Source organism: Procambarus clarkii, chromosome 44 (genome assembly GCF_040958095.1).
Source record: "Procambarus clarkii isolate CNS0578487 chromosome 44, FALCON_Pclarkii_2.0, whole genome shotgun sequence".
NCBI lineage: Eukaryota > Metazoa > Arthropoda > Malacostraca > Decapoda > Cambaridae > Procambarus > Procambarus clarkii.
The window spans coordinates 34617264-34761442 of NC_091193.1; the positions used below are offsets into that span (position 1 = coordinate 34617264).

Below are 144179 nucleotides of genomic sequence, written 5' to 3' on the forward strand. Positions count from 1 at the left end.
ATGGTAGGACCCTTCCATCCTTTGTCATTCTTGCTGGTGCCAGGTGCTCTGTCCAGGAGTATATTCCTTCTCCTCGACTTTGTAACAAGTGCTGGAGGTTTGGGCATGGTGCCCTCCGCTGCTCTGCGACTGTCTCTCTCTGTCCTTTGTGTGGTGGTGAAGGTCACTCTAAGTCGGAGTGCACTTCTCCCCAGGCTCGTTGCCTCAACTGCGGTGAGGCCCATCCTACCTTCTCCCGTGCGTGTGTCCATTACAAGCTTGAGGCAGCCGTCCTCAACTTGAAGCACCGGGAGCGTTTATCTTTTCCTGAGGCGAGACGCCAGGTTCGCCGGCTCCCGCCTTATGCTCGTGTGTTGCGCTCTTCTTCTCCTCGTCCTTCCCGCCTTCCTCAGACTCACAACCGTTTCCGGGCCTTGGACCCTGATACGCCCACTGCCCCCTCCTCTGTTCCTTTGGGTTCTCTCCCGAAGGATCCACCTCCTGGTCCTCTGTCTGGGGTTCCCCTTCTTTCTACCCGGTCTGTCGTGTCTCCTGTGTCTTCTTCCTCGTCTCCCTCCGTTCCTCCTTCCCATCCTTCCCCTCCTTCCCCTCCTTCCCCTCCGTCTCTTGACTCTCCCCGCCGCCTGTCGGTGCGGGCTGATGTCCATCGCTCTCCAAACGGCCGTCATGTGTGCTCTCGTTCGGCTTCTCCTGCTGAGGCGCTAGAATCCGTTGCCCAGTACGTGGTTGCTGGGACACCTGTCTCTTTAAGTCAGAAGCGTAAGCCTGGTTCCTCTCCTTCCTCTTCCCCGGCGGGTAAGAAGGTTTCGCTTTCTTCCTCGGCCCCTACTTCTGCCTCTCTCGCTCCTTCCCCTCCCATTTCGGTGGTTGTGCCCCCTGTTCCTGCTATGGAGGTTTCTTTAGCCCCCGCTTCCCTCTCGGTTGCTGCCCTTGCTGAGGTTCGCTCCCCTCTTTCTACCCCTCCTCTTCCTGCTGCTGTCCTTGACTGCTCCTCTCCGTTGTCTCCTCCTCCGGACCCCGCCCGCCCACCTCTGATCTGTTCTCCCGTTTCCTTCCCTCCGTCTTTGCTCAGTTTACCCATGCCCCCTAACCCTGACTTTGCTGACCCTGATCCCGACCCTGATATTCTTTAACGTGCTCTGTTGCTCTTTCGCCTTTGTTTCTTCCTTGTTCTCTGTTTTTGTCCTTTCTCTTCTCGTCGTTGTCCATTCTTCAATGGAACGTTCGAGGTTAGTACGCCAATTTCCTCGAACTCCAACTTCTGATTTCGCGGTTTTCGCCCCTTTGTGTCTGTCTCCAGGAGCCAATGCTTGGTGCTCGTCCTGGTCGTTTTCGTGGCTATTCCTTTCTCTCCCCCCCCAGCCGTTGCTGGGGCTTCTAATTCTTCTGCTCTCTTGATTCGTGCTGATGTTCCCTTTGTTCCTTTACTTTTTCCTTCACCTCTCCATTGTTCTGCTGCTCGTATCTTTGTGGGGAAATGGTACACAGTTTGTTCCATTTATCTCCCCCCGAGTGTCCCGCTTTCTCTTCCTGATTTGAAACACCTCCTTGACTCCTTGCCGGAGCCTGTGCTCCTGCTGGGTGACTTCAATTGTCGTCATTCTCTTTGGGGTGACGTTCTGACGAATACCCGGGGTCGCCTCCTTGAGCTGTTTCTCCTCTCTTCTTCCCTGTCTCTTCTGAATTCTGGTGAGCCCACTCATTTGGACTCTCGGACTCGCACTCTTTCTTGTCTTGATCTTTCTCTCTGCTCTTCTTCTCTTTACTTAGATTTCACGTGGCAGGTTCTTGATGACCTCCATGGAAGTGATCATTTCCCCATCCTTGTTTCCTTTTTCTCTTTTCGCCCTTCCCTCTCTTTCCCTAGGTGGCAGTTTGCTAAGGGGGACTGGACCCTATTTACCCTCAGTGCTGCTCTCTCTGACCTCTCCCTTCTGCCTCTCTCTCGCGCTCTCCTCCTTTTTCATGACACTGTCTTCAACGCTGCCCTCCGCTCTATTCCTCGCTCTTCCTCTCGGGGTCCACGGAAGTGCATTCCCTGGTGGAATGCGGACTGTGCTCATGCTGTCCGCTGTAAGCGTGCAGCCTGGAAGAGGCAGACGACCGATTCTTTTCTTTTCTTTCGGAAAGCGAGTGCGGTGGCCCGTAGGGCCATCCGTACGACTAAACGTGAATGTTGGGCATCTTATGTCTCGACAATTACGTCCGAAACCCCTCTGGCCCAGATCTGGAAGCGTATCCGCAAGATAGCGGGTAAGTTCGTTCCCGATGTTTCACCGGTCCTTCACCTCCATGATACTCTTGTGGCGGACCCGTTGCAGGTCGCTTCCGAACAGGGTTCCCACTTTTCTTCTGTTAGCTTTGGTCTTCATCTTCCCCAATCTTTCCTTCTTCGTAAACCTGTCCTTGAGTCTCGTCCTTTAGATTTCTGCACTCATCTTCAGCTTCCCTATAATGATCCCTTTTCTCTCTCTGAACTTCGTTCTGCCCTGGCCCTCTGCGGTTCTACGGCGGCGGGCTCCGATGGTATTCATTATGAGATGCTTCGCCATCTCCCTCCGAGCACGTCTCAATATTTACTGAGTCTGTATAATCGGATCTGGGAGTCGTCGTCAGTCCCTGAGGACTGGCTCGATGCCGTTGTCCTCCCTGTTCGCAAACCGGGGTCTCTGGGTACTTCCCCTAAGGACTTTCGCCCTATTGCTCTCACAAGTTGTGTCTGCAAACTCTTTGAACGTATGGTTAACGTTCGTCTGATGTGTTTCCTGGAACACCATCACCTCCTCTCCCCTTCTCAATTTGGTTTCCGCAAGTGCCGCAGCACGACAGATGTCCTGGTGAACTTGGAGGTCTATATTCGTACTGCTTTTGCTGCGAAGACCTCCGTTGTTGCCGTCCTTTTTGACCTAGAAAAGGCTTACGACACCACTTGGCGATATCATATTCTATCTCAACTTCATTCTTTTGGCCTTCGTGGTCATCTCCCTCTCTTTCTCCGCAGCTTCCTCTCCCGTCGTTCCTTTCGGGTGCGCCTTGGTACCGCTCTCTCTGCCTCTTTTTGGCAATACGAAGGTGTGCCCCAGGGTAGTGTTCTGAGCACTACTCTTTTTCTGGTTGCCCTCAATGGTCTTCTTTCCTCTCTTCCTTCTGGTGTCTTCTCCGCTCTCTATGTCGATGATCTTACCCTTTGCTGTCAGGGTGATGATTCGCCTCTCCTTCAGCGCCGGCTTCAACTTGCAACTGATGCCGTGTCGTCTTGGGCCACCGATCATGGCTTCAAGTTCTCTACTTCTAAGACTTGTGCCATGACTTTTACGCAGAAACGGGTTGTTCTTCGTCCCTCTTTGTCACTTTATGGTCATCCCCCTGAGTACAAAGATTCCGCGAAGCTTTTGGGGTTATTCCTTGACACTCGTTTGTCTTGGTCTCCCCATATCTCTTACCTCCGTGTTGAGTGCTCTAAGGCCCTTACCCTACTTCGGGTCTTGTCCCATACTTCTTGGGGGGCAGATAGGCGCAATCTCCTTGCTTTACATTCCTCTCTCGTCCTGTCTAAGCTCGATTATGGTTGCCCTGCTTACTCGTCTGCTTCTCCTTCTACTCTTCGCCGTCTTGATGCTTTGCACCATACTGGGTTGCGCCTCAGTTCTGGTGCCTTTCGTTCGACTCCCGTCCTTAGCTTGTATGTTGACACTGGCTTCCTGTCTCTCCAGGACCGCTGTGATCGCTACTGTCTTCGCTATCTTGCGCGGTCCTTGCAACATCCTTCCTCTCGCCTCTGTCGTGCTTTAACTTTTACCCCTCCTGCGGTTCCTGTTCCTCTTCACCACCTCCCTCTTTCTGTCCGGTTATCTCGCCTACAGGATTCTCTTTCCGTTCGTATTTCTGATGTTTCTCCTCGTGTTGTTCCTTCTTTGCCCCCGTGGAGAGTCCCTCTTCCGCGGTTTTGTACATCCTTGACCCGTATCTCTAAAGCTTTTACCCCTCCTACGGTTCTAAAACGCCTTTTCCTCGAGCACTTTTCTTCTCACTCCCGCTCCGTTTCTGTCTTCACTGATGGGTCTAAGTCTACGGATGGTGTTGGCTACTCTGTTGTTTTTCCTGATCGCACTTATATGTGTCACTTACCTCCGGAGACTAGCATCTTTACAGCAGAGCTTTATGCTATTCTCTATGCTCTTCGTCTCCTGCTTTCTCGTTGTCAGTCTTCCTTTGTAGTTGTTGTTGACTCTCGTAGTGCCCTCATGGCTCTCGGGTCCTTTAATCCGGTTCATCCAGTATTTGTCGAGATCCAGCATTGGCTGTTTCTTGTTCACAGTAAATTTAAGTCGGTTGAGTTTTGTTGGGTTCCCAGCCATATTGGTGTGTCTTTAAATGAGCGTGCGGATGCTGCCGCCAAGGAAATCTGTCCGCTCTTGTCCCATCTCTCGTAAAGGCATTCCATATTCCGACTTTTACCCGGTTATCCATTCCTCAGTCCTTACCCGTTGGCAGGCTTCTTGGTTGTCTGTTACTGGTAACAAGCTACGTACTCTGAAATGTTGTGTTTCCTCGTGGCCGTCCTCCTTCCACCGTAACCGGCGGTGGGAAACAGCTCTGGCGAGGTTGCGTATTGGCCATACTCGCTTAACCCATGGTCACTTGATGGAGCGCCGCCCTGCTCCTTATTGTCCTAGTTGCATTGTCCCTCTTACGGTCGTGCATGTCCTTCTTGAATGTCCTGACTTCCAGGACGAGCGTGCGTCTTGCTTTCCGACCGCCCCTCGCGGTCACCTGTCCCTCGATAGAATTCTTGATGACTCGGATACTTTTGATATCGTTCGCCTTATGCGTTTTTGTTCTCGTATTGGCATCCTTCGTGATATTTAGCGCCCTCTGATTATTTTGCGCATTTGATGGTGCTACATAGCCTTCCCGGTTTGGTGCCTTCTTTTGATAATTACTTACTTACCTTGTGATTTATAGACAATGTATTTTCTTCAAGTCTCCTTGTGTAAATATAAATGATTATGTATAACATGTTTTATCGAGTATCCCATGATTTGAGAGCAATTGACATTTAAAATTAGTATATTTCTTCCAAAAAATCTTTTTACCTTCCTAAGAATATAATCGTTAAGAAAACTGCCTCTAGACATGCGCTCCTAAATATACTCAACCAAACCAATTACATACATGTCCAACATTTGCTTCAAACAAGCCAGTGATTGCAGAACTGTCTGAAGCCTTGCCGTTGCTTGTTTGATGAACATTTATCCACAAGGTGGTGGGCACAGGCATGTCCGTAGGTGGTAGCTGTTTTGAGGTGATTAGCCAGTCGGTTATCATGTTTTTCTGGTCACTGGGAGGTCGTTGGTCTTGGTGGGTTGTATACCATATGTTGAACGCTCATTTGGATTGTCAGTCCATACTTTATGGTTGCTATAGTGGGGCAAGATATTGCTTGACAGTATTTATGAGTACAGCTGCTGACATCATTTTTGACCAGAATAGTGACCGTAATGATGGCTTCAGCACCGCTAGTTTGTGGGTTACTTATAGTTTCATGGACTTTTAAAGCTCTTAAGGTCCTTGGTTGCGTCGCAGTAAAGCAGTGGGATTTTCTGTGACTGTTTGGCAGAAGATGCATTCCCAGTAGTCTCCCAGTTGCATGTGTGACCTAGACGAGGTCTATACAACCAAACTGTTATTTACTTGTGGATTTCTTTCAGGAAATGAAGTTCGTACAGTAGGGATAGCAACCCCTAAAAGTTTGCTTTTCTAATATATCAAATAGGGGACAAAACAGCCACTAAAACAGATTGGTCAGACAACTGATCAAAAATAATGCTAATTTTCAAGAAGTATTTAGTCTTTATTTACTAATGAAGAGCTTAACATTAGGCCCTTCAACCAGACTAGTCTTCATTGGTGATTGACTAGTTTAGTGCTTACAATGGTTCTCCTTTGTAAGAACTAAAGTTTTTAAGTAAATCGATAAATTAAAGCCCAACAGGTTCCTCAAGGGCAAACGAAGTCTTTAACAGTGTACTTAAAGCATGTAAAGACGAGCTCTATGAGCCATTCTCCCGCATTTTTATTAAATCATTAGAGTTGTGCAGTGCGCTGGAGTCGTGGAGGGTTGCCTATGTGGTACACATTAAGAAAGGAGTAGATCAACTGCGTCGAACTAACGGCCAATTAGTTTAACGTCTATTGCTGGAAGATTACTTCAAACTAAAATTGCAAAAGTTTTTTCTACATGTTGAAAAGCAAGTTAAATAAATGATTTACAACATGATTTTAATAAGGCCACTCGCTGTTGACAAATTTGATATTCTATTCCAGCATAATTGAGGCAGTTGATAGTGGAAAGGTTTGCAATGTTTTGTACCTTCACGTAAGGAAAGTTTCTACTAAGACTAGTTATTTCAATGGAAACAGTTAATATAACAACTTCATTGTTAACTGTAAGAGTCCTATTGGCCAACTACGTGGCAACAAATAATTATATCCACCCAAACCCCATTCATATATAGGTCTAACCTACGCTTGAAGCATTTTTTTTTTTTTTTTTTTTTTTTTTTGAGATATATACAAGAGTTGTTACATTCTTGTACAGCCACTAGTACGCGTAGCGTTTCGGGCAAGTCCTTAATCCTATGGTCCCTGGAATACGATCCCCTGCCGCGAAGAATCCTTTTTTCATCCAAGTACACATTTTACTGTTGCGTTAAACAGAGGCTACAGTTAAGGAATTGCGCCCAGTAAATCCTCCCCGGCCAGGATACGAACCCATGACATAGCGCTCGCGGAACGCCAGGCGAGTGTGTCCCCGCGTGACATTCACTTGTGGCATTCAAGTGATCCTCCTCCTATTATGTTACGTGGTAATTGGTTCTACAAATCAGCAACCCTGTTACTGGTATCAATTTATTTGATACTGAAAATGGAAGGTGTAGTGAGTGAACTGGTGCTAGCGAGCTAGCTATATGGAGCTCTAAAACAGACAGAGTTTGATTCCCCGCGGGAGGAATTACGACAGATGCAGGAGCTAAGACAGACGAAACAACGTCACGAGGAAGCAAAGGAGGAGAGCAGCAGTAGAGGGTCCTTGTCTTGGAATATTGTATGGGACGGGGGTCTTAACTGGCGAGGCCGCTTACAGATGTCAAAGACTTCCAAGTCATTAACTTTTGCTGAAAGAGGAGTGTTGCGGGGAGACTGCCGTTCACTCGAAAGGCAAGACAACGAAGGAGCCAAGGTCCCTCAGAGTGTTCACAAATTATAGGAAATAGCTAAGCGAATTTTGCTGATGGGAGATTCCCATACGAGGTATTTGGATAGAGCATTTTGTACCAGAGATAGTGGGAACAGGTTAAGGGTTTGTTATCTCGGAGCAGGAATTGGTGATGTAGTAAACATTAATTACATAATGACTGCAAACGTGAACAAACCCATTATTTATATCAGTGTATATAAAATATTTTCACACGTTCCATAATGCTATAATGTGTTGCTTAAAGAAGAAATTCTCATAATTATAGATAATCTTCTGCTTCATTATTCCCAGCTCTGGTAAGGTAGTTAATTCAACAAAAATTAGTCACCCATGACATATACTGTTTGACCTTTATGCTTTAGGTATTTCATCTCAGATGATTTGCTTCTAATCTACCCTTGGTGGCCTGTATATAACTACTATAAGATTTTTAGCAACTTGTTCTTCGTTTTCTACATTCCATGTTTCGGTAAGTGCAATAATGTCTATTGTTTCTGTGCAGACAAGAGCATTTAAATCTTTTATTTTGTTTTTTAGACTCCTACTGTTCGTGTAATATACCTTAAGTGTATTATTATTTTTCTCCCCCCCCCCTCACAACACATACTTTTATTGCATCCTTTCTCCATATCTATTCCCATACCATTATCTACTAACAGTTTAAACCCACACACACGCCTGCCACCACAGGTTCCAACCAGTTGGTAACGGCAACAACCCCAGCCCGAGCATTCATGTCAACAAGAACAAATCCACAAGGGTTGTGATGAGGGATCGAACGCATGTCCAGGATGATCCCAGACGCGCGCCTTAATCGACTGCGCCACGACATTGAATCTGACAGACGACAGGTGCATCTGGGATCCTGCACGTAAGTTCGAACCCTCATCACAGCCCTTCTTCCTCTTGAGGCTATCTTGAGATGATTTCGGGGCTTTTTAGTGTCCCCGCGGCCCGGTCCTCGACCAGGCCTCCACCCCCAGGAAGCAGCCCATGACAGCTGACTAACATCCAGGTACCTATTTTACTGCTAGGTAACAGGGGCATAGGGTGAAAGAAACTCTGCCCAATGTTTCTCGCCGGCGCCTGGGATCGAACCCAGGACCACTGGATCACAAGTCCAGCGTGCTGTCCGCTCGGCCAACCGGCTCTTGTGGAAGAATGCCACATATGATCGGGATTCCTCCCTTGCTCCTAGCTAATTTTATGGTTGTCTTAGACCTCTCTATCAGTTCCTCACTCATATATCTTCCTACATAATTTTCACAAGCACTGATCCAAATAATGGGTTTGTTCCCATTTCCAGCCATAACATTCATGTTGTTTACTTTATCACCAATTCATGGTCCCGGATAGCAAACCCTTAACCTGTTCCCCCGTATCTCTGCCACAACAGGCTCTATTCAAATACCTCACCTGGGAATCTCCAACCACCAAAATTCGCTCAAGTAGTTCCTTTACTTTGTGAACATCCTGAGGGACCTGCGCTCCCTTCGTTGCCTTGTTTTTCGAGCGAACTGCCGTCTCCCTACAACACTTCTTCCAGCATGGCAAATGGGTTGGATGTCTCTGACATTTCCATGCGGCTTTGTCATAGTCTTATTAAGACCCCCGTCCTTTGCGACATTCCAAGACGAAGACTTTCTGCTGTTGCTCTCCTCATTTACTCCCTCTTGAGGTTGTTTCATCTGTCTTAGCTCCTGCATCTGTCCTAGCTCCTTCCACATGGAGTCCAACTTTACTCTGAGCTCCACATGGCTCTCCTCCTGGAAGTTGTAGTGCGTGAACTGGTGACAGTTCACTCACTACAACTTTCATTTTCAGTATCAGGACAATTGGAGCTCCATCTAACAAACCCTCTCACTGTGCCTCACTGTACATCTATTATGTTACCTGATAACTGGTTCCACAAATCCATAAACCTGTTATTAGTCGATTAATTGCCAGGTATCTCTAAAATCTAAACTTATCCATTTTATATCCATTGTTTTGCGGTTTTTTAATGTATACAATAACTTACAGAAGAGGATGAACGGGCATAACAAAGAAATATTAATAAGGTATTAAAAGTACCAACACATAATAAAACATGAAACAATGGATATAAATTTTATTAGTTTAGATATATGAAAGACCTGGGTAAATACTGGTTCGGTTACCCTTTGTGGAACACGTAGGATCCCTTGACTGTTTTAAGTGCAGGTTAGGCGTTCTACAGTTTCCTTGATTCTAATGTTTTCAATATTTAAGAAAGCAAATAGATCACCTGCGTCAAACTATCGGCCAATTAGCCTATCGTCTTAAAGTGGCTTAAATCGATAATTGTAAAAGCACTCTTCTTCATCTTGAAAAACAGATTAATAAAGATTCACAATATAGTTTTAATAACGGCCGTTTATTTGACAAATTTCTAGCAATCTATTCCAGCATAATAGAGGGAGTTGACTGGTGAAAAGGTTTGTCATTGTGTACGTTGACGCCAGAAAAGGTATTACAGTGCCACATGAAAGTAAACACGACATTATCACGGTATCAGGGGGTGGTCTCTTTCGGTGGATTAAGACATCGTTATACCAAATGTAGTAAGAGATACTATAAATGAAGTTTTGTCCGAGTGTGAAACTTTTAAATTAAGGCACTGTCCTGACACCTTTGTTATTTATAATATATAAATGAAAATAACACACTATTTTGAAAACACAACGAAACGTAGAATGCATATTTCAGTCCCAAACAAGGACCCTCTTCAGCAATATGGAAAAAATATGTTTTAGATTCGGCTACTGGCTACAAAATTTCTTTGTAGCACGAGCCGTAATTGAGGTTGGTTATTCGCGGTAACCTTCTTACTGTGACATTTAGGTCAAAGTTTTAAATAGAAGGGGGGGGGGTTATTTTGGCGCACTTGTTAAGGATATTATGTAGTTTTAGATTCAGCTACTCAGAACAAAACATTCCAAGTAGCATGGGGTATGGTGAGCCAGTAAGTGGAGGCTCTTCGGAGCCATTATCTGTATCAATAGCTGATACTAGAGATCTGGGGATGGATGAGATGGATGAGGGTCTTCATTGTGGCTTCTATCCCCGGAGGGCTGGTTGCATCAGTTATGGAGCTGGTGGGGTACGAGTAGACTTCCACGTCTTCCGTTGTTTTCTTTGCCCGAAACTTTAGCCGAGCCGTGCTGTCGTTGGAGTTTGGTGAGGTGGCCTCAATGAAGTCTTGTTCCGAGTAGGTGTCGTAGTTGTGGTGCGGCGGTGGAGCTCCTAAAATTTCCTCGTCTGATGAGTCTGCAACATCCATAGTTGGTGTTTTCGTCTTTCGTCTCGCAGCCTGATGTAAGCTCAGGTGTCGTAGGTTGGTGGTAGCTATTTCAGGAGCGTTGGTGGTGGTGGTAGCATTTGTAGATAGCACGTCTGCTAGCGTGGCTGCTAAGATGGTAATGGTAGGAGTGTTGGGAGCTGGAGAAGGAAATGCCTCTGTTTGGGCAGCCCAGGTCTTGTCTGGTTATGGAGTCTGTTGAAATCGACATCATGGTCGTCCTGGTAGTAGTCTCCTGAGTGGTAGTGGAGGCAGTGAGACTTGCGCCAGGGGCTATGATGGGGGCCAGGCCATTGGCTAGGTAAAATGCGTTCAGTTCACTGACAAAACGGTGGTTGTCTGGTCCGGCAAGCCTCTCCACTAGTCTAATAAGACCAGGGATAATGCCTGCACGTGATGCAGGGGGCTGCGAAGGAGCCTGTGGGGCCTTGGGTTCCCATTGCGAAGGCTGGGTCGCCTGGTGGGAGGAGCTACTATTTGGTAAGACTGGAAAGTGTTCTGGTCGCTCGGTGGGTGGGGAGCTGAGGTGGTGGGTTGAGCCCTGGGCTCTGGTTGTGGTGGTAGAAGGGTTGCTTCTCTTTGCTTCAACCTGGGCCTTGATGTTTTACCGTCTGCGGGGAGAGCGGTAGGAAATTGTGGGGTGATTGTCCTCGCAGAGGAAGCAGTGATGGGTTGTTGTCTTGCATATGTAGTATTGATGGTCTAGTGCGCACGGGCTGCACTTTTGGAGGGGGTGCTGACACTTGTTGGGGTGGGAGAGCTCGTAGCACTTTAAGCACTGCTGGAGGTCTTGGGCATGTTCCTTTTTTTTACTTGGTGGGGTGGAATTTGTAAGCGGAAACGGTAGAAACCTTGTGTGGCAGCCTGTGTAGCTGCAGCTATGGTGGTGAAAGTAATCTTCATTGATGATTTGTTGGTGCTACAGAACTCTAGGTTGATTACTCTCAGGTTCGTATTTTCGGCCTCAATACTGCCCATAATTTTATGTTGCTGTCGGTCAGCGATCCACTGGCTGGTCCTGCTGGTAAAAACAGATCTTCCGGCCAGGAACTGACGCGGGAAGTGAGGACGTAGGTGGTGCTCCTTGCGAAGTATGGCATCGTTGGTCAAGAGTTTTTCTAGTTCTTCCTCACACGAAAGAGCACGATATTACTACCTTCCTGACTAATATCAGAGGGTGTGATGCCGGCCACGTCCTTCACGACCTTCAGAATATAACTTTTCCCGAAAGAATGACCGTCAAAGATGATAGCTCTAACCTTTAGACGTTTGGGTCGCATTGTGTCCACACCCTCAACGGGTCGCAGTGAGAAGGATATGACGGCTGTACCTACCTTTATGGTGTCAGGTCAGGTGTACTGGAGAGAGAAATTTCAATAATATCCTCACGTTCAAGGATGCAAGGGAGAAAAAACTTTAACCCACACAAAAGACAGGTCGAGTCCAGTACTTCTGAAATCAATATTGATTTGTCAGTTTCAGGTGCACCAACTTCAAAAATTCCAATTCCAACTTCCATGGCGAGTTCATCTGGCGGATGTCACGGTAACAAACAAATTCCAATATCAAAGAGGACTAAAGATCCTGCAATGGAATGCGCAAGTGATGTGCACAAAATTGCAACACTTCTAATGCATAACAACCAAAGGCACAGACATCCTACACTACAGGAGAGGTTGCTTTGAGACGGATTAGAACCTAAAATTTCAGTCTATCGAGGCTTCTTCCTAGAACTCGCTAACGCCGAACGCGATCGTCTGAAGGAACAAGCTGCTCTTCAGAGAGAAGCTCTTCAGCTCCAGAAAGAACAAGCTGCCCAAGAACGTGAGCTTGAGAAAGAACAAGCTGCCCAAGAACGTGAGCTTGAGAAAGAACAAGCTGCCCTACAACGTGAGCGTGAGAAAGAACAAGCTGCCCAAGAACGTGAGCGTGAGGAAGAACAAGCTGCCCTACAACGTGAGCGTGAGAAAGAACAAGCTGCCTTACAACGTGAGCGTGAGAAAGAACAAGCTGCCCTACAACGTGAGCTTGAGAAAGAACAAGCTGCCCTACAACGTGAGCGTGAGAAAGAACAAGCTGCCTTACAACGTGAGCGTGAGGAAGAACAAGCTGGCCAAGAACGTGAGCTTGAGAAAGAACAAGCTGCCCAAGAACGTGAGCGTGAGGAAGAACAAGCTGGCCTACAACGTGAGCGTGAGGAAGAACAAGCTGGCCAAGAACGTGAGCTTGAGAAAGAACAAGCTGGCCTACAACGTGAGCGTGAGAAAGAACAAGCTGGCCAAGAACGTGAGCTTGAGAAAGAACAAGCTGCCCAAGAACGTGAGCTTGAGAAAGAACAAGCTGGCCTACAACGTGAGCGTGAGAAAGAACAAGCTGGCCTACAACGTGAGCGTGAGAAAGAACAAGCTGGCCTACAACGTGAGCGTGAGAAAGAACAAGCTGGCCTACAACGTGAGCGTGAGAAAGAACAAGCTGGCCTACAACGTGAGCGTGAGAAAGAACAAGCTGGCCTACAACGTGAGCGTGAGAAAGAACAAGCTGGCCAAGAACGTGAGCTTGAGAAAGAACAAGCTGCCCAAGAACGTGAGCTTGAGAAAGAACAAGCTGGCCTACAACGTGAGCGTGAGAAAGAACAAGCTGGCCTACAACGTGGTCGTGAGAAAGAACAAGCTGGCCAAGAACGTGGTCGTGAGAAAGAACAAGCTGCCCAAGAACGTGAGCGTGAGAAAGAACAAGCTGGCCTACAACGTGAGCGTGAGAAAGAACAAGCTGCCCTACAACGTGGTCGTGAGAAAGAACAAGCTGGCCTACAACGTGAGCGTGAACAGAAACAGCTTGAGTTAAGAGAACGTGAACTGGAGATACAACGTGAACACGAGAAGAAACAAGTCGCCATGGCTCTAGACCACCGTAAAAGAGAGTTTGACCTAGAAACTACACACCACACTCGGCGCCAGCGTCAGCACAAGCTGCCCTTCCAGTACGTTTTAACCTTTCTCATGCAATTAAGTTGAGTCCTTCTTTTTTTGAGACAGAAGTAGATGTAATTTTTACTTTATTTGAGGCTCTGGCTACCCAACTTAGCTGGCCTCAGGATCAGTGGTCTGTGCTTCTCAGGTCTCATTTAACAGGTAGAGCTGCAGTGACTCTCAGTACTATGGCGTCTGAAACCGACTACAAGCTATTGAAACAGGCAGTGCTCGATGCTTACCTCCTTTCCTTCGAGACCTACAGACGTAAGTTCGGGGATTACCTTAAAGCAAGTGCTACCATTTACTTAGAGTTTGCAAATAACAAAACGCTATATTTTATGAAGTGGCTGGAAGCCGCACAAGTCTCCACCTTTACAGATCTCGTCAACCTCATCCTGGTAGAAGAATTCCCCAGGCGTGTACCTAATCCTATACGTCTCTACTTAGCCGACAAGGAAGAAACCGACCTTACTAGGTGTGCTCAGCTGGCGGACTCCTACAGTCTTATTCACAGAGTACCATCCGACCCACCATCTAGTAAGACCTCCTGGTTTAGTCCTGAAAAAGTGAGTACCAGTAATGTGAACTCCTCGTTGTATTGCAATTATTGCAAAGACTACGGGCATGCCATAAAAAATTGTACCAATCCTCACTGTAAGGTCAGCAGTGAGACTAAGCCCAAATCACCTTCTCCTAAAATTCATACGAGTCCTAAGCCTGTGATTAATATTTTTGTTTAATCCACTGATCTCTCTCTCTTCAACAGACACTTGTACTCCGGAACAGTCTCTGCCAGCAGTGAAGATTCGGAGGAAAGGTTCAAAGTAAAGATCTTGAGGGGCACAGCTGCTCTACAATCTATTCTTCTGAAGTCAGCTGTACCCAACGTCACCTACACCGGAGAAACTGTCCTCATCACGGACCTAACTGCCACTACTCCATATCCACTTCCCCCGAAATCGCTTGGATTGTCTGTTTATGCAAGATGAAGTCCAAGTCGCCATCCGGGAAAAGCCTTTTTCCCATGTCAGTTCAACTTCTCCTGGGTAACGACTTGGCAGAAGATCAACCACTTGCGAATTAATCATCGACAAACCCCAGGTATGCGACTCTGCAGTGGAAAATCCTGTATTGCAGTTTGTTAAAGAAGAGGTCCAAGCAACTGATGATTCAGATGACCTCTCCCCTCCTGTTATGGTGACGAAGAGGGTCACAGCTGCTTGCCCAAAACCAGCTGCTGCAGCTGTTTAAGATTCACAGAGCCTCCCACCGAATCCCACCAGGCTGGAGTTCCGTAAGTTGCTGAGAGAGGATCCCTCCTTAACATCTTTATTCTTACAGGCTGAGACACAACCTAACACTATCCCTGGTTTCTTTGTAGTAAACAGTGTTATACCGGCATTATAGAACCAAGAAATTGAAGGAGGACGACGATCGGGCCAACATTAACCAACTGGTAGTTCCCACCAGCCTTCAATCAGCGTCTGGTCCGGGGATCTCACTCACACTACGGCTTCTACAAGACCTACAAGGCCCTGAAACAGGACTACTACTGGCCAGGTATAATACGAGATATTAAACACCTTGTCATGAATTGTCACATGTCTCAGATGACAGGTAAGCCGAACGCTCCTCTATTAAAGGCATCCCTGATACAGGTACCAGTGTCTTCTGAGCCGTTCAGCCACACCATCAACTATGATGAGCCTCTGTCCCAGACAAGCTTAGGTAATGTTCCTGTATATACTATCCCGTGTTCTACCATCAGGTATTCTACAGCAGTTTCCGTCCAGAACAGTATGGCTGCTAACGTTGTGAAACACCTCGGGAAACAGTGCCCGCAGTATGTACATCTCCAGGAAAGTCAGAACAAGTGTGATACCATCTCTCACGACAGTTGTAAGACAATCTACGCCTCAAAGGTATTTTCTAATCCTTCTCGTTGTACTTGGCCTAACTACAATGGTTCTAAATTCTCGATCTACTCCAACACCAGGAAAGATCCTTCTCTCTACGAACCAAATCCATGTGAACCTGCTCCTCCAGACAACTTTACCAGCCCTCAGCTAAAATATTGTAAGACAAACTTACCTTCCATTGCATTTGAAAGGCATAAATCCTTGTCTTGTACTAACCCCATTCTCGCCCTTCCAGGTATTAGAAAACCCTCAGTCTTCCACCCTGGCTATAGGAACACCATCATACCGCAGCGAGATGGGATCATACACTCCAACTACAATCGTCAGAGAGGAGCCACTCAACATCCTGCCCGACGTGTAACACAACGAACCCTTCAATCTACGAGGTTGCAACTTCAACTTCTCCTCGGTCTTCAACATTCTTCGGTCCATCCAGCAGGCCTAGTTCAACCTCAGTCTAGTACTCCGCTGGGTCCTGTAGCTCAACTTTAACCTCTTCTAAGGCCTCAACATTCTTTGGTCCCTACATCAGGATCAGTTCTCCAAACTTCGCTGAATCCTGCATCACTATGTGAACAACATGTATCACAATCTCCTTCGGTTCCTACTGCTAGCCCAGTTCTCCCATCAGCGCTATGCTGGGCCTTGCATCAGACGAACCATCTCGCCATCTCCTTGGATCACTATTCTCGACGATCCATTCAGCAGGCTCAATTCACTAGCAAGTTCATACTTTACAGAGTCCTGCAGAGCTATCTCAACATCTTCTACAAGCACCATTCTCTTCAGTTTCTGCAGCAGACCCAGTTCAACCAACTAACACCTATATTTGCTTCGCTGGGCTCTGTATCTGCAGAACTTCATGATTACCATCTACTATATCAAGGACTCAGACAACGTCGTCGCCGATGCGCTTTCCAAAGTCCACGAGGAAGAACATTCCACTCCTACTATTCTACACTCCGCTGCAGTCGAATAGGCAATAGGAGTAGGCTTCGGGGGAGAGCTGTCACGGTAATCTCTCCAGAAAGAAATTCGGCCTGCTCCATCATCACCTATTCTATCATACTACGTCTATATATTAAAGAACTGCAGCCACAAAAGCAACACCACCATCTCTCAAAACGTCTAGACAGTACCACCACCAGTCTACCTTCCCCACTGCCCGTAACCCTCCTCGCACATGGTGATGCCACGGGATCATGCCACCTCTAAAACAAGCAGTTAAAGTGAGCTGGTTCCTAGTTATCGACGATATCAGCGCCACCTGAACGGCCGTCTTTCCATATAAATAGAAGCCAGCCACCACCACGATTCATATTACTCCTGAGTGCTCTACTGACTAGACCTGTTGACATATCTCGGTGTGGTAACAGGTTTATGCAGTCTAGCTCATAGTATTCTAGCACCATATTTTTTAATTGCACATTAACATAACGTAAATTTAATTGTTTGTCCGTCTTGTTTGCTTTGCATTCTTTGTATCAAGCCAAGCTTGGATATTATTTTTTTGTCTTGTAATTTTTTTAAAGTTATTATTAATAGGTAAAGTATTTTTTATTTTTTTTCTGTTGTGTGCTTTATCCTACAGTTGTCACACAGTGAAGTTAGTCTAATTCTTTTTTTTTTACTTTTTTTTTTTTTGCTTTTTTATATGATTGGCATTCCATCTGCTCTAGAGAGACTGCACGAACATCATTTTTTCTCGTCAATATATATATATATATATATATATATATATATATATATATATATATATATATATATATATATATATATATTTAGTTTTATTTAATTTTATTGCATTGCTACAGTTTACAGAGAACACACACTTATAGAACAATATAACAATCAGTGTTCGAAGACCTTGTCCAGCTCTTCGGAGGTTGGGTGCGTACCCAAGATACAGCACGCATTTCCCCCTCTGAACTGCGACACTGAGGTGCTGGAACATGAAACTGGCCGCTCTTGAGTCTTTAGTTTTCCCAATGAGGTCCTCACCCACCTCCTTTAGGAACTTAAGTGCACATTTACCCAAGGCGCCCAGAGTCTCAGAGCCTATCGGAACGAACCTGTAACAACGTTCTAGGTCTCTGTACTTGTTGGTTTTCTGGGTCTCCCTGAAGGTGGCTGCCCCACCTCCCTCAGCTGCGCTGTAAGGCAGATAGGTATCAGCCAATGTAGACCCACATGTGTAATCCCATACGACCTGTTTAACTTCCCTCCATGGCTGCAGGGTGACTCCATCTGGGCGTTTTTGGCTGTTGTCAGGTCTGCACATCTGAGGTTTCCTTTGTGTTGGACACCCAGCTGAAGCCAAACTTCTCTTGATGATGTCATTGACTGCTTCATGTCTGGCAAACTTTCCCTGTGACTTAAGACAGATGAGACCATGGCTGCCATATGCCAACACCCAGGCAGGTGCCCAAAACGCTATGCATACTAGTGGATTTAGGTGTTGTATGTTATAGCTCTATCTATAAATCCAACATTGTTTGTAACTAATCCTCTTTGTATGTACCTTTACCTGAATAAACATTTCATTTGGTTTGATATTGGTCCGCCTGTGCATGGCTGCAAATACACCGATGATCGGTGGAGATAGGGGTGGCAAGGCGCTGGGAAACACCAATACTTAGATCCAGATGGTCTAGGCGGGTGCCGAAGGCAGAATTAGGAACTGCCAACAGGAAGTCCACAGCATGGGGAGCTTGCACAGCTAGAAGACGTGCTCTGTCTTTCCCGGAAGCTGCCTCCAGCAATGATGTGGAGATGTTCTCCACTATGGTGCTATCCCATTTGGCCTGTTTGCAGTCATTTGGAAAAGTTGGTCGAGGGTGAAAGTTGGCAAGATTGTCCCACTGACCGGCTCCTTCCGCGAATTAGGGATCATGAATCCCAAAGGAGTCTCTTAGGTATTCTGGTAGTAATTCTTTAACTAATTCACCTGTAGCACTGGTCGAGGATAAGAATGCCGGCAATGCTAACTATGTCGCCTTTCGAATACCTATCCCCCCGAGTCTAACTGGGAGCGTTGCTTGGTCCCATTGGTCATCTTGCAGGGAGAGATTTAACACTTTCTTGGTTATTGACCTTATATATCTGCTTGTGAGTGAGTCATAGTCTGTTAATTTTCGGCTGTGGAAGGAGGGAAGGGAAGGGAACTATCGGGGGAAAGCGCCAAGCCATTTAGGCTATTTAGCACTAGGAAGAGGTGAGGATAAGGATTTGGGATGGGATGGGGAGAAGGAATGGTAGCACACCTTAGGAAACAGGCCAGTCTGGGCAAAGTCAGGTACCTAGAGAGAAGATACAAAGCATCATGGGCATCCAAAGCCACTATTCTTTCCCCCATCCTCCTCAGGTCGTTCAGCTTTTCCTCGAGGACTACCTCAATAGCGCTCGAGCCCAGAGATGCTCCTAGCAGCACATTGTTGGTGGGAGCGATCACTTGGGCTCCTGGCAATATGATTCGTACTGCATCTATGATTGATTGGTTAGATGAGATGATTTCACACTTTAATGGGTTTAGGGTGAGTCCTAACTACTCTCCCTTAGATTTCACCAGCTGTAGATCTTCTAGCAGGGACTCCTGTGTCCCTGCCAGGGTCCCATCATCCAGCAACCAGATGTTGAGTTCGCTGGTCAACCTGCCTGTGACCTCTTTAACAGCCATGCAAAAAAGGAAAGGGCAAGTGGGTCTCCCTGCTGGACACCTTCTGCAGAAACAACTTCATGTTCCCCAAACAACAGCGTCAGTTCCCTACTTTACCCTCGTGAAACGAAAGGGAGTAGAGAAGGAAAGCTTGCTCGAACTGCTTCCAGTACCACACCCCTTTTTACCTGGTTGAAGGCATTTTTAAAGTCTAATTTAATTAATGCCATATTTTCTGGGAGGTGCCTAATATAGGCTCGTGCTGCATGAGCTGCTGCTTCACAGCCATGGGGGACACCAAAACCTAGTTGATGGGGTCGAAGCATCACTGCAGCTTCCGTGCTGATGTTTCTGACAGCTGCCATAGCAACAAGGCGCCGAAGCGTGTTACCCACGGCAATGGGTCTGACTCCACCATCTTTCTTCTTAAGGGCACAAAAGGATGCTCTGAAGAAGAAAGGTTTAATTGTATCTGGGATCAACCCAGAGAGGCAGTCGTTGACCAACTTTGTGGCCTCTGACAGTAGTGTCTCGGCAACTTCGCCGAGAACTGGGTTTACCATCTCCTTGAGGTGCTGAGGTCTTACTCCAGTGTATCCCCCTGCTGAGCCTGGTGGAAATGACATGATGGCTTTGTATACCTCTGACGCTTGAAGGAATAGAGGTCCCATGTCTGGGACATTTGTGTCCTGAGCAGTGGGTTCCCATGGTACTCTAGGAGGGTGCTTCTCTCTCAGCGAGTAGGCGGTAGCGGTATTTCTAGGGGCGATTGTGTTTTCGCTGGTAAGTAACCTAATTGCTCCTACTGTGTTGCACTCTTCAATTTTTTTGGGTCACTTGTGTTCCTAGTTTAAAACTGTCATTGGAACTCTTGGGTCTGCCACGACGGTTTTTGCGTTGAGGAGGGATGGGGATCAAGTTGTCAGCTCTGGGGAAATTATTTATTGCCCTAGTGACTGATGAGGCTAGTGACTTGCCTCCTCTTGCAGGTACGCCTAAGCAAATATTGCCAAACAGGAGCAAATTATGCCATGCTTTGATGGTGGCCGCAGCATTATTAAGATTTGCTGGCCGTTCATTCACTTTCCTTAGAAGGTCTGTATATTTCCCTGCTGCAAATGGGCGCGCTGCTTTAGGAATGTGGAGTAGAGTTCAGGTGGTGGATGCTTTGATGGCCCCCAGGAGGTCATCTGATGACACGAAGTTTACTGGGATGTGTGGGGGTGCCTGAGGGACCTGCAGACCTTCTCTCTCTACAGGTAGCATCCATGAACCCTCACAGCCGTTGTGTTGGCATAGAGTTCCATCGTTTCTAAGGCCGTGAGATTCGTCACACACCTGACACGTTGCTCCGACTCATATGTTGTTGTAAATGACCAAAAGGGTAAGACTAATTATTCTAACTCGAATCGTCTTCATATTTCTTATGTTTTTCTTCACTGTCGAGAAAAGTTGAAAAATTACCCTCCAAAGTTCATTTTCCTCACTATATTTATGGTCTGATGCCTAGGGAAGCATTTCACAAGGCACTCCTTACTTCTTCAAAGATTAATTCTCCATACTCTGCCAAGGCTTATATTCGCTTTGAGTGAGATGATACAGAACATGATTGAGATGAACAAATGGATCAATGGGTATAGATCGGCTATTGCGTGTTCTATGTTCTTGCTTCTACTGTTTTTGTGTTTGATCGGGGTCTTGAAGTGGGTAGAATGTAATTATGTGTTAATTGGCCGTTGATAGTTGATTTTGACTTTTTAAAGTGTAGGGCCTCGCTGATGTCGAGTCTCCTGTTGTCGTTGTATCTGTCGATAATTTGTGTGTTGCTTGTTAAGATTTCTCTGGTGATGGTCTGGTTGTGTGAGGGGATTATATGTTCCATGATGGAGCCCTGTTGTTTGTGCGTTGTTAATTCCCTAGAGAGAGACGTTGTTGTCATGCCTATACTGAGATCTTTGGGGCTGAGAGTCCCCAAGTGGGCAATGCATAGACGACGTTGGTCTCTTTTTAAGGCGTTCTGTTTGGTGTCTGGAGAGTTCTTCATAAATTGGTTTGCCGTTTGTATGTTTTTCTAGTAAATTGTTAATTGTATCTTCTTATTTGTGTTTGTGGGGACAACGTTCCTATAAATAATATATTTTAGGACACTTTCCTCCGTTTTATGAACAGTCGAAAAGAAAATCCTGTAAAACACACTAATAACAGAGAGTTGTTAGTTGATTCTTCAGAGGTTGCATGGCGTTTGGAGACTTCAGGCTAAAAAGCACAAGGCACATAAGGAGTCAGCAGGCAGTTGAGTTGCTTGGCAAGTCTGTATATGGGTGTGGGTGTCTGGCTGATGATTTGCCGAAGAGGGTTTCCAGGTTTGTGGGTCTTGACATTCCCATATGCATAACCAGGTTTGTATTCCCCGGTAATCTTTGACAGGTGGAGTCCAGAATTCTTGGCATTCACAGTTACAATCAATCTGATTATCTTCGTTTTCAATTCGGCTTTAGTGTCCCTCGTGACACTTTGGAATTTATTTTGGAGGAGGATGAGGTTCCTTTTTGCTAGATATTCGTCTTTTTTTTAAGAATAATGAATATTGGCGACTTGTCACCTCTCCTGACGACTATCTCCTTATTTTCAGGAAGGCCCTTAGCTTCTGCTCTGAGCTCAGGGAACAGTATTGTGCTTCTGTAGTTACCTCGAATATTTCCTTCTGCAATAAGTTCCGCTTGCAAGGTGTCTTTAGTGGTAACCTTCACTTGCTTCTCGAGGTCGAATATGTCCTCCAATAGGAGTCTCCAACTCCACTTTCCGGGCCATCTCACTTGGTCTGGACATAACGTAACTGTTTATTCCCAGATTTAAGAGAGAGATTTGGTTCTCCGTGAGATTGATTCAGCAAAGTTTAAGAAGCCATTTCTAGGTCGAGGAATCGCCATAGGTCCTCCGAATAATGTTGTCAGTTTCTTAAGGATCCTGGTTTCGGTGCTGTGGCGATGTCAATCTGCAAGAATGTCGAGGTTTCGGTCGATTCGAGTACGGAGGTCTTCACCGATGTTGGTGTGTCTCCATTGGTCTGTAGCATGAAGTAGTTGCGCTTTGTTACCGTTAATCTCTGCCTTGTGTAACTGATTTAGAATCAGATATTGACGATATTTTATCGTGAAAGCTTGATTTCTTTCTGCTGGGTCGTGCATTCTAATACTGGCATATTTTTGTAGCAGTCATTCTTGTGAACGTATGTTGTTGAAAATGACCGAAAGGGGAAAGATTAGTCATTCTAACACGAATCTTCTCAATATTTCTTATATATCTTCAATGTCGAGGGAAGTCGACATTAAATTAATTAACTCTCCAAAGTTTATTTTCACACTATATATATTGTCGGATGCCTAGGGAAGCGTTTCGCAAGGCACTCCATACATTTTCAGAGACAAATTTTCCGTACTCTGCCAAAGCTTATATTCGCTTTGGGTGAGGTGATACAGGACATGATTGAGATGCACAAAGGTATAATGTTTATTATATATATAATATAGAAGAGATATATATAGATATTTAAGATATATAATATATATATATATATATATATATATATATATATATATATATATATATATATATATATATATATATATATATATATATATATATATATATATATATATGTCGTACCTAGTAGCCAGAACGCACTTCTCAGCCTACTATGCAAGGCCCGATTTGCCTAATAAGCCAAGTTTTCCTGAACTAATATATTTTCTCAATTTTTTTTCTTATGAAATGATAAAGCTACCCATTTCATTATGTATGAGGTCAATTTTTTTTTATTGGAGTTAAAATTAACGTAGATATATGACCGAACCTAACCTAACCTAACCTATCTTTATAGGTTAGGTTAGGTTAGGTAGCCGAAAAAGCTAGGTTAGATTAGGTTAGGTGGGTTAGGTAGCCGAAAAAGTTAGGTTAGGTTAGGTTAGGTAGGTTAGGTAGTCGAAAAACAATTAATTCAAGAAAACGTGGCTTATTAGGCAAATTAGGCCTTGCATAGTAGGCTGAGAAGTGCGTTCTGGCTACTAGGTACGACATATGTATATATATATATATATATATATATATATATATATATATATATATATATATATATAAATAATAAAAAGAGGCAGGTATAATGGGTATTAATAGGCCAGGGCATGTTCTATGTGCTTGCTTCTACTGTTTCTGTGTTGGGTCAAACACCGAAGGAACTGGGTTTTGGGTTAATTGAAACAAGAGACCCCTAGAGCTACCAGCTTCCTTTTCCAGCGCCTCAGTGTGGCGATACACACGGGAAATGCACACTGCATTCAGGGATCCTGGCCGCCATCTGAGGTACTGGAGGAACTCGACAACGTATGACAATCATCTTTGTACCTTATATGTAATTCCTTTTTGTAAAAAAGTTTTAATTAAAAAAAAAAGTTTTAATTAAAAAAAAAAGTTTTAATTAGTTTAAAAAAAGTTTCACCCAGACAGTTAAGTCAAGGTCAGCAGTCACATCCCACCCAGACAGTTAAGCCAAGGTCAGCAGTCACATCCCACCCAGACAGTTAAGCCAAGGTCAGCAGTCACATCCCACCCAGACAGTTAAGTCAGGGTCAGCAGTCACATCCCACCCAGACAGTTAAGCCCAGGTCAGCACACACACACATTGCACACGGACTGGTAAGGTCAGCAGTCACATCCCATCCAGACAGTTAAGCCCAGGTCAGCAGTCACATCCCACCCAGACAGTTAAGCCAAGGTCAGCAGTCACATCCCACCCAGACAGTTAAGCCAAGGTCAGCAGTCACATCCCACCCAGACAGTTAAGCCAAGGTCAGCAGTCACATCCCACCCAGACAGTTAAGCCAAGGTCAGCAGTCACATCCCACCCAGACAGTTAAGCCAAGGTCAGCAGTCACATCCCACCCAGACAGTTAAGCCAAGGTCAGCAGTCACATCCCACCCAGACAGTTAAGCCAAGGTCAGCAGTCACATCCCACCCAGACAGTTAAGCCAAGGTCAGCAGTCACATCCCACACAGACAGTTAAGCCAAGGTCAGCAGTCACATCCCACCCAGACAGTTAAGCCAAGGTCAGCAGTCACATCCCACCCAGACAGTTAAGCCAAGGTCAGCAGTCACATCCCACCCAGACAGTTAAGCCAAGATCAGCAGTCACATCCCACCCAGACAGTTAAGCCAAGGTCAGCAGTCACATCCCACCCAGACAGTTAAGCCAAGGTCAGCAGTCACATCCCACCCAGACAGTTAAGCCAAGGTCAGCAGTCACATCCCACCCAGACAGTTAAGCCAAGGTCAGCAGTCACATCCCACCCAGACAGTTAAGCCAAGGTCAGCAGTCACATCCCACCCAGACAGTTAAGCCAAGGTCAGCAGTCACATCCCACCCAGACAGTTAAGCCAAGGTCAGCAGTCACATCCCACCCAGACAGTTAAGCCAAGATCAGCAACAAGGTCATCCCACACAGACAACACTGGGACTGTCTGGGGGGCGGGGTTTGACCCGGCCGCCTCAGAGCCCAACCCGTTCTCGCAAATTCGTAAAGTCAATATTGACTTATTAACTACGTGCATAGGTGATATACTAAACATAATAGATACCCTTAAAAAGATTCATAGAAAACACCGACCTTACCTAACCTTGTTAGTATCTTAAGATAAGCATCGTATTGCTTCGTAATTACAATTATTACTTAACCTATACCTATTATAGGTTAGGTAATAATTGTAATTACGAAGCAATAAGATGCTTTTCTTAACATACTAAGTAGGTTAGGTAAGGTCGGTGTTTTCTATGAATCTTTTTAAGGGTATCTATTATGTTAAGTATGTCACCTATGCACATATTTAATAAGTCAATATTGACTTATTAAATTTGCGAGAACGGGTTGCAGAGCCAGACTGACAACTAAGACAATCAAGCCACCGAGGAACGGCCAGTTGTGTTAGATTTGGAAGTTATATCTATATTCCACATGTTAAAATTTTTGTATAATAACTTTTTCCTCGTTAGTAGTCTCCTCGTTATATATATATATATATATATATATATATATATATATATATATATATATATATATATATATATATATATGTCGTACCTAGTAGCCAGAACGCACTTCTCAGCCTACTATGCAAGCCCCAATTTGCCTAATAAGCCAAGTTTTCATGAATTAATTGTTTTTCGACTAACTAACCTACCTAACCTAACTTAACCTAACTTTTTCGGCTACCTAACCTAACCTAACCTATTAAGATAGGTTAGGTTAGGTTAGGTAGGGTTGGTTAGGTTCGGTCATATAACTACGTTAATTTTAACTCCAATAAAAAAAATTGACCTCATACATAATGAAATGGGTAGCTTTATCATTTCATAAGAAAAAAATTAGAGAAAATATATTAATTCAGGAAAACTTGGCTTATTAGGCAAATCGGGCCTTGCATAGTAGGCTGAGAAGTGCGTTCTGGCTACTAGGTACGACATATATATATATATTGTGACGGTAAAGCGTTGGTGTTCGGCTGTTTCAAAAGCTAGGGGCAGGGCCTCGTCACATTAAAGAAAAAAAAGAGAAAAAGCTGGAACTTTCGTCTGTGGTAAGGTAATGGGAAGATACACAAAACACAGTAAATTTAACAATGAAATTTTAATTACATTAGAAAAACAAGACATGAATAAAATTGAGCATAAAATATACAAGACAAGTCAACAAACAAAATAATAAGAATAATCACTGGCAAATGAAAAGTTACGTTAAGACAAGTGAGTTATAGCAAAATAAATAATAATGGTGCTGGAATATTGGCTTCGAGCTGCCACCTCCCTTAGTACACGAAAGCCAAGGCTTAGTCTACCAACGAGAGATGTCAACTGCAAGGAGCACTGGGATATTCTGACTGTTCTGGGCCACTGCAGCCCAGACATCAACTTGTGGCGGAGGGCGGAGGGCAGGTGCGACGGGACACCAGCTAATCAGCGACAGGCAGGCAATGGACAAGCAGTTTGCCGGTTTACGGTGGCGGTGGCGAGCAGGTGTGCCGGTGTGCTGGATACGTTTTGCTCTCTGGGCAAAACGTTTTGGAGATACTTGCTGGCCGTATCTTCTATATTATCTTTGTTGTTACGTACTTTGAAGGGAAGAGCAGGCTCAATCTCTCTTGAAAGAGATTATCGTCACATATATATATATATATATATATATATATATATATATATATATATATATATATATATATATATATATATATATATATATATATATATATATATATGCGAACAAGCCAGAATGGTCCCCTGGACAATATGCAACTGATATATATATATATATATATATATATATATATATATATATATATATATATATATATATATATATATATATATATATATTATAAAAAAATGAAAATGTTCGTTTGTTCAAAATCGCTAATCTTCGAAAGTTTTTCACTGATTGCTTTGAAATTTTCACACAATGTTCCATTCGCATCCGGCCATGTTTTTATATACATACTATATAGATGTCACGTCTGTGGCGGTAAAAAAAACATGCTTTCTCTGAAAAACTGTGTTTTTCATATGTTTTTCAAGTGAGGGAAATCTTTGAAACTTCTTTACCGATTGCTTTGAAATTTTGACACAACGTTGCAATCGAATAGGCATGTCTTTTTATATATCTACTATATACATGCCTCACCTGTGACGGGAAAAAAAACATGTTTTTTTTTTTAACAGCCCCATCTGTTGCATGTAAGAGCAAGACACACACACATTATATACTAAATATGTAACAATTCCATTTCAATGTTTCTGACTGCATTGATAAATGCAATTTTCATAGATTTTGATTTATTTGCATTTGATTGAATTATTTTGTTTGAATTGCGTTGGAATTGAGCTATGTTGTTTACCATACCGTTCATTTCGTGAGAATAGTTTTTTTTTTTCATTATTTCATTTCATTTTTAACTGTTTTTCTTATATTTCAGTGATTGGAACATCAGATCACTTGATGTTCCCAATTTTCTGATGGGAGCATCAGACGATTTGGGAAGGCATTGGACGAGGGAGTGGGGAATGGTGGGGATGATGAGGGGACGGAAGTGAGAGATGGTGGGGAGGACGAGGGGACAAGAGAAGGGGTAATGGTGGGGAAGGACGAGGGGACGGGGGTAGTTTGGGATGGTGGGAAGGAGGGGGATGGGGGAATAGAGAATGGCGGGTAGGACGAAGGGACAGGGGAGTGGTGCATGGTGGGAAGGAAGAGAGGATGGTGGAGTTGGGAGGACGGGGGACAATGAGTAGTGGAGAGTACGCCAAGCCAGGACCGTTTTGCTTTTTTCGACGGTCCTGACTTGGCGTACCCATTTTTAGTTACCCCAATGAGATTTGACGGTCCTGACTTGGCGTACCCGTTTTTAGATACCCCAATGAGATTTGACGGTCGTGACTTGGCGTACCCGTTTTTAGATACCCCAATGAGATTTGACGGTCGTGACTTGGCGTACCCGTTTTTAGATACCCCAATGATATTTGACGGTCCTGACTTGGTGTACCCATATTTAGTTACCCCAATGAGATTTGACGGTCCTGACTTGGCGTACCCGTTTGTAGTTACCCCAATGAGATTTGACGGTCCTGACTTGGCGTACCCGTTTGTAGTTACCCCAATGACCCTTGCACAGGCATCCGTAATGGTCAATGACGTCACCAGCTAGCCCCTCAGTGTTCCTGCACAGGTACGTTCAAGGGAATTAAAAGGTCCTGACTTGGCGTACCAGTTTTTAGTTACCTCTGCTAGTGATTGCCTTATAGTTCATGAATCCATTCAGGCACACCTCTATCATGTCACCCCTGTCTTTTTCGCCTTTCTAGTGAATGTTTTTTAAGCTTTGTCAATCTTTTTTCAGAGATTGCTTATGTAGCATAGGGCAAATAAAAATGAAAACCCACTATCAACCATTTGTATGAAAACAGTCCCCTGCCAGGCGTGGTGACTTCAATGCGATTTCAGTAGTAATCAATATTACTGAATTAACGCATAAATATATATGCGCGTGCATAAATATATATGCACATCTCACATTCGCTCAAAACATACCTCGCACACATTACTGTAGCATATAACAAATAAAAAATACTCATTAAGTAAAAGCAAGCCTCTCATGTTTTGAAATAAGGCCTTCTGCAGTTACCTTCTTTTCTGACGTCTATGCCTCCCCACCACCCTGCCTCCCACCAACTCTGCCACACACCAACCCTGCCTCCCACCATCTCGGCCTCCCACCATCCCCACCTCCCACCATCTTTTGCCTCCCACCAACCCTACCTCCCACCATCTCTCCCTCTCACCAACCCTGCCTCCCACCATCTCTCCCTCTCACCAACTCTGCCTCCCACCATCTCTCCCTCTCACCAACCCTGCCTCCCACCATCTCTCCCTCTCACCAACTCTGCCTCCCACCATCTCTCCCTCTCACCAACCCTGCCTCCCACCATGTCTCCCTCTCACCAACCCTGCCTCCCACCATCTCTCCCTCTCACCAACTCTGCCTCCCACCATCTCTCCCTCTCACCAACCCTGCCTCCCACCATCTCTCCCTCTCACCAACCCTGCCTCCCACCATCTCTCCCTCTCACCAACTCTGCCTCCCACCATCTCTCCCTCTCACCAACCCTGCCTCCCACCATCTCTCCCTCTCACCAACCCTGCCTCCCACCATTATCTCCCTCTCACCAACCCTGCCTCCCACCATCTCTCCCTCTCACCAACCCTGCCTCCCACCATCTCTCCCTCTCACCAACCCTGCCTCCCACCATTATCTCCCTCTCACCAACCCTGCCTCCCACCATCTCTCCCTCTCACCAGCCCTGCCTCCCACCATCTCTCCCTCTCACCAACCCTGCCTCCCACCATCTCTCCCTCTCACCAGCCCTGCCTCCCACCATCTCTCCCTCTCACCAACCCTGCCTCCCACCATCTCTCCCTCTCACCAGCCCTGCCTCTCCACCATCTCTCCCTCTCACCAGCCCTGCCTCCCACCATCTCTCCCTCTCACCAACCCTGCCTCCCACCATCTCTCCCTCTCACCAGCCCTGCCTCTCCACCATCTCTGCCTCCCACCAACTCTGCCTCCCACCAACTCTGCCTTGAGGAACGCTAGATGGTTACAAATTCCTCCATACATCAGATTAGATAGACTTAATGGGTCCCGTTGTGAAAGATCGTCAGAGAAGTTGGTCAGTGGTCTGTTATTGACCCTTGATTCAATTTCGGTGACGATGGTGTGAAGCTCTTGTAGATCAATCTTCTGGTGGTGGAGGGTTTTCCTTAAACACCACTTGACTGTTCCCACCATCCGGTCATAGAAGCCTCCATGCCATGGTCCTCTAGGAGAATGGGGTTATGAACTTCCATTGGCACTGCTGTTGATTTAGGGCAGTGCATACCACTGGATGATTCCAGACTTTCCTCAGACATGCTTCACCTGCCATAAATTCGGACCCAATGACTGAGATAATAAAGTTTGGACAGGATCGATGGGCCACAAACCTTAGGAAAGCAGGTATGAATGACTCGGCCCTCATGTCTGGGGTCCCTACAGAGTATTAGGGATGTAATTTTGGAGATAAATGTAGCCTCTGCGATTAGATTAATGAGGGGGTGGAGCTAATGAATTAATGTCTGATATGAAATGTAATGAACATTGAATGTTAATGAATAATAAGAGAATATGAGTACCCTATGTTCTAATCTTATAGAGCATGATGGTATTCCAGAATGTATTGCTTTGCCGAAGAGAGAATTCCCACTACCATGGGGGGATTGTAACGTAGATGTAGTAATTATTCCAGTGCAAAAGAAAAAAAGTATGAATAAGATAGGAAAGCTGAGAGCAACATATGATTGTATAATTAGAGAATTGACTACAGAAAGCACACTACATATATATTGTGATGGGTCAGTAGCTATAGTGATCATTAGCAAAAACTGTCACTGCTCTACCTGTTGTAAAGGTTAAAATAACAAGTTTTTCACAGATTAAGGAGCAAATCAAAAATAAAATACTCCCATCTATCACAATGGCAGGTTCGAAAGAGGAGTACACAGTGTCTTGTTTCTATTACATCAGTGAGTCTTCCTTCCGCTGATTTAGCTCTGTGGTGACTTGTGATAGATGGGAGTATTTTATTTTTTATTTGCTCCTTAAACTGTTACAAGTTACTAGAGATTGACAGATCAGTAGCTGGCCTGTGGAACATTTAGAACAAATCGGTTTTGTTTCGAGGCGCCAGGACAGTTTTAGTAAAGAAAAAATCCTGCTTGATAAACTTGCTGGAATTTGATAACAAGATGACGGGAATCAAGCAAGACAGAAGGATGAGCAGAATGCATATCAAAAATGTTCTCAAAAATGGCTGTTAGTTTAACCCAGCCAAATGCAAAGTTATGAGGAAGGGAACAGGCGCACTAAGACCTGTACAGCAATATAGAATAAAGAGAAAACAGATTATTTTATCGGAAAAGAAGAAAGTCCTGGGAGTGGACATAACGCCATTTGTGATGCCAGAAGCTCACATTAGCAGAATAACAGCTGCATATACCATTTTGGCCAACATCCGTGTATCCTTCAGAAATTTGGACAAGGGAGCTTTCCGGTCCCTATGTACAGGAAAGGTGAGACCCACACTTGAATATGAATGTGCATCCTCAGCATGGAACCCTTACCTATAAAAGGACAAGAGGAAACTAGAAAAGGTCCAAAGATATGCAACGAGACTCGTTCCTGAGCTGAAGGGCTTATGCTCTAAGGAAAGACAGAGAACTGGGCCGTACCACACTGTAGGAAAGGGGAGAGAAGGGGAATATGATAATATATAAAATTCTAAGGGAAATTGACAAGGCAGACAAAATAATATTGTTCAAAGCAAAGAACAGCAGAACGAGGGGTCATAGAAGGAAATTAAAGACCCAAATGAGTCACATGGACGTCAGACAGAACTTTTTCAGTGTCAGAGCTGTCAATAAATGGAACTGGTTAAACGTTGAAGTCGTTGAAGTTAATTATATTAAACAATTTATATGTAAATATGATTAAAGTGGGATAAAACAGACATTGCAATAACCTAAGAATGTTTAGAAGGTGGGGCTAAAAGCCTAGCTTGACCATGAAGGCACATCTAGGTGAGTACATCTATGCGAGTCCGCACAAACACATACACGCATACATAAGTCCTTGCAACAGTGTATAACACTCTGAGGTCGTGGTCCTAAGGCCCCGGGTTTGATTCCCGGGCGAGACATAGGACATGGGCAGTTTTTTTTTCACCTGATGTATCTTTTCATCTAGCAGTAAACAGGTACCTGGGAGTTATACAACTGCTGCGGGCTGCTTCCTGGTGATGTGGGAGGAAGAGAAAAAACACATTTAGTATGAAAGAGGGAAAATAGGGCTGGAGTCGGTAAATTACACAACCAGCGATTAGAAAGGCGGGGTCCAAGAGCTAAGAGTTCGACCCTACAGACACACAGTAAATACACACACACACACAGGACGCCGAACACCGTAACCGGTTGCTGTACCTGGCCCCTGTCCTAGATAGACCCCAACATAACAGTTACAGAAGGCGTTATGGAGCTTCCAAGCTACTAGGTGGGTGTGGTAGTGGGTTTAATGTCCAGTAGTGAAGTATGTGCTTTTAATACATACTCACACTTGCTCATACTTCACATTAATAGAAATAAACTCTATATTAATATTATTGAAGTGACTTTACTTGGGAATTATTTGTATGTGAGGCGGCCTCATGTCAGGTGAGGTGAGTGACGTCACAGATAGTTGACTCATCAGGCCAAGCTAGTCAAGAGGCGCGGCGGGCAGTGTGGCGCGGGCCGGCGTGGGGAGAGGTGCTGCTCAGCGCCCGCCTCATTGGTTTTACTAAATTAGTCACCTGGACAGTCCTGTGCATGAGGTTACCTGCGCCAGACTTACAGGCAAGTTACTCTAGATGATTAGTTATTTTATCACATTGTATTCTGTTGGTAGAATAGGCGATATTTGCTGTCTAAATAAGCAGAGTTACAAGATGTTAAAGTTTTATTTAAAAAAATCAATGTTTTGGTTTACTCATTTGTAAAGATAGAGTAAAATACCTTTGTCTATTGGACAAGTCGTGTGATTAACTGTTCCACAACAGCGGCTTGAGTGTCAACTTTATAGTGAAATTGACCGTTCGACCCAAAGCTGGTGTAAAAGAGTTTACACAATTATTATTATAGTTAAATTCTGGCAGTTATAAGGTGTTTTTTGTTAACGATCAGATTTCAATCTTTGAAATACGGACCAAAGACTTAGTCTAGCAAGCGTCACAATTCCCCCCCCCCCCGCCCCGGCCCATCCTATGTGAATGAAACTGTCCATCCTGAGTCAGTGTCGTCCACGCTGCAGCCAACCCCAGAGACGCCTTAATTAACATTAACGTCCTGTGTAACAAACTACTATATTTTGTTCACTACAAATATATATTAATGAATATTAAAATTGTCTAATTTAAATATTTGTAAAATTTAAATAATTTCCATCAACTATGGTAGTCGATGGAAATTATAGCACGTGAGTGCATTCCCACCTGTCTCCCTCGCCTAATAAATAATAATGTATAATAGTTCAAGAATCAAAAACTCTTAAATAAATCTTGTGTTAAAATGTATGAACTGTTGTGGGTCAGTGCACGGACGAGCATAGACTGAGGACAAGTTAAATGTGAAGCGTTCTTCACGTTCATGTTTGGTTGCCGGGTTAACGACCACTTGGCCGTTGTTGAGAACGTCCATGTTTGGTTGCCGGGTTAACGACCACTTGGTCGTTGTTGAGAACGTTCATGTTTGGTTGCCGGGTTAACGACCACTTGGTCGTTGTTGAGAACGTTCATGTTTGGTTGCCGGGTTAACGACCACTTGGCCGTTGTTGAGAACGTCCATGTTTGGTTGCCGGGTTAACGACCACTTGGCCGTTGTTGAGAACGGGCTGTTGAAGACTCAAGTCTGAGGTTGGGTTATGCCATTCTGTGGTATAAGCCTGCTTTTTGCATCAAACAAAGTCTGACCTGAGCGATTGTCTAGTTATTTCTTCATCTTTAAATGAGGATATGTTCAATTTAGTATTTTGAGGTATTTAATATAATGTGTAATTTCAGGTATGTACGAGGGTGCATCAGTACATCGGCACTGCAGGTATGGTCAACCAGACCCAAGAAATTGGTCTCGTACAACAGCACTGCAGGTATGGTCAACCAGACCCAAGAAATTGGTCTCGTACAACAGCACTGCAGGTATGGAGGGATTAAAGTTACTTGGGAAAACTTTCGAATCGCAATTGGTCATAATGTAGTGTGTGTATTCCCACAAGTACAACAGGTGAAGGGAACTAGTTTAACACGTTATACCTTGCAGCGGTGGCCTTCTAATAGGTATAGCCTAAGAACTCTATGCATTAACCACTTCAGAGTGGTAAACCATTCTTCTGGCCAGTAATTTGAACATTTAGTTGTGGTGTAACATGTTAATGTTTATCTAACATTTTTGGGTACATTTCAATGCTCTTCCCTCTCCATCCACCCTTCTGTTAGTCTTTACTATCCCACCAGTCCAATCAATTATAAACACAAACATTACCCAAGAGGGTGATGTTGCAGCTGGGGTTAGAAGGAAAGTTTGTGTGAGGGGAAAGTGCCGGGGCATAACCTAGCAAGCTGAATATACCGTCGGACAGTTTTGGGAGGCTGAGCACTTGCAGCTATGTGGCCATCATCCGCATCTTGCACAAAATATTGGTAGCCCCTGAACGCTGCAGCAATTCTGCAAATTGACAAATATTGTGGTCAGGCGGCAGACACTGAAGTGTTAAGAGGTGAACGTTCCTGGGTCTCCGAAACGAGGTAACGTGGTGCTTCAGGTTTGTTGTTAGTGCTCACGGTTCCTCATTATTAGGGGGAGAAAAGATTATATAATTGGCGTATGATGCCTTGCCGGATTATGTAATTGGCGTTTACCATAGTGCGCCTGGCCGGACCCACCCGGGAGGACGGTTGCCAGGTACTGCTGCTGGTTCTACTACCTGTGCTGAGCCATCTGGACGTTGTTCGTAGCAGCTGGCTATTAAATACTTTACCATCTGCCAACCACCACGTATACCAGGGGGCCAGACGGCAGGTTTCTGTTCAGCCTAATGCACGTAATGTGCCAGGAACCTGCCTCCTAAGGCCTTCTCCTCCACACCACCATGAAGAACGGTTGCAAAGTTCTGCCTCCAGCTCCACTCGCTGCTCAAAGCCATCTGGAGGTGATATTCACTCCAGCCGACTGCAAAACTCAACACCTGGTAATTACGAAGTGCACAAGGGGGACCAGTGCCAGACCCAAGACTCCTGCCATCACTCCAGCTTCCCCACAAGTACCAGGTGCTGTAACTTCTGCCAGTGGTGGGCCTGCCCCTGATGTAGAATGGCCACACCTCGGTTCTGCCAGTGGTGGGCACGCCCTTGATGTAGAGTGGTCACTCCCCAGGTCTGGGACTGTCACCTACTCTGGGGGGGGGGGGGACCTCCCACAGCTGGACCCCAGTCAACTGGAAGTTGGGAGATAAGCAACAGGATCAAGCTGAGACGGACAGCAACATCAGCCTCCATATCAACTCGCCACTGGGTCGCTCCACTGATCAAGCCGATGCTGACCATCGTGAACTGTGGCAGGAACACCAGCACCAGTCACAGCAGGAGACGGAGCAGCTTAAAGAGCAGCTCCGATATGAGAGAAAATCCATGAGCAACATTGCAGAGCTGCTCACGGGCATGAGGGAACTTTTAAGCATGGACTGCCTCCCTCCTTCCCCCTACCCCGGGAACCGGTCGGCCGAGCGGACAGCACGCTGGTCTTGTGATCCTGTGGTCCCGGGTTCGATCCCGGGCGCCGGCGAGAAACAATGGGCAGAGTTTTTCACCCTATGCCCCTGTTATTTAGCAGTAAAATAGGTACCTAAGTGTTAGTCAGCTGTCACGGGCAGCTTCCTGGGGGTGGAGGCCTGGTCGAGGACCGGGTTGCGGGGACACTTACAAGCCCCGAAATCATCTCAAGATAACTCAAGAAGATACCCCTCCTTCCACCCCTGAACCCTCCAAACATGTGCTCCCTTGCCAATCAGGTGAAACATCCAGTGATCTGGAATGCTTGTGTAGAGGAGCCCTTCCACGATGGTTAACTGCCAAAGCTGTGCTAAGATATTGGATCGACTTTGTTTGCCTTTTCATCTATAAAGTCCCAGTCTCCGTGGTGTAGTGGTAAGACACTCACCTGGCGTTCCGCGAGCGCTTTGTCATGGGTTCGTATCCTGGCCGGGGAGGATTTACTGGGCGCAAATCCTTAACTGTAGCCTCTGTTTAACTCAACAGTAAAATGGGTACTTGGTTGTAAAAAAAATTCTTCGCGGCGGGAAGGGGGGGGGGGGTCGTATTCCAGGGACCTGCCCGAAACGCTACGGTACTAGTGGCTGTACAAGAATGTAACAACTCTTGTACACTCTTTTTTTTTAGATATGTACTAGACAATTAGAGGCAAATGGGACATTGGTAATATGCTAAGAAATGTTCCTGGAGTTGTATCTAGTGATAATATATATTAAGTGGACTAATAATATAAATCTATATAATGCTTTTGAAATGTACAAATGAGTTATCCATCCTAAGCTGGAACATTGCATCCGTCAAAAGAAGTTCTGTAATTTACATCATAAAGTAACAACTGAACACACCAATATTGTAAGTCTCCAGGAGTCTAGAGTTCCTGCAAGAACCTCGCCCTCAAAATGGCTCTCATTTGTTTCTTACTCCCTCAGGTCCAGTAACTCTTTCATTCTATAAATCAAACAATCCCTACCCCATCAACTTCGAGAAAAGCAAACTGAGGGGCAAGAATATTATATAGCGAGTACTTATGTGGGCAACTCTATCCTCAATGTATTTAATCTGTATGCTCCAGCAGGAGAGTTAAATTATATTGATCTTCCGGCCTGCGCTCAAGCAGAGCCCACAATCATTCTTGGTGACGACAATGCTAGACACAAGGACATTGGCGGCTCTCGCTTCAGAAACGGGAATGGGAATCAACTGCTGTCGCTACTAAATAGTTACCAAGATGTGCAGATTGTGGGCGACCTTGAACCTCCACACTTCTGGAGGCATTCTAGACCTCTGTGTTGGTTTCAACGTCACTCAGGTCTGGTCCACATCTATTGTAACATGTCACAATATCAAATGTTATAAAAGATGTCAGAAAAAACGATGTCAGATCATCCTAGATTGACTACTCTGTATCTGAAATACCATCCTGCATGGTGGTAATTTTTAAACGCAAACGGCTCAGTGTTTCTCCTGCTCGACGTAAAGACTGTCGCTCATGTGTCAGTGTTACAGCACTTATGATCCCTCCACAGTCGAGATACTTAACGACGATCTAGTACAGAACATTCAGATGTTCGCTGACCCTTTAAGTCGGCCCTCCGCACCAACCAGTGGTCGGAACGATATGAAAAGTAATAAACACCATGTCTATTACAATGACCCTAAACTGCGTACTTAGAAATGCACTTCTAAACAGTTGGACTTGCATATAGGGAAACACGTACGCCAGCAATGCTCAAGCTCTTTCAGAAAGCCCAAGCCAAGGCGAAGGAGCGCATGGCAGAGCTCGGGCAAGATAACTGGGACACTTGTGAAGTCTAAATTCTCACACTCCCCTCAGCCAGGCATGGAAGAATATTCAAAGGCGATAAGATCGTTCAAGTGTCACACCCTCACCCTCTACACAGAGCAAACGAGGTTGTCGATGCTTGGGCAACCACCTCTAGCTTCAATAATCTTCCCCCAGATCATAATCAGATTAAATGTTGGTTACGGAGATCTAGAAAGGCTCGTTGACTTCATGAACCACAAGGAAGATGAATGCAACGTGCCATTTACAGAGTTTTTTTTCGCCCTGAGCAAAGGTATGCCACGTCACCTGATGAGGATGGCACCACTTATGGCATTTTGTTTGCTTCCTCTAGTACCAGGAAATCCCATTCTTGAGATATATAATATGAGCTATGTAACTGAGGAACTTCCTATCTCTTTGACCAACAGTATAATCATTCCAATTACCAAGTTAAATCAAGATAATACGTTCTGCCCAATTTCCCTTATTAGCTGCATTTACAAAACATTCGAGTGTGATCCTTAAGTCTCCTCCATAGAATAAGAACAATGTTATCCCCCCCCCCCCAGATATATAGCTATGTATCTGAAGGAGCTATATATCATGGTGGTGGTGCAATGATGCATGGAAGGAGTGTGCATCATTGCATCACCACCTTTCTTACCCTGCACACTGAAATTATATACCACCTTCCTAGATCTCAAGTCTGCCTTTGATATTGCAAACCGACATGTTATCTTAAGTGAGCTTGCGAGAATGAATATGGGTGGTCGGCTTCTTTGTTGGATTAGGGGTCCCTTATCCAACAGGAAGTCATGTGTTTTTCCAGGGGCAGAGTTATGTAACAAGAGACTTCTAACTAGGTACCCCACAGGGAGGTGTCCTCAGTCCTAAATTATTAAATATCTTAAACACGCTGTTAAACTGTTCCGAACAAACACAACGTGCACATGATTAGCTATGCTGCATTATCTAACACTGTGCACAGTTGCAAACCCAATAAGATTTCAACTTAGATTGAACAGAGCAGAAGTTTTTACACATGGGGACAAAACCTCACTGAAGCGATCATACGAGTCATAAATACTCCGCCTAAGTAAAACAGAAACAAGCAACATTTAGTGTGCCAGCCAGACGGGCACGTGCAGGAATTTCCATGCCAAAACAAATCCTATGTTGCTGATAAGATACACACCACTGGGTATGCCAGCACGCAGAACACTCTTAACTCTGTATTAAACTCGTGTCAGGACCTAGGTTTAGTCATCTCGGCAGATGAAACATACTAAATCGGCTCCCACCCAGGCAAGGGGGAAGGGAAGGGAATTATCAGGGGAAAAGTGCCAAGCCATAATGACTATATAGCACTTAAAAGGGGTCAGGATAAGGATTTGGGATGGGACTGGATGGGGGGGGGGGATGATTCCCAACCACTTGGACGGCCGGGAATTGAACATCGACCTGCATGAAGCGAGACCGTCGCTCTACCGTCCAGCTCAAGTGGTTGGGACCCGGGCAAGGAGCTGCTGTTCGTAAGATGTAAAGATGTAACTGTCTGATAGATCCCAGCTTGACTATGTAAATAGATTCAAATAACTTGGCCTTGAGGTGCCACTGTATGGACCTGTTGTATTCAGACTTTGTCGTCAGTATAGAGGCTCAGAGATCTCAAGGCTATTGTAGATTATCACTCAGGCTATTGTCATGTTCACAGAAAATGGTACCATCCGTTTTCTATGTGTGGCGGAGCAGACGCCAGGGAAGGTAAACAGAGCATACAGGACGCCCGCCAAGCTTGGAAGCAGCTAGTCATGTAATTGTGTATATACGTATTAAAGTCAGTAACCAAGTCATGACTTTACATCAACCCTACAACCAAGACTTCCTCAGTAACACACAAACACCACAGTGGCGACGAGGATGAACTGGGAACGCAGGTATTTTGTTCAACTTCAAACAAGGAAGGAGCATGCTGTCTCGCCCAGAAGAGGAAGGAGAAGTCGTGCTGTGAGCACCATACCCAATGCTATGTGCTAACCAATGCTATGTGCTACCCCAAGCTATGTGCTGACTGAAGAAGCTGTGTTCTAAGGAATCTGCCGACGCCGTGTACGAAACGACGCTTTGATGTATACAAAATCTGATGTTTTGGTTACGAAACGACGCTCCTTGCTACAAAATTCTTCACACTGAACTGACTGCTGTACCGACTGCTGCACCGACTGCTGCACCGACTGCTGCACCGACTGCTGCACCAACTGCTGTGCCAACTGCTGTGCTGCTGTGAGTAGGAACAACACATGTACACAAGGGCTAGGTAAGAAGTCAGTTGCTGCTATATTGTGCACTGTTGTGAACTTTTGCATTAAAATGCTTGTGTGCTTTGCAAAATTAAAGTAATTACAGTGAATTCTTGACTAACATACACAGTGCAGTAAGTGTTTAATATTCTGAGGAACATTTTAAGTGATAAGTTACATTTATTCAGTAAAAATGGCAAATATACCTCAGGTTCCTGCATTTGATCCTGACTGTGATCAGACAAACCTGTCACAGAGGTGGGTCAAATGGCTTAAAAGGTTTGAAAATTTGTTGATAGTTTCTGACATCAAAAGTGCTGAAAGAAAGCGTGCCTTTCTACTTCATTATGCAGGTGAGAGAGTTTGTGACATCTTTGACACACTGAATGACACTGGTGGTGCCAAAGATTATGACATTGCCAAAGCCAAACTAACAGAGCATTTCAAACCAAGGCAAAATACTGCAATGGAAATTATGCATTTCAGGAGAGCCAGACAACTCTCTAATGAAACCGTTGATCAATACCACACACGTCTGCAGGGTTTAGCAGCCCATTGTGAGTTTGCTGATATTGACAAAGAAATCAAACGGCAAATAATTGAAACATGCTCATCTACACGTCTCCGTCGAAGAGCTCTAGAACTTGTTGATGATGACAGTTCTCTTACCAAGATACTGGATATGGCTCGTCGAATGGAAGATGCTGCACGTGATGCTCGTGTCATGAGTGCAGTGCCAACAACGGTTCTGCCACTGTTACTAACAGTGATGAGGTACGTAAGGTTCAGGGAGGACATCGTAATCAAAGAAGATATCATGGCAAACCTAACAGTAAATTGAGCCGAGAACCACATCACAACTGGAGTCATGGAACAAGACTCAAGCAGTCACAACGACTCACATCAGAGGGTGTCAACAATAAATGTTACAATTGTGGAGGAGACTACCCACACCAAGATAATGTTTGTCCTGCTCAAGGTAAGAAGTGTTAAGAGTGTGGAAAACTAGGTCATTTTGGTGCTATGTGTCGTTCCGCACTAAAGAAACCACAGTCAGTGAATAAAAGCACTGTACGAGGATCAGGTCATAGGGGTCGAGGTGGTAAACACAATATTGCACCTCATATCCAGAATGTTAACAATGTACAAGACAACATTTCATTACAACCAGACTCAGATGACAGTGAATGTGATTATACTCATGGAGTACAAGCAATCACAGAATGGAATGATCTTCCAAACAACCCAGAGACTATAGTATACATTGCTGGTATTTGTCTCAAAGTTCTTATTGACACTGGATCAAACATTGACACCATTGCTGAGTGCCACTATAAAAAATTTAAAAAACAGTTCCCAAAGCTAGAAAAATACAATGGTAAAGCCACTGCCTATGCTTCAAAGGTAGCCTTGCCATTGATTGAAACTTTCACTGCAGAGATTAAGTCAAAGAATGCAATGCTCATTAATACATTCCATGTTAGGAATGCAAAGGAGTCTTTACTCAGTTACAAGACTTCAACCAAATTGGGGCTACTTCAGCTTTCTAATGCTGTAGCAGTGGAATCTGCAAACAATGTTGATGCTATTGTTGCTGAATTTTCTGATCGATTTAAATCCATAGGTTGTTATACTGATAGCAAAGTACATGTGCATATCAACCCAGATGTAATTCCAGTTGCCCAACCACATCGCCGACAACCATTCCAAACTCACAAGAAAGTCGATGCCGAACTGGATAGGCTGATGGAGCTAGATATCATTGAACCAGTAACAGGCCCAACACCATGGGTAAGCCCAATTGTCACTCCACCAAAGCCGAAGAATCCAGATGAGATACGCATTTGTGTGGACATGCGTGTTCCCAACAAGGCAATAATGCGTGAACGCCATCCTACACCCACTGTAGATGATATGATCTACCGCTTGAATGGTGCAACTGTATTCAGCAAGTTAGATTTAAACAAGGGCTATCATCAGCTTGAACTTGATGATGAGAGTCGATTCATCACAACGTTTACGACACATCGAGGTCTGTATAGGTACAAGCGCCTGAGTTTTGGTATCAACAGTGCTGCTGAGGTATTCCAGCACATCATCAGCCAGGTATTGCAAGACATACCTAATGCTGACAACATGTCTAATGACATCATTGTTTATGGCCGTACCCAAGCTGAACACGACAAAGCTCTTCGTGCAACATTGCAACGCATACGAGAAAAGAATCTGACGTTAAGCCGAGCAAAGTGTAAGTTCAATCAACATAAAATTGAATTCTTTGGACATGTACTTAGTGACAAAGGTCTGTCTCCGGATCCTAAGAAAGTTGCAGATATCAAGAATGCTGCACCTCCTTCAACGTCAACTGAAGTACATAGTTTTCTAGGAATGGCAAACTACTGTTCTCGCTTCATTCCAGATTTTGCTACCATTACGAAGCCTCTACGTGAGCTGAAGAAAAAATGCATCATGGTACTGGAGCGATATCGAGCAAAATGCATTTGATGCTGTGAAAGATGCACTAGTAGAGAATGCGACTGCTGCATACTTTGATCCATCAATGGACACTGAGTTAACGGTGGATGCTAGTCCTGTTGGTTTAGGTGCTGTTTTAGCCCAACACAAACCTGGTCAACCAGATTCCAAAGTAGTAATTGGCTACGCCAGCCGTTCTCTCACAGATGTTGAGCAACGATACAGTCAGACAGAGAAGGAAGCTCTTGCTCTTGTATGGAGCTGTGAACACTTCAATGTGTATCTGCTTGGTGCACCCTTCACCACGATAGTCAGTGACCACAAACCGTTGGAGACCATCTTCAATAATCCAAAGTCCAAACCACCAGCTCGCATTGAGAGATGGGCTCTTCGTCTGCAATCATACAACTTTACAGTGAAATACAAGCCGGGTGCAGGCAATCCCGCTGATTACATCAGTCGACATCCTGCCAACAGTTTCACCATCACCAAGCATCAGCAAGTTGCCGAGGAATATGTACACTCTGTAACCTGTGATGCAGTCCCTAAGGCTCTCACTCATGATGAAATCCGTACTGCAACACTAGAGGACCCAACTCTGCAAGCAACAGTGGATGCATTGACTAAGAAAAAGTTTCCACGCATCCCACCCTCAGGAGTTGACCAAGATGCGTTCAGAGGACTTAAACGCATCCAGACAGAATTAAGTGTTACGCAACAACGCGACACTGTGCTGCGAGGTACTCGTATTGTCATTCCAGCTGTTCTCCAGCAACGTGCTCTGAAGCTTGCACATCAAGGACACCAAGGTCTTGTTAGGACCAAACAGCTGCTACGAGAAAAGGTGTGGTTTCTTGGCATTGATCGTCAAGCAAAGGACATGCATGATGCCTGTGTCCCTTGCCAAGCTGCAGTGGATACTTCAAGATCAACACCTCTACAACCTTCACCACTACCTGCTGCACCATGGACGGAAGTATCGATGGACTTCTGCGGACCGCTACCAACTGGAGAGTACTTGATGGTAGTCATTGATGATCACTCACGTTATCCAGAAGTAGAAATCATCACTTCCACATCTGCAAAGGCTGTCATCCCGAAACTCGACAAGATCTTCTCAAATTTTGGCATTCCTGAAGTTGTCAAGACGGACAATGTACCGCCATTCAATGGACAAGACTTCGTCAACTTTGCTGAGCATATTGGATTCAAACACCGCCGTGTGATGCCACTACATCCTCAAGCAAATGGAGAAGTTGAGAGAGTCATGCAACCTCTCATGAAAGCGGTACTCTGTGCTCATGCCGAAGGACGATCCTGGGAACAAGCTATGTATGCTTTTCTCAGGAACTACCGTGCAACACCACATGGAACACTGGGCAAGTTGCCTGGTGAACTTTTATTTGGACGTCCTATGAGAATCGCACTACCCGTCATGCCAGCCGAGGTAACGGATAAACGTCTCGCTCAGAAGGATGCACTAGCCAAGGGCAAAATGAAAATTGCTCATGACCAACGTGCAAAGGAACAAGTCATAAAGGTTGGAGATACTGTTCTCGTTATCATCAACTAGTACAGCCTCCCATCAACCAGTACAGCCTCCCATCAACCAGTACAGCCTCCCATCAACCTGTAAAGCCTCCCATCAACCTGTACAACCTCCCATCAACCTGTACAGCCTCCCATCAACCTGTACAGCCTCCCATCAACCAGTACAACCTCCCATCAACCTGTACAGCCTCCCATCAACCAGTACAGCCTCCCATCAACCAGTACAGCCTCCCATCAACCAGTACAGCCTCCCATCAACCAGTACAGCCTTCCATCAACCTGTACAGCCTCCCATCAACCTGTACAGCCTCCCATCAACCAGTACAGCCTCCCATCAACCAGTACAGCCTCCCATCAACCAGTACAGCCTTCCATCAACCTGTACAGCCTCCCATCAACCTGTACAGCCTCCCATCAACCTGTACAGCCTCCCATCAACCAGTACAGCCTCCCATCAACCTGTACAGCCTCCCATCAACCAGTACAACCTCCCATCAACCTGTACAGCCTCCCATCAACCAGTACAGCCTCCCATCAACCAGTACAGCCTCCCATCAAACAGTACAGCCTCCCATCAACCAGTACAGCCTTCCATCAACCTGTACAGCCTCCCATCAACCTGTACAGCCTCCCATCAACCAGTACAGCCTCCCATCAACCAGTACAGCCTTCCATCAACCTGTACAGCCTCCCATCAACCTGTACAGCCTCCCATCAACCTGTACAGCCTCCCATCAACCAGTACAGCCTCCCATCAACCAGTACAGCCTCCCATCAACCAGTACAGCCTCCCATCAACCGGTACAGCCTCCCATCAACCAGTACAGCCTCCCATCAACCTGTACAGCCTCCCATCAACCAGTACAGCCTCCCATCAACCAGTACAGCCTCCCATCAACCAGTACAGCCTCCCATCAACCTGTACAGCCTCCCATCAACCTGTACAGCCTCCCATCAACCAGTACAGCCTCCCATCAACCAGTACAGCCTCCCATCAACCAGTACAGCCTCCCATCAACCAGTACAGCCTCCCATCAACCAGTACAGCCTCCCATCAACCAGTACAGCCTCCCATCAACCAGTACAGCCTCCCATCAAACCTGTACAGCCTCCCATCAACCAGTACAGCCTCGCATCAACCAGTACAGCCTCCCATAAACGTGTACAGCCTCCCATCAACTAGTACAGCCTCCCATAAACGTGTACAGCCTCCCATCAACCAGTACAGCCCGCCACCCAACCAGTACAGTCTCCCATCAACCTGTACAGCCTCCCATCAACCAGTACAGCCTCCCATCATCCAATACAGCCTCCGATCAACCAGTACAGCCTCCCATCAACCAGTACAGCCTCCCATCAACCAGTACAGCCTCCCATCAACCTGTACAGTCTCCCATCAACCTGTACAGTCTCCCATCAACCTGTACAGCCTCCCATCAACCTGTACAGCCTCCCATCAACCTGTACAGCCTCCCATCAACCTGTACAGCCTCCCATCAACCAGTACAGCCTCCCATCAACCTGTACAGCCTCCCATCAACCTGTACAGCCTCCCTTCAACCAGTACAGCCTCCCAATAACCATTACAGCCTCCCATCAACCTGTACAGCCTCCCTTCAACCAGTACAGCCTCCCAATAACCAGTACAGCCTCCCATCAACCTGTACAGCCTCCCGTCAACCTGTACAGCCTCCCATCAACCTGTACAGTCTCCCATCAACCAGTACAGCCTCCCATCAACCTGTACAGCCTCCCATCAACCAGTACAGTCTCCCATCAACCTGTACAGTCTCCCATCAACCTGTACAGCCTCCCATAAGAACATAAGAACAAAGGTAACTGCAGAAGGCCTATTGGCCCATACGAGGCAGCTCCTATTCTATAACCACCCAATCCCACTCATATACTTGTCCAACCCGTGCTTGAAACAATCGAGGGACCCCACCTCCACAATGTTACGCGGCAATTGGTTCCACAAATCAACAACCCTGTTACTGAACCAGTATTTACCCAAGTCTTTCCTAAATCTAAACTTATCCAATTTATATCCATTGTTTCGTGTTCTGTCCTGTGTTGACACTTTCAACACCCTATTAATATCCCCCCGGTTATGTCCATTCATCCACTTGTAAACCTCTATCATGTCACCCCTAACTCTTCGCCTTTCCAGTGAATGCAACTTAAGAACATAAGAACATAAGAACAAAGGTAACTGCAGAAGGCCTATTGGCCCATACAAGGCAGCTCCTATTCTATAACCACCCAATCCCACTCATATACTTGTCCAACCCGTGCTTGAAACAATCGAGGGACCCCACCTCCACAATGTTACGCGGCAATTGGTTCCACAAATCAACAACCCTGTTACTGAACCAGTATTTACCCAAGTCTTTCCTAAATCTAAACTTATCCAATTTATATCCATTGTTTCGTGTTCTGTCCTGTGTTGATACTTTTAATACCCTATTAATATCTCCCCGGTTATGTCCATTCATCCACTTGTAAACCTCTATCATGTCACCCCTAACTCTTCGCCTTTCCAGTGAATGCAACTTAAGCTTTGTTAATCTTTCTTCATATGAAAGATTTCTAATTTGGGGAATTAACTTAGTCATCCTACGCTGGACACGTTCAAGTGAATTTATATCCATTCTATAATATGGCGACCAAAACTGAACTGCATAATCTAAATGGGGCCTAACTAGAGCAAGATATAGCTTGAGAACCACACCAGGTGTCTTGTTACTAACGCTGCGATTAATAAATCCAAGTGTCCGATTTGCCTTATTACGAACATTTATGCATTGATCCTTTTGTTTTAAATTCTTACTAATCATAACTCCCAGATCCCTTTCGCAATCCGACTTCGCAATCACAACACCATCTAGCTCGTATCTTGTAACTCTATCATCATTACCTAACCTCAGAACTTTACATTTATCAGCATTAAACTGCATCCGCCAATCCTTTGACCATTTCAAAACCCTATCTAGATCAACTTGAAGTGATAGTGAGTCCTCCTCCGAATTAATTTCCCTACCGATTTTCGTATCATCGGCAAATTTGCAAATGTTGCTACTCAAACCTGAATCTAAATCATTTATATATATTATAAACAACAGAGGTCCCAGGACAGAGCCTTGAGGCACTCCACTTACAACATTTTCCCACTCTGACTTGATTCCATTTATACTAACTCTCTGTTTCCTTTGGTATAGCCATGCCCTAATCCAGCTTAATATAGCACCCCCAATACCATGAGACTCTATTTTTTTAATCAGTCTTTCATGTGGCACTGTATCAAAAGCTTTGCTAAAGTCAAGGTATACAACATCGCAATCCTTACCACTATCAACTGTAACTTAAGCTTTGTTAATCTTTCTTCATATGAAAGATTTCTAATTTGGGGAATTAACTTAGTAATCCTACGCTGGACACGTTCAAGTGAATTTATATCCATTCTATAATATGGCGACCAAAACTGAACTGCATAATCTAAATGGGGCCTAACTAGAACAAGATATAGCTTGAGAACCACACCAGGTGTCTTGTTACTAACGCTGCGATTAATAAATCCAAGTGTCCGATTTGCCTTATTACGAACATTTATGCATTGATCCTTTTGTTTTAAATTCTTACTAATCATAACTCCCAGATCCCTTTCGCAATCCGACTTCGCAATCACAACACCATCTAGCTCGTATCTTGTAACTCTATCATCATTACCTAACCTCAGAACTTTACATTTATCAGCATTAAACTGCATCTGCCAATCCTTTGACCATTTCAAAACCCTATCTAGATCAACTTGAAGTGATAGTGAGTCCTCCTCCGAATTAATTTCCCTACCGATTTTCGTATCATCGGCAAATTTGCAAATGTTGCTACTCAAACCTGAATCTAAATCATTTATATATATTATAAACAACAGAGGTCCCAGGACAGAGCCTTGAGGCACTCCACTTACAACATTTTTCCACTCTGACTTGATTCCATTTATACTAACTCTCTGTTTCCTTTGGTATAGCCATGCCCTAATCCAGCTTAATACAGCACCCCCAATACCATGAGACTCTATTTTTTTAATCAGTCTTTCATGTGGCACTGTATCAAAAGCTTTGCTAAAGTCAAGGTATACAACATCGCAATCCTTACCACTATCAACTGCCTCAACAATGCTAGAATAAAAAGATAACAAATTTGTTAAACATGAACGGCCATTTATAAAACCATGTTGCGACTCAATTATTAATTTATGTTTTTCAAGATGAAGACGAATTTTATTTGCTATTATAGATTCGAGTAACTTTCCCACAATAGACGTTAGGCTAATTGGTCGATAGTTAGACGCAAGTGATCTATCTCCTTTCTTAAAAACTGGTATCACATTAGCAACTTTCCAAAACTCTGGCACTCTGCCTGACTCTATTGATTTATTAAATATGGTTGACAGTGGGTCACAAAGCTCCTCTTTGCATTCTTTAAGCACCCTAGCAAACACTTCATCCGGCCCTGGGGATTTGTTTGGTTTGAGTTTTACTATTTGTTTAAGAACATCCTCCCTGGTAACTGCTAAACTCGTCAACCTGTCCTCGTCCCCACCCACATAGACTTGTTCGGCTGAAGGCATATTGTTAAGTTCCTCTTTAGTAAATACAGATACAAAATATTTATTAAAAATACTACTCATCTCTTCATCACTATCTGTTATTTGACCTGTCTCAGTTTTTAATGGACCTATCCTTTCCCTAGTCTTAGTACGATATAACTGAAAAAACCCTTTAGGATTTGTCTTTGCTTGCCCTGCTATGCGAACTTCATAGTTTCTTTTTGCTTTCCTTATCTCTTTTTTAACATTTCTAACCAGTTGTACGAATTCCTGTTCTAAAGTGACCTCCCCATTTTTAATCCTTTTGTACCAAGCTCTCTTTTTACCTATAATTTTCTTCAAATTCTTTGTTATCCACTTTGGGTCATTAGTATACGATCTATTCAATTTGTATGGTATACTACGTTCCTGTGCTTTGTTTAGAATATTCTTAAATAAGTTATATATTGAATCCACATCGAAATCCCCATTTAAGTCACCTATCGCTGGGTTCATGTCTCGCTCCAAGACCGGCCCACACCCCATACCCAAGCCTTTCCAATCAATTTGACCCAAAAAATTTCTTAGCCTCCCATCAACCTGTACAGTCTCCCATCAACCTGTACAGCCTCCCTTCAACCAGTACAGCCTCCCAATAACCAGTACAGCCGCCCATCAACCAGTACAGCCTCCCATCAACCAGTACAGCCTCCCATCAACCTGTACAGCCTCCCATCAACCTGTACAGCCTCCCATCAACCTGTACAGCCTCCCATCAACCAGTACAGCCTCCCATCAACCAGTACAGCCTCCCATCAACCAGTACAGCCTCCCATCAACCTGTACAGCCTCCCATCAACCTGTACAGCCTCCCATCAACCAGTACAGCCTCCCATCAACCAGTACAGCCTCCCATCAACCAGTACAGCCTCCCATCAACCAGTACAGCCTCCCATCAACCAGTACAGCCTCCCATCAACCAGTACAGCCTCCCATCAACCAGTACAGCCTCCCATCAACCAGTACAGCCTCCCATCAAACCTATACAGCCTCCCATCAACCAGTACAGCCTCGCATCAACCAGTACAGCCTCCCATAAACGTGTACAGCCTCCCATCAACCAGTACAGCCTCCCATAAACGTGTACAGCCTCCCATCAACCAGTACAGCCCGCCACCCAACCAGTACAGTCTCCCATCAACCTGTACAGCCTCCCATCAACCAGTACAGCCTCCCATCAACCAATACAGCCTCCGATCAACCAGTACAGCCTCCCATCAACCAGTACAGCCTCCCATCAACCTGTACAGTCTCCCATCAACCTGTACAGTCTCCCATCAACCTGTACAGTCTCCCATCAACCTGTACAGCCTCCCATCAACCTATACAGCCTCCCATCAACCTGTACAGCCTCCCATCAACCTGTACAGCCTCCCATCAACCAGTACAGCCTCCCATCAACCTGTACAGCCTCCCATTAACCTGTACAGCCTCCCTTCAACCAGTACAGCCTCCCAATAACCATTACAGCCTCCCATCAACCTGTACAGCCTCCCTTCAACCAGTACAGCCTCCCAATAACCAGTACAGCCTCCCATCAACCTGTACAGCCTCCCGTCAACCTGTACAGCCTCCAATAACCTGTACAGTCTCCCATCAACCAGTACAGCCTCCCATCAACCTGTACAGCCTCCCATCAACCAGTACAGTCTCCCATCAACCTGTACAGTCTCCCATCAACCTGTACAGCCTCCCATCAACCTGTACAGTCTCCCATCAACCTGTACAGCCTCCCTTCAACCAGTACAGCCTCCCAATAACCAGTACAGCCTCCCATCAACCAGTACAGCCTCCCATCAACCAGTACAGCCTCCCATCAACCTGTACAGCCTCCCATCAACCTGTACAGCCTCCCATCAACCTGTACAGCCTCCCATCAACCTGTACAGCCTCCAATCAACCAGTACAGTCTCCCATCAACCAGTACAGTCTCCCATCAACCAGTACAGTCTCCCATCAACCAGTACAGCCTCCCATCAACCAGTACAGCCTCCCATCAACCAGTACAGCCTCCCATCAACCAGTACAGCCCGCCACCCAACCGGTACAGCCTCCCACCAACCAGTACAGCCTCCCATCAACCAGTAAAGCCTCCCATCAACCAGTACAGCCCGCCACCCAACCAGTACAGCCTCCCATCAACCAGTACAGCCTCCCATCAACCTGTACAGCCTCCCATCAACCAGTACAGCCTCCCATCAACCAGTACAGCCTCCCATCAACCTGTACAGCCTCCCATCAACCAGTACAGCCTCCCGTCAACCAGTACAGCCTCCCATCAACCAGTACAGCCTCCCATCAACCAGTACAGCCTCCCATCAACCAGTACAGCCTCCCATCAACCAGTACAGCCAATGGGCCAATAGCAGCTGCCTCGAATGGGCCAATAGCAGCTGCCTCGTATGGGCCAATAGCAGCTGCCTCGTATGGGCCAATAGCAGCTGCCTCGTATGGGCCAATAGCAGCTGCCTCGTATGGGCCAAAAGCAGCTGCCTCGTATGGGCCAATAGCAGCTGCCTCGTATAGGGCAATAGCAGCTGCCTCGTATGGGCCAATAGCAGCTGCCTGGTATGGGCCAATAGCAGCGGCCTCGTATGGGCCAATAGCAGCTGCCTCGTATGGGCCAATAGCAGCTGCCTCGTATGGGCCAATAGCAGCTGTCTCGTATGGGCCAATAGCAGCTGCCTCGTATGGGCCAATAGCAGCTGCCTCGTATGGGCCAATAGCAGCTGCCTCGTATGGGCCAATAGCAGCTGCCTCGTATGGGCCAATAGCAGCCTGTACAGTCTCCCATCAACCTGTACAGCCTCCCATCAACCAGTACAGCCTCCCATCAACAAATACAGCCTCCGATCAACCAGTACAATCTCCCATCAACCAATACAGCCTCCGATCAACCAATACAGCCTCCCATCAACCAGTACTGCCTCCGATCAACCAGTACAGCCTCCCATCAACCAGTACAGCCTCCCATCAACCAGTACAGCCTCCCATCAACCTGTACAGCCTCCCATCAACCTGTACAGCCTCCCATCAACCTGTACAGCCTCCCATCAACCTGTACAGCCTCCCATCAACCTGTACAGCCTCCAATCAACCAGTACATAAGAACATAAGAACAAAGGTAACTGCAGAAGGCCTATTGGCCCATACGAGGCAGCTCCTATTCTATAACCACCCAATCCCACTCATATACTTGTCCAACCCGTGCTTGAAACAATCGAGGGACCCCACCTCCACAATGTTACGCGGCAATTGGTTCCACAAATCAACAACCCTGTTACTGAACCAGTATTTACCCAAGTCTTTCCTAAATCTAAACTTATCCAATTTATATCCATTGTTTCGTGTTCTGTCCTGTGTTGATACTTTTAATACCCTATTAATATCCCCCCGGTTATGTCCATTCATCCACTTGTAAACCTCTATCATGTCACCCCTAACTCTTCGCCTTTCCAGTGAATGCAACTTAAGCTTTGTTAATCTTTCTTCATATGAAAGATTTCTAATTTGGGGAATTAACTTAGTCATCCTACGCTGGACACGTTCAAGTGAATTTATATCCATTCTATAATATGGCGACCAAAACTGAACTGCATAATCTAAATGGGGCCTAACTAGAGCAAGATATAGCTTGAGAACCACACCAGGTGTCTTGTTACTAACGCTGCGATTAATAAATCCAAGTGTCCGATTTGCCTTATTACGAACATTTATGCATTGATCCTTTTGTTTTAAATTCTTACTAATCATAACTCCCAGATCCCTTTCGCAATCCGACTTCGCAATCACAACACCATCTAGCTCGTATCTTGTAACTCTATCATCATTACCTAACCTCAGAACTTTACATTTATCAGCATTAAACTGCATCTGCCAATCCTTTGACCATTTCAAAACCCTATCTAGATCAACTTGAAGTGATAGTGAGTCCTCCTCCGAATTAATTTCCCTACCGATTTTCGTATCATCGGCAAATTTGCAAATGTTGCTACTCAAACCTGAATCTAAATCATTTATATATATTATAAACAACAGAGGTCCCAGGACAGAGCCTTGAGGCACTCCACTTACAACATTTTCCCACTCTGACTTGATTCCATTTATACTAACTCTCTGTTTCCTTTGGTATAGCCATGCCCTAATCCAGCTTAATATAGCACCCCCAATACCATGAGACTCTATTTTTTTAATCAGTCTTTCATGTGGCACTGTATCAAAAGCTTTGCTAAAGTCAAGGTATACAACATCGCAATCCTTACCACTATCAACTGCCTCAACAATGCTAGAATAAAAAGATAACAAATTTGTTAAACATGAACGGCCATTTATAAAACCATGTTGCGACTCAATTATTAATTTATGTTTTTCAAGATGAAGACGAATTTTATTTGCTATTATAGATTCGAGTAACTTTCCCACAATAGACGTTAGGCTAATTGGTCGATAGTTAGACGCAAGTGATCTATCTCCTTTCTTAAAAACTGGTATCACATTAGCAACTTTCCAAAACTCTGGCACTCTGCCTGACTCTATTGATTTATTAAATATGGTTGACAGTGGGTCACAAAGCTCCTCTTTGCATTCTTTAAGCACCCTAGCAAACACTTCATCCGGCCCTGGGGATTTGTTTGGTTTGAGTTTTACTATTTGTTTAAGAACATCCTCCCTGGTAACTGCTAAACTCGTCAACCTGTCCTCGTCCCCACCCACATAGACTTGTTCGGCTGAAGGCATATTGTTAAGTTCCTCTTTAGTAAATACAGATACAAAATATTTATTAAAAATACTACTCATCTCTTCATCACTATCTGTTATTTGACCTGTCTCAGTTTTTAATGGACCTATCCTTTCCCTAGTCTTAGTACGATATAACTGAAAAAACCCTTTAGGATTTGTCTTTGCTTGCCCTGCTATGCGAACTTCATAGTTTCTTTTTGCTTTCCTTATCTCTTTTTTAACATTTCTAACCAGTTGTACGAATTCCTGTTCTAAAGTGACCTCCCCATTTTTAATCCTTTTGTACCAAGCTCTCTTTTTACCTATAAGGTTCTTCAAATTCTTTGTTATCCATCAGTCAGATAAGTCTCCCATCAACAGTTGTACAGTCTCCCATCAACCAGTACAGTCTCCCATCAACCAGTACAGTCTCCCATCAACCAGTACAGTCTCCCATCAACCAGTACAGCCTCCCATCAACCAGTACAGCCTCCCATCAACCAGTACAGCCTCCCATCAACCAGTACAGCCCGCCACCCAACCGGTACAGCCTCCCATCAACCAGTACAGCCTCCCATCAACCAGTAAAGCCTCCCATCAACCAGTACAGCCCGCCACCCAACCAGTACAGCCTCCCATCAACCAGTACAGCCTCCCATCAACCTGTACAACCTCCCATCAACCAGTACAGCCTCCCATCAACCAGTACAGCCTCCCATCAACCTGTACAGCCTCCCATCAACCAGTACAGCCTCCCGTCAACCAGTACAGCCTCCCATCAACCAGTACAGCCTCCCATCAACCAGTACAGCCTCCCATCAACCAGTACAGCCTCCCATCAACCAGTACAGCCAATGGGCCAATAGCAGCTGCCTCGAATGGGCCAATAGCAGCTGCCTCGAATGGGCCAATAGCAGCTGCCTCGTATGGGCCAATAGCAGCTGCCTCGTATGGGCCAATAGCAGCTGCCTCGTATAGGCCAATAGTAGCTGCCTCGTATGGGCCAATAGCAGCTGCCTTGTATGGGCCAATAGCAGCTGCCTCGTATGGGCCAATAGCAGCTGCCTCGTATGGGCCAATAGCAGCGGCCTCGTATGGGCCAATAGCAGCTGCCTCGTATGGGCCAATAGCAGCTGCCTCGTATGGGCCAATAGCAGCTGCCTCGTATAGGCCAATAGTAGCTGCCTCGTATGGTCCAATAGCAGCTGCCTCGTATGGGCCAATAGCAGCGGCCTCGTATGGGCCAATTGCAGCTGCCTCGTATGGGCCAATAGCAGCTGCCTCGTATGGGCCAATAGCAGCTGCCTCGTATGGGCCAATAGCAACTGCCTCGTATGGGCCAATAGCAGCTGCCTCGTATGGTCCAATAGCAGATGCCTCGTATGGGCCAATAGCAGCTGCCTCGTATGGGCCAATAGCAGCTGCCTCGTATGGGCCAATAGCAGCTGCCTCGTATGGGCCAAGTCAGAGTGGGAAAATGTTGTAAGTGGAGTGCCTCAAGGCTCTGTCCTGGGACCTCTGTTGTTTATAATATATATAAATGATTTAGATTCAGGTTTGAGTAGCAACATTTGCAAATTTGCCGATGATACGAAAATCGGTAGGGAAATTAATTCGGAGGAGGACTCACTATCACTTCAAGTTGATCTAGATAGGGTATTGAAATGGTCAAAGGATTGGCAGATGCAGTTTAATGCTGATAAATGTAAAGTTCTGAGGTTAGGTAATGATGATAGAGTTACAAGATACGAGCTAGATGGTGTTGTGATTGCGAAGTCGGATTGCGAAAGGGATCTGGGAGTTATGATTAGTAAGAATTTAAAACAAAAGGATCAATGCATAAATGTTCGTAATAAGGCAAATCGGACACTTGGATTTATTAATCGCAGCGTTAGTAACAAGACACCTGGTGTGGTTCTCAAGCTATATCTTGCTCTAGTTAGGCCCCATTTAGATTATGCAGTTCAGTTTTGGTCGCCATATTATAGAATGGATATAAATTCACTTGAACGTGTCCAGCGTAGGATGACTAAGTTAATTCCCCAAATTAGAAATCTTTCATATGAAGAAAGATTAACAAAGCTTAAGTTGCATTCACTGGAAAGGCGAAGAGTTAGGGGTGACATGATAGAGGTTTACAAGTGGATGAATGGACATAACCGGGGGGATATTAATAGGGTATTAAAAGTATCAACACAGGACAGAACACGAAACAATGGGTATAAATTGGATAAGTTTAGATTTAGGAAAGACTTGGGTAAATACTGGTTCAGTAACAGGGTTGTTGATTTGTGGAACCAATTGCCGCGTAACATTGTGGAGGTGGGGTCCCTCGATTGTTTCAAGCGCGGGTTGGACAAGTATATGAGTGGGATTGGGTGGTTATAAATAGGAGCTGCCTCGTATGGGCCAACAGGCCTTCTGCAGTTACCTTTGTTCTTATGTTCTTATGTTCTTAATAGCAGCTGAATCGTATGGGCCAATAGCAGCTGCCTCGTATGGGCCAATAGCAGCTGCCTCGTATGGGCCAATAGCAGCTGCCTCGTATGGGCCAATAGCAGCTGCCTCGTATGGGCCAATAGCAGCTGCCTCGTATGGGCCAATAGCAGCTGCCTCGTATGGGCCAATAGCAGCTGCCTCGTATGGGATAATAGCAGCTGCCTCGTATGGGCCAATAGCAGCTGCCTCGTATGGGCCAATAGCAGCTGCCTCGTATGGGCCAATAGCAGCTGCCTCGTATGGGCCAATAGCAGCTGCCTCGTTTGGGCCAATAGCAGCTGCCTCGTATGGGCCAATAGCAGCTGCCTCGTATGGGCCAATAGCAGCTGCCTCGTATGGGCCAATAGCAGCTGCCTCGTAGGAGCCAAAAGCAGCTGCCTCGTAGGAGCCAATAGCAGCTGCCTCGTAGGAGCCAATAGCAGCTGCCTCGTATGGGCCAATAGCAGCTGCCTCGTATGGGCCAATAGCAGCTGCCTCGTATGGGCCAATAGCAGCTGCCTCGTATGGGCCAATAGCAGCTGCCTCGTATGGGCCAATAGCAGCTGCCTCGTATAGGCCAATAGCAGCTGCCTCGTATGGGCCAATAGCAGCTGCCTCGTATAGGGCAATAGCAGCTGCCTCGTATGGGCCAATAGCAGCTGCCTCGTATGGGCCAATAGCAGCTGCCTCGTATGGGCCAATATCAGCTGCCTCGTATGGGCCAATAGCAGCTGCCTCGTATGGGCCAATAGCAGCTGCCTCGTATGGGCCAATACCCTAACTCTTCGTCTTTCCAGTGAATGCAATTTAAGCTTTAATAATCTTTCATATGAAAGACTTCTAATTTGGGGAATTAACTTTGTCATCCTACGTTGGACACGTTCAAATGATTTTATATCCATTCTATAATACGGCGACCAAAACTGAACTGCATAATCCTAACCAGTGCAAGATATAGCTTAAGAACCACACCAGGTGTCTTGTTACTAACGCTTCGATTAATAAATCCCAGTGTCCTATTCGCCTTATTACGAACATTCATGCATTGATCCTTTTGTTTTAAATTTTGTTTTAAACACCCAATACCCAAGATCTTCCAATCTATTTGGAAACTCATAAACATGTCCAACCCACGTTTGAAACAATCAAGAGACCCCGCCTCCATCGTTACATCCATCGTTACATGCATCTTCGAGTGTTGTTATAGCAATATGGAAGTTGTAGTGAAGGACCTGGTGACTCTAGTGGGAGCCCTGAGGACAGAGTTGGACTCTCTGCGGGAGGAGGTGCGTCAGCTTAAAAAACAACGAGAAGTAACGAAGGAGGAGACCAGCAGTAAAGGGACCTCGTCTTGGAGAGTTGCGAAAGACAGGGGCCTTAAGAAGACTTTGATAAAGCCGCCTTCAAACGCCATAGCAACTTCAAATTCATTTGACGTTTTGGAGGACGAGTGCTGTGGAGAGACTGTGGATCGCGCAAAAGGGAAAGCAACGAAGAGAAAGGAAGCGCAGGCCCCTCAGAAAGTAAAGGAAGTACCTAAGCAAACATTAGTTGTGGGAGATTCCCAGATAAGGTATTTGGATAGAACGTTTTGTGCTAGAGATAGGGGGAACAGGTTAAGGGTTTGCTATCCCGGAGCTGGCATTGGTGATATTATAAACAACATGAATGATATTATGGCTGGTAATGGGAACAATCCCATTATTTGCATTAGCGTGGGAGGAAATGATGTTGGTCGAGTCAGGAGTGAGGAACTCATTCAGAGGTATAAAACAGCCATAGAGTTAGTTAGGAGCAAGGGAGGAATCCCGATCATATGTGGCATTCTTCCAAGAAAGGGAGTGGGAAATGAATGGATATCGAGGGCACTTGGTGTCAATTGCCGGCTGGAAAGATATTGCAAATCAAATGCAATATCTTTCATAGACAACTGGGAACACTTCTATGGAAGAAATGAAATGTATGCTCGTGATGGGGTGCATCTATCGAGAGCTGGGGTTGTTGCTGTTGCGAACTCGCTAGAAGAAGTGGTTAGAGGTGTTTGTTTGGGTTTAAACTGTTAGTAGATAGAGGTATGGGAATTGATTTGGAGGAAGGAGGTAATAAAAGTATGTGTTTGTGGGAGAAAGGAATTGGCAAAACGATCAGGGAAAGAGAAGGTCCGCAAAATAACAATTCACTTAGGGTATATTACACTAACAGTAGAAGTCTAAGAAATAAAATTAACGAATTAAATGCTCTTGTCTGCACAGAAAAAATAGATATTATTGCACTTACCGAAACGTGGATGAATGTAGAAAATAGAGAACTATTAGCTGAATACCAAATATATGGATTTAAACTATTTCACACAGATAGATATATTAGACGAGGAGGTGGAGTAGCCATATATGTTAGGGACAATTTGAAATGTAGTCTCAAAGAGGGAATCAAAACAGAGCCACACACAGAAACTATTTGGATTGAATTAAACGAAAAAGCTAATAATATTATAATAGGAGTAATATATAGGCCACCAAATTTAGACAGAATGGAAGCAAAGCATCTATGGGATGAAATATCTAGAGCATCTAGATCTAACAGTATTTATGTCATGGGTGACTTTAATTTTAGCGGAATAAACTGGTTGAACAAAACAGGGAATAGTGAAGCAGAAGATTTTCTAGAATTAATTGACGATTGCTTTCTTACGCAACACATTAAGGAACCAACACGGGAAAATAATATTTTAGATTTAGTGTTAACTAACAGGGAAACGCAAATTAATGACATCGAAATAGGGAGTGAGCTAGGGAGCAGTGATCACAAAGAAATCAGATTTACCATAGAATGGAATAGACCAGTAGGAGAAAATTCTGTTAAAGTGCCAGATTTTCGAAAAGCTGATTTTAATAGCCTAAGAAATTTTTTGGGTCAAATTGATTGGAAAGGCTTGGGTATGGGGTGTGGGCCGGTCTTGGAGCGAGACATGAACCCAGCGATAGGTGACTTAAATGGGGATTTCGATGTGGATTCAATATATAACTTATTTAAGAATATTCTAAACAAAGCACAGGAACGTAGTATACCATACAAATTGAATAGATCGTATACTAATGACCCAAAGTGGATAACAAAGAATTTGAAGAACCTTATAGGTAAAAAGAGAGCTTGGTACAAAAGGATTAAAAATGGGGAGGTCACTTTAGAACAGGAATTCGTACAACTGGTTAGAAATGTTAAAAAAGAGATAAGGAAAGCAAAAAGAAACTATGAAGTTCGCATAGCTGGGCAAGCAAAGACAAATCCTAAAGGGTTTTTTCAGTTATATCGTACTAAGACTAGGGAAAGGATAGGTCCATTAAAAACTGAGACAGGTCAAATAACAGACAGTGATGAAGAGATGAGTAGTATTTTTAATAAATATTTTGTATCTGTATTTACTAAAGAGGAACTTAACAATATGCCTTCAGCCGAACAAGTCTATGTGGGTGGGGACGAGGACAGGTTGACGAGTTTAGCAGTTACCAGGGAGGATGTTCTTAAACAAATAGTAAAACTCAAACCAAACAAATCCCCAGGGCCGGATGAAGTGTTTGCTAGGGTGCTTAAAGAATGCAAAGAGGAGCTTTGTGACCCACTGTCAACCATATTTAATAAATCAATAGAGTCAGGCAGAGTGCCAGAGTTTTGGAAAGTTGCTAATGTGATACCAGTTTTTAAGAAAGGAGATAGATCACTTGCGTCTAACTATCGACCAATTAGCCTAACGTCTATTGTGGGAAAGTTACTCGAATCTATAATAGCAAATAAAATTCGTCTTCATCTTGAAAAACATAAATTAATAATTGAGTCGCAACATGGTTTTATAAATGGCCGTTCATGTTTAACAAATTTGTTATCTTTTTATTCTAGCATTGTTGAGGCAGTTGATAGTGGTAAGGATTGCGATGTTGTATACCTTGACTTTAGCAAAGCTTTTGATACAGTGCCACATGAAAGACTGATTAAAAAAATAGAGTCTCATGGTATTGGGGGTGCTATATTAAGCTGGATTAGGGCATGGCTATACCAAAGGAAACAGAGAGTTAGTATAAATGGAATCAAGTCAGAGTGGGAAAATGTTGTAAGTGGAGTGCCTCAAGGCTCTGTCCTGGGACCTCTGTTGTTTATAATATATATAAATGATTTAGATTCAGGTTTGAGTAGCAACATTTGCAAATTTGCCGATGATACGAAAATCGGTAGGGAAATTAATTCGGAGGAGGACTCACTATCACTTCAAGTTGATCTAGATAGGGTTTTGAAATGGTCAAAGGATTGGCAGATGCAGTTTAATGCTGATAAATGTAAAGTTCTGAGGTTAGGTAATGATGATAGAGTTACAAGATACGAGCTAGATGGTGTTGTGATTGCGAAGTCGGATTGCGAAAGGGATCTGGGAGTTATGATTAGTAAGAATTTAAAACAAAAGGATCAATGCATAAATGTTCGTAATAAGGCAAATCGGACACTTGGATTTATTAATCGCAGCGTTAGTAACAAGACACCTGGTGTGGTTCTCAAGCTATATCATGCTCTAGTTAGGCCCCATTTAGATTATGCAGTTCAGTTTTGGTCGCCATATTATAGAATGGATATAAATTCACTTGAACGTGTCCAGCGTAGGATGACTAAGTTAATTCCCCAAATTAGAAATCTTTCATATGAAGAAAGATTAACAAAGCTTAAGTTGCATTCACTGGAAAGGCGAAGAGTTAGGGGTGACATGATAGAGGTTTACAAGTGGATGAATGGACATAACCGGGGGGATATTAATAGGGTATTAAAAGTATCAACACAGGGCAGAACACGAAACAATGGATATAAATTGGATAAGTTTAGATTTAGGAAAGACTTGGGTAAATACTGGTTCAGTAACAGGGTTGTTGATTTGTGGAACCAATTGCCGCGTAACATTGTGGAGGTGGGGTCCCTCGATTGTTTCAAGCACGGGTTGGACAAGTATATGAGTGGGATTGGGTGGTTATAGAATAGGGGCTGCCTCGTATGGGCCAATAGGCCTTCTGCAGTTACCTTTGTTCTTATGTTCTTATGTTCTTATGTTGTTGATTTGTGGAACCAATTGCCGCGTAACATTGTGGAGGTGGGGTCCCTCGATTGTTTCAAGCACGGGTTGGACAAGTATATGAGTGGGATTGGGTGGTTATAGAATAGGAGCTGCCTCGTATGGGCCAATAGGCCTTCTGCAGTTACCTTTGTTCTTATGTTCTTATGTTCATTAAAAACTGAGACAGGTCAAATAACAGATAGTGATGAAGAGATGAGTAGTATTTTTAATAAATATTTTGTATCTGTATTTACTAAAGAGGAACTTAACAATATGCCTTCAGCCGAACAAGTCTATGTGGGTGGGGACGAGGACAGGTTGACGAGTTTAGCAGTTACCAGGGAGGATGTTCTTAAACAAATAGTAAAACTCAAACCAAACAAATCCCCAGGGCCGGATGAAGTGTTTGCTAGGGTGCTTAAAGAATGCAAAGAGGAGCTTTGTGACCCACTGTCAACCATATTTAATAAATCAATAGAGTCAGGCAGAGTGCCAGAGTTTTGGAAAGTTGCTAATGTGATACCAGTTTTTAAGAAAGGAGATAGATCACTTGCGTCTAACTATCGACCAATTAGCCTAACGTCTATTGTGGGAAAGTTACTCGAATCTATAATAGCAAATAAAATTCGTCTTCATCTTGAAAAACATAAATTAATAATTGAGTCGCAACATAAGAACATAAGAACATAAGAACAAAGGTAACTGCAGAAGGCCCATTGGCCCATACGAGGCAGCTCCTATTCTATAACCACCCAATCCCACTCATATACTTGTCCAACCCGTGCTTGAAACAATCGAGGGACCCCACCTCCACAATGTTACGCGGCAATTGGTTCCACAAATCAACAACCCTGTTACTGAACCAGTACTTACCCAAGTCCCTCCTAAATCTAAACTTATCCAATTTATACCCATTGTTTCGTGTTCTGTCCTGTGTTGATACTTTTAATACCCTATTAATATCCCCCCGGTTATGTCCATTCATCCACTTGTAAACCTCTATCATGTCACCCCTAACTCTTCGCCTTTCCAGTGAATGCAACTTAAGCTTTGTTAATCTTTCTTCATATGAAAGATTTCTAATTTGGGGAATTAACTTAGTCATCCTACGCTGGACACGTTCAAGTGAATTTATATCCATTCTATAATATGGCGACCAAAACTGAACTGCATAATCTAAATGGGGCCTAACTAGAGCAAGATATAGCTTGAGAACCACACCAGGTGTCTTGTTACTAACGCTGCGATTAATAAATCCAAGTGTCCGATTTGCCTTATTACGAACATTTATGCATTGATCCTTTTGTTTTAAATTCTTACTAATCATAACTCCCAGATCCCTTTCGCAATCCGACTTCGCAATCACAACACCATCTAGCTCGTATCTTGTAACTCTATCATCATTACCTAACCTCAGAACTTTACATTTATCAGCATTAAACTGCATCTGCCAATCCTTTGACCATTTCAAAACCCTATCTAGATCAACTTGAAGTGATAGTGTGTCCTCCTCCGAATTAATTTCCCTACCGATTTTCGTATCATCGGCAAATTTGCAAATGTAGCTACTCAAACCTGAATCTAAATCATTTATATATATTATAAACAACAGAGGTCCCAGGACAGAGCCTTGAGGCACTCCACTTACAACATTTTCCCACTCTGACTTGATTCCATTTATACTAACTCTCTGTTTCCTTTGGTATAGCCATGCCCTAATCCAGCTTAATATAGCACCCCCAAAAAAAAACATGGTTTTATAAATGGCCGTTCATGTTTAACAAATTTGTTATCTTTTTATTCTAGCATTGTTGAGGCAGTTGATAGTGGGAAGGATTGCGATGTTGTATACCTTGACTTTAGCAAAGCTTTTGATACAGTGCCACATGAAAGACTGATTAAAAAAATAGTCTCATGGTATTGGGGATGCTATATTAGGCTGGATTAGGGCATGGCTATACCAAAGGAAACAGAGAGTTAGTATAAATGGAATCAAGTCAGAGTGGGAAAATGTTGTAAGTGGAGTGCCTCAAGGCTCTGTCCTGGGACCTCTGTTGTTTATAATATATATAAATGATTTAGATTCAGGTTTGAGTAGCAACATTTGCAAATTTGCCGATGATACGAAAATCGGTAGGGAAATTAATTCGGAGGAGGACTCACTATCACTTCAAGTTGATCTAGATAGGGTTTTGAAATGGTCAAAGGATTGGCAGATGCAGTTTAATGCTGATAAATGTAAAGTTCTGAGGTTAGGTAATGATGATAGAGTTACAAGATACGAGCTAGATGGTGTTGTGATTGCGAAGTCGGATTGCGAAAGGGATCTGGGAGTTATGATTAGTAAGAATTTAAAACAAAAGGATCAATGCATAAATGTTCGTAATAAGGCAAATCGGACACTTGGATTTATTAATCGCAGCGTTAGTAACAAGACACCTGGTGTGGTTCTCAAGCTATATCTTGCTCTAGTTAGGCCCCATTTAGATTATGCAGTTCAGTTTTGGTCGCCATATTATAGAATGGATATAAATTCACTTGAACGTGTCCAGCGTAGGATGACTAAGTTAATTCTGTTATATTATCATTGCAATATGGAAGTTGTAGTTAAGGACCTGGTGACTCTAGTGGGAGCCCTGAGGACGGAGTTGGACTTTCTGCGGAAGGAGGTGCGTCAGCTGAAAGAACAACGAGAAGTAACGAAGGAGGAGACCAGCAGTAAAGGGACCTCGTCTTGGAGAGTTGTTAAAGACAGGGGCCTTAAGAAGACTTTGATAAAGCCGCCTTCAAACGCCATAGCAACCTCTAATTCATTTGACGTTTTGGACGACGAGTGCTGTGGAGAGACTGTGGATCGCGCAAAAGGGAAAGCAACGAAGAGAAAGGAAGCGCAGGCCCCTCAGAAAGTAAAGGAAGTACCTAAGCAAACATTAGTTGTGGGAGATTCCCAGATAAGGTATTTGGATAGAACGTTTTGTGCTAGAGATAGGGGAAACAGGTTAAGGGTTTGCTATCCCGGAGCTGGCATTGGTGATATTATAAACAACATGAATGATATTATGGCTGGTAATGGGAACAATCCCATTATTTGCATTAGCGTGGGAGGAAATGATGTTGGTCGAGTTAGGAGTGAGGAACTGATTCAGAGGTATAAAACAGCCATAGAGTTAGTTAGGAGCAAGGGAGGAATCCCGATCATATGTGGCATTCTTCCAAGAAAGGGAGTGGGAAATGAATGGATATCGAGGGCACTTGGTGTCAATTGCCGGCTGGAAAGATATTGCAAATCAAATGCAATATCTTTCATAGACAACTGGGAACACTTCTATGGAAGAAATGAAATGTATGCTCGTGATGGGGTGCATCTATCGAGAGCTGGGGTTGTTGCTGTTGCGAACTCGTTAGAAGAAGTGGTTAGAGGTGTTTGTTTGGGTTTAAACTGTTAGTAGATAGAGGTATGGGAATTGATTTGGAGGAAGGAGGTAATAAAAGTATGTGTTTGTGGGCGAAAGGAATTGGCAAAACGATCAGGGAAAAAGAAGGTCCGCAAAATAACAATTCACTTAGGGTATATTACACTAACAGTAGAAGTCTAGGAAATAAAATTAACGAATTAAATGCTCTTGTCTGCACAGAAAAAATAGATATTATTGCACTTACCGAAACGTGGATGAATGTAGAAAATAGAGAACTATTAGCTGAATATCAAATATATGGATTTAAACTATTTCACACAGATAGATATATTAGACGAGGAGGTGGAGTAGCCATATATGTTAGGGACAATTTGAAATGTAGTCTCAAAGAGGGAATCAAAACAGAGCCACACACAGAAACTATTTGGATTGAATTAAACGAAAAAGCTAATAATATTATAATAGGAGTAATATATAGGCCACCAAATTTAGACAGAATGGAAGCAAAGCATCTATGGGATGAAATATCTAGAGCATCTAGATCTAACAGTATTTATGTCATGGGTGACTTTAATTTTAGCGGAATAAACTGGTTGAACAAAACAGGGAATAGTGAAGCAGAAGATTTTCTAGAATTAATTGACGATTGCTTTCTTACGCAACACATTAAGGAACCAACACGGGAAAATAATATTTTAGATTTAGTGTTAACTAACAGGGAAACGCAAATTAATGACATCGAAATAGGGAGTGAGCTAGGGAGCAGTGATCACAAAGAAATCAGATTTAGCATAGAATGGAATAGACCAGTAGGAGAAAGTTCTGTTAAAGTGCCAGATTTTCGAAAAGCTGATTTTAATAGCCTAAGAAATTTTTTGGGTCAAATTGATTGGAAAGTCTTGGGTATGGGGTGTGGGCCGGTCTTGGAGCGAGACATGAACCCAGCGATAGGTGACTTAAATGGGGATTTCGATGTGGATTCAATATATAACTTATTTAAGAATATTCTAAACAAAGCACAGGAACGTAGTATACCATACAAATTGAATAGATCGAATACTAATGACCCAAAGTGGATAACAAAGAATTTGAAGAACCTTATAGGTAAAAAGAGAGCTTGGTACAAAAGGATTAAAAATGGGGAGGTCACTTTAGAACAGGAATTCGTACAACTGGTTAGAAATGTTAAAAAAGAGATAAGGAAAGCAAAAAGAAACTATGAAGTTTGCATAGCAGGGCAAGCAAAGACAAATCCTAAAGGGTTTTTTCATTTATATCGTACTAAGACTAGGGAAAGGATAGGTCCATTAAAAACTGAGACAGGTCAAATAACAGATAGTGATGAAGAGATGAGTAGTATTTTTAATAAATATTTTGTATCTGTATTTACTAAAGAGGAACTTAACAATATGCCTTCAGCCGAACAAGTCTATGTGGGTGGGGACGAGGACAGGTTGACGAGTTTAGCAGTTACCAGGGAGGATGTTCTTAAACAAATAGTAAAACTCAAACCAAACAAATCCCCAGGGCCGGATGAAGTGTTTGCCAGGGTGCTTAAAGAATGCAAAGAGGAGCTTTGTGACCCACTGTCAACCATATTTAATAAATCAATAGAGTCAGGCAGAGTGCCAGAGTTTTGGAAAGTTGCTAATGTGATACCAGTTTTTAAGAAAGGAGATAGATCACTTGCGTCTAACTATCGACCAATTAGCCTAACGTCTATTGTGGGAAAGTTACTCGAATCTATAATAGCAAATAAAATTCGTCTTCATCTTGAAAAACATAAATTAATAATTGAGTCGCAACATGGTTTTATAAATGGCCGTTCATGTTTAACAAATTTGTTATCTTTTTATTCTAGCATTGTTGAGGCAGTTGATAGTGGTAAGGATTGCGATGTTGTATACCTTGACTTTAGCAAAGCTTTTGATACAGTGCCACATGAAAGACTGATTAAAAAAATAGAGTCTCATGGTATTGGGGGTGCTATATTAAGCTGGATTAGGGCATGGCTATACCAAAGGAAACAGAGAGTTAGTATAAATGGAATCAAGTCAGAGTGGGAAAATGTTGTAAGTGGAGTGCCTCAAGGCTCTGTCCTGGGACCTCTGTTGTTTATAATATATATAAATGATTTAGATTCAGGTTTGAGTAGCAACATTTGCAAATTTGCCGATGATACGAAAATCGGTAGGGAAATTAATTCGGAGGAGGACTCACTATCACTTCAAGTTGATCTAGATAGGGTTTTGAAATGGTCAAAGGATTGGCAGATGCAGTTTAATGCTGATAAATGTAAAGTTCTGAGGTTAGGTAATGATGATAGAGTTACAAGATACGAGCTAGATGGTGTTGTGATTGCGAAGTCGGATTGCGAAAGGGATCTGGGAGTTATGATTAGTAAGAATTTAAAACAAAAGGATCAATGCATAAATGTTCGTAATAAGGCAAATCGGACACTTGGATTTATTAATCGCAGCGTTAGTAACAAGACACCTGGTGTGGTTCTCAAGCTATATCTTGCTCTAGTTAGGCCCCATTTAGATTATGCAGTTCAGTTTTGGTCGCCATATTATAGAATGGATATAAATTCACTTGAACGTGTCCAGCGTAGGATGACTAAGTTAATTCCCCAAATTAGAAATCTTTCATATGAAGAAAGATTAACAAAGCTTAAGTTGCATTCACTGGAAAGGCGAAGAGTTAGGGGTGACATGATAGAGGTTTACAAGTGGATGAATGGACATAACCGGGGGGATATTAATAGGGTATTAAAAGTATCAACACAGGACAGAACACGAAACAATGGATATAAATTGGATAAGTTTAGATTTAGGAAAGACTTGGGTAAATACTGGTTCAGTAACAGGGTTGTTGATTTGTGGAACCAATTGCCGCGTAACATTGTGGAGGTGGGGTCCCTCGATTGTTTCAAGCACGGGTTGGACAAGTATATGAGTGGGATTGGGTGGTTATAGAATAGGAGCTGCCTCGTGTGGGCCAATGGGCCTTCTGCAGTTACCTTTGTTCTTATGTTCTTATGTTCTTACGCGGTAATTGATTCCACATATCAACAACCCTGTTACCGAACCAGTATTTACCTAAGTTGACCAGACCACACACTAGAAAAAGGGATGACGACGTTTCAGTCCGTCCTGGACGATTCCCTAATCGATCGACTTGAGAATGGTCCAGGACGGACCGAAACGTCGTCGTCCCTTCACCTTCTAGTGTGTGGTCTGGTCAATATACTTCAGCCACGTTATTGTGACTCATCGCCTGCATTTACGCGTCTTTCCTAAATCTAAATTTATCCAATTTATACCTCATTGTTTCGTGTTCTGTCTTGTGTTGATACTTTTAATACTCCATTAATATCCCCCTTTGTTATGTACATTCATTCACTTGTAAACCTCTATCATGTCACCCCCTAACTCTTCGCCTTTCCAGTGAATGCAATTTAAGCTTTGTTAATCTTTGTTAATCAGTTCAGTTTTGGTCGCTGTACTATAGAATGGATACAAATTCACTTAAACGTGTAAAGCGTAGGATGACAAAGTTAATTCCCCAAACTAGAAATCTTCCATATGAAGAAAGATTAACAAAGCTTAAATTGCATTCACTGGAACGGCGAAGAATTAGGAGCCAATTACCGAGTAACGTGGTGGAGGTGGGGTCCCTCGATTGTTTTAAACGTGAGTTGGACATGTATATAAGTGGGATTGAGTGGTTATAAATAGGAGCTGCCTCCTATGGGCCAATAAGAACATAAGAACAAAGGTAACTGCAGAAGGCCTATTGGCCCATACGAGGCAGCTCCTATTTATAACCACTCAATCCCACTTATATACATGTCCAACTCACGTTTAAAACAATCGAGGGACCCCACCTTAACTTATTTAACTTAACTAAAGATTAACTTATTTAAGAATATTCTAAACAAAGCACAGGAACGTAGTATACCATACAAATTGAATAGATCGAATACTAATGACCCAAAGTGGATAACAAAGAATTTGAAGAACCTTATAGGTAAAAAGAGAGCTTGGTACAAAAGGATTAAAAATGGGGAGGTCACTTTAGAACAGGAATTCGTACAACTGGTTAGAAATGTTAAAAAAGAGATAAGGAAAGCAAAAAGAAACTATGAAGTTCGCATAGCAGGGCAAGCAAAGACAAATCCTAAAGGGTTTTTTCAGTTATATCGTACTAAGACTAGGGAAAGGATAGGTCCATTAAAAACTGAGACAGGTCAAATAACAGATAGTGATGAAGAGATGAGTAGTATTTTTAATAAATATTTTGTATCTGTATTTACTAAAGAGGAACTTAACAATATGCCTTCAGCCGAACAAGTCTATGTGGGTGGGGACGAGGACAGGTTGACGAGTTTAGCAGTTACCAGGGAGGATGTTCTTAAACAAATAGTAAAACTCAAACCAAACAAATCCCCAGGGCCGGATGAAGTGTTTGCTAGGGTGCTTAAAGAATGCAAAGAGGAGCTTTGTGACCCACTGTCAACCATATTTAATAAATCAATAGAGTCAGGCAGAGTGCCAGAGTTTTGGAAAGTTGCTAATGTGATACCAGTTTTTAAGAAAGGAGATAGATCACTTGCGTCTAACTATCGACCAATTAGCCTAACGTCCATTGTGGGAAAGTTGCTCGAATCTATAATAGCAAATAAAATTCGTCTTCATCTTGAAAAACATAAATTAATAATTGAGTCGCAACATGGTTTTATAAATGGCCGTTCATGTTTAACAAATTTGTTATCTTTTTATTCTAGCATTGTTGAGGCAGTTGATAGTGGTAAGGATTGCGATGTTGTATACCTTGACTTTAGCAAAGCTTTTGATACAGTGCCACATGAAAGACTGATTAAAAAAATAGAGTCTCATGGTATTGGGGGTGCTATATTAAGCTGGATTAGGGCATGGCTATACCAAAGGAAACAGAGAGTTAGTATAAATGGAATCAAGTCAGAGTGGGAAAATGTTGTAAGTGGAGTGCCTCAAGGCTCTGTCCTGGGACCTCTGTTGTTTATAATATATATAAATGATTTAGATTCAGGTTTGAGTAGCAACATTTGCAAATTTGCCGATGATACGAAAATCGGTAGGGAAATTAATTCGGAGGAGGACTCACTATCACTTCAAGTTGATCTAGATAGGGTTTTGAAATGGTCAAAGGATTGGCGGATGCAGTTTAATGCTGATAAATGTAAAGTTCTGAGGTTAGGTAATGATGATAGAGTTACAAGATACGAGCTAGATGGTGTTGTGATTGCGAAGTCGGATTGCGAAAGGGATCTGGGAGTTATGATTAGTAAGAATTTAAAACAAAAGGATCAATGCATAAATGTTCGTAATAAGGCAAATCGGACACTTGGATTTATTAATCGCAGCGTTAGTAACAAGACACCTGGTGTGGTTCTCAAGCTATATCTTGCTCTAGTTAGGCCCCATTTAGATTATGCAGTTCAGTTTTGGTCGCCATATTATAGAATGGATATAAATTCACTTGAACGTGTCCAGCGTAGGATGACTAAGTTAATTCCCCAAATTAGAAATCTTTCATATGAAGAAAGATTAACAAAGCTTAAGTTGCATTCACTGGAAAGGCGAAGAGTTAGGGGTGACATGATAGAGGTTTACAAGTGGATGAATGGACATAACCGGGGGGATATTAATAGGGTATTAAAAGTATCAACACAGGACAGAACACGAAACAATGGGTATAAATTGGATAAGTTTAGATTTAGGAAAGACTTGGGTAAATACTGGTTCAGTAACAGGGTTGTTGATTTGTGGAACCAATTGCCGCGTAACATTGTGGAGGTGGGGTCCCTCGATTGTTTCAAGCACGGGTTGGACAAGTATATGAGTGGGATTGGGTGGTTATAGAATAGGAGCTGCCTCGTATGGGCCAATAGGCCTTCTGCAGTTGCCTTTGTTCTTATGTTCTTATGTTCTTATGTATTCTATAACCACCCAACCCCACTCATATACTTGTCCAACCCGTGCTTGAAACAATCGAGGGACCCCACCTCCACAATGTTACGCGGCAATTGGTTCCACAAATCAACAACCCTGTTACTGAACCAGTATTTACCCAAGTCTTTCCTAAATCTAAACTTATCCAATTTATATCCATTGTTTCGTGTTCTGTCCTGTGTTGATACTTTTAATACCCTATTAATATCCCCCCGGTTATGTCCATTCATCCACTTGTAAACCTCTATCATGTCACCCCTAACTCTTCGCCTTTCCAGTGAATGCAACTTAAGCTTTGTTAATCTTTCTTCATATGAAAGATTTCTAATTTGGGGAATTAACTTAGTCATCCTACGCTGGACACGTTCAAGTGAATTTATATCCATTCTATAATATGGCGACCAAAACTGAACTGCATAATCTAAATGGGGCCTAACTAGAGCAAGATATAGCTTGAGAACCACACCAGGTGTCTTGTTACTAACGCTGCGATTAATAAATCCAAGTGTCCGATTTGCCTTATTACGAACATTTATGCATTGATCCTTTTGTTTTAAATTCTTACTAATCATAACTCCCAGATCCCTTTCGCAATCCGACTTCGCAATCACAACACCATCTAGCTCGTATCTTGTAACTCTATCATCATTACCTAACCTCAGAACTTTACATTTATCAGCATTAAACTGCATCTGCCAATCCTTTGACCATTTCAAAACCCTATCTAGATCAACTTGAAGTGATAGTGAGTCCTCCTCCGAATTAATTTCCCTACCGATTTTCGTATCATCGGCAAATTTGCAAATGTTGCTACTCAAACCTGAATCTAAATCATTTATATATATTATAAACAACAGAGGGCCCAGGACAGAGCCTTGAGGCACTCCACTTACAACATTTTCCCACTCTGACTTGATTCCATTTATACTAACTCTCTGTTTCCTTTGGTATAGCCATGCCCTAATCCAGCTTAATACAGCACCCCCAATACCATGAGACTCTATTTTTTTAATCAGTCTTTCATGTGGCACTGTATCAAAAGCTTTGCTAAAGTCAAGGTATACAACATCGCAATCCTTACCACTATCAACTGCCTCAACAATGCTAGAATAAAAAGATAACAAATTTGTTAAACATGAACGGCCATTTATAAAACCATGTTGCGACTCAATTATTAATTTATGTTTTTCAAGATGAAGACGAATTTTATTTGCTATTATAGATTCGAGTAACTTTCCCACAATAGACGTTAGGCTAATTGGTCGATAGTTAGACGCAAGTGATCTATCTCCTTTCTTAAAAACTGGTATCACATTAGCAACTTTCCAAAACTCTGGCACTCTGCCTGACTCTATTGATTTATTAAATATGGTTGACAGTGGGTCACAAAGCTCCTCTTTGCATTCTTTAAGCACCCTAGCAAACACTTCATCCGGCCCTGGGGATTTGTTTGGTTTGAGTTTTACTATTTGTTTAAGAACATCCTCCCTGGTAACTGCTAAACTCGTCAACCTGTCCTCGTCCCCACCCACATAGACTTGTTCGGCTGAAGGCATATTGTTAAGTTCCTCTTTAGTAAATACAGATACAAAATATTTATTAAAAATACTACTCATCTCTTCATCACTATCTGTTATTTGACCTGTCTCAGTTTTTAATGGACCTATCCTTTCCCTAGTCTTAGTACGATATAACTGAAAAAACCCTTTAGGATTTGTCTTTGCTTGCCCTGCTATGCGAACTTCATAGTTTCTTTTTGCTTTCCTAATCTCTTTTTTAACATTTCTAACCAGTTGTACGAATTCCTGTTCTAAAGTGTCCTCCCCATTTTTAATCCTTTTGTACCAAGCTCTCTTTTTACCTATAAGGTTCTTCAAATTCTTTGTTATCCACTTTGGGTCATTAGTATACGATCTATTCAATTTGTATGGTATACTACGTTCCTGTGCTTTGTTTAGAATATTCTTAAATAAGTTATATATTGAATCCACATCGAAATCCCCATTTAAGTCACCTATCGCTGGGTTCATGTCTCGCTCCAAGACCGGCCCACACCCCATACCCAAGCCTTTCCAATCAATTTGACCCAAAAAATTTCTTAGGCTATTAAAATCAGCTTTTCGAAAATCTGGCACTTTAACAGAATTTTCTCCTACTGGTCTATTCCATTCTATGCTAAATCTGATTTCTTTGTGATCACTGCTCCCTAGCTCACTCCCTATTTCGATGTCATTAATTTGCGTTTCCCTGTTAGTTAACACTAAATCTAAAATATTATTTTCCCGTGTTGGTTCCTTAATGTGTTGCGTAAGAAAGCAATCGTCAATTAATTCTAGAAAATCTTCTGCTTCACTATTCCCTGTTTTGTTCAACCAGTTTATTCCGCTAAAATTAAAGTCACCCATGACATAAATACTGTTAGATCTAGATGCTCTAGATATTTCATCCCATAGATGCTTTGCTTCCATTCTGTCTAAATTTGGTGGCCTATATATTACTCCTATTATAATATTATTAGCTTTTTCGTTTAATTCAATCCAAATAGTTTCTGTGTGTGGCTCTGTTTTGATTCCCTCTTTGAGACTACATTTCAAATTGTCCCTAACATATATGGCTACTCCACCTCCTCGTCTAATATATCTATCTGTGTGAAATAGTTTAAATCCATATATTTGATATTCAGCTAATAGTTCTCTATTTTCTACATTCATCCACGTTTCGGTAAGTGCAATAATATCTATTTTTTTCTGTGCAGACAAGAGCATTTAATTCGTTAATTTTATTTCTTAGACTTCTACTGTTAGTGTAATATACCCTAAGTGAATTGTTATTTTGCGGACCTTCTCTTTCCCTGATCGTTTTGCCAATTCCTTTCTCCCACAAACACTTACTTTTATTACCTCCTTCCTCCAAATCAATTCCCATACCTCTATCTACTAACAGTTTAAACCCAAACAAACACCTCTAACCACTTCTTCTAGCGAGTTCGCAACAGCGACAACCCCAGCTCTCGATAGATGCACCCCATCACGAGCATACATTTCATTTCTTCCATAGAAGTGTTCCCAGTTGTCTATGAAAGATATTGCATTTGATTTGCAATATCTTTCCAGCCGGCAATTGACACCAAGTGCCCTCGATATCCATTCATTTCCCACTCCCTTTCTTGGAAGAATGCCACATATGATCGGGATTCCTCCCTTGCTCCTAACTAACTCTATGGCTGTTTTATACCTCTGAATCAGTTCCTCACTCCTGACTCGACCAACATCATTTCCTCCCACGCTAATGCAAATATTGGGATTGTTCCCATTACCAGCCATAATATCATTCATGTTGTTTATAATATCACCAATGCCAGCTCCGGGATAGCAAACCCTTAACCTGTTCCCCCTATCTCTAGCACAAAACGTTCTATCCAAATACCTTATCTGGGAATCTCCCACAACTAATGTTTGCTTAGGTACTTCCTTTACTTTCTGAGGGGCCTGCGCTTCCTTTCTCTTCGTTGCTTTCCCTTTTGCGCGATCCACAGTCTCTCCACAGCACTCGTCCTCCAAAACGTCAAATGAATTTGAAGTTGCTATGGCGTTTGAAGGCGGCTTTATCAAAGTCTTCTTAAGGCCCCTGTCTTTCGCAACTCTCCAAGACGAGGTCCCTTTACTGCTGGTCTCCTCCTTCGTTACTTCTCGTTGTTTTTTAAGCTGACGCACCTCCTCCCGCAGAGAGTCCAACTCTGTCCTCAGGGCTCCCACTAGAGTCACCAGGTCCTTCACTACAACTTCCATATTGCTATGATAATATAACAACACTCAGGAGCTCCGGTTAACACAACCTCTCACTGTGACTTCACCTGACCGAATAAGCCTTCTGTAGTTTCTTTAGTATTAATATCTTGTGTTAAGTAATCAAACAGCTCCTTCATCCATGACCCGCCTGTGTTGGGATCAAGCACTTCCACCTCACCTCTCTACATATTGGTGAGGTGAGGGTACGTGGACCCCGACACATATATATAACTGAACATCAAGGAAATCATTCATTAACCAATCTGCACCATTCTCTGTTCTCTTGAAGATTATTCGGCCTTATAATTTACTTCTGGGAGAAAGTTGCATGTTCTAGTTACTGTTCGAACACTAGACACCACTCCACATTATAGATAAATATTTAGTCGTTGTTGTGAACACAATTATGAGTACCTCTTATAAAGATTACGAAGACGTTATTGACACATTCACTCAACTTGACAATCTTTCGAAAGAGTAAGTAGATCCTTCCAAGATCTAGAATTTCTTAGAATTTCCAAGAATTTCCACTACTTAAGACTGTGGAACAAGGCAGGCTGGGGCATACTGGTGAGAAGTTAGAAGCGTGTCCAGAGTCATGTGTCTGTCACGACTCATCCTCTGCATGAGGAGACTGAGGAACAAGGCGCCAGAATGCTGCGGTACATTGGTGAGACGTCAGCAGTGTGTCCCAAGGAGTCTGGGCAAGAATTTACACTACTGAAGCCTGTGGAAGACTGGTGAGAAGTTAGAAGTGAGTCCCAAGTATGGGGCAGGATCTACGGTACTGAGGAGACCAAGGGCTGTACATAGTGGTGAGAAGTCAGAAGTGAGTCCCAAGTATGGGGAAGGATCTACAGTACTGAGGAGACGAAGGGCTGTACATAGTGGTGAGAAGTCAGAAGTGAGTCCCAAGTATGGGGAAGGATCTACAGTACTGAGGAGACGAAAGGCTGTACATAGTGGTGAGAAGTCAGAAGAGAGTCCCAAGTATGGGGAAGGATCTCCACTACCGAAGAAACGGAGGGCGGTACGTAGTGGTGTGAAGCCTACGTTATGTGACCGGTATCCTGGTGAGAAGTCAGAAGTATTTCCCAAGTCTGGCCAAGAATTTCCACTACTTAAGACTGTGGAACAAGGCAGGCTGGGGCATACTGGTGAGAAGTTAGAAGCGTGTCCAGAGTCCGGGGAAAGATCTACACTACTGAAGAAGCAAATGGTGGCAGATAGGCCGTCATGTTACCAGTGTGGGAAAACCTTCAGCGACCGCAGTGGCTTAAACAGGCACATGCTCGTCCATACTGGCGTTAAATCTCACGTGTTTGAAGAGTGTGGGAAAAAGTTCCTTCGAAATGATTATTTGCAGCAGCACCTGATGGCCCACAGTGGTGATAAACACTTCCTGTGCAAGCACTGCGGGAAAAGATTCTGCCGACTTGGCAACTTGAATGATCACATGATGGGACATAATGGTACGAGACCTCACATGTGTCATGTGTGTGATAAACTATTCAGCAGACCGGACTATCTGAAGGACCACATGGTGGTTCATATGATTTGATGACAAACCTTACATGTGCCCACACTGTGGGGATAGATACACTCAGCTTGGAAATATGAACAAACACATTCAGCTGCATACAACTGTGATCGGTGTGTGAGAATTTTAAAATATTGTATAAATAGTGAGAGCCTAATCTCAAAATTAGGCTACAATGTTCCTGTTAATAAACTTTCAAATTTACTGCAATTTGCCTATTTTACTACAATTTGCCTATTAATATTCTTAAAAATGTAATACAATGTAACTATTATTATTCAGATTTGGTACATATTATTAACTTATAATTATTTGTTAGATTAAGGACCTGTCCGAAATGTTGTGTTAGTGATGTTAAAAACATCAATGTTATATACTCACAAACCCAATGCACCTTCTTGCACTAGTATATAAATAAATGAAAAATAAAAAGGACATATGGTTTAAATGTATATCTATTTATTTACAAGAATATTTTATTTACAATATTTACAAGAATAAATATTGTGATTTTAATCCTGTAATGAAATCATATCCTAAACTAACTAATCAGTATAATGAACAAATCTACAATGGCCGTAATAGGGATTTGAACCTACACACGGGATGTTCCCAGAAGCGCCTTTGTCAACTGTACCACCACATGGTCAAAAGAATTAGTCACAATAATGTGGCTGAAGTAGTTCGTCACAATCGACTTGAGAATGGTCCAGGACGGACCGAAATGTCGTCGTCCCTTCACCTTCTAGTGATTTTATACTTTTCAAACTAGATCATCCATATTATTCCAGTATACATAAGAAACTTCTTCATTTGCATTGGAATAATTAGATATTGGCTAACAGCCAATATCTATATATCTAAGTGAACAAATTGTTTACTGTGGCCAATCATATCCAATTCCTAGTAAGCATTCATAACATACTAGTAACAGTTCTGTCAAAAACCACAGTACTCAGTACAAACCACAGCACAGTACAATCTTATTTCACACACAAACAGTACTCAGTACAAACCACAGCACAATCTTATTTCACATATATATATATATATATATATATATATATATATATATATATATATATATATATATATATATATATATATATATATATACCACCACACATACAGACCTTCACCACCTCACATACAGGCCCACCACAACACATACAGATCCACCACCACCACACATACAGGCCTCCACCACCACACATACAGACCCACCACAACACATACAGACCCACCACCACACATACAGACCCACCACCACCACACATACAGACCCACCACCACCACACATACACACCCACCACCACCACACATACACACATTTCGGGGCCTCGTAGCCTGGTGGATAGCGCGCAGGACTCGTAATTCTGTGGCGCGGGTTCGATTCCCACACGAGGCAGAAACAAATGGGCAAAGTTTCTTTCACCCTAAGTGCCCCTGTTACCTAGTAGTAAATAGGTACCTGGGAGTTAGTCAGCTGTCACGGGCTGCTTCCTGGGGTGTGTGTGGGGTGTGGGGAGAAAAAAAAAGTAGTAAACAGTTGATTGACAGTTGAGAGGCGGGCCGAAAGAGCAAAGCTCAACCCCCGCAAAAACACAACTAGTAAACAACTAGTAAACACACCCACCACCACCACACATACAGACCCACCACCACACATACAGGCCTCCACCACCACACATACAGACCTCCATTACCACACATACAGACCTCCACTACCACACATACAGGCCTCCACCACCACACATACAGACCCACCACCACCACACATACAGACCTCCACCACCACACATACAGACCTTCACCACCACACATACAGACCACCACCACACATACAGACCTCCACCACCACACATACAGACCACCACCACCACACATACAGACCTCCACCACCACACATACAGACCTCCACTACCACACATACAGGCCTCAACCACCACACATACAGACCACCCCCACCACCTCACATACAGGCCTTCACCACCTCACATACAGGCCCACCACAACACATACAGATCCACCACCACCACACATACAGACCACCACCACCACACATACAGACCACCACCACCACACATACAGACCACCACCACCACACATGAAGAAGAAGCTGAAGAAAAATGCATCATGGTACTGCAGAGATATCGAGCAAAATGCATTTGATGCTGTGAAAGATGCACTAGTAGAGAATGCGACTGCTGCATACTTTGATCCATCAATGGACACTGAGTTAACGGTGGATGCTAGTCCTGTTGGTTTAGGTGCTGTTTTAGCCCAACACAAACCTGGTCAACCAGATTCCAAAGTAGTAATTGCCTACGCCAGCCGTTCTCTCACAGATGTTGAGCAACGATACAGTCAGACAGAGAAGGAAGCTCTTGCTCTTGTATGGGGCTGTGAACACTTCAATGTGTATCTGCTTGGTGCACCCTTCACCACGATAGTCACAGACCACAAACAGTTGGAGACCATCTTCAATAATCCAAAGTCCAAACCACCAGCTCGCATTGAGAGATGGGCTCTTCGTCTGCAACCATACAACTTTACAGTGAAATACAAGCCGGGTGCAGGCAATCCCGCTGATTACATCAGTCGACATCCTGCCAACAGTTTCACCATCACCAAGCATCAGCAAGTTGCCGAAGAATATGTACACTCTGTAACCTGTGATGCAGTCCCTAAGGCTCTCACTCTTGATGAAATCCGTACTGCAACCCTAGAGGACCCAACTCTGCAAGCAACAGTGGATGCATTGACTAAGAAAAAGTTTCCACGCATCCCACCCTCAGGAGTTGACCAAGATGCGTTCAAAGGACTTAAACGCATCCAGACAGAATTAAGTGTTACGCAACAACGCGACACTGTGCTGCGAGGTACTCGTATTGTCATTCCAGCTGTTCTCCAGCAACGTGCTCTGAAGCTTGCAAATCATGGACACCAAGGTCTTGTTAGGACCAAACAGCTGCTACGAGAAAAGGTGTGGTTTCCTGGCATTGATCGTCAAGCAAAGGACATGCATGATGCCTGTGTCCCTTGCCAAGCTGCAGTGGATACTTCAAGATCAACACCTCTACAACCTTCACCACTACCTGCTGCACCATGGACGGAAGTATCGATGGACTTCTGCGGAACGCTACCAACTGGAGAGTACTTGATGGTAGTCATTGATGATCACTCACGTTATCCAGAAGTAGAAATCATCACTTCCACATCTGCAAAGGCTGTCATCCCGAAACTCGACAAGACCTTTTCAAATTTTGGCATTCCTGAAATTGTCAAGACGGACAATGTACCGCCATTCAATGGACAAGACTTCGTCAACTTTGCTGAGCATATCGGATTCAAACACCGCCGTGTGATGCCACTACATCCTCAAGCAAATGGAGAAGTTGAGAGATTCGTGCAACCTCTCATGAAAGCGGTACGCTGTGCTCATGCCGAAGGACGAACCTGGAAACAAGCTATGTATGCTTTTCTCAGGAACTACCGTGCAACACCACATGGAACACTGGGCAAGTCGCCTGGTGAACTTTTATTTGGACGTCCTATGAGAATCGCACTACCCGTCATGCCAGCCGAGGTAACGGATAAACGTCTCGCTCAGAAGGATGCACTAGCCAAGGGCAAAATGAAAATTGCTCATGACCAACGTGCAAAGGAACAATTCATAAAGGTTGGAGATATTGTTCTCGTTATCATCACCCAGTACAGCCTCCCATCAACCAGTACAGCCTCCCATCAACTAGTACAGCCTCCCATCAACCTGTACAGCCTCCCATCAACCTGTACAGCCTCCCATCAACCTGTACAGCCTCCCATCAACCTGTACAGCCTCCCATCAACCTGTACAGCCTCCCATCAATCAGTACAGCCTCCCATCAACCTGTACAGCCTCCCATCAACCTGTACAGCCTCCCATCAACCTGTACAGCCTCCCATCAACCTGTACAGCCTCCCATCAACCAGTACAGCCTCCCATCAACCAGTACAGCCTCCCATCAACCAGTACAGCCTCCCATCAACCAGTACAACATCCCATCAACCAGTACAGCCTCCCATCAACCTGTACAGCCTCCCATCAACCAGTACAGCCTCCCATCAACCAGTACAGCCTCCCATCAACCAGTACAGCCTCCCATCAACCAGTACAGCCCGCCACCCAACCAGTACAGCCCGCCACCCAACCAGTACAGCCTCCCATCAACCTGTACAGCCTCCCATCAACCTGTACAGCCTCCCATCAACCTGTACATCCTCCCATCAACCAGTACAGCCTCCCATCAACCAGTACAGCCCGCCACCCAACCAGTACAGCCTCCCATCAACCTGTACAGCCTCCAATCAACCTGTACAGCCTCCCATCAACCAGTACAGCCTCCCATCAACCAGTACAGCCTCCCATCAACCAGTACAGCCTCCCATCAACCTGTACAGCCTCCCATCAACCAGTACAGCCTCCCATCAAGCAGTACAGCCTCATATCAACCAGTACAGCCTCCCATCAACCAGTGCAGCCTCCCATCAACCTGTACAGCCTCCCATCAACCAGTACAGCTTCCCATCAACCAGTACAGCCTCCCATCAACCAGTACAGTCTCCCATCAACCAGTACAGCCTCCCATCAAGCAGTACAGCCTCATATCAACCAGTACAGCCTCCCATCAACCAGTGCAGCCTCCCATCAACCTGTACAGCCTCCCATCAACCTGTACAGCCTCCCATCAACCAGTACAGCCTCCCATCAACCAGTACAGCCTCCCATCAACCAGTACAGCCTCCCATCAACCAGTACAGTCTCCCATCAACCAGTACAGTCTCCCATCAACCAGTACAGCCTCCCATCAACCAGTACAGCCCGCCACCCAACCAGTACAGCCCGCCACCCAACCAGTACAGCCCGCCACCCAACCAGTACAGCCTCCCATCAACCTGTACAGCCTCCAATCAACCTGTACAGCCTCCCATCAACCAGTACAGCCTCCCATCAACCAGTACAGCCTCCCATCAACCTGTACAGCCTCCCATCAACCAGTACAGTCTCCCATCAACCAGTACAGTCTCCCATCAACCAGTACAGTCTCCCATCAACCAGTACAGCCTCCCATCAACCAGTACAGCCTCCCATCAACCAGTACAGCCAATAGCAGCTGCCTCGTATGGGCCAATAGCAGCTGCCTCGTATGGGCCAATAGCAGCTGCCTCGTATGGGCCAACAGCAGCTGCCTCGTATGGGCCAACAGCAGCTGCCTCGTGTGGGCCAATAGCAGCTGCCTCGTGTGGGCCAATAGCAGCTGCTTCGTATGGGCCAATAGCAGCTGCCTCGTATAGGCCAATAGCAGCTGCCTCGTATGGGCCAATAGCAGCTGCCTCGTATGGGCCAATAGCAGCTGCCTCGTATGGGCCAATAGCAGCTTCCTCGTATGAGCCAATAGCAGCTGCCTCGTAGGGGCCAATAGCAGCTGCCTCGTATGGGCCAATAGCAGCTGCCTCGTATGGGCCAATAGCAGCTGCCTCGTATAGGGCCAATAGCAGCTGCCTCGTATGGGCCAATAGCAGCTACCTCGTATGGGCCAATAGCAGCTGCCTCGTATGGGCCAATAGCAGCTACCTCGTATGGGCCAATAGCAGCTGCCTCGTATGGGCTAATAGCAGCTGCCTCGTATGGGCCAATAGCAGCTGCCTCGTATGGGCCAATAGCAGCTGCCTCGTATGGGCCAATAGCAGCTGCCTCGTATGGGCCAATAGCAGCTGCCTCGTATGGGCCAATACCCTAACTCTTCGTCTTTCCAGTGAATGCAATTTAAGCTTTAATTCTAATTTGGGGAATTAACTTTGTCATCCTACGTTGGACACGTTCAAGTGAATTTATATCCATTCTATAATACGGCGACCAAAACTGAACTGCATAATCCTAACCAGAGCAAGATACAGCTTAAGAACCATACCAGGTGTCTTGTTACTAACGCTTCGATTAATAAATCCCAGTGTCCTATTCGCCTTATTACGAACATTCATGCATTGATCCTTTTGTTTTAAATTTTAATTTAAACACCCCATACCCTAAACTTTTTAATCTATTTGGAAACTCATAAACATGTCCAACCCACGTTTGAAACAATCAAGAGACCCCGCCTCCACCGTTACGCGGTAATTGATTCCACATATCAACAACCCTGTTACCGAACCAGTATTTACCTAAGTTGACCAAACCACACACTAGAAGAAGGGACGACGACGTTTCAGTCCATCCTGGACCATTCTCAAATCGATCGACTTGAGAATGGTCCAGGACGGACCGAAACGTCGTCGTCCCTTCACCTTCTAGTGTGTGGTCTGGTCAACATACTTCAGCCACGTTATTGTGACTCATCGCCTGCATTTACGCGTCTTTCCTAAATCTAAATTTATCCAATTTATACCTCATTGTTTCGTGTTCTGTCTTGTGTTGATACTTTTAATACTCCATTAATATCCCCCTTTGTTATGTACATTCATCCACTTGTAAACCTCTATCATGTCACCCCCTAACTCTTCGCCTTTCCAGTGAATGCAATTTAATCTTTGTTAATCAGTTCAGTTTTGGTCGCTGTACTATAGAATGGATAAAAATTCACTTAAACGTGTAAAGCGTAGGATGACAAAGTTAATTCCCCAAACTAGAAATCTTCCATATGAAGAAAGATTAACAAAGCTTAAATTGCATTCACTGGAACGGCGAAGAATTAGGAGCCAATTATAGCGTAACGTGGTGGAGGTGGGGTCCCTCGATTGTTTTAAACGTGAGTTGGACATGTATATAAGTGGGATTGAGTGGTTATAAATAGGAGCTGCCTCCTATGGGCCAATAAGCCTTCTGTAGTTTCTTTAGTATTAATATCTTGTGTTAAGTAATCAAACAGCTCCTTCATCCATGACCCGCCTGTGTTGGGATCAAGCACTTCCACCTCACCTCTCTACATATTGGTGAGGTGAGGGTACGTGGACCCCGACACATATATATAACTGAACATCAAGGAAATCATTCATTAACCAATCTGCACCATTCTCTGTTCTCTTGAAGATTATTCGGCCTTATAATTTACTTCTGGGAGAAAGTTGCATGTTCTAGTTACTGTTCGAACACTAGACACCACTCCACATTATAGATAAATATTTAGTCGTTGTTGTGAACACAATTATGAGTACCTCTTATAAAGATTACGAAGACGTTATTGACATATTCACTCAACTTGACAATCTTTCGAAAGAGAGTGATGTGTCTGTCACGACTCATCCTCTGCATGAGGAGACTGAGGAATAAGGCGCCAGAATGCTGCGGTACATTGGTGAAACGTCAGCAGTGTGTCCCAAGGAGTCTGGGCAAGAATTTACACTACTGAAGCCTGTGGAAGACACTGGTGAGAAGTTAGAAGACTCATCCTCTGTCACGACGTATCCTCTGCATGAGGAGACTGAGGAACAAGGCGCCAGTATGTTGAGGTACATTGGTGAGACGTCAGCAGTGTGTCCCAAGGAGTCTGGGCAAGAATTTACACTACTGAAGCCTGTGGAAGACTCTGGTGAGAAGTTAGAAGTGAGTCCCAAGTATGGGGAAGGATATACAGAACTGAGGAGACGAAGGGCTGTACATAGTGGTGAGAAGTCAGAAGAGAGTCCCAAGTATGGGGAAGGATCTACAGTACTGAGGAGACGAAGGGCTGTACATAGTGGTGAGAAGTCAGAAGTGAGTCCCAAGTATGGGGAAGGATCTACAGTACTGAGGAAAAGGAGGGCTGTACAAAGTGGTGAGAAGTCAGAAGAGAGTCCCAAGTATGGGGAAGGATCTACAGTACTGAGGAGACGAAAGGCTGTACATAGTGGTGAGAAGTCAGAAGAGAGTCCCAAGTATGGGGAAGGATCTCCACTACCGAAGAAACGGAGGGCGGTACGTAGTGGTGTGAAGCCTACGTTATGTGACCGGTATCCTGGTGAGAAGTCAGAAGTATTTCCCAAGTCTGGCCAAGAATTTCCACTACTTAAGACTGTGGAACAAGGCAGGCTGGGGCATACTGGTGAGAAGTTAGAAGCGTGTCCAGAGTCCGGGGAAAGATCTACACTACTGAAGAAGCAAATGGTGGCAGATAGGCCGTCATGTTACCAGTGTGGGAAAACCTTCAGCGACCGCAGTGGCTTAAACAAGCACATGCTCGTCCATACTGGCGTTAAATCTCACGTGTGTGAAGAGTGTGGGAAAAAGTTCCTTCGAAATGATTATTTGCAGCAGCACCTGATGGCCCACAGTGGTGATAAACACTTCCTGTGCAAGCACTGCGGGAAAAGATTCTGCCGACTTGGCAACTTGAATGATCACATGATGGGACATAATGGTACGAGACCTCACATGTGTCATGTGTGTGATAAACTATTCAGCAGACCGGACTATCTGAAGGACCACATGGTGGTTCATATGATTTGATGACAAACCTTACATGTGCCCACACTGTGGGGATAGATACACTCAGCTTGGAAATATGAACAAACACATTCAGCTGCATACAACTGTGCTCGGAGTGTGAGAATTTTAATATATTGTATAAATAGTGAGAGCCTAATCTCAAAATTAGGCTACAATGTTCCTGTTAATAAACTTTCAAATTTACTGCAATTTGCCTATTTTACTACAATTTGCCTATTAATATTCTTAAAATTTTCCTACAATGTACCTATTATTATTCAAATTTGGTACATATTATTAACTTATAATTATTTGTTAGATTAAGGACCTGTCCGAAATGTTGTGTGTTAGTGATGTTAAAAACATCAATGTTATATACTCACAAACCCAATGCACCTTCTTGCACTAGTATATAAATAAATGAAAAATAAAAAGGACATATGGTTTAAATATATATCTATTTATTTACAAGAATATTTTATTTACAAGAATATTTTATTTACAATATTTACAAGAATATTTTATTTACAATATTTACAAGAATAAATATTGTGATTTTAATCCTGTAATGAAATCATATCCTAAACTAACTAATCAGTATAATGAACAAATCTACAATGGCCGTAATAAGGATTTGAACCTACACACAGGATGTTCCCAGAAGCGCCTTAGTCAACTGTACCACCACATGGTCAAAAGAATTAGTCACAATAATGTGGCTGAAGTAGTTCGTCACAATCGACTTGAGAATGGTCCAGGACGGACCGAAATGTCGTCGTCCCTTCACCTTCTAGTGATTTTATACTTTTCAAACTAGATCATCCATATTATTCCAGTATACATAAGAAAAATCACTATATTCCAACTTCTTCATTTGCATTGGAATAATTAATACATAATCTAGCTTAACCTAGCTAACAGCCAATATCTATATATCTAAGTGAACAAATTGTTTACTGTGGCCAATCATATCCATTTCCTAGTAAGCATTCATAACATACTAGTAACAGTTCTGTCAAAAACCACAGTACTCAGTACAAACCACAGCACAGTACAATCTTATTTCACATATATATATATGTGAAAATATCTATCTTTAAAGATACTCTTTAAAAGTGTTTTTAACACAGTAAGAATATTTCATTACAATATTTCCTATATTAACTGTAGTAAACCCTACTGATTTGACCTACAGGTCAAATCATTTGGCATTTCTACAGGATTTTATCAAACCCCTACTAGGGTAATATATCTTGTAATAATTTTGCAAAAAATAGTGCCATTTACTATTTTTAAATAGTTAATTACAAAATTTACCGATATGGTGCAATCGGATGAAAGCCAAATTTTTACACTTGACAATTCTTTATTCACTTGTCAAGTGAAAACTTGTAATGGCACAACTTTACACTTGACAAGTGACAATACACTTGACTTTCAGCTCCTGCTATATCCAGATTCCAGGGAGGAAAGGAAGGATGATCTTTGGAATCATTACCTAATTAGACAGGAATAAAATATTCCTGACAATAATTCCTTCAATGTATCCTGTAATCAAAAAATATAATATCTTGGAAAAGTCAAAGAAAAAAGTTTAGTGTCAAGGACACTAAAGTGTCTACATAATTACTTAACTCAACAGCTTGACAGATATCAAGAGTTAGCTAATCAGGTATCTCTTGATTTAATCATCTTGAATAACAGGGTCAATGCTGCAGTTGATAAATTTGATAAAATCAATTGCCATGCAGAGATTTATCTAACAGAGATGGCTAATGCTGATTTAACCCGAAGGAAACTTCAGGATATCAGAGCTGAAACAGCAATTATGAAAATATAATTCAGGATCGTCTAGATCAATTAATCAGACTTGCAGTAGCACAGCCAAATGTGAGCACATCCACTCAGTTTGGTACCTTGGCAGATGTAGATGGTGTTCTCAAAAGATTGGCAGATGTAGATGGTGTTCTCAAAAGATTGGCAGATGTAGATGGTGTTCTCATAAGATTGGCAGATGTAGATGGTGTTCTCAAAAGATTGGCAGATGTAGATGGTGTTCTCAAAAGATTGGCAGATGTAGATGGTGTTCTCAAAAGATTGGCAGATGTAGATGGTGTTCTCAAAAGATTGGCATATGTAGATGGTGTTCTCAAAAGATTGGCAGATGTAGATGGTGTTCTCAAAAGATTGGCAGATGTAGATGGTGTTCTCAAAAGATTGGCAGATATAGTTTAATGCTGACAAATAAAGTTTGAGTTACAATATATCACTTGCATGAAATAAATAGGACAGATTTATTTCTAGAAGCGTTAGCAATAAAACTCCTTGTATTATTATTCAGCAATATCTTGTTTGATTATACAGTTCACTTTTGGTCGTAAAGTCACCAGATAGTGCTAACCCCACAAATAAAAAATCTTCCTTGTGAAGAGATTGAAAAAGCTTAATTTACATTCTCTTGGAAGGTGAAGAGTTAAGGGTTAAATTTAGATCAAGATATTACTCTGGGTAAGGGACTATGAATGGTGAAGTTCATTACAAAATGTTTTCCACACACATTCCCACATATTATAACGTTCTGTACACACTTAACAATATTACATAATATGACTTTAAACATATTATATAATATTTGTAAAGTCACTAATAATTGAGAGATAATAATCGTCACTAATAATTGAGAGATAATAATCGTCACTAATAATTGAGAGATAATAATCGTCACTAATAATTGAGAGATAATAATCGTCACTAATAATTGAGAGATAATAATGATGAGCGGGTGATGAATGAGGAGGGGAAGATGTGTGCAGGGGACACTTACCCGGCCACCACGATGAAAAGATCAAGTCTGTTCCAGGAGTCAGCCAAATAAGCCCCTTTCCCAGACCACCCCATCTTGATCATCTCCACGGCGAAGAAGGCAAAGATTGCGTCGTCGAACATCTGTGGAAGGTGTTCCACCATCACCACCAGCACTATTACAACCACCTCTAATATACATTATATATTATTACATATATATTATATATTAACATACTAAACAATCTGGAGGATGTTGATCCGGACATTTTCTTTAAAAGATCAGCTGTAACATGAACGAGGAACAACGGGTTCCAGCTCAACAAGCAACATTGTAGGACTGAGAACAGCAGATGCTTTTTCACCCATGGGGTTGTAAACCCGCGGAACCGCCTACCCGCTGAAACCGTAAACGCTAAAAATTTGGTGTTTTAAAATACAGCTAGAAAAGATAAGGGAAAATGGGGGGGGGAAACCTTTGACAAGCCGCCGGGTTCCTGTCCTCGTCGAGATCACTAGTATTAGTGGCCCTCAGGTAAGGTCTTATTTACTGACACTTATTATTATTTAAGATATTTCGTAAACCCATTTAAACAATGGGTATAAATTGGATTAGTTTAGATTTAGGAAAAACCTGGGTAAATACTGGTTCGGTAACAGGGTTGTTGATTTGTGGAACCAATTACGCACAACGTTTTAGGCAAGATAAATACTTTTTTTTTATTTTCTACTTTTCTATGTCTAAGTGCTCATGCTCCTTGTTTCCTTACACCCATGGTTAAGGGTGTAAGGTCTTATGCCTTCTACTCTCTTCTCTCCGGAGAGGGACAAATTGGCCGGCTGCCTCCCAACATTTCTCGTTGAAGAAGTCCAATATTTCCAGTAGCGACCGCCGAATGAGTTTCTCCAGTGGCATCTGTGACAGCTCTCTCCTTTCTTTTTCCAACGATATGCCAAACTTTTACCTCTTGCCCGTTTTCTTAAAGAGTGCATGTCACCTTTCACAAGATGCTAACATGCCACTCCTTAGTGATGTCTCACCGAGTTACACTTTCAGGTGAAGTATGGCTCGTTCTTCTTTATCATAATGAAACATAGGTCCACTGACCTACTAAGGAAAACTAGTGTTTTTAATCTTTTTAAAAATGGTTTAATTAATTAATCCTGTAGGTAGCAGTTGCGGGAACAGGTCAATAAGGTCAAAGGTCCAGGAACACGTCCTTTGCCAAATGCGGAACACAGTCCACCACCACACATACAGACCTTCACCACCACACATACAGACCTCCACCACCACACATACAGACCTCCACTACCACACATACAGGCCCCCACCACCACACATACAGACCATCACTACCACACATACAGACCATCACTACCACACATACAGGCCTCCACCATCACACATACAGACCTCACCACCACACATACTTCCCTCCACCACCACACATACAGACCACCACTATCACACATACAGACCTCCACCACCACACATACCGACCACTACCACAACACATACAGACCACCACCACCACACATACAGACCTCCACCACCACACATACAGGCCTCCACCACCACACATACAGGCCTCCACCACCACACATACAGACCTCCAACACCACACATACAGACCCACCACCACCAAACATACAGACCTCCACCACCACAATACAGACCTCCACCACCACACATACAGCCCTCCACTACCACACATACAGACCTCCACGACCCCACATACAGGCCTCCACCACCACACATACAGACCCACCACCACCAAACATACAGACCCACCACCAACAAACATACAGACCTCCACCACCACACATACAGGCCTCCACTACCACACATACAGACCTCCACCACCACACATACAGACCCACCACCACTACCACACATACAGACCCACCTCCACCACCACACATACAGACCTCCACCACCACACATACAGACCTCCACCACCACACATACAGACTGCCACCACCACACATACAGACCTCCACTACCACACATACAGACCTCCACCACCACACATACAGACCCACCACCACCACACATACAGGCCTCCACCACCACACATACAGACCCACCACCACCACACATACAGGCCTCCACCACCACACATACAGACCACCACCACCACACATACAGACCTCCACCACCACACATATAGACCCACCACCACACATACAGACCTCCACCACCACACATACAGATCCACCACCACCACCACACATAAAGACCTATACCACCACACATACAGACCTCCACCACCACACATACAGGCCTCCACTACCACACATACAGGCCTCCACTACCACACATACAGGCCTCCACCACCACACATACAGGCCTCCACCACCTCACATACAGACTTCCACCACCACACATACAGACCTCCACCACCAAACATAGACACCTCCACCACCACACATACAGACCTCCACCACCACACATACAGACCTCCACCACCACACATACAGACCTCCACCACCACACATACAGACTTCCACCACCACACATACAGACCTCCACCACCACACATACAGACCTCCACCACCACACATACAGACCCACCACCACCACACATACAGACCCTCCACCACCACACATACAGGCCTCCACTACCACACATACAGACCTCCACCACCACACATACAGGCCTCCACCACCACACATACAGGCCTCCACCACCATACATACAGACCCCCACCACCACACATACAGACCCACCACCACCACACATACAGACCCATCACCACCACACATACAGACCCTCCACCACCACACATACAGGCCTCCACTACCACACATACAGACCTCCACCACCACACATACAGGCCTCCACCACCACACCTACAGGCCTCCACCACCACACATACAGGCCTCCACCACCACACATACAGACCTCCACCACCACACATACAGACCCACCACCACCACACATACAGACCCTCCACCACCACACATACAGGCCTCCATTACCACACATACAGATCTCCACCACCACACATACAGACCTCCACCACCACACATACAGACCTCCACTACCACACATACAGACCTCCACCACCACACATACAGACCTCCACCACCACACATACAGACCTCCACCACCACACATACAGGCCTCCACCACCACACATACAGACCTCCACTACCAAACATACAGCCCACCACTACCACACATACAGACCTCCACCACCACACATACAGACCCACCACCACTACCACACATACAGACCCACCTCCACCACCACACATACAGACCTCCACCACCACACATACAGACCTCCACCACCACACATACAGACTGCCACCACCACACATACAGACCTCCACTACCACACATACAGACCTCCACCACCACACATACAGACCCACCACCACCACACATACAGGCCTCCACCACCACACATACAGACCCACCACCACCACACATACAGGCCTCCACCACCACACATACAGACCACCACCACCACACATACAGACCTCCACCACCACACATATAGACCCACCACCACACATACAGACCTCCACCACCACACATACAGATCCACCACCACCACCACACATAAAGACCTATACCACCACACATACAGACCTCCACAACCACACATACAGGCCTCCACTACCACACATACAGGCCTCCACTACCACACATACAGGCCTCCACCACCACACATACAGGCCTCCACCACCTCACATACAGACTTCCACCACCACACATACAGACCTCCACCACCAAACATAGAGACCTCCACCACCACACATACAGACCTCCACCACCACACATACAGACCTCCACCACCACACATACAGACCTCCACCACCACACATACAGACTTCCACCACCACACATACAGACCTCCACCACCACACATACAGACCTCCACCACCACACATACAGACCCACCACCACCACACATACAGACCCTCCACCACCACACATACAGGCCTCCACTACCACACATACAGACCTCCACCACCACACATACAGGCCTCCACCACCACACATACAGGCCTCCACCACCATACATACAGACCCCCACCACCACACATACAGACCCACCACCACCACACATACAGACCCACCACCACCACACATACAGACCCATCACCACCACACATACAGACCCTCTACCACCACACATACAGGCCTCCACTACCACACATACAGACCTCCACCACCACACATACAGGCCTCCACCACCACACCTACAGGCCTCCACCACCACACATACAGACCTCCACCACCACACATACAGACCCACCACCACCACACATACAGACCCTCCACCACCACACATACAGGCCTCCATTACCACACATACAAATCTCCACCACCACACATACAGACCTCCACCACCACACATACAGACCTCCACTACCACACATACAGACCTCCACCACCACACATACAGACCCTCCACCACCACACATACAGACCCTTCACCACCACACATACAGACCATCACTACCACACATACAGCCCTCCACCATCACACATACAGACCTCCACTACCACACATACTTCCCTCCACCACCACACATACAGACCTCCACTACCACACATACAGGCTTCCACCACCACACATACAGACCTCCACCACCACACATACAGACCCACCACCACCACACATACAGGCCTCCACCACCACACATACAGACCTCCACTACCACACATACAGGCTTCCACCACCACACATACAGACCTCCACTACCACACATACAGACCCACCACCCAACATACAGCCCACCACTACCACACATACAGACCTCCACCACCACACATACAGACCTCCACCACAACACATACAGACCCACCACCACCACCACACATACAGACCTCCACCACCACACATACAGACCCACCACCACCACCACACATACAGACCTCCACCACCACAAATACAGACCCACCACCACCACACATACAGACCCACCACCACAAATACAGGCCTCTACCACCACACATACACACCCACCACCATCACACATAGAGGCCTCCACCACCACACATACAGACCTCCACCACCACACATACAGACCCCCACTACCACACATACAGACCTCCACCACCACACATACAGACCTCCACCACCACACATACAGACCTCCACCACCACACATACAGACATCCACCACCACACATACAGACCTCCACCACCACACATACAGACCTCCACTACCACACATACAGACATCCACCACCACACATACAGACCTCCACCACCACACATACAGATCCACCACCACACATACAGACCACCACCACCACACATACAGGCCTCCACCACCACACATACAGACCTCCACCACCACACATACAGGCCTCCACCACCACACATACAGGCCTCCACCACCACACATACAGGCCTCCACCACCACACATACAGACCTCCACCTCCACACATACAGGCCTCCACCTCCACACATACAGGCCTCCACCACCACACATACAGACCTCCACTACCAAACATACAGCCCACCACTACCACACATACAGACCTCCACCACCACACATACAGACCCACCACCACTACCACACATACAGACCCACCTCCACCACCACACATACAGACCTCCACCACCACACATACAGACCTCCACCACCATACATACAGACTGCCACCACCACACATACAGACCTCCACTACCACACATACAGACCTCCACCACCACACATACAGACCCACCACCACCACACATACAGGCCTCCACCACCACACATACAGACCCACCACCACCACACATACAGGCCTCCACCACCACACATACAGACCACCACCACCACACATACAGACCTCCACCACCACACATATAGACCCACCACCACACATACAGACCTCCACCACCACACATACAGATCCACCACCACCACCACACATAAAGACCTATACCACCACACATACAGACCTCCACAACCACACATACAGGCCTCCACTACCACACATACAGGCCTCCACTACCACACATACAGGCCTCCACCACCACACATACAGGCCTCCACCACCTCACATACAGACTTCCACCACCACACATACAGACCTCCACCACCAAACATAGAGACCTCCACCACCACACATACAGACCTCCACCACCACACATACAGACCTCCACCACCACACATACAGACCTCCACCACCACACATACAGACTTCCACCACCACACATACAGACCTCCACCACCACACATACAGACCTCCACCACCACACATACAGACCCACCACCACCACACATACAGACCCTCCACCACCACACATACAGGCCTCCACTACCACACATACAGACCTCCACCACCACACATACAGGCCTCCACCACCACACATACAGGCCTCCACCACCATACATACAGACCCCCACCACCACACATACAGACCCACCACCACCACACATACAGACCCATCACCACCACACATACAGACCCTCCACCACCACACATACAGGCCTCCACTACCACACATACAGGCCTCCATTACCACACATACAGATCTCCACCACCACACATACAGACCTCCACCACCACACATACAGACCTCCACTACCACACATACAGACCTCCACCACCACACATACAGACCCTCCACCACCACACATACAGACCCTTCACCACCACACATACAGACCATCACTACCACACATACAGCCCTCCACCATCACACATACAGACCTCCACTACCACACATACTTCCCTCCACCACCACACATACAGACCTCCACTACCACACATACAGGCTTCCACCACCACACATACAGACCTCCACCACCACACATACAGACCCACCACCACCACACATACAGGCCTCCACCACCACACATACAGACCTCCACTACCACACAAACAGGCTTCCACCACCACACATACAGACCTCCACTACCACACATACAGACCCACCACCAAACATACAGCCCACCACTACCACACATACAGACCTCCACCACCACACATACAGACCTCCACCACAACACATACAGACCCACCACCACCACCACACATACAGACCTCCACCACCACACATACAGACCCACCACCACCACCACACATACAGACCTCCACCACCACAAATACAGACCCACCACCACCACCACACATACAGACCCACCACCACAAATACAGGCCTCTACCACCACACATACAGACCCACCACCATCACACATAGAGGCCTCCACCACCACACATACAGACCTCCACCACCACACATACAGACCCCCACTACCACACATACAGACCTCCACCACCACACATACAGACCTCCACCACCACACATACAGACCTCCACCACCACACATACAGACCTCCACCACCACACATACAGACATCCACCACCACACATACAGACCTCCACCACCACACATACAGACCTCCACTACCACACATACAGACATCCACCACCACACATACAGACCTCCACCACCACACATACAGATCCACCACCACACATACAGACCACCACCACCACACATACAGGCCTCCACCACCACACATACAGACCTCCACCACCACACATACAGGCCTCCACCACCACACATACAGGCCTCCACCACCACACATACAGACCTCCACCTCCACACATACAGGCCTCCACCTCCACACATACAGGCCTCCACCACCACACATACAGACCTCCACTACCAAACATACAGCCCACCACTACCACACATACAGACCTCCACCACCACACATACAGACCCACCACCACTACCACACATACAGACCCACCTCCACCACCACACATACAGACCTCCACCACCACACATACAGACCTCCACCACCACACATACAGACTGCCACCACCACACATACAGACCTCCACTACCACACATACAGACCTCCACCACCACACAAACAGACCCACCACCACCACACATACAGGCCTCCACCACCACACATACAGACCCACCACCACCACACATACAGGCCTCCACCACCACACATACAGACCACCACCACCACACATACAGACCTCCACCACCACACATATAGACCCACCACCACACATACAGACCTCCACCACCATACATACAGACCTCCACCACCACACATACAGACCACCACCACCACACATACAGACCTCCACCACCACACATATAGACCCACCACCACACATACAGACCTCCACCACCACACATACAGACCTCCACCACCACACATACAGGCCTCCACTACCACACATACAGGCCTCCACCACCACACATACAGGCCTCCACCACCTCACATACAGACTTCCACCACCACACATACAGACCTCCACCACCACACATACAGACCTCCACCACCACACATACAGACCTCCACCACCATACATACAGACCTCCACCACCACACATACAGACTTCCACCACCACACATACAGACCTCCACCACCACACATACAGACCTCCACCACCACACATACAGACCCACCACCACCACACATACAGACCCTCCACCACCACACATACAGGCCTCCACTACCACACATACAGACCTCCACCACCACACATACAGGCCTCCACCACCACACATACAGGCCTCCACCACCATACATACAGACCCCCACCACCACACATACAGACCCACCACCACCACACATACAGACCCATCACCACCACACATACAGACCCTCCACCACCACACATACAGGCCTCCACTACCACACATACAGACCTCCACCACCACACATACAGGCCTCCACCACCACACCTACAGGCCTCCACCACCACACATACAGGCCTCCACCACCACACATACAGACCTCCACCACCACACATACAGACCCACCACCACCACACATACAGACCCTCCACCACCACACATACAGGCCTCCATTACCACACATACAGATCTCCACCACCACACATACAGACCTCCACCACCACACATACAGATCTCCACTACCACACATACAGACCTCCACCACCACACATACAGACCCTCCACCACCACACATACAGACCCTTCACCACCACACATACAGACCATCACTACCACACATACAGCCCTCCACCATCACACATACAGACCTCCACTACCACACATACTTCCCTCCACCACCACACATACAGACCTCCACTACCACACATACAGGCTTCCACCACCACACATACAGACCTCCACCACCACACATACAGACCCACCACCACCACACATACAGGCCTCCACCACCACACATACAGACCTCCACTACCACACATACAGGCTTCCACCACCACACATACAGACCTCCACTACCACACATACAGACCCACCACCAAACATACAGCCCACCACTACCACACATACAGACCTCCACCACCACACATACAGACCTCCACCACAACACATACAGACCCACCACCACCACCACACATACAGACCTCCACCACCACACATACAGACCCACCACCACCACCACACATACAGACCTCCACCACCACAAATACAGACCCACCACCACCACACATACAGACCCACCACCACAAATACATGCCTCTACCACCACACATACAGACCCACCACCACCACACATAGAGGCCTCCACCACCACACATACAGACCTCCACCACCACACATACAGACCCCCACTACCACACATACAGACCTCCACCACCACACATACAGACCTCCACCACCACACATACAGACATCCACCACCACACATACAGACCTCCACCACCACACATACAGACCTCCACTACCACACATACAGACATCCACCACCACACATACAGACCTCCACCACTACACATACAGATCCACCACCACACATACAGACCACCACCACCACACATACAGGCCTCCACCACCACACATACAGACCTCCACCACCACACATACAGGCCTCCACCACCACACATACAGGCCTCCACCACCACACATACAGACCTCCACCTCCACACATACAGGCCTCCACCTCCACACATACAGACCTCCACCACCACACATACAGACCTCCACTACCAAACATACAGCCCACCACTACCACACATACAGACCTCCACCACCACACATACAGACCCACCACCACTACCACACATACAGACCCACCTCCACCACCACACATACAGACCTCCACCACCACACATACAGACCTCCACCACCACACATACAGACTGCCACCACCACACATACAGACCTTCACTACCACACATACAGACCTCCACCACCACACATACAGACCCACCACCACCACACATACAGGCCTCCACCACCACACATACAGGCCCACCACCACCACACATACAGGCCTCCACCACCACACATACAGACCACCACCACCACACATACAGACCTCCACCACCACACATATAGACCCACCACCACACATACAGACCTCCACCACCATACATACAGACCTCCACCACCACACATACAGACTTCCACCACCACACATACAGACCTCCACCACCACACATACAGACCTCCACCACCACACATACAGACCCACCACCACCACACATACAGGCCTCCACCACCACACATACAGACCACCACCACCACACATACAGACCTCCACCACCACACATACAGATCCACCACCACCACCACACATAAAGACCTATACCACCACACATGCAGACCTCCACCACCACACATGCAGACCTCCACCACCACACATACAGGCCTCCACTACCACACATACAGGCCTCCACCACCACACATACAGGCCTCCACCACCTCACATACAGACTTCCACCACCACACATACAGACCTCCACCACCAAACATAGAGACCTCCACCACCACACATACAGACCTCCACCACCACACATACAGACCTCCACCACCATACATACAGACCTCCACCACCACACATACAGACTTCCACCACCACACATACAGACCTCCACCACCACACATACAGACCCACCACCACCACACATACAGACCCTCCACCACCACACATACAGGCCTCCACTACCACACATACAGACCTCCACCACCACACATACAGGCCTCCACCACCACACATAGAGGCCTCCACCACCATACATACAGACCCCCACCACCACACATACAGACCCACCACCACCACACATACAGACCCATCACCACCACACATACAGACCCTCCACCACCACACATACAGGCCTCCACTACCACACATACAGACCTCCACCACCACACATACAGGCCTCCACCACCACACCTACAGGCCTCCACCACCACACATACAGGCCTCCACCACCACACATACAGACCTCCACCACAACACATACAGACCCACCACCACCACACATACAGACCCTCCACCACCACACATACAGGCCTCCATTACCACACATACAGATCTCCACCACCACACATACAGACCTCCACCACCACACATACAGACCTCCACTACCACACATATAGACCTCCACCACCACACATACAGACCCTCCACCACCACACATACAGACCCTTCACCACCACACATACAGACCATCACTACCACACATACAGCCCTCCACCATCACACATACAGACCTCCACTACCACACATACTTCCCTCCACCACCACACATACAGACCTCCACTACCACACATACAGGCTTCCACCACCACACATACAGACCTCCACCACCACACATACAGACCCACCACCACCACACATACAGGCCTCCACCACCACACATACAGACCTCCACTACCACACATACAGGCTTCCACCACCACACATACAGACCTCCACTACCACACATACAGACCCACCACCAAACATACAGCCCACCACTACCACACATACAGACCTCCACCACCACACATACAGACCTCCACCACCACACATACAGATCCACCACCACCACCACACATACAGACCTCCACCACCACACATACAGACCCACCACCACCACCACACATACAGACCTCCACCACCACAAATACAGACCCACCACCACCACACATACAGACCCACCACCACACATACAGGCCTCTACCACCACACATACAGACCCACCACCACCACACATAGAGGCCTCCACCACCACACATACAGACCTCCACCACCACACATACAGACCCCCACTACCACACATACAGACCTCCACCACCACACATACAGACCTCCACCACCACACATACAGACCTCCACCACCACACATACAGACCTCCACCACCACACATACAGACATCCACCACCACACATACAGACCTCCACCACCACACATACAGACCTCCACTACCACACATACAGACATCCACCACCACACATACAGACCTCCACCACCACACATACAGATCCACCACCACACATACAGACCTCCACCACCACACATACAGACCTCCACCACCACACATACAGACCACCACCACCACACATACAGGCCTCCACCACCACACATACAGACCTCCACCACCACACATACAGACCTGCACCACCGCACATACAGGCCTCCACCACCACACATACAGACCTCCACCACCTCACATACAGACCTCCACCACCACACATACAGACCTCCACTACCACACATATAGACCTCCACCACCACACATACAGACCCTCCACCACCACACATACAGACCCACCACTGTAACGGGGGGCGGGGGAAATAGCTCTATCTTGTCCATTATTCCACCCCCCAGTTAACTAACGAGGCCGGGGGAAACAGCTCTCTCTAGTCCGTTATCCCGTCCCCAGTTAGCTAACTATTCTAGAGCACCCTCCAGAGTTCCTAAGGCAACCTCTCTCGTTCAACACCTTGTAACCTAGGTATTTGACTACCTAGGTACTAAGACTACAAGGCGTCGTAACTGGATCAGCTACCCGAAACTCCAGAGAGAACTCTAGAATATAAAATCATTGCCACAAACGTATAAGAGAAAACGAAAGGAAAGAAATGAATAGTGAAGTAATTAGTGAGGGTTTGGGGTGAGAGGCAGAGAGGTGGGAGGAGCGAGGAGGGTCATTAGTTGAAAGTGAGAGTTCAGAGAGGGGTGGAGGGAGAGGAGTAGATAGGTAAAAGGAGAAGAGTAGATAGTAGAAGTAGAAGAGTAGATAGTAGAAGACGAAATGCTGCCACCATCCATTCATGATCATTACATACAAGACAAGGAATGGAACTTGTCTGTATCAAAATATTCTCAAAAGATGTTATTACCATGTATCAACTCCAAACATGTACTCATTAAATCATGAAACCAGTAACCACAGAGGCTTTCTCACCTCAACTCAATTCTCTAGGGAACACAGTGAAAGACCATTTAAATAATAAATTCAACAATTATATTTTTCATGATAAGTATCATAACTTAAGCAATCCAATTAAAAATGTTAACGATTAATATTCAAAGTGAGTCATCATCCAAGAATTTGAGAACCCTACAACTTGACTGCCCCTGATCATCACACAACATATGTAAACACGACCAAGTCACCTCACTGTTCACTCACCGAGGACTGAGTCTAAGTTGAATAGAGAGGGGGGGGGGGTCTGTAGGTTGACAGAGACTCCCGCCCTGCCGGCCGACAGCCTCCCTGGTAGGGACGTCTTCCCTGCTCCCGTCTGCTGTTCTGTCTGTTAATGCTTCTTGCTCGATAGTTCTCCGAGTATTTATTGGGGAACCTAGTAGCTAACTCCGCCCACAAATAGATAGCCTCCAGCACTCTACCAAGCCACTCCTTAAACGTCGGCATGTTTGAAGGCTACCCGGCTCCAATTATACGCTTAGCGGAAGCAAGGTGAAATTCGCATGATCTGACCTCAGGTCACTTGAGGTCATTAACGCTTTGAGGTGTGAGATCTCAGGCAGACAACTGGCGCCTCTCAGATCCTTGTCTGTGACTCATGTACTCTATGTATGTATTTTAAATAAACTAACCCAAACACTTTTACAGTGTTACATCTCCCCTTCTCCCCGAAATAAAGTTTTTGCAACACTGCTAAAGCAAGCTAGCTGTGTGCAACAACTTTATTAACGAAAAAAAAAAAATACATCCTAGCTAAACAAATATACATCATCCTACTCTAAAAATGAAATATGTAGACAGACGTCCATTGTCTCTGGCTGGGCGACGTCACTGCTTGTTCTTGTAGATAATCCTGTACCACATTTCTTCAACACAACTGCCTCCGTCGCTTCTCCGTCGTTAACGCACAACAACACTTGGTCAACCAGAAGCCGTTACTACTTGAACTGCGCACAGGACCGTGGAATTCGGTTGTCCCAGCTGATCTGTAATTGGCCCTACGTCAGTCACCATGAGAGACGTATATTGGGGTTCTTCACAGCTATAGGGACTACAAGTTTCGAGACCTCCATATAGTTGCCAACAGTAGAAATCCCATCCTACTCTTCTTCCTCCCTGTTGCTCCAGCACGTCTCCTTCAGAGAGCTAACTCTGACAGCCACATCAAGTCCGCACGACACAGGAAGAATCATTCAACAGAGCAACACGCTTGCAGGAGGGGCGGCCAGTTAAGGCAAACGATCCTGTCTTGCAATTACGCTCCATGCAATGATGCTGATACCAGCAAGGGACACTAGGCATCGTGTCTCACTCAGCTTGTCTTATCTTCTTCTTCTTTATTCTCTCTTCTTTCTTCTCTCTTCCTTCTTCTCTCTTCTTTCTTCTTTCTTCTCTCTTCCTCCTCCCATGGGTCTTTGACAAGCGACCTGGGGTCCATTGGGGTCTGTCCGTCCTGGGGTCCATCCTGGGTAGACCGATGTTGGTGGGACAGACTGGAGTCGTTGTTGCTCCTCTTCCATCTTTACTGGGTCGTCTGGGGTCGTCTGCAGAACGACCTGGGGGCCCACTGGGGGTCCGTCCGTCTTGGGGTCCACTGGGGTCCGTCCGTCCTGGGGTCCACTGGGTAGACCAATGTTGACTGACCGAGAGGGCTGCATCTTGGGGTCCCCTGGGGTGGTGGTGGTGGTGGCCCTGACCTCCAGGTAGTGGGCTGGTCGTGGTGGTGGTGATAAACGCCCGTGAGTATGGTACACAGCAGCCGTCTCCCTCTTCTGTATGTGCGTCTCTCCTCTCTTCTGGCTCCAACCTGTGGATGAACAGAAAGGCGACAATACCCGTGTTCCATGTTGTTGTGTGACCCTGTAGTTTGTATAGGGTTCACACAGTCCAATTATAAGCTCTCCTCCTGGCAACAACTACACTTAAATTTTTTAAAATAATCCAATTAACACTGAATGATACTGACTTGGTGGAACATAAGACAGTAACAGAGGAAAGTTAGAGAAGAGAGAATAAGGTCATCACTACTTTTAACTTGTCACAAAAAAAAAATCAACACTAATAGACAAAACACTAGCCTAAACTTAACTGTACCATTCCTAATCTTAAGTACATAATTAACCGTTACTCCCACCCTTAACCTACAGCCACCTACGTGACCCAGAGTGTTTTCCTAGCTTCTCCGCCGGTCAACAACTCCAAACTGTTGCCACCCCTGTGACCAGACTATCTAACGTCGAGCGTCCCCAACGTGAAGTCTACTGACATACTAAGCCTCCCCCTAGCATGCTGTACAAGACCAGTACACCTCCGGTTATTGCGTTCAAATGGAGTAAAACAGTCGATCGCAATAATCTGAGCAGAAACACCACTTAAAACTACTTAAGAACTACACCTGCCACTCCCCACTGACCTGGAGACCAGCGGTGGCTGGGTGTCCCCGTGGGACATGCGAGGTCACCTGTCACACTCAGCTGACCTGCACTACCAACACCGCTAAGTTCCCAAATCGCCAAATCTTATTACTAACATAAATCACTACACACGCAAGTTCTGGTGAACATTCCCTGAACTTCACAAAACTCACAAAATCACTAAACACAACACCAGAGAATCACTATCTCCTAACCTGAAAAAAAGTTCACTAACTCGCGAATAATAAACACCTGTCAAGATCTCCCTGATAGCGCCTGAGCGGCAAAAAGACACGTGGGACTGAACAATGTTAAAAGAACACCAACTACCTACAACATTGTTCAACACCGCTGCCATCATTGTAACGGGGGGTGGGGGAAATGGCTCTATCTTGTCCATTATTCCACCCCCCAGTTAACTAACGAGGCCGGGGGAAACAGCTCTCTCTCTAGTCCGTTATCCCGTCCCCAGTTAGCTAACTATTCTAGAGCACCCTCCAGAGTTCCTAAGGCAACCTCTCTCGTTCAACACCTTGTAACCTAGGTATTTGACTACCTAGGTGCTAAGACTACAAGGCGCCGTAACTGGATCAGCTACCCGAAACTCTAGAGAGAACTCTAGAATACAGAATCATTGCCACAAACGTATAAGAGAAAGCGAAAGGAAAGAAATGAATAGTGAAGTAATTAGTGAGGGTTTGGGGTGAGAGGCAGAGAGGTGGGAGGAGCGAGGAGGGTCATTAGTTGAAAGTGAGAGTTCAGAGAGGGGTGGAGGGAGAGGAGTAGATAGGTAGAAGGAGAAGAGTAGATAGTAGAAGTAGAAGAGTAGATAGTAGAAGACGAAATGCTGCCACCATCCATTCATGATCATTACATACAAGACAAGGAATGGAACTTGTCTGTATCAAAATATTCTCAAAAGATGTTATTACCATGTATCAACTCCAAACATGTACTCATTAAATCATGAAACCAGTAACCACAGAGGCTTTCTCACCTCAACTCAATTCTCTAGGGAACACAGTGAAAGACCATTTAAATAATAAATTCAACAATTATATTTTTCATGATAAGTATCATAACTTAAGCAATCCAATTAAAAATGTTAACGATTAATATTCAAAGTGAGTCATCATCCAAGAATTTGAGAACCCTACAACTTGACTGCCCATGATCATCACACAACATATGTAAACACGACCAAGTCACCTCACTGTTCACTCACCGAGGACTGAGTCTAAGTTGAATAGAGAGGGGGGGGGGGGTCTGTAGCTTGACAGAGACTCCCGCCCTGCCGGCCGACAGCCTCCCTGGTAGGGACGTCTTCCCTGCTCCCGTCTGCTGTTCTGTCTGTTAATGCTTCTTGCTCGATAGTTCTCCGAGTATTTATTGGGGAACCTAGTAGCTAACTCCGCCCACAAATAGATAGCCTCCAGCACTCTACCAAGCCACTCCTTAAACGTCGGCATGTTTGAAGGCTACCCGGCTCCAATTATACGCTTAGCGGAAGCAAGGTGAAATTCGCATGATCTGACCTCAGGTCACTTGAGGTCATTAACGCTTTGAGGTGTGAGATCTCAGGCAGACAACTGGCGCCTCTCAGATCCTTGTCTGTGACTCATGTACTCTATGTATGTATTTTAAATAAACTAACCCAAACACTTTTACAGTGTTACACCACCACCACACATACAGACCTCCACCACCACACATACAGACCTCCACCACCACACATACAGACCTCCACCACCACACATACAGACCCTCCACTACCACACATACAGATCCACTACTACCACACATACAGACCCACCACCACCACACATACAGACCTCCACTGCCACACATACAGACCCACCACCACCACACATACAGACCCACCACCACCACACATACAGACCCGCCACCACCACACATACAGACCTCTATCACTACACATACAGACCTCCATTACCACACATACAGGCCTCCACCACCACACATATAGACCTCCACCACCACACATACAGACCACCACCACCACACATACAGACCTCTACCACCACACATACAGACCTCCACTACCACACATATAGACCCACCACCACATATACAGACCTCCACCACCACACATACAGACCCACTACCACACATTCAGACCCACCACCACACATACAGACCTCCACCACCACACATACAGACCACCACCACCACACATACAGACCCACCACCACACATACAACAAGGCAATAATGCGTGAACGCCATCCTACACCCACTGTAGATGATATGATCTACCGCTTGAATGGTGCAATTGTATTCAGCAAGTTAGATTTAAACAAGGGCTATCATCAGCTTGAACTTGATGATGAGAGTCGATTCATCACAACGTTTACGACACATCGAGGTCTGTATAGGTACAAGCGCCTGAGTTTTGGTATCAACAGTGCTGCTGAGGTATTCCAGCACATCATCAGCCAAGTATTGCAAGACATACCTAATGCTGACAACATGTCTGATGACATCATTGTTTATGGCCGTACCCAAGCTGAAGACGACAAAGCTCTTCGTGCAACATTGCAACGCTTACGAGAAAAGAATCTGACGTTAAGCCGAGCAAAGTATAAGTTCAATCAACATAAAATTGAATTCTTTGGACATGTACTTAGTGACAAAGGTCTGTCTCCGGATCCTAAGAAAGTTGCAGATATCAAGAATGCTGCACTTCCTTCAACGTCCACTGAAGTACATAGTTTTCTGGGAATGGCAAACTACTGTTCTCGCTTCATTCCAGATTTTGCTACCATTACGAAGCCTCTACGTGAGCTGAAGAAAAATGCATCATGGTACTGCAGAGATATCGAGCAAAATGCATTTGATGCTGTGAAAGATGCACTAGTAGAGAATGCGACTGCTGCATACTTTGATCCATCAATGGACACTGAGTTAACGGTGGATGCTAGTCCTGTTGGTTTAGGTGCTGTTTTAGCCCAACACAAACCTGGTCAACCAGATTCCAAAGTAGTAATTGCCTACGCCAGCCGTTCTCTCACAGATGTTGAGCAACGATACAGTCAGACAGAGAAGGAAGCTCTTGCTCTTGTATGGGGCTGTGAACACTTCAATGTGTATCTGCTTGGTGCACCCTTCACCACGATAGTCACTGACCACAAACCGTTGAAGACCATCTTCAATAATCCAAAGTCCAAAACACCAGCTCGCATTGAGAGATGGGCTCTTCGTCTGCAACCATACAACTTTACAGTGAAATACAAGCCGGGTGCAGGCAATCCCGCTGATTACATCAGTCGACATCCTGCCAACAGTTTCACCATCACCAAGCATCAGCAAGTTGCCGAGGAATATGTACACTCTGTAACCTGTGATGCAGTCCCTAAGGCTCTCACTCTTGATGAAATCCGTACTGCAACCCTAGAGGACCCAACTCTGCAAGCAACAGTGGATGCATTGACTAAGAAAAAGTTTCCACGCATCCCACCCTCAGGAGTTGACCAAGATGCGTTCAAAGGACTTAAACGCATCCAGACAGAATTAAGTGTTACGCAACAACGCGACACTGTGCTGCGAGGTACTCGTATTGTCATTCCAGCTGTTCTCCAGCAACGTGCTCTGAAGCTTGCACATCAAGGACACCAAGGTCTTGTTAGGACCAAACAGCTGCTACGAGAAAAGGTGTGGTTTCCTGGCATTGATCGTCAAGCAAAGGACATGCATGATGCCTGTGTCCCTTGCCAAGCTGCAGTGGATACTTCAAGATCAACAATTCTACAACCTTCACCACTACCTGCTGCACAACGGACGGAAGTATCGATGGACTTCTGCGGAACGCTACCAACTGGAGAGTACTTGATGGTAGTCATTGATGATCACTCACGTTATCCAGAAGTAGAAATCATCACTTCCACATCTGCAAAGGCTGTCATCCCGAAACTCGACAAGATCTTTTCAAATTTTGGCATTCCTGAAGTTGTCAAGACGGACAATGTACCGCCATTCAATGGACAAGACTTCGTCAACTTTGCTGAGCATATCGGATTCAAACACCGCCGTGTGATGCCACTACATCCTCAAGCAAATGGAGAAGTTGAGAGAGTCATGCAACCTCTCATGAAAGCGGTACGCTGTGCTCATGCCGAAGGACGATCCTGGAAACAAGCTATGTATGCTTTTCTCAGGAACTACCGTGCAACACCACATGGAACACTGGGCAAGTCGCCTGGTGAACTTTTATTTGGACGTCCTATGAGAATCGCACTACCCGTCATGCCAGCCGAGGTAACGGATAAACGTCTCGCTCAGAAGGATGCACTAGCCAAGGGCAAAATGAAAATTGCTCATGACCAACGTGCAAAGGAACAAGTCATAAAGGTTGGAGATACTGTTCTCGTTATCATCAACCAGTACAGCCTCCCATCAACCTGTACAGCCTCCCATCAACCAGTACAGCCTCCCATCAACCAGTACAGCCTCCCATCAACCTGTACAGCCTCCCATCAACCTGTACAACCTCCCATCAACATGTACAGCCTCCCATCAACCTGTACAGCCTCCCATCAACCAGTACAGCCTCCCATCAACCAGTACAGCCTCCCATCAACCTGTACAGCCTCCCATCAACCAGTACAGCCTCCCATCAACCAGTACAGCCTCCCATCAAACAGTACAGCCTCCCATCAACCTGTACAGCCTCCCATCAAACTGTACAGCCTCCCATCAACCTGTACAGCCTCCCATCATCCAGTACAGCCTCTCATCAACCAGTACAGCCTCCCATCAACCAGTACAGCCCGCCACCCAACCAGTACAGCCCGCCACCCAACCAGTACAGCCCGCCACCCAACCAGTACAGCCCGCCACCCAACCAGTACAGCCTCCCATCAACCTGTACAGCCTCCCATCAACCAGTACAGCCTCCCATCAACCAGTACAGCCTCCCATCAACCAGTACAGCCTCCCATCAACCAGTACAACATCCCATCAACCAGTACAGCCTCCCATCAACCTGTACAGCCTCCCATCAACCTGTACAGCCTCCCATCAACCTGTACAGCCTCCCATCAACCAGTACAGCCTCCCATCAACCAGTACAGCCTCCCTTCAACCAGTACAGCCCGCCACCCAACCAGTACAGCCCGCCACCCAACCAGTACAGCCTCCCATCAACCTGTACAGCCTCCCATCAACCTGTACAGCCTCCCATCAACCTGTCCAGCCTCCCATCAACCAGTACAGCCTCCCATCAACCAGTACAGCCTCCCATCAACCTGTACAGCCTCCCATCAACCAGTACTGCCTCCCATCAACCAGTACAGCTTCCCATCAACCAGTACAGTCTCCCATCAACCAGTACAGCCTCCCATCAACCAGTACAGCCTCCCATCAACCAGTACAGCCAATAGCAGCTGCCTCGTATGGGCCAATAGCAGCTGCCTCGTATGGGCCAATAGCAGCTGCCTCGTATGGGCCAAAAGCAGCTGCCTCGTAGGGGCCAATAGCAGCTGCCTCGTATGGGCCAATAGCAGCTGCCTCGTATAGGCCAATAACAGCTGCCTCGTATGGGCCAATAGCAGCTGCCTCGTATGGGCCAATAGCAGCTGCCTCGTATGAGCCAATAGCAGCTGCCTCGTAGGGGCCAATAGCAGCTGCCTCGTATGGGCCAATAGCAGCTGCCTCGTATGGGCCAAGAGCAGCTGCCTCGTATAGATCAATAGCAGCTGCCTCGTATGGGCCAATAGCAGCTGCCTCGTATGGGCCAATAGCAGCTGCCTCGTATGGGCCAATAGCAGCTGCCTCGTATGGGCCAATAGCAGCTGCCTCGTATGGGCCAATAGCAACTGCCTCGTTTGGACCAATAGCAGCTGCCTCGTATGGGCCAATAGCAGCTGCCTCGTATGGGCCAATAGCAGCTGCCTCGTATGGGCCAATAGCAGCTGCCTCGTATGGGCCAATAGCAGCTGCCTCGTATGGGCCAATAGCAGCTGCCTCGTATGGGCCAATAGCTGCCTCGTATAGGCCAATAGCAGCTGCCTCGTATGGGCCAATAGCAGCTGCCTCGTATAGGGCAATAGCATCTGCCTCGTATAGGGCAATAGCAGCTGCCTCGAATGGGCCAATAGCAGCTGCCTCGTATGGGCCAATAGCAGCTGCCTCGTATGGGCCAATAGCAGCTGCCTCGTATGAGCCAATACCCTAACTCTTCGTCTTTCCAGTGAATGCAATTTAAGCTTTATTAATCTTTCTTCATATGAAAGACTTCTATTTTGGGGAATTAACTTTGTCATCCTACGTTGGACACGTTCAAGTGAATTTATATCCATTCTATAATACGGCGACCAAAACTGAACTGCATAATCCTAACCAGAGCAAGATATAGCTTAAGAACCACACCAGGTGTCTTGTTACTAACGCTTCGATTAATAAATCCCAGTGTCCTATTCGCCTTATTACGAACATTCATACATTGATCCTTTTGTTTTAAATTTTATTTTAAACACCCCATACCCAAGACTTTCCAATCTATTTGGAAACTCATAAACATGTCCAACCCACGTTTGAAACAATCAAGAGACCCCGCCTCCACCGTTACGCGGTAATTGATTCCACATATCAACAACCCTGTTGCCGAACCAGTATTTACCTAAGTTGACCAGACCACACACTAGAAGAAGGGACGACGACGTTTCAGTCCGTCCTGGACCATTCTCAAATCGATCGACTTGAGAATGGTCCAGGACGGACCGAAACGTCGTCGTCCCTTCACCTTCTAGTGTGTGGTCTGGTCAACATACTTCAGCCACGTTATTGTGACTCATCGCCTGCAATTACGCGTCTTTCCAAAATCTAAATTTATCCAATTTATACCTCATTGTTTCGTGTTCTGTCTTGTGTTGATACTTTTAATACTCCATTAATATCCCCCTTTGTTATGTACATTCATCCACTTGTAAACCTCTATCATGTCACCCCCTAACTCTTCGCCTTCCTAGTGAATGCAATTTAAGCTTTGTTAATCAGTTCAGTTTTGGTCGCTGTACTATAGAATGGATATAAATTCACTTAAACGTGTAAAGCGTAGGATGACAAGTTAAAGTTAATTCCCCAAACTAGAAATCTTCCATATGAAGAAAGATTAACAAAGCTTAAATTGCATTCTCTGGAACGGCGAAGAATTAGGAGCCAATTACCGCGTAACGTGGTGGAGGTGGGGTCCCTCGATTGTTTTAAACGTGAGTTGGACATGTATATAAGTGGGATTGAGTGGTTATAAATAGGAGCTGCATCCTATGGGCCAATAAGCCTTCTGTAGTTTCTTTAGTATTAATATCTTGTGTTAAGTAATCAAACAGCTCCTTCATCCATGACCCGCCTGTGTTGGGATCAAGCACTTCCACCTCACCTCTCTACATATTGGTGAGGTGAGGGTACGTGGACCCCGACACATATATATAACAGAACATCAAGGAAATCATTCATTAACCAATCTGCACCATTCGCTGTTCTCTTGAAGATTATTCGGCCTTATAATTTACTTCTGGGAGAAAGTTGCATGTTCTAGTTACTGTTCGAACACTAGACACCACTCCACATTATAGATAAATATTTAGTCGTTATTGTGAACACAATTATGAGTACCTCTTACAAAGATTACGAAGACGTTATTGACATATTCACTCAACTTGACAATCTTTCGAAAGAGAGTGATGTGTCTGTCACGACTCATCCTCTGCATGAGGAGACTGAGGAACAGGGCGCCAGAATGCTGCGGTACATTGGTGAGACGTCAGCAGTGTGTCCCAAGGAGTCTGGGCAAGAATTTACACTACTGAAGCCTGTGGAAGACACTGGTGAGAAGTTAGAAGACTCATCCTCTGTCACGACTTATCCTCTGCATGAGGAGACTGAGGAACAAGGCGCCAGTATGTTGAGGTACATTGGTGAGACGTCAGCAGTGTGTCCCAAGGAGTCTGGGCAAGAATTTACACTACTGAAGCCTGTGGAAGACACTGGTGAGAAGTTAGAAGACTCATCCTCTGTCACGACTTATCCTGTGCATGAGGAGACTGAGGAACAAGGCGCCAGTATGTTGAGGAACATTGGTGAGACGTCAGCAGTGTGTCCCAAGGAGTCTGGGCAAGAATTTACACTACTGAAGCCTGTGGAAGACTCTGGTGAGAAGTCAGAAGTGAGTCCCAAGTATGGGGAAGGATCTACAGTACTGAGGAGACGAAGGGCTGTACATAGTGGTGAGAAGTCAGAAGTGAGTCCCAAGTATGGGGAAGGATCTACAGTACTGAGGAGACGAAAGGCTGTACATAGTGGTGAGAAGTCAGAAGTGAGTCCCAAGTATGGGGAAGGATCTCCACTACCGAAGAAACGGAGGGCGGTACGTAGTGGTGTGAAGCCTACGTTATGTGACCGGTATCCTGGTGAGAAGTCAGAAGTATTTCCCAAGTCTGGCCAAGAATTTCCACTACTTAAGACTGTGGAACAAGGCAGGCTGGGGCATACTGGTGAGAAGTTAGAAGCGTGTCCAGAGTCCGGGGAAAGATCTACACTACTGAAGAAGCAAATGGTGGCAGATAGGCCGTCATGTTACCAGTGTGGGAAAACCTTCAGCGACCGCAGTGGCTTAAACAAGCACATGCTCGTCCATACTGGCGTTAAATCTCACGTGTGTGAAGAGTGTGGGAAAAAGTTCCTTCGAAATGATTATTTGCAGCAGCACCTGATGGCCCACAGTGGTGATAAACACTTCCTGTGCAAGCACTGCGGGAAAAGATTCTGCCGACTTGGCAACTTGAATGATCACATGATGGGACATAATGGTACGAGACCTCACATGTGTCATGTGTGTGATAAACTATTCAGCAGACCGGACTATCTGAAGGACCACATGGTGGTTCATATGATTTGATGACAAACCTTACATGTGCCCACACTGTGGGGATAGATACACTCAGCTTGGAAATATGAACAAACACATTCAGCTGCATACAACTGTGCTCGGAGTGTGAGAATTTTAATATATTGTATAAATAGTGAGAGCCTAATCTCAAAATTAGGCTACAATGTTCCTGTTAATAAACTTTCAAATTTACTGCAATTTGCCTATTTTACTACAATTTGCCTATTAATATTCTTAAAATTTTCCTACAATGTACCTATTATTATTCAAATTTGGTACATATTATTAACTTATAATTATTTGTTAGATTAAGGACCTGTCCGAAATGTTGTGTGTTAGTGATGTTAAAAACATCAATGTTATATACTCACAAACCCAATGCACCTTCTTGCACTAGTATATAAATAAATGAAAAATAAAAAGGACATATGGTTTAAATATATATCTATTTATTTACAAGAATATTTTATTTACAATATTTACAAGAATATTTTATTTACAATATTTACAAGAAAATTTTATTTACAAGAATATTTTATTTACAATATTTACAAGAATATTTTATTTACAATATTTACAAGAATAAATATTTTGATTTTAATCCTGTAATGAAATCATATCCTAAACTAACTAATCAGTATAATGAACAAATCTACAATGGCCGTAATAAGGATTTGAACCTACACACGGGATGTTCCCAGAAGCGCCTTAGTCAACTGTACCACCACATGGTCAAAAGAATGAGTCACAATAATGTGGCTGAAGTAGTTCGTCACAATCGACTTGAGAATGGTCCAGGACGGACCGAAATGTCGTCGTCCCTTCACCTTCTAGTGATTTTATACTTTTCAAACTAGATCATCCATATTATTCCAGTATACATAAGAAAAATCACTATATTCCAACTTCTTCATTTGCATTGGAATAATTAATACATAATCTAGCTTAACCTAGCTAACAGCCAATATCTATATATCTAAGTGAACAAATTGTTTACTGTGGCCAATCATATCCATTTCCTAGTAAGCATTCATAACATACTAGTAACAGTTCTGTCAAAAAACACAGTACTCAGTACAAACCACAGCACAGTACAATCTTATTTCACACACATTGAACACACGTTGCTTCTGGGAGTATGGGTTCGAGTCACTTCTGGGGTGTGAGTTTTCATTCGCATATAGTCCTGGGGACCATTCAGGCTTGTTCGCATTTGTGTTCCTCACGTGTGCCCCAAAGAATGAGGTGATTTGGTGAAATGCTATGCCCAAGATTACCATCCGAGTTGCCGTCGGGGAAGTGGCTCAAATAGCCTCGGCTATCACTTCCTTTTGACGGCCGTGATGGCCGTCAAAAGGATTAAGGCGCCCTGTATGGATTAAGGCGCCCTGTAGTTACCAGTTGCGTTGCTTCTGGGAGTATGGGTTCGAGTCACTTCTGGGGTGTGAGTTTTCATTCATATTTATATATATATATATATATATATATATATATATATATATATATATATATATATATATATATATATATTTTCCAGCACTTCGCCCTGATGGCATCACCATATACTCATGGAAGGAGGGTAGACAGTTGGTGTGGGACTACACATGTGTATCCACCCTGGCTGACACCTATGTACACTTCGGAGCTGATCAAGCAGGTGGGGCGGCCAACCACAGGGAAACAGCAAAATCACTCAAGTACAGGCGACTGGAAGGTCAATACCTCTTTGTTCCCATAGCGTCTGAGACGCATGGCCCCTGGGGCAAGAGTGCCTTGGGATTTCTCAAGGAATTGGGGTCCAAGCTCATTGACGTCACCAGAGACCCAAGGGCTTCCAGTTTTTTATTTCAGCGTCTCAGTGTGGCGATCCAGAGGGGAAATGCTTGCTGCGTCCTCGGTTCCTGTCCAGAAGCGGAGGAGCTTCAAGAGATCCATAACCTTTAGGCATTTGTCTTGTATGTTTTGTAACCTTTAAATACACAATAAAGGAAAAAAAAAGGGAAGGGGGTGGTAGGAGAAAAGCACACAGAAACTGTATTGGAGGGGACCCACATTCCCTCCAATGCTCCAATGCGTTATGTGTGGTTTCCTCCGAAGCTATGGGTCCCCCTTCTACCAGCCAGAGGTGGTACTCTTATTATTATATATATTATTATTATATATATATATATATATATATATATATATATATATATATGTTTCATTGAATATGACCGCATATTCTGTATTTATTATTTTCTGGTTTAGGGCTTCTATCCCTCTAACTATTTTCTTAGCATCAGGGCTTAATTGGAATAGGAGTTCTCCAAAACTCATTTTCGTACTTTTAAGGTGAAGAAAAGAAGTGATTTACTATAGAGTGTATTACACTTATTTGTATAATTTGCACGACGTTTCGAACCTCCATGGTTCATTCTCAAGTGAACAGATCTTACAATACTAGTTGATTTTATACCCGCATTAGGTCAGGTGATAATACAATGAAGGTGAAAAACATGGGGGGATACATAAGGGATAAACATAGGGGCTGCAGAGGGCTTATTGGCCCATACGAGGCATCTCCTATCTAAACACAAAGATTAATCCAATTTGGATTAATTTGGATTAATCTTTGTGTTTAGATAGGAGATGCCTCGTATGGGCCAATAAGCCTTCTGCAGCCCCTATGTTTATCCCTTATGTATCCCCCCATGTTTTTCACCTTCATTGTATTATCACCTGACCTAATGCGGGTATAAAATCAACTAGTATTGTAAGATCTGTTCACTTGAGAATGAACCATGGAGGTTCGAAACGTCGTGCAAATTATACAAATAAGTGTAATACACTCTATAGTAAATCACTTCTTTTCTTCACCTTAAAAGTACGAAAATGAGTTTTGGAGAACTCCTATTCCAATTAAGCCCTGATGCTAAGAAAATAGTTAGAGGGATAGAAGCCCTAAACCAGAAAATAATAAATACAGAATATGCGGTCATATTCAATGAAACATGTTTGAAAGAAAACCTGCTGCCAGTATACACCAATATATATATATATATATATATATATATATATATATATATATATATATATATATATATATATATATATATATATATATATTTCATTGAATATGACCGCATATTCTGTATTTATTATTTTCTGGTTTAGGGCTTCTATCCCTCTAACTATTTTCTTAGCATCAGGGCTTAATTGAAATAGGAGTTCTCCAAAACTCATTTTCGTACTTTTAAGGTGAAGAAAAGAAGTGATTTACTATAGAGTGTATTACACTTATTTGTATAATTTGCACGACGTTTCGAACCTCCATGGTTCATTCTCAAGTGAACAGATCTTACAATACTAGTTGATTTTATACCCGCATTAGGTCAGGTGATAATACAATGAAGGTGAAAACATGGGGGGATACATAAGGGATAAACATAGGGGCTGCAGAAGGCTTATTGGCCCATACGAGGCATCTCCTATCTAAACACAAAGATTAATCCAGTGTAATTGGCCTGTTATGTTGGACATTGTCTTCTGTGTTGGCATCGATATGTTCTTGTCTTGTCCTTACTCTCATGGTGGTTACTCGAAACATGTTTGAAAGAAAACCTGCTGCCAGTATACACCAATATATATATATATATAAACGCTTTCAACTCGGTCAAAAGGGAAGCAATCCTCACTGCAGTCCAGGAACATTGCTCAAGCATTCTCCCGTTTGTGTCAGCAGGCTACAGCAAAGACTCAACCCTCCTGTTTGGCAAACATGAAGTCACCTCAGCAGAGGGAATTCAACAGGGTGACCCACTTGCACCGTTCCCCTTTTGCATAGCGGTTCGAGAAATTACAACCAGACTGTCCAGCGAGCTCAACATCTGGTTCCTGGATGATGGCACTCTGGCAGGCACACAAGATTCCCTGCTAGAAGACCTACAGCTGGTGAAGACACGGGGGGAGTCCATGGGTCTCGTTCTTAACCCCTCCAAGTGCGAAATTATTGCATCTAGTGAAGTAATCATTAGAGCAGTGAAATCAGTTTTACCAGAAGCCTCAGTCGTTAAACCTACCGACAGCACACTACTCGGAGCACCTCTGGGCCACAATGCCATTGCTGCAGTCCTTGACGAAAAGTTTAGAGACCTAAAGAGGATGGAAGAGAGAATTGGGGACTTGGACTCCCACGATGCCCTCTACCTTCTCACAAAGTGCCTTACCTTGCCCAGGCTAACATACTTCTTAAGGTGTGCACCAACTTTTGGCAACCCACTTCTAAATCAATATGATGAGCTCCTCAGGTCAATATTCAGGAAGGCGCTCAACCTAGATTTAGATGACAGTCAGTGGACCAAGCAACACTACCAGTGAGATTTGGAGGGATAGGCATACGAAAGGCAACTGAGGTAGCACTTCCAGCATTCTTATCCTCATGTACAGCAGCCAACGAATTGGTAGGGCAGATCCTACCAGAGCGTATGAGAGAGACAGCGGGAACTCATGATCAAACGTTCATCGAAGCAGCCAGACAATGGGACACCATTGCACACCCTCAACCCCGACCACAAGTCCCAAAAGACCACAAGCAGGCCCACTGGGATAGCCCCATAATGGAAAGACTGTCACAGCAATGATTGACAACGCTGATGCTGAAAACAAAGCCCGCCTCCTAGCGGTAACAGCACCCCACGCCGGGGATTTTTTATTTGCTGTGCCCAATGCAGCCCTGGGAACTCGCCTCAGTCATGACGCTCTCCGCATTGGAGTTGCCCTTCGTCTTGCCGCCCCGATCCTCACCGAACATAGGTGCATCTGCGGAACTGCGATGGCAGACCAATATGGTCGTCATGGTCTGGTATGTCGTAAATCACAGGGTAAAATCGCAAGACATGAAGAAGTCAACGACATCATCAAGAGGAGCCTCGCCACAGCCCGCTGCCCGGCACAAAGAGAACCACACTTATCCAGACCTAACGACCCTCAGAAGCGCCCTGATGGGGTCACCTTGCTACCTTGGAAGGATGGTAAGCAAGTGGTATGGGACTACACGTGCGCTGCCACACTGGCCAGTACCTACCTCCACTACAGCACACGTGAAAGCGGTGGTGCTGCTTCTTTCAGGGAATCGCAGAAAATTATTAAATACAGAGGTCTAGCACACTGCTACAGCTTTGTTCCGATCGGCTCGGAGACCCTCGGTTCGTGGGGAAAATGTGCATTGAAGTTCCTGAAGGAATTGGGGACAAATTGATCAGCGCTACAAAAGACCAGAGAGCAAAAAGTTTCTTGTTCCAGCGCCTCAGTGTTGCGATTCAGAGGGGAAATGCCTGTTGCGTCTTGGGCACTAGTCCAACTTCAGAGGAATTCGAAGAAGTGTTTGACTTGCAACAATGATCGAACCCGTCTGTGACATTCATCAATGTTTCCCATTGTTGTGTTTTTCAAGAGATCCATAACCTTTAAGCACCTTTTTGCATTATTATTTTTGTATCAACCCATGTATATCTTGTAACCATCAAATGCATAATAAAGCACAAAAAATAAAAAAGGAAGGGGGTGGTAGGAGAAAAGCACACAGAAACTGTATTGGAGGGGATCTAAACATTCCCTCTAATGCGTTATGCGTGGTTTCCTCCGAGGCTATGGGTCCCCCTTCGTCCAGCTAGAGGTGGTACTAATAAAAATTAATATATATATATATATATATATATATATATATATATATATATATATATATATATATATATATATATATATGAAAATATCTATCTTTAAAGATACTCTTTAAAAGTGTTTTTAACACAGTAAGAATATTTCATTACAATATTACCTATATTAACTGTAGTAAACAAACTGATTTGACCTACAGGTCAAATCATTGGCATTTCTACAGGATTTTATCAAACCCCTACTAGGGTAATATATTTTGTAATAATTTTGCAAAAAATAGTGCCATTTACTATTTTTAAATAGTTAATTACAAAATTTACCGATATGGTGCAATCGGATGAAAACCAAATTTTTACACTTGACAATTCTTTATTCACTTGTCAAGTGAAAACTTGTAATGACACAACTTTACACTTGACAAGTGGCAATACACTTGACTTTCAGCTCCTGCTATATCCAGATTCCAGGGAGGAAAGGAAGGATGATCTTTGGAATCATTACCTAATTAGACAGGAATAAAATATTCCTGACAATAATTCCTTCAATGATTCCTGTAATCAAAAAATATAATATCTTGGAAAAGTCAAGAAAAAAGTTTAGTGTCAAGGACACTAAAGTGTCTACATAATTACTTAACTCAACAGCTTGACAGATGTCAAGAGTTAGCTAATCAGGTATCTCTTGATTTATTCATCTTGAATAACAGGGTCAATGCTGCAGTTGATAAATTTGATAAAATCAATTGCCATGCAGAGATTTATCTAACAGAGATGGCTAATGCTGATTTAACCCGAAGGAAACTTCAGGATATCAGAGCTGAAACAGCAATTACGAAAATATAATTCAGGATCGTCTAGATCAATTAATCAGACTTGCAGTAGCACAGCCAAATGTGAGCACATCCACTCAGTTTGGTACCTTGGCAGATGTAGATGGTGTTCTCAAAAGATTGGCAGATGTAGATGGTGTTCTCAAAAGATTGGCAGATGTAGATGGTGTTCTCAAAAGATTGGCAGATGTAGATGGTGTTCTCAAAAGATTGGCAGATGTAGATGGTGTTCTCAAAAGATTGGCATATGTAGATGGTGTTCTCAAAAGATTGGCAGATGTAGATGGTGTTCTCAAAAGATTGGCAGATATAGTTTAATGCTGACAAATAAAGTTTGAGTTACAATATATCACTTGCATGAAATAAATAGGACAGATTTATTTCTAGAAGCGTTAGCAATAAAACTCCTTGTATTATTATTCAGCAATATCTTGTTTGATTATACAGTTCACTTTTGGTCGTAAAGTCACCAGATAGTGCTAACCCTACAAATAAAAAATCTTCCTTGTGAAGAGATGAAAAGCTTAATTTACATTCTCTTGGAAGGTGAAGAGTTAAGGGTTAAATTTAGATCAAGATATTACTCTGGGTAAGGGACTATGAATGGTGAAGTTCATTACAAAATGTTTTCCACACACATTCCCACATATTATAACGTTCTGTACACACTTAACAATATTACATAATATGACTTTAAACATATTATATAATATTTGTAAAGTCACTAATAATTGAGAGATAATAATCGTCACTAATAATTGAGAGATAATAATCGTCACTAATAATTGAGAGATAATAATCGTCACTAATAATTGAGAGATAATAATGATGAGCGGGTGATGAATGAGGAGGGGAAGATGTGTGCAGGGGACACTTACCCGGCCACCACGATGAAAAGATCAAGTCTGTTCCAGGAGTCAGCCATATAAGCCCCTTTCCCAGACCACCCCATCTTGATCATCTCCACGGCGAAGAAGGCAAAGATTGCGTCGTCGAACATCTGTGGAAGGTGTTCCACCATCACCACCAGCACTATTACAACCACCTCTAATATACATTATATATTATTACATATATATTATATATTAACATACTAAACAATCTGGAGGATGTTGATCCGGACATTTTCTTTAAAAGATCAGCTGTAACATGAACGAGGAACAACGGGTTCCAGCTCAACAAGCAACATTGTAGGACTGAGAACAGCAGATGCTTTTTCACCCATGGGGTTGTAAACCCGCGGAACCGCCTACCCGCTGAAACCGTAAACGCTAAAAATTTGGTGTTTTAAAATACAGCTAGAAAAGATAAGGGAAAATGGGGGGGGGGGGAAACCTTTGACAAGCCGCCGGGTTCCTGTCCTCGTCGAGATCACTAGTATTAGTGGCCCTCAGGTAAGGTTCTTATTTACTGACACTTATTATTATTTAAGATATTTCGTAAACCCATTTAAACAATGGGTATAAATTGGATTAGTTTTAGATTTAGGAAAAACCTGGGTAAATACTGGTTCGGTAACAGGGTTGTTGATTTGTGGAACCAATTACGCACAACGTTTTAGGCAAGATAAATACTTTTTTTTTATTTTCTACTTTTCTATGTCTAAGTGCTCATGCTCCTTGTTTCCTTACACCCATGGTTAAGGGTGTAAGGTCTTATGCCTTCTACTCTCTTCTCTCCGGAGAGGGACAAATTGGCCGGCTGCCTCCCAACATTTCTCGTTGAAGAAGTCCAATATTTCCAGTAGCGACCGCCGAATGAGTTTCTCCAGTGGCATCTGTGACAGCTCTCTCCTTTCTTTTTCCAACGATATGCCAAACTTTTACCTCTTGCCCGTTTTCTTAAAGAGTGCATGTCACCTTTCACAAGATGCTAACATGCCACTCCTTAGTGATGTCTCACCGAGTTACACTTTCAGGTGAAGTATGGCTCGTTCTTCTTTATCATAATGAAACATGGGTCCACTGACCTACTAAGGAAAACTAGCGTTTTTAATCTTTTTAAAAATGGTTTAATTAATTAATCCTGTAGGTAGCAGTTGCGGGAACAGGTCAATAAGGTCAAAGGTCCAGGAAAACGTCCTTTGCCAAATGCGGAACACAGTCCACCACCACACATACAGACCATCACCACCACACATACAGACCTCCACCACCACACATACAGACCTCCACTACCACACATACAGGCCCCACCACCACACATACAGACCATCACTACCACACATACAGACGATCACTACCACACATACAGGCCTCCACCATCACACATACAGACCTCACCACCACACATACTTCCCTCCACCACCACACATACAGACCACCACTATCACACATACAGACCTCCACCACCACACATACAGACCACTACCACAACACATACAGACCACCACCACCACACATACAGACCTCCACCACCACACATATAGGCCTCCACCACCACACATACAGACCTCCACCACCACACATACAGACCCACCACCACCAAACATACAGACCTCCACCACCACACATACAGACCTCCACCACCACACATACAGCCCTCCACTACCACACATACAGACCTCCACGACCCCACATACAGGCCTCCACCACCACACATACAGACCCACCACCACCAAACATACAGACCCACCACCAACAAACATACAGACCTCCACCACCACACATACAGACCTCCTCCACCACACATACTGCCCTCCACTACCACACAAAGAGACCTCCACCACCACACATACAGGCCTCCACCACCACACATACAGGCCTCCACCACCACACATACAGACCTCCACCTCCACACATACAGGCCTCCACCTCCACACATACAGGCCTCCACCACCACACATACAGACCTCGACTACCAAACATACAGCCCACCACTACCACACATACAGACCTCCACCACCACACATACAGACCCACCACCACTACCACACATACAGACCCACCACCACCACACATACAGACCTCCACCTCCACACATACAGGCCTCCACCTCCACACATACAGGCCTCCACCACCACACATACAGACCTCGACTACCAAACATACAGCCCACCACTACCACACATACAGACCACCACCACCACACATACAGACCTCCTCCACCACACATACAGGCCTCCACCACCACACATACAGACCTCCACCACCACACATACAGACCTCCACCACCACCACATACAGACTGCCACCACCACACATACAGACCTCCACTACCACACATACAGACCTCGACCACCACACATACAGACCCACCACCACCACACATACAGGCCTCCACCACCACACATACAGACCCACCACCACCACACATACAGGCCTCCACCACCACACATACAGACCACCACCACCACACATACAGACCTCCACCACCACACATATAGACCCACCACCACACATACAGACCTCCACCACCACACATACAGATCCACCACCACCACCACACATAAAGACCTATACCACCACACATACAGACCTCCACCACCACACACACAGGCCTCCACTACCACACATACAGGCCTCCACCACCACACATACAGGCCTCCACCACCACACATACAGACCTCCACTACCACACATATAGACCTCCACCACCACACATACAGACCCTCCACCACCACACATACAGACCCACCACCACCACACATACAGACATCCACCACCACACATACAGACCTCCACCACCACACATACAGACCTCCACCACCACACATACAGACCCACCACTACCACACATACAGACCCACTACTACCACACATACAGACCCACCACCACCACACATACAGACCTCCACTGCCACACATACAGACCCACCACCACCACACATACAGACCCACCACCACCACACATACAGACCCGCCACCACCACACATACAGACCTCTATCACTACACATACAGACCTCCACTACCACACATACAGGCCTCCACCACCACACATACAGACCTCCACCACCACACATACAGACCACCACCACCACACATACAGACCTCTACCACCACAACATACAGACCTCCACTACCACACATACAGACCACCACCACATATACAGACCTTCACCACCACACATACAGACCCACCACCACACATACAGACCCACCACCACACATTCAGACCTCCACCACCACACATACAGACCACCACCACCACACATACAGACCCACCACCACACATACAACAAGGCAATAATGCGTGAACGCCATCCTACACCCACTGTAGATGATATGATCTACCGCTTGAATGGTGCAATTGTATTCAGCAAGTTAGATTTAAACAAGGGCTATCATCAGCTTGAACTTGATGATGAGAGTCGATTCATCACAACGTTTACGACACATCGAGGTCTGTATAGGTACAAGCGCCTGAGTTTTGGTATCAACAGTGCTGCTGAGGTATTCCAGCACATCATCAGCCAAGTATTGCAAGACATACCTAATGCTGACAACATGTCTGATGACATCATTGTTTATGGCCGTACCCAAGCTGAAGACGACAAAGATCTTCGTGCAACATTGCAACGCTTACGAGAAAGAATCTGACGTTAAGCCGAGCAAAGTATAAGTTCAATCAACATAAAATTGAATTCTTTGGACATGTACTTAGTGACAAAGGTCTGTCTCCGGATCCTAAGAAAGTTGCAGATATCAAGAATGCTGCACTTCCTTCAACGTCCACTGAAGTACATAGTTTTTCTGGGAATGGCAAACTACTGTTCTCGCTTCATTCCAGATTTTGCTACCATTACGAAGCCTCTACGTGAGCTGAAGAAAAATGCATCATGGTACTGCAGAGATATCGAGCAAAATGCATTTGATGCTGTGAAAGATGCACTAGTAGAGAATGCGACTGCTGCATACTTTGATCCATCAATGGACACTGAGTTAACGGTGGATGCTAGTCCTGTTGGTTTAGGTGCTGTTTTTAGCCCAACACAAACCTGGTCAACCAGATTCCAAAGTAGTAATTGCCTACGCCAGCCGTTCTCTCACAGATGTTGAGCAACGATTACAGTCAGACAGAGAAGGAAGCTCTTGCTCTTGTATGGGCTGTGAACACTTCAATGTGTATCTGCTTGGTGCACCCTTCACCACGATAGTCACTGACCACAAACCGTTGAAGACCCATCTTCAATAATCCAAAGTCCAAACCACCAGCTCGCATTGAGAGATGGGCTTCTTCGTCTGCAACCATACAACTTTACAGTGAAATACAAGCCGGGTGCAGGCAATCCCGCTGATTACATCAGTCGACATCCTGCCAACAGTTTCACCATCACCAAGCATCAGCAAGTTGCCGAGGAATATGTACACTCTGTAACCTGTGATGCAGTCCCTAAGCTCTCACTCTTGATGAAATCCGTACTGCAACACTAGAGGACCCAACTCTGCAAGCAACAGTGGATGCATTGACTAAGAAAAAGTTTCCACGCATCCCACCCTCAGGAGTTGACCAAGATGCATTCAAAGCACTTGAACGCATCCAGACATAATTAAGTGTTACGCAACAACGCGACACTGTGCTGCGAGGTACTCGTATTGTCATTCCAGCTGTTCTCCAGCAACGTGCTCTGAAGCTTGCACATCAAGGACACCAAGGTCTTGTTAGGACCAAACAGCTGCTACGAGAAAAGGTGTGGTTTCCTGGCATTGATCGTCAAGCAAAGGACATGCATGATGCCTGTGTCCCTTGCCAAGCTGCAGTGGATACTTCAAGATCAACACCTCTACAACCTTCACCACTACCTGCTGCACAACGGACGGAAGTATCGATGGACTTCTGCGGAACGCTACCAACTGGAGAGTACTTGATGGTAGTCATTGATGATCACTCACGTTATCCAGAAGTAGAAATCATCACTTCCACATCTGCAAAGGCTGTCATCCCGAAACTCGACAAGATCTTTTCAAATTTTGGCATTCCTGAAGTTGTCAAGACGGACAATGTACCGCCATTCAATGGACAAGACTTTCGTCAACTTTGCTGAGCATATCGGATTCAAACACCGCCGTGTGATGCCACTACATCCTCAAGCAAATGGAGAAGTTGAGAGAGTCATGCAACCTCTCATGAAGCGGTACGCTGTGCTCATGCCGAAGGACGAACCTGGAAACAAGCTATGTATGCTTTTCTCAGGAACTTACCGTGCAACACCACATGGAACACTGGGCAAGTCGCCTGGTGAACTTTTATTTGACGTCCTATGAGAATCGCACTACCCGTCATGCCAGCCGAGGTAACGGATAAACGTTCTCGCTCAGAAGGATGCACTAGCCAAGGGCAAAATGAAATTGCTCATGACCAACGTGCAAAGGAACAAGTCATAAAGGTTGGAGATACTGTTCTCGTTATCATCAACCAGTACAGCCTCCCATCAACCAGTACAGCCTCCCATCAACCAGTACAGCCTCCCATCAACCAGTACAGCCCTCCCATCAACCTGTACAGCCTCCCATCAACCAGTACAGCCTCCCATCAACCTGTACAGCTCCATCAACCTGTACAGCCTCCCATCAACCAGTACAGCCTCCCATCAACCAGTACAGCCTCCCATCAACCTGTACAGCCTCCCATCAACCAGTACAGCCTCCCATCAACCAGTACAGCTTCCCATCAACCAGTACAGTCTCCCATCAACCAGTACAGCCTCCCATCAACCAGTACAGCCTCCCATCAACCAGTACAGCCAATAGCAGCTGCCTCGTATGGGCCAATAGCAGCTGCCTCGTATGGGCCAATAGCAGCTGCCTCGTATGGGCCAAAAGCAGCTGCCTCGTATGGGCCAATAGCAGCTGCCTCGTATGGGCCAATAGCAGCTGCCTCGTATGGGCCAAAAGCAGCTGCCTCGTATGGGCCAATAGCAGCTGCCCTCGTATGGGCCAATAGCAGCTGCCTCGTATGGGCCAATAGCAGTTGCCTCGTATGGGCCAATAGCAGCTGCCTCGTATAGATCAATAGCAGCTGCCCTCGTATGGGCCAATAGCAGCTGCCTCCTATGGGCCAATAGCAGCTGCCTCGTATGGGCCAATAGCAGCTGCCTCGTATGGGCCAATAGCAACTGCCTCGTTTGGACCAATAGCAGCTGCCTCGTATGGGCCAATAGCAGCTGCCCTCGTATGGGCCAATAGCAGCTGCCTCGTATGGGCCAATAGCAGCTGCCTCGTATGGGCCAATAGCAGCTGCCTCGTATGGGCCAATAGCAGCTGCCTCGTATGGGCCAATAGCAGCTGCCTCGTATGGGCCAATAGCTGCCTCGTATAGGCCAATAGCAGCTGCCTCGTATGGGCCAATAGCAGCTGCCTCGTATAGGGCAATAGCAGCTGCCTCGTATAGGGCAATAGCAGCTGCCTCGAATGGGCCAATAGCAGCTGCCTCGTATGGGCCAATAGCAGCTGCCCTCGTATGGGCCAATAGCAGCTGCCTCGTATGGGCCAATACCCTAACTCTTCGTCTTTCCAGTGAATGCAATTTAAGCTTATTAATCTTTCTTCATATGAAAGACTTCTATTTGGGAATTAACTTTGTCATCCTACGTTGGACACGTTCAAGTGAATTTATATCCATTCCTATAATACGGCGACCAAACTGAACTGCATAATCCTAACCAGAGCAAGATATAGCTTAAGAACCACACCAGGTGTCTTGTTACTAACCGCTTCGATTAATAAATCCCAGTGTCCCTATTCGCCTTATTACGAAACATTCATACATTGATCCTTTTGTTTTAAATTTTATTTAAACACCCCATACCCAAGACTTTCCAATCTATTTGGAACTCATAAACATGTCCAACCCACGTTTGAAACAATCAAGAGACCCCGCCTCCACCGTTACGCGGTAATTGATTCCACATATCAAACAACCCTGTTGCCGAACCAGTATTTACCTAAGTTGACCAGACCACACACCTAGAAGAAGGGACGACGACGTTTCAGTCCGTCCTCTGGACCATTCTCAAATCGATCGACTTGAGAATGTCCAGGACGGACCGAAACGGTCGTCGTCCCTTCACCTTCTAGTGTGTGGTCTGGTCAACATACTTCAGCCACGTTATTGTGACTCATCGCCTGCAATTACGCGTCTTTCCAAAATCTAAATTTATCCCAATTTATACCTCATTGTTTCGTGTTCTGTCTTGTGTTGATACTTTTAATACTCCATTAATATCCCCCTTTGTTATGTACATTCATCCACTTGTAAACCTCTATCATGTCACCCCCTAACTCTTCGCCTTTTCTAGTGAATGCAATTTAAGCTTTGTTAATCAGTTTCAGTGTTTGGTCGCTGAACTATAGAATGGATATAAATTCACTTAAACGTGTAAAGCGTAGGATGACAAAGTTAATTCCCCAAACTAGAAATCTTCCATATGAAGAAAGATTAACAAAGCTTAAATTGCATTCACTGGAACGGCGAAGAATTAGGAGCCAATTACCGCGTAACGTGGTGGGAGGTGGGGTCCCTCGATTGTTTTAAAGTGAGTTGGACATGTATATAAGTGGATTGAGTGGTTATAAATAGGAGCTGCATCCCTATGGGCCAATAAGCCTTCTGTAGTTTCTTTAGTATAATATCTTGTGTTAAAGTAATCAAACAGCTCCTTCATCCATGACCCGCCTGTGTTGGGATCAAGCACTTCCACCTCACCTCTCTACATATTGGTGAGGTGAGGGTACGTGGACCCCGACACATATATATAACAGAACATCAAGGAAATCATTCATTAACCAATCTGCACCATTCGCTGTTCTCTTGAAGATTATTCGCACAGGTAAGAGCCACAGAACATTTTTTTTTTTTTGGCAAGAGGACCCCTGTGGACTGTAAGAGCCACAGAACATTTTTTTTTTTTGGCAAGAGGACCCCTGTGGACTGTAAGAGCCACAGAACATTTTTTTTTCAGGCCAGAGGACCCCTGTGGGGTGTAAGCGCCACAGGTAACTTTTTTTTTTCTGGCCAGAGGACCCCTGTGGACTGTAAGAGCCACAAGTAACTTTTTTTTTTTCTGGAAATTCATGTGTAGCATGTCGGGGTTTTCAGGTAAATTTTGTCAGTCACAGATTTTAAAAGTAAGGATTTCTTATGAGAAAAATAATTTCCGAGACTTAGAAGTTTGTTAAGGGCTTATGGAACAAATTCAAGTAACGTATGTAGCTCTTTAGGGTTTCCATGAGAACTCTACGGACATATTTTACATGTTTTCAACTTACAAAAGTCGTCTATGTAAGCCTTAGTTATTCATATAAATTTAGAAAATCACCTGTGTAAGTCAGGGTTTTCAGGGGTTCGCACCTCACACCCCCTCCCTCCCCCCTTACCTCGCAATCTCTCGCGTCACCTTTATTTACCTTAGGCCCAGCCAGCCAGTCGCCTCTTATCATATCTTATCTTCTCCATAATATCTGGACCGTCCCTCCTCTCTCTCTCTCTCTCCTCCTATTTCCTTACAACTATTTTCAGAGTTTCAAATAATCATAGAAGTTTATTTATATGTTTATGACCGAATTTGTAAAAGGACCATTTTCAGAGAATATTGTCTTAGATGTTTTGTTAAGGAAAACAGACAACTTATCCATAACATTTAGTTTTATATCCATTTATGGCTATTTCATCTGTAAAGACCAAATTGAACAGAGCCCAGTTTTAAGCTCATATTTCATCAGAGTCCAGTTTATACCTAAAAATGAACAGAGTCCACTTTGAGAGCAAAATTCGTCAGAGTCTACTTTGTGAGCAAAATTAGTCAGAGACAGTATTTAGCTCATATTTCATCAGAGTCCAATTATCAACAGAAATTCGCCAGAGTCTACTTTGAGAGCAAAATTAGTCAGAGACAGTTTTAAGCTCATATTTCATCAGAGTCCAATTTATACCTAAAATGAACAGAGTCTACTTTGAGAGCAAAATTAGTCAGAGACAGTATTTAGCTCATATTTCATCAGAGTCCAATTTATACCTAAAAATGAACAGAGTCTACTTTGAGAGCAAAATTAGTCAGAGACAGTTTTAAGCTCATATTTCATCAGAGTCCAATTATCAACAGAAATTCGCCAGAGTCTACTTTGAGAGCAAATTTCATCAGTGACCTGTAATCTGAGAAAATTTGACAGAGTCCATTTTATACCCAATTTTCGGCAGAGTCCAGTTTATGCTCAAATTCGCCAGAGTCTACTTTAATAGCAAAATTCATCAGAGTCCAGTTTTCTAGCAAATTTCATCAGTGTCCTGTAATCTGTGAAAATTTGACAGAGTCCAGTTTTTGATCGAAATTCATCAGAGTCCAGTTTTCTAGCAAAATTCACCAGAGTCTACTTTGTGCCAAAATATTCAGAGTCCAGTTCATGATCGAAATTAATCAGAGTCCAATTAAAGACCCAAATTTGACAGAGACCACATTTTCGCTACTAACAGTCCAATCCCCCTGAAATTTTAAACAGTCATATTTCAGACGTAGTAAATAAGATCAAGTCAGTTACAGAGCTCCAGCTCTTGTCCCAGTGTATTTGCATATTTTCTCTATATTCAGCTGTGTTCTTCACATTTTGTCCATGTTTTCTGTGTTCATTCCATGTTCTATAAATGTTCACAGCAAGCTCAGTTCAAATTTTTTCTGCCATTTTCCCCGTATGTTCACTATGTTCTTTGTCATGTTTTCATGCACATCATATGTTCACTGTATAACTTTTATACTCAATATTCATGTTCTCAATGTTCTTAGCTTGTTCTTCACAAGTCCATTGTTCATTCTTTGTAATCCCTATTCTCCTTATCATGTTTTCATGTTCTCTGTAAGTTCATATTCCCAGCATGTTCACTGTATTAATCAACTTTTCTTACATATGTTCTTTGCCATGTTCCCCATATGTTCTCTGGGTTTTTCCCCTATCTAACGTTCCTTAACTAAAAAAATCTTTCGCCAATCAACTAAAACATAGTCACTTTCCTCATTTCTCAACTAACTTATTATCCAGTCAACTAAAAATAGTCAGAAATAGCCTCGTTCAACACTGTTCTTAACTAAAACAACCTTTCTCTTAGCTAAAAATTGTCAAAGGAAACTTCTTTCAGCACTTTCTTAACAGCCGCTATGTTTCATCAAGTAAGAAAAAATTGTCAAAGGAAACTTTCCAAAACTGTTCATAACTAGTTTTTATCCATCGTCAATCAACTAAAAATAATAACTTTCATCATTTCTTAACTAAACTTATTCCCCAGTCATCAGAAAATAACCGTGTTCTTCATATTTCATTGTCATTTCATAACTAAAATTAACCATCAATCAACAGAAAAAGCCATGTTCATCATGTTTTGTCTTTTTGCTTAACTAAAATTATGTTTTGTCAAGTAAGAAAAAATAACCAAAGATATCTTTCATCGCTGTTCTTAACTGACATTATACTTTGGGGAGCACAAAAATAGTCTCCCTCGTCATGTTTTGTCTTTTTCCTTAACTAAAGTATTCATCAGTCAACTAAAAAATAGTTACTTCATCATGTTTCCTTGTCATTTCTTACCTGAAATATCACTTCTCTCATTTAAAATAGTCAGGTGTAGCCTCTTTCCAACACTGTTCTTAACTAAAGTAACCTTTCACTTCGCTATAATAGTCATATTCATCGTTGTTCCTAACTAAAATTATATGTCGTTATGTAAGAAATATAGTCAAAGACACTCTTCGAGACATCAAGGACTTACTCAAAGACATCCTTTGAGACATCAAAGACATCCTTTAAGACTTCAATGGGACTCTTCGAGATATCAAAAGACACTCTCAAACACTCAAAAATTTACTCGCATCCTCAAAGTTAATCTCAGAGGCGTAAAAGTTATTCTCGGAGCTATCAAAATTATTCTCGATGTCATCAAAAAGTATTTTCTCGTTCATCAAAGTTAATCTCTGTCATCAAAGTTAATCTGCAAGATATCTTCGAGACATCAAAGTTACTTTTCATTACATCAAAGACGCATTCAAATACTACCCATGTTCTCAGAAGTCATTCTCAAAGTCATCAAAGTTATTCAAAGAGCAAACAAAAGTTATTCTCAGAGTCACTTTCGTTCTTCAGAGAAACTTTCCAAAACATCTTTGTTCATCAAAGTTATTCTCAGAGTTAACAAAGGTAATCTCTAACTCACTCTCGTTCATCAAAGTTGTTTCAAAGACATCAAAGGTAATCTCAGAGTTATCCAAAGATATTCTCATGTCCACAAAAGTTATTCTGAGCTATCAAAGTTAATCTCAAACATCTCCGTTCATAAAAGTTATTCTCAAAGTCATCAAAGTTATTCTCTAAGACATCAAAGTCATTCTATGAGACATCCTCGTTCAACAAAAACTGTCCTCAGAGCCATCAAAAAGTTAAATACAGTCGTCAAAGTTATTCTCTAAGTATCTTTTCGTTCATCAGAGAAGCTTTCTAAGACATCTTTGTTCTTCCAAGTTGTTCTCTAAGACATCAATCTTGTTCTCTAAGACATCAAAGATGTTCTCTAAATCATAAAAGTTAATCTCTAAGTTACCTTCGTTCGTCAGAGAAACTTTCCAAAACATCTTTGTTCATCAAACTTGTTTTCAACGTCATCAAAAGTTAATCTAAGACATCTTTTTTCATCAAAGTTATTTTCAGAGACATCTAAAGTTATTATGTAAGACATAAAAGTTATTCTCAGAGTCATCAAATGTTATTCTCGAAGTCATCAAAGATATTTTCAGAGACATCTAAAGTTAATTTCTATGTTATAAAAGTTATTCTCAGAGACATCTAAAGTTAATCTTGGTCATCAAAGTTGTTCTCTAAACATCAATGTTGTTCTCCAAGACATCAAAGATGTTCTCAAAAACATAAAAGTTATTCCCAGAGCTATCAAAGTTATTCTCAAAGTCATCAAAGTTATTCAAAGAGCTAACAAAAGTTATTCTCTAAGTAACCTTTCGTTCATCAGAGAAGCTTTCTAAGACATCTTCGTTCATCAATGTTGATCTCTAAGTCACCTTGGTTCATCAAAGAAGCTCTCCTTCTTCCATCAAGTTATACTTTAAGACAACATTGTTGTTCTCTAAGACATCTTCAGGCATAAAATTTCTCTCCAAATGTAACTAGTTCAGCTTTTCATATCAAACTTACACTTCTGTTAAATATATTTTCTTAGACATTTTACCTTTTAAACTGTTCTCTGAACTACACTGTTCAAACCTACGTAACCTATCCTCTCCACCCAATGTTACTTAGTTAACGTAACGTTCCTAAACCTAACTTTACCTATCCTAACATAACTTACCTTACCTATCTTACCTAACTTTACCTATCTTACCTAACTTAACCTGCATAACCTAACTTTACCTATGTTACCTTACCTTACCTATCTTACCTAACCTAACCTAACTTTACCTATGTTACCTTACCTTACCTACCTTTCCTAACTTAACCTGCTTAACCTATCTTACCTAACTTTACCTATCTTACCTAACTTAACTTTCATAACCTAACTTTACCTATCCTAACATAACTTACCTTACCTTCCCTATCTTACCTAACTTTACCTATCCTATCCTAACCTAACTTGTCTTACCTAACTTAATCTTACATTCCCAAACTGATGTATCCTAACTTATCTAGTCCAACCAGACATGCTCTAACTTACATAAGTATTCCTTCTTGTCTTTTGTGTTTCGTCAATCATTGTCTCATATTCATTTACTCATTTCATTAGTTAATTTCTCAAATGGTCACTTATGCATTTCAAGTGCTATTTGTTAGAGATTGGATATTTAAGCATTTCAAAGAATTATAATTTCTCAAATGGTCACTTATGCATTTCAAGTGCTATTTGTTAGAGATTGGATATTTAAGCATTTCAAAGAATTTTTGTTATATATGGGCATTTACTCATTTCAAGGGATAATTTCTCAAATGGACGTTTTGCATTTCAAGTGTTATTTGTTTAAGATTGGGTATTTAACCATTTCAAAGGTTTTTCTTATATATGGGAACTTACTCGTTTCAAGGGTCAATTTCTCAAATGGTCATTTTTGCAGATCAAGGGTTATTTGTTAAAGTTCATCAAGTTGCTCATAAGTTGTATTTATTATGTTTGTTATAATATGTTCTTATTCCCCAACCCCTTAACCTAACCTCTTGTAATCTTAGTGTATTTGGTAGGTTCTAGCTTATGTTCTTATTCCCAACCCCTTAACCTAACCTCTTGTAATCGTAGTGTATTTAGTAGGTTCTATCATATGTTCTTATTCCCCAGCCCTTTAACCTATCCTTTCAGATGTAGTTTATTGTGTTTTTGACATATTTGTTGAATATATTATCCTTTTTCCTAACCTTTCAGATGTAGCTTTGTTTCTCCTTTTTGTATATTTTTACTCAAACCATCTTTCCTTCTTCACTTTGATTCTCCTACTCCTTCTAACCCTCCTTTTCTATCTCTCTCCCTTATTCTCTCTCTTCCTCCCCTCTCTCTCCCTCATTTGCTCAAATGCTCTCTTGTTTCTCAAATTCAAGTCTTATTGCTCCCATTCTCACACCCTCACTCTCATTCACTTAGTTTTTCTTTTTCTCAATTCAAGTCTTAGTGCTCCCATGCCCACACTCTCTCTCATTCTCTCTTCTTTGGTCCCATTCTCTTCCGCCCCCTCTCTCTTACTCCTTGCTCTTCTTTCACGCTCTCACTCCCTAGAGCTCTTGTTTCTCAATTTCAAGTCTTAGTAGATCTGATTCTTTACTATTGTAATTTTTATTAATACTATGATAAAGAATGAACTTATATGTGAAATCAAAGTAAAGAAGGAAAGATGGTTTGGGTAAAAATATACAAAAAGGAGAAACAAAGCTACATCTGAAAGGTTAGGAAAAAGGATAATATATTCAACAAATATGTCAAAAACACAATAAACTACATCTGAAAGGATAGGTTAAAGGGTTGGGGAATAAGAACATATGATAGAACCTACTAAATACACTACGATTACAAGAGGTTAGGTTAAGGGGTTGGGAATAAGAACATAAGCTAGAACCTACCAAATACACTAAGATTACAAGAGGTTAGGTTAAGGGGTTGGGGAATAAGAACATATGATAACAAACATAATAAATACAACTTATGAGCAACTTGATGAACTTTAACAAATAACCCTTGATCTGCAAAAATGACCATTTGAGAAATTGACCCTTGAAACGAGTAAGTTCCCATATATAAGAAAAACCTTTGAAATGGTTAAATACCCAATCTTAAACAAATAACACTTGAAATGCAAAACGTCCATTTGAGAAATTATCCCTTGAAATGAGTAAATGCCCATATATAACAAAAATTCTTTGAAATGCTTAAATATCCAATCTCTAACAAATAGCACTTAAAATGCATAAGTGACCATTTGAGAAATTATAATTCTTTGAAATGCTTAAATATCCAATCTCTAACAAATAGCACTTGAAATGCATAAGTGACCATTTGAGAAATTAACTAATGAAATGAGTAAATGAATATGAGACAATGATTGACGAAACACAAAAGACAAGAAGGAATACTTATGTAAGTTAGAGCATGTCTGGTTGGACTAGATAAGTTAGGATACATCAGTTTGGGAATGTAAGATTAAGTTAGGTAAGACAAGTTAGGTTAGGATAGGATAGGTAAAGTTAGGTAAGATAGGGAAGGTAAGGTAAGTTATGTTAGGATAGGTAAAGTTAGGTTATGAAAGTTAAGTTAGGTAAGATAGGTAAAGTTAGGTAAGATAGGTAAGATAGGTTAAGCAGGTTAAGTTAGGAAAGGTAGGTAAGGTAAGGTAACATAGGTAAAGTTAGGTTAGGTTAGGTAAGATAGGTAAGGTAAGGTAACATAGGTAAAGTTAGGTTATGCAGGTTAAGTTAGGTAAGATAGGTAAAGTTAGGTAAGATAGGTAAGGTAAGTTATGTTAGGATAGGTAAAGTTAGGTTTAGGAACGTTACGTTAACTAAGTAACATTGGGTGGAGAGGATAGGTTACGTAGGTTTGAACAGTGTAGTTCAGAGAACAGTTTAAAAGGTAAAATGTCTAAGAAAATATATTTAACAGAAGTGTAAGTTTGATATGAAAAGCTGAACTAGTTACATTTGGAGAGAAATTTTATGCCTGAAGATGTCTTAGAGAACAACAATGTTGTCTTAAAGTATAACTTGATGGAAGAAGGAGAGCTTCTTTGATGAACCAAGGTGACTTAGAGATCAACATTGATGAACGAAGATGTCTTAGAAAGCTTCTCTGATGAACGAAAGGTTACTTAGAGAATAACTTTTGTTAGCTCTTTGAATAACTTTGATGACTTTGAGAATAACTTTGATAGCTCTGGGAATAACTTTTATGATTTTGAGAACATCTTTGATGTCTTGGAGAACAACATTGATGTTTAGAGAACAACTTTGATGACCAAGATTAACTTTAGATGTCTCTGAGAATAACTTTTATAACATAGAAATTAACTTTAGATGTCTCTGAAAATATCTTTGATGACTTCGAGAATAACATTTGATGACTCTGAGAATAACTTTTATGTCTTACATAATAACTTTAGATGTCTCTGAAAATAACTTTGATGAAAAAAGATGTCTTAGATTAACTTTTGATGACTTTGAAAACAAGTTTGATGAACAAAGATGTTTTGGAAAGTTTCTCTGACGAACGAAGGTAACTTAGAGATTAACTTTTATGATTTAGACAACATCTTTGATGTCTTAGAGAACAAGATTGATGTCTTAGAGAACAACTTAGAAGAACAAAGATGTCTTAGAAAGCTTCTCTGATGAACGAAAAGATACTTAGAGAATAACTTTGACGACTGTATTTAACTTTTTGATGGCTCTGAGGACAGTTTTTGTTGAACGAGGATGTCTCATAGAATAACTTTGATGTCTTAGAGAATAACTTTGATGACTTTGAGAATAACTTTTATGAACGGAGATGTTTGAGATTAACTTTGATAGCTCAGAATAACTTTTGTGGACATGAGAATATCTTTGGATAACTCTGAGATTACCTTTGATGTCTTTGAAACAACTTTGATGAACGAGAGTGAGTTAGAGATTACCTTTGTTAACTCTGAGAATAACTTTGATGAACAAAGATGTTTTGGAAAGTTTCTCTGAAGAACGAAAGTGACTCTGAGAATAACTTTTGTTAGCTCTTTGAATAACTTTGATGACTTTGAGAATGACTTCTGAGAACATGGGTAGTATTTGAATGCGTCTTTGATGTAATGAAAAGTAACTTTGATGTCTCGAAGATATCTTGCAGATTAACTTTGATGACAGAGATTAACTTTGATGAACGAGAAAATACTTTTTGATGACATCGAGAATAATTTTGATAGCTCCGAGAATAACTTTTACGCCTCTGAGATTAACTTTGAGGATGCGAGTAAATTTTTGAGTGTTTGAGAGTGTCTTTTGATATCTCGAAGAGTCCCATTGAAGTCTTAAAGGATGTCTTTGATGTCTCAAAGGATGTCTTTGATGTCTCAAAGGATGTCTTTGAGTAAGTCCTTGATGTCTCGAAGAGTGTCTTTGACTATATTTCTTACATAACGACATATAATTTTAGTTAGGAACAACGATGAATATGACTATTATAGCGAAGTGAAAGGTTACTTTAGTTAAGAACAGTGTTGGAAAGAGGCTACACCTGACTATTTTAAATGAGAGAAGTGATATTTCAGGTAAGAAATGACAAGGAAACATGATGAAGTAACTATTTTTTAGTTGACTGATGAATACTTTAGTTAAGGAAAAAGACAAAACATGACGAGGGAGACTATTTTTGTGCTCCCCAAAGTATAATGTCAGTTAAGAACAGCGATGAAAGATATCTTTGGTTATTTTTTCTTACTTGACAAAACATAATTTTAGTTAAGCAAAAAGACAAAACATGATGAACATGGCTTTTTCTGTTGATTGATGGTTAATTTTAGTTATGAAATGACAATGAAACATGAAGAACACGGTTATTTTCTGATGACTGGGGAATAAGTTTAGTTAAGAAATGATGAAAGTTATTATTTTTAGTTGATTGACGATGGATAAAAACTAGTTATGAACAGTTTTGGAAAGTTTCCTTTGACAATTTTTTCTTACTTGATGAAACATAGCGGCTGTTAAGAAAGTGCTGAAAGAAGTTTCCTTTGACAATTTTTAGCTAAGAGAAAGGTTGTTTTAGTTAAGAACAGTGTTGAACGAGGCTATTTCTGACTATTTTTAGTTGACTGGATAATAAGTTAGTTGAGAAATGAGGAAAGTGACTATATTTTAGTTGATTGGCGAAAGATTTTTTTAGTTAAGGAACGTTAGATAGGGGAAAAACCCAGAGAACATATGGGGAACATGGCAAAGAACATATGTAAGGAAAGTTGATTAATACAGTGAACATGCTGGGAATATGAACTTACAGAGAACATGAAAACATGATAAGGAGAATAGGGATTACAAAGAATGAACAATGGACTTGTGAAGAACAAGCTAAGAACATTGAGAACATGAATATTGAGTATAAAAGTTATACAGTGAACATATGATGTGCATGAAAACATGACAAAGAACATAGTGAACATACGGGGAAAATGGCAGAAAAAATTTGAACTGAGCTTGCTGTGAACATTTATAGAACATGGAATGAACACAGAAAACATGGACAAAATGTGAAGAACACAGCTGAATATAGAGAAAATATGCAAATACAGGGGGACAAGAGCTGGAGCTCTGTAACTGACTTGATCTTATTTACTACGTCTGAAATATGACTGTTTAAAATTTCAGGGGGATTGGACTGTTAGTAGCGAAAATGTGGTCTCTGTCAAATTTGGGTCTTTAATTGGACTCTGATTAATTTCGATCATGAACTGGACTCTGAATATTTTGGCACAAAGTAGACTCTGGTGAATTTTGCTAGAAAACTGGACTCTGATGAATTTCGATCAAAAACTGGACTCTGTCAAATTTTCACAGATTACAGGACACTGATGAAATTTGCTAGAAAACTGGACTCTGATGAATTTTGCTATTAAAGTAGACTCTGGCGAATTTGAGCATAAACTGGACTCTGCCGAAAATTGGGTATAAAATGGACTCTGTCAAATTTTCTCAGATTACAGGTCACTGATGAAATTTGCTCTCAAAGTAGACTCTGGCGAATTTCTGTTGATAATTGGACTCTGATGAAATATGAGCTTAAAACTGTCTCTGACTAATTTTGCTCTCAAAGTAGACTCTGTTCATTTTTAGGTATAAATTGGACTCTGATGAAATATGAGCTTAAAACTGTCTCTGACTAATTTTGCTCTCAAAGTAGACTCTGTTCATTTTTAGGTATAAATTGGACTCTGATGAAATATGTGCTTAAAACTGTCTCTGACTAATTTTGCTCTCAAAGTAGACTCTGTTCATTTTTAGGTATAAATTGGACTCTGATGAAATATGAGCTAAATACTGTCTCTGACTAATTTTGCTCACAAAGTGGACTCTGTTCATTTTTAGGTATAAAATGGACTCTGATGAAATATGAGCTAAAACTGTCTCTGACTAATTTGATCTCAAAGTAGACTCTGGCGAATTTCTGTTGATAATTGGACTCTGATGAAATATGAGCTAAATACTGTCTCTGACTAATTTTGCTCACAAAGTAGACTCTGACGAATTTTGCTCTCAAAGTGGACTCTGTTCATTTTTAGGTATAAACTGGACTCTGATGAAATATGAGCTTAAAACTGGGCTCTGTTCAATTTGGTCTTTACAGATGAAATAGCCATAAATGGATATAAAACTAAATGTTATGGATAAGTTGTCTGTTTTCCTTAACAAAACATCTAAGACAATATTCTCTGAAAATGGTCCTTTTACAAATTCGGTCATAAACATATAAATAAACTTCTATGATTATTTGAAACTCTGAAAATAGTTGTAAGGAAATAGGAGGAGAGAGAGAGAGAGGAGGGACGGTCCAGATATTATGGAGAAGATAAGATATGATAAGAGGCGACTGGCTGGCTGGGCCTAAGGTAAATAAAGGTGACGCGAGAGATTGCGAGGTAAGGGGGGAGGGAGGGGGTGTGAGGTACGAACCCCTGAAAACCCTGACTTACACAGGTGATTTTCTAAATTTATATGAATAACTAAGGCTTACATAGACGACTTTTGTAAGTTGAAAACATGTAAAATATGTCCGTAGAGTTCTCATGGAAACCCTAAAGAGCTACATACGTTACTTGAATTTGTTCCATAAGCCCTTAACAAACTTCTAAGTCTCGGAAATTATTTTTCTCATAAGAAATCCTTACTTTTAAAATCTGTGACTGACAAAATTTACCTGAAAACCCCGACATGCTACACATGAATTTCCAGAAAAAAAAAGTTACTTGTGGCTCTTACAGTCCACAGGGGTCCTCTGGCCAGAAAAAAAAAGTTCTGTGGCTCTTACAGTCCACAGGGGTCCTCTTGCCAAAAAAAAAAATGTTCTGTGGCTCTTACAGTCCACAGGGGTCCTCTTGCCAAAAAAAAAATGTTCTGTGGCTCTTACCCCCTACTACTCACCACCACACATACAGGCCTCCACCACCACACATACAGACCTCCACCACCACACATACAGACCCACCACCACCACACATACAGACCCTCCACCACCACACATACAGGCCTCCATTACCACACATACAGACCTCCACCACCACACATACAGACCTCCACCACCACACATACAGACCTCCACTACCACACATACAGACCTCCACCACCACACATACAGACCCTCCACCACCACACATACAGACCCTTCACCACCACACATACAGACCATCACTACCACACATACAGCCCTCCACCACACACATACAGACCTCCACTACCACACATACTTCCCTCCACCACCACACATACAGACCTCCACTACCACACATACAGGCTTCCACCACCACACATACAGACCTCCACCACCACACATACAGACCCACCACCACACACATACAGGCTCCACCACCACACATACAGACCTCCACTACCACACATACAGACCCACCACCAACATACAGCCCACCACCACACATACAGACCTCCACCACCACACATACAGACCCACCACCACACACACATACAGACCTCCACCACCACACATACAGACCCACACACCACCACACATACAGACCTCCACCACCACACATACAGACCCACCACCACCCACATACAGACCCACCACCACACATACAGACCTCACCACCACACATACAGACCCACCACCACCACACATACAGGCCTCCACCACCACACATACAGACCTCCACCACCACACATACAGACCCCCACCACCACACATACAGACCTCCACCACCACACATACAGACCTCCACCACCACATACAGACCTCCACCACCACACATACAGACCTCCACACCACACATACAGACCTCCACCACCACACATACAGACCTCCACCACCACACATACAGACTCCACTACCACACATACAGACATCCACCACCACACATACAGACCTCCACCACCACACATACAGACCCCACCACACATACAGACCTCCACCACCACACATACAGACCTCCACCACCACACATACAGACCCACCACCACACATACAGACCTCCACCACCACACAGGCATACAGACCTCCACCACCACACATACAGACCTGCACCACCGCACATACAGGCCTCCACCACCACACATACAGACCTCCACCACCACATACAGACCTCCACCACCACACATACAGACCTCCACCACCACACATACAGACCTCCACTACCACACATATAGACCTCCACCATCACACATACAGACCTCCACCACCACACATACAGACACCACCACCACACATACAGACATCCACCACCACACATACAGACCTCCACCACCACACATACAGACCTCCACCACCACACATACAGACCCACCACTACCACACATACAGACCCACTACTACCACACATACAGACCCACCACCACCACACATACAACCTCCACTGCCACACATACAGACCCACCACCACCACACATACAGACCCACCACCACCACACATACAGACCCCCACCACCACACATACAGACCTCTATCACTACACATACAGACCTCCACTACCACACATACAGGCCTCCACCACCACACATACAGACCTCCACCACCACACATACAGACCACCACCACCACACATACAGACCTCTACCACCACACATACAGACCTCCACTACCACACATACAGACCCACCACCACATATACAGACCTTCACCACCACACATACAGACCCACCACCACACATACAGACCCACCACCACACATACAGACCTCCACCACCACACATACAGACCACCACCACCACACATACAGACCCACCACCACACATACAACAAGGCAATAATGCGTGAACGCCATCCTACACCCACTGTAGATGATATGATCTACCGCTTGAATGGTGCAATGTATTCAGCAAGTTAGATTTAAACAAGGGCTATCATCAGCTTGAACTTGATGATGAGAGTCGATTCATCACAACGTTTACGACACATCGAGGTCTGTATAGGTACAAGCGCCTGAGTTTTGGTATCAACAGTGCTGCTGAGGTATTCCAGCACATCATCAGCCAGTATTGCAAGACATACCTAATGCTGACAACATGTCTGATGACATCATTGTTTATGGCCGTACCCAAGCTGAAGACGACAAAGCTCTTCGTGCAACATTGCAACGCTTACGAGAAAAGAATCTGACGTTAAGCCGAGCAAAGTGTAAGTTCAATCAACATAAAATTGAATTCTTTGGACATGTACTTAGTGACAAAGGTCTGTCTCCGGATCCTAAGAAAGTTGCAGATATCAAGAATGCTGCACTCCTTCAACGTCCACTGAAGTACATAGTTTTCTGGGAATGGCAAACTACTGTTCTCGCTTCATTCCAGATTTTGCTACCATTACGAAGCCTCTACGTGAGCTGAAGAAAAATGCATCATGGTACTGCAGAGATATCGAGCAAAATGCATTTGATGCTGTGAAAGATGCACTAGTAGAGAATGCGACTGCTGCATACTTTGATCCATCAATGGACACTGAGTTAACGGTGGATGCTAGTCCTGTTGGTTTAGGTGCTGTTTTAGCCCAACACAAACCTGGTCAACCAGATTCCAAAGTAGTAATTGCCTACGCCAGCCGTTCTCTCACAGATGTTGAGCAACGATACAGTCAGACAGAGAAGGAAGCTCTTGCTCTTGTATGGGGCTGTGAACACTTCAATGTGTATCTGCTTGGTGCACCCTTCACCACGATAGTCACTGACCACAAACCGTTGAGACCATCTTCAATAATCCAAAGTCCAAACCACCAGCTCGCATTGAGAGATGGGCTCTTCGTCTGCAACCATACAACTTTACAGTGAAATACAAGCCGGGTGCAGGCAATCCCGCTGATTACATCAGTCGACATCCTGCCAACAGTTTCACCATCACCAAGCATCAGCAAGTTGCCGAGGAATATGTACACTCTGTAACCTGTGATGCAGTCCCTAAGGCTCTCACTCTTGATGAAATCCGTACTGCAACCCTAGAGGACCCAACTCTGCAAGCAACAGTGGATGCATTGACTAAGAAAAAGTTTCCACGCATCCCACCCTCAGGAGTTGACCAAGATGCGTTCAAAGGACTTAAACGCATCCAGACAGAATTAAGTGTTACGCAACAACGCGACACTGTGCTGCGAGGTACTCGTATTGTCATTCCAGCTGTTCTCCAGCAACGTGCTCTGAAGCTTGCACATCAAGGACACCAAGGTCTTGTTAGGACCAAACAGCTGCTACGAGAAAAGGTGTGGTTTCCTGGCATTGATCGTCAAGCAAAGGACATGCATGATGCCTGTGTCCCTTGCCAAGCTGCAGTGGATACTTCAAGATCAACACCTCTACAACCTTCACCACTACCTGCTGCACATGGACGGAAGTATCGATGGACTTCTGCGGACGCTACCAACTGGAGAGTACTTGATGGTAGTCATTGATGATCACTCACGTTTCCAGAAGTAGAAATCATCACTTCAACATCTGCAAAGGCTGTCATCCCGAAACTCGACAAGATCTTTTCAAATTTTGGCATTCCTGAAGTTGTCAAGACGGACAATGTACCGCCATTCAATGGACAAGACTTCGTCAATTTGCTGAGCATATCGGATTCAAACACCGCCGTGTGATGCCACTACATCCTCAAGCAAATGGAGAAGTTGAGAGATTCATGCAACCTCTCATGAAAGCGGTACGCTGTGCTCATGCCGAAGGACGATCCTGGAAACAAGCTATGTATGCTTTTCTCAGGAACTACCGTGCAACACCACATGGAACACTGGGCAAGTCGCCTGGTGAACTTTTATTTGGACGTCCTATGAGAATCGCACTACCCGTCATGCCAGCCGAGGTAACGGATAAACGTCTCGCTCAGAAGGATGCACTAGCCAAGGGCAAAATGAAAATTGCTCATGACAACGTGCAAAGGAACAATCATAAAGGTTGGAGATACTGTTCTCGTTATCATCAACCAGTACAGCCTCCCATCAACCAGTACAGCCTCCCATCAACCAGTACAGCCTCCCATCAACCAGTACAGCCTCCCATCAACCTGTACAGCCTCCCATCAACCTACAGCCTCCCATCAACCTGTACAGCCTCCCATCAACCAGTACAGCCTCCCATCAACCTGTACAGCCTCCCATCAACCTGTACAGCCTCCCATCAACCAGTACAGCCTCCCATCAACCAGTACAGCCTCCCATCAACCTGTACAGCCTCCCATCAACCAGTACAGCCTCCATCAACCAGTACAGCCTCCCATCAACCAGTACAGCCTCCCATCAACCAGTACAGCCTCCCATCAACCTGTACAGCCTCCCATCAAACTGTACAGCCTCCCATCAACCTGTACAGCCTCCCATCATCCAGTACAGCCTCCATCAACCAGTACAGCCTCCCATCAACCAGTACTGCCCCCACCCAACCAGTACAGCCCGCCACCCAACCAGTACAGCCCGCCACCCAACCAGTACAGCCTCTCATCAACCTGTACAGCCTCCCATCAACCAGTACAGCCTCCCATCAACCAGTACAGCCTCCCATCAACCAGTACAACATCCCATCAACCAGTACAGCCTCCCATCAACCTGTACAGCCTCCCATCAACCTGTACAGCCTCCCATCAACCTGTACAGCCTCCCATCAACCAGTACAGCCTCCCATCAACCAGTACAGCCTCCCTCAACCAGTACAGCCCCCACAACCAGTACAGCCCGCCACAACCAGTACAGCCTCCCATCAACCTGTACAGCCTCCCATCAACCTGTACAGCCTCCCATCAACCTGTCAGCCTCCCATCAACCTGTACAGCCTCCTATCAACCAGTACAGCCTCCCATCAACCAGTACAGCCTCCCATCAACCAGTACAGCCTCCCATCAACCAGTACAGCCTCCCATCAACCAGTACAGCCTCCCATCAACCTGTACAGCCTCCCATCAACCAGTACAGCCTCCCATCAACCAGTACAGCTTCCCATCAACCAGTACAGCTCCCATCAACCAGTACAGCCTCCCATCAACCAGTACAGCCTCCCATCAACCAGTACAGCCAATAGCAGCTGCCTCGTATGGGCCAATAGCAGCTGCCTCTATGGGCCAATAGCAGCTGCCTCGTATGGGCCAAAAGCAGCTGCCTCGTATGGGCCAATAGCAGCTGCCTCGTATGGGCCAATAGCAGCTGCCTCGTAGGGGCCAATAGCAGCTGCCTCGTATGGGCCAATAGCAGCTGCCTGGTATGGGCCAATAGCAGCTGCCTCGTATGGGCCAATAGCAGTTGCCTCGTATGGGCCAATAGCAGCTGCCTCGTATAGATCAATAGCAGCTGCCTCGTATGGGCCAATAGCAGCTGCCTCGTATGGGCCAATAGCAGCTGCCTCGTATGGGCCAATAGCAGCTGCCACTTATGGGCCAATAGCAACTGCCTCGTTTGGACCAATAGCAGCTGCCTCGTATGGGCCAATAGCAGCTGCCTCGTATGGGCCAATAGCAGCTGCCTCGTATGGGCCAATAGCAGCTGCCTCGTATGGGCCAATAGCAGCTGCCTCGTATGGGCCAATAGCAGCTGCCTCGTATGGGCCAATAGCAGCTGCCTCGTATGGGCCAATAGCTGCCTCGTATAGGCCAATAGCAGCTGCCTCGTATGGGCCAATAGCAGCTGCCTCGTATAGGGCAATAGCAGCTGCCTCGTATAGGGCAATAGCAGCTGCCTCGAATGGGCCAATAGCAGCTGCCTCGTATGGGCCAATAGCAGCTGCCTCGTATGGGCCAATAGCAGCTGCCTCGTATGGGCCAATACCCTAACTCTTCGTCTTTCCAGTGAATGCAATTTAAGCTTTATTAATCTTTCTTCATATGAAAGACTTCTATTTTGGGGAATTAACTTTGTCATCCTACGTTGGACACGTTCAAGTGAATTTATATCCATTCTATAATACGGCGACCAAAACTGAACTGCATAATCCTAACCAGAGCAAGATATAGCTTAAGAACCACACCAGGTGTCTTGTTACTAACGCTTCGATTAATAAATCCCAGTGTCCTATTCGCCTTATTACGAACATTCATACATTGATCCTTTTGTTTTAAATTTTATTTTAAACACCCCATACCCAAGACTTTCCAATCTATTTGGAATTTCATAAACATGTCAAACCCACGTTTGAAACAATCAAGAGACCCCGCCTCCACCGTTACGCGGTAATTGATTCCACATATCAACAACCCTGTTGCCGAACCAGTATTTAAGAACATAAGAACATAAGAACAAAGGTAACTGCAGAAGGCCTATTGGCCCATACGAGGCAGCTCCTATTCTATAACCACCCAATCCCACTCATATACTTGTCCAACCCGTGCTTGAAACAATCGAGGGACCCCACCTCCACAATGTTACGCGGCAATTGGTTCCACAAATCAACAACCCTGTTACTGAACCAGTATTTACCCAAGTCTTTCCTAAATCTAAACTTATCCAATTTATATCCATTGTTTCGTGTTCTGTCCTGTGTTG

The 144179-nt window shown here is 44.2% G+C and overlaps 4 protein-coding genes across 4 annotated transcripts; all 4 read left to right on the forward strand.

Moving 5' to 3' along the window:
* Positions 1 to 11825: 11825 nt before the first annotated feature.
* LOC138350219 (trichohyalin-like) lies at positions 11826 to 14840 on the forward strand. Its single transcript, XM_069300568.1, has 4 exons — positions 11826 to 11928; positions 12291 to 12437; positions 12591 to 12938; positions 13053 to 14840. Exons 1-4 carry the CDS (start codon positions 11826 to 11828, stop codon positions 13592 to 13594), a joined length of 1140 nt encoding a protein of 379 aa, XP_069156669.1. The 3' UTR covers positions 13595 to 14840.
* A 21504-nt stretch (positions 14841 to 36344) lies between these two features.
* On the forward strand, positions 36345 to 74923 carry LOC138350220 (zinc finger protein 724-like). Its single transcript, XM_069300569.1, has 3 exons — positions 36345 to 36425; positions 36951 to 37194; positions 74139 to 74923. The coding sequence occupies exons 1-3, from the start codon at positions 36345 to 36347 to the stop codon at positions 74921 to 74923; spliced, it is 1110 nt and encodes a 369-aa protein (XP_069156670.1).
* Positions 74924 to 82220: 7297 nt separating this feature from the next.
* LOC138350221 (zinc finger protein 595-like) lies at positions 82221 to 83366 on the forward strand. The gene has a single exon (XM_069300570.1). The coding sequence runs from the start codon at positions 82221 to 82223 to the stop codon at positions 83364 to 83366; it is 1146 nt and encodes a 381-aa protein (XP_069156671.1).
* A 25956-nt stretch (positions 83367 to 109322) lies between these two features.
* LOC138350222 (zinc finger protein 497-like) lies at positions 109323 to 110612 on the forward strand. The gene has a single exon (XM_069300571.1). The coding sequence runs from the start codon at positions 109323 to 109325 to the stop codon at positions 110610 to 110612; it is 1290 nt and encodes a 429-aa protein (XP_069156672.1).
* The last annotated feature ends 33567 nt before the right edge of the window (positions 110613 to 144179 follow it).

What these genes read in the sequence shown, in the direction of transcription:
- LOC138350219 (XM_069300568.1), top strand. Translation starts at nt 11,826, where the DNA reads ATGATAGCTCTAACCTTTAGACGTTTGGGTCGCATTGTGTCCACACCC. An exon ending in ACCTACCTTTATGGTGTCAG is followed by an intron (nt 11,929 to 12,290) that starts GTCAGGTGTACT and finishes CTAAAATTTCAG; the next exon opens with TCTATCGAGGCTTCTTCCTA. An exon ending in AGAACAAGCTGCCCAAGAAC is followed by an intron (nt 12,438 to 12,590) that starts GTGAGCTTGAGA and finishes AGAAAGAACAAG; the next exon opens with CTGCCCTACAACGTGAGCTT.
- LOC138350220 (XM_069300569.1), top strand. Translation starts at nt 36,345, where the DNA reads ATGTGCAGATTGTGGGCGACCTTGAACCTCCACACTTCTGGAGGCATT. An exon ending in TTGGTTTCAACGTCACTCAG is followed by an intron (nt 36,426 to 36,950) that starts GTCTGGTCCACA and finishes CACTCCCCTCAG; the next exon opens with CCAGGCATGGAAGAATATTC. An exon ending in TTTTTTCGCCCTGAGCAAAG is followed by an intron (nt 37,195 to 74,138) that starts GTATGCCACGTC and finishes AGTATGGGGCAG; the next exon opens with GATCTACGGTACTGAGGAGA.
- LOC138350222 (XM_069300571.1), top strand. Translation starts at nt 109,323, where the DNA reads ATGAGTACCTCTTACAAAGATTACGAAGACGTTATTGACATATTCACT.
- LOC138350221 (XM_069300570.1), top strand. Translation starts at nt 82,221, where the DNA reads ATGCTGCGGTACATTGGTGAAACGTCAGCAGTGTGTCCCAAGGAGTCT.